We start from the raw sequence: 136,217 nt of genomic DNA on the forward strand, positions 1-136,217 counted from the left end.
ACCTCGCCATCGAGTGGCCCAATTCGTGAATCGTGAGTCCTCTTTTTGCAACGATGTGGGGATTGGGGCGAGTGTTGGGCAGTCAATAAAATTAGCAACCAAATTATACAGAAGCCCAAGTGCACAGAACCTCCATTATCCACCAAAAAGGGAATTGATGGTGAATTGCAAATCCCCCAAAATTTTACCGAAACAGCAGCAATGACGCAGAATCCAATCCCTCCAGTCAAATGTGAACTCAGGAGATGGGATGACTGAGTGAGTCCTTTCAGTGAGTAACTGTCAGGATTGTTGTCTCGTGGATATTCCTGGTTGTGTATTTTTAGTTATGCTGTCACACACCAATAACACAGAGAAACCTGGAAACAGGCTGCAACTCCTTTTTTTTTCATTCATCACAGAATATGGGTGTCACTGGCAATGCAGGCATTTATTACCATCCCTAACTGCCCTTGAGAATGTGATGGTGACCTGCCTTCCCAAACCGCTGCAATCCAATTGAATTTTACTTTCTCTGAGTGGTTTTGATATGACCAAGTGGCTTATGCACCATTTCAAAGGGTCAAGCACATTGCTGTTGGTCTGGAGTCACCTGAAGACCAGATGAGGCTGGGATGGCAGATTTCCGCTCCTCGAGGATGTCAGGGGACCAGTTGGACTTTTGTAACAATGCATTCGTTTCATAATCACTGATAACAGCTTTTATAGTAGATTTTTATTCCGGATTTATTGAATTAACTGAATTTAAAATGTTTAATTGTTGTGATGGGATTTGAACTCATATCTCCAGATCATTATTCCCTCTCGATTACCAATCCAGTAATGTAACCACAATGGACATGTCATCAGAATGCTTGAATTCAGATTGACAAACAGGTGCTGTACTCAGAGCTACACCAGGGAGGCCCTTCACATGGGGCCAAAGGAAACTTTTCAAAGACAATCTCAAGGCCTCTGTGACATTCTGCTCTATCAACATAAACACTTGGGAAGCAAATTCACAATTGTCTCCAAAATGGCGATTCATCATCCAAAAATGTTTCAATCAACATGAGCAGCCACTGAGAGAGACAAACAGAGAGGGCAGCTGCTTGTGTCAACAATCCACCACCAACCCCCATGTCCTCACTGTTGGGAGAGCCTGCAAGGCTAAACTAGGGCTCATTAGTCATTTGTGAACCCACAGCTAACACTGACATCTCACTTCCACCCAGTTAACAACAAGAAAGAATCATCCCTGACATGAGAGATTGTCAATGGATAACCACAATGTCATCTACTTTATCTGCGGATCAAATGTTGGTTACACAATTGCAGCAACAGTTAACTGCCACCTGTGAACTCCTCCATGCGATATCTTAGTGCCGATTTTCAACAATTTATTTTGAGTGTGTTTATGTTAAATGAGTTAATACTGATTTTATAAACCAATTGTTAGGTTTCATTTGGAGTGCTATATTCATTTCTGGGCATCACACTTTAAACAGGATTTCAAAGCCTTAGAGAAGGTGATTTACTAGAATGGTACCAAGGATAAGAGGCTTCAGTTATATGGAGAGACTGGAAGAACTGGGATTGTTTTCCTGGAGCAAAGGGTCAAAAATGGAGGTGGGGGCATTGTGGTATTGTCACGGGACTAGTAATCCAAAGACCCAGGGAAATGCTCTGGAGACTGGGTTCGAATCCCACCAAATCTCATGATGACCATGAAGTCCTTATCAAATGTCATAGAAACCCATCTGATTCACTAATGTCCTTTAGAGAAGGAAATCTGCCATCCTCACCTGGTCTGGCCTGCATTTGACTCCAGACCCACAGCAATATGGTTGACTTTTAAAATTCCCAGAACTGACACCACATGGATTGCAGCAGTCTGAAAGAAAAAAGATGCAACAGCAGTTTTCAAAATCATGAACAGCTTTGACAAACTAAAAAAGGAAGGGTCTCCAGTAACAGAAAAATAGCTAATCAGAGGACACAGATTTCAGAAGATCTTTTTTAAGCAGTGTGTTTTTGTGATCTGAAATGCACTGCCTGAAAGGGTGCTGCAAGCAGATTCAATAGTAACATTCTTGGGAGGATTGAATAAATAGTTGAAGAGAGGAAATATCCAAGTCTAGGAGTAAAGAGCAGGGGAGTGGGACCAATTTAATAGCTACACTAATGAACTGGTACAAACATGATAGACTGAACACCTTCCTTTAGCCCTGTACCATCTGAAGACAATGGCAGATGATGCTACCCAAAATGCTTCAGGTGGTAGAATATGGCCCATTAACAGAGATGCAATACTCAGATTTTTCTCCCTTTCTTTCATGAAGGTGCTGTGTGATGGTGGGGTTCAATCCCAGTCACTGTTTACCCGCCTGTATCCTGCCAAGTTGTAATTCTGAGCTTATGATCCTATACTGTGAGCTATAATAACAGTATTTTATTCAAGAAACAATTTTTCAGACCAAAGGCTGAATTACAGTGTGACTTATATGAGGAAATTCACATATAGACGAAATAATAAAGTTAAAAAATGGAAATGAGACAATCAAATACCAGAAACAGGTTCCAATTGAAAAATGGCTGGGAAAATGTTTCCAATGATAATAATAAAGTCGGACACCAGAACTGAAACAAAAGGCAGGTTATTTTCTAATAATAACAGTGGCAGAGTATAAGTGTAACACTGACACACAGGGTCTGATACAGTAAGAGTGCAGATGGGGCCCGAAGGAAGAACTGCAAAGGTTTGGCTCACTTTGAGTGTAACAAATACAGTGTTTGTTCCAATAGTAAGAGTCAGGTTGCTGTGTGTTAGTGAACCCATCATTGGATCCAATGTGATGATAATACAGTCAGTATCTAGTGCACCAAAATCAAAGATTGGGTCTCATATAGCAGTGAGAGCGAGTCATGGTCTATTGATATAATATGATATCAATGTGCTGCCTAATCTCTAATAACAGAGCCAAGGATCAATGCAATGTGAATGGGATGGGGTTGAGTGTAATAACACAGACATCGTCTAGTGGAATATGAACTGACGTCAACATTGACTAATTGGTGGCACTCTCACCCCAAGTCAGAAGGATGTGGGTTCAAGCCCTCTCCAGAGACCCAACCACATCATCTAAGCTGATGCGCCTGGTGTCATTATAAATGGGAGTTTCTGTTATTTTGCTGGCTATTTCCTTAGACTCAGAAGGAATGAAGGGAATGACAGACGGGACAATTCTGGGCAGTTGCTCCATCCAGCAAGGCAGGGATTTCTGGGACATGATTGCAGGTTTGAGGTGTCCGCCCACTCAATAAAAAACAACCTCTTCCTCTTTGGGTGTGTGAAGGGAGTTATGACTGCAGCATGCGAGGCTGACTAGAGTCTGGTGTAAAAATAAACACAAAGGCCAATTCCAGTTCTTAATAACAGAGGTCGCTTTAACCACAGATAATCTTACATTAAGGGAGATGAGAGGCCGAGTAAAGATTTGATTGTAATAGGAGGACAAGGTGTAAGGAAGCAAAGATATTTGGGTGTCTGTGTTATGGTGAGTCTTACAGGGAGGTGTGTGATAAAAGAGGAGTGGAAATATCATGACAGAGACAGGTGTGACTGACTCCACCTGACTGAGAGCTGTTATACCCAAGGGGAGGGCAATGACGACATGGGGAACTCCAGAGATTTCTGGTATCTGAGGTGACAATGGTGCATCTGTTAGAGGAACTGAAAAGAATTGGTTCTTTCTCACCCTTGCCTGCAGGTCCCGAGTTACACAGACACACAGGAAACAGATGTGACAGCTCATAGAAACCAACATTTTAAATCTTCTGTTTGAGACACATTATGGTTGAAAAGATCAAATGTTAAAACCTCAGGAGAGGAAAATTCAGAATGTCACAAAGATGAGTGAACCGTCCAATTAGTCCCTATCAGTACAACTCTGCCAATTATTCCCTCTTCAAGTACTGACCCAATTCTCTTTGAAAGTTGCTATTATATCTGCTTCCAACCCCCTGTCAGTATGTGCATTCCAGGTCACATCAAATCACTGTGTAAAAATGTTCTCTTTATCACTCCCTCTGGTTCTGTTGTCAAATATCTTAAATCTCTGAGTCCTCTGGTTACAAACCCTCCTGCTCCTGGAAACAGTTTCTCCCTATCGACACGATCACAAATCCTTCCTCATTCTGAACACGTCCATTAAATTTCCCCTTAACCTTTCCTGATCTAAGAAGGACAGCCCCTGTTTTTCCCACTCAAAAGAAGTGTCAGAGTGGACTTGAAACCTTAAATCTGTTTCTCTGTCCACAGATGCTGCCAGACCTGCTGAGTTTTTGCAGCATTTTCTGCCTTTAGCCGTTTTTCCTTTTTTAATCAATCAAAATCCCTTCATGATATTGAACATCTCAAATAAACAGGAACACACTGACATCGAGAGAGATATAGAGGAAAGGAGAGACAAAGACAGAGAAAAACTGAGACTTAAAAATACAGAAAGATGAGGTGGTGAAAGATAATGTTGAGAAATAGAGGAACCAAGTAATACAGAATGATGTGAGAGAATGAAATAAAATGGAAAGGAGCAGGCTATCAGTTCCAGGCTATGGAGAGCAGAGAGAACTCAGTGACTGACCCACAGACACGGGCACATATGTCCGGGAATGGAGACTCTGACCAGAAACAACAGGCTCATTTGTAAATGTCACTGTAATGTGATCTGTGTGTCTCTGCCCTGACTCTGTGGCTAGATATAAGCCGCCTTGACAGATGTTCTCACCAGATTGTGGCCCCTGGATTTATTTTCTGCTCAGAAGTGAGATGTGCGGTTTGGAACCGGCAGCAGAGTAACAGGAAGTTGTGTTACCTGAGAATGAAACAGCAGGCATCAGTTTCATGTTATCACCGTGAACAGTCTTCCTGCCTGTGAAGGTGAACTCACTCTGACAGCATCAAGAATAACCACACAGATTGCTGCTGGTGTCAGCATTATATTCACCTCCATTCCCAATTTAAAGATTTAAGCACGAGCTTATTTGGGGTTTTAACATATTCACTGAAGGGGGAAACGAGCTAATGGGAGAAATAAGGGGAAATTATATAAATAAATAATTTTGCCCAAAAACAGTTATCAGAAAAAAGGAGAGTTAAAGTGAATTGAGGCCTGTCTGAGAGTGAGAGAGAGAAAGAGAGAGAGAGGGGAATGACTCCCTGTGCGTTGAGCACTGCCTCAGACATAGAGGCTAAGTGAAGTTAAGTGTGTTAGGTTCTTTCTCTGAGAGAGAGAAAAAAATTAAGTGAGTTTAGGCGCTCTCTGAAACAGGGAGATTAAATGACTTACTGTCTGACAGAGAGAGGAGAGAGGTTAAGTGAAATAAAAGCAAAATATTGTGGATGCTGAAAATCTGAAATAAAAACAGAAAATGTTGGAAAAACTCAGCAGGTCTGACAGCATCTGTGGAGAGAGAAACAGAGTTAACGTTTTGAGTCTGTATGACTGAAGACAACCATACGCTCTGAAGAAGAGTCATATGGACTCGAGAGGTGAAGTGAGTTTGGGGACAGATGTGCTCATATTGGTAATTGAATGCTCAGTGTGAGATTGTTTTCTAAACAGCAGCATCCCAGAGAATGGGTTCCAGATAATTGTCAGTGCTAGTAAAAGATTTGCAAAGATATTACATTTGGAATAAATGGAAATAAAGGACTAAAATACTTGCTGGAGATAATTACTTCAGGAAATACATTGCAAACGTGAAGAATGATGTGTTCACAATCAGACACATAGACACAAGAACAAAGAAGGAAATTACAGCACAGGAATAGGCCCTTCGGCCCTCCAAGCTTGCGCCAATCATATTGCCTGTCAAACTAAAACATTTTGCACTTCCGGGGTCTGTATCCCTCTATTCCCATCCTATTCATGTACTTGTCAAGTTGCCTCTTAAAAACCACTATCGTACCTGCTTCCACCACCTCCTCTGGCAGCAAATTCCAGACACTCACTACCCTCTGCGTAAAAAACTTGCCCTGCACATCTCCTCTAAAGTTTTCTCCTCTCACCTTAAAGCTATGTCCCCTAGTAATTGACTCTTCCACCCTAGGAAAAAGCTTCTGACTATCTACTCTGTCCATGCCACTCATAATTTTGTAAACTTCTTTCAAGTCGCCCCTCAATCTTCGTCGCTCTAGTGAGAACAATCCGAGTTTCTCCAACCTCTCCTCATAGCTAATAATCTCCAGACCAGGCAGCATCCTGGTAAACCTCTTTTGCACCCTCTCCAACGCCTCCATATCCTTCTGGTAATATGGTGACCAGAATTGCACGCAATATTCCAAGTGTGGCCTAACCAAGGTTCTATACAGCTGCAGCATGACTTCCCAGCTTTTACACTTAATACCCTTGCTGATGAAGGCAAGCATGCCATATGCCTTCCTGACTACCTTATCCACCTGTGTTGCCATTTTCGGTGACCTGTCGACCTGTACACCCAGATCCCTCTGCCCGTCAATGCACTTAAGGGTTCTGCAATTTACTGTATAATTCCTGCCTGTATTAGACCTTCCAAAATGCATTACCTCGCATTTGTCCGGATTAAACTCCATCTGCCATTTCTCTGCCCAAGTCTCCAATCGATCTATATCCCGTTGTATCCTTTGACAATCCTCTTCACTATCTGCAACTCCTCCAACATAAGTGTCATCTGTAAACTTACTAATTAGCCCAGTTACATTTTCCTCCAAATCATTTACGTATACTACAAACAGCAAAGGTCCCAGCACTGATCCCTGCGGAACACCACTAGTCACTGCTCTGCATTCAGAAAAGCACCCTTCCACTGCGACCCTCGAGTGTGTGCATGCACACATTCACAGACACCATTTTGTGTTGAGCTGGTTTCAGTTGTGCCTATTAACCAGAAGGTAGATTTTTAATTGGATACCATTAGGATCCTGCAGCAGTCCATTCGACTGAGGAGACAGTTCTAGATTCTGTCTGACACCATCAGTGGGTCAGGTGGAAGCTCAATAGAAAATCCTGCAGGGAAAATAATCCTTAATATTAAAACTCAATCCGAGCAATTGACTCAGTACTACACCAGTGTGAATTAGTAAACTTTAACACAACAGGGTTTGTCACTAAGTAGTGTAAAGTACAGTGCACTAATGCTCACCTTTAGTCTTGCCCCTCAATCCCAGTTAATCTCTGGGAGATTGTTACAAGATTCACCCCATCCTTTCAACACATATATTACCCACATAACACTAGAGTCATTAGAAATTGATGTGTGCTTCCCACACACTGTCCTTTTAAATCTAATTCACTCCTACCAGCCTTTAACTATCAAAAACATAAGAGGGTTAATTCCTGCTGACAGCTGTCAATGAGATTAAATTTATGCTTGAAATGATTAAATCTTCACATGCAAAATATATTTTGTTTTATTCTTTGATGGGATGTGGGTGTCACTGGCTAGGCCAACATTTGTTGCCCAACCTTAACTGCCCTTGAACAGAGTGGTTTCCTTGGTTATTTCAGAGGGCAGTTAAGAGTTAACCACATTGCTGTGGGTCTGGCCTCACATGTAAACCAGACCAGGTGAGGACGATAGATTTTCTTCCATAAAGGAAATCAGTGAAGCAGATAGGTTTTTACAACAATCAATGATAGTTTCATGGACACTATCACTGAGACCAGATTTCAATTGCAGATTTTGAATATCATCTTGAGGTTGGAAGCCTGGTCAATATGCTCAGGTTCTGAAGTGAAATCCACAATTTAGAGATTCTGAAATCAGTGTCGTCACTGTAACCAAACTGCTACTAAAATGTTTAAGGAGCTAAGGTGACATTTTACATCTACAGTTTGACCATTACATTGGTTAATAGCGTCACTGTTAAACTTCAGATCATAAAATCACAAATAGCAACTTCAAGCAGAAGGAGCAGAATAAACAAGACAGAGAAAAACACGAGAGCCCACAGGCGAGTACCACATAGAGCAGGTTCACACACCCAGGGACAGGGTGGGTTGGCACACCTGGGGGCGGGTTCACACACCCAAGGCTCACCAGGAATGATCAGAATAAGGAAACCACCCAAAAAATTACCAATAGGAATCTTCAGCTGAACACATCACTCATTCTTAAAGGGACAAATGGGGTCCTGACACTGTGAAGTTAAAGGGGCAGACACAGCTTCAGCCTTCTCTCTGTTACCTTTCTGATAGTTAAAGGCTGGTAGGAGTGAGGTACATTTAAAAGGACAGCGTGTGGGAAGCACACATCAATAAAACTGGGAATTCTTGGACATTTGCTGCAGGTCATTCTTTATCTGGGAATCAAACTGTTGTATTTTTGTCTCAGCAGTTAACAGCCTCCTGTGAACTCCTCCAGCTTCGAGCTTAATGCAGATTTTCACCCAATAAATTTCAGCATGTTTCGATTCAGTGACTCGGGACTGACACACAAACACGTTGAACCATTTTAGACTTATTAAGAACCATTTTTCTTCTGGAAACTTAAACCTGCTGTTTCACTTTCAGTCAGGAACAGATCACAATTTTACACCAACCTTTGATTTGGCAGCATGTTTCCAGCATTCACCATTGTTCTTCCTGACTCTAAACCCAGTTGTAAAAGTGCCTTCTGTTCTGTGTCTAGGAGCTTTGAACCATGGAAGAGAGCAGCTGAGACACATTTCTTACACACCTCAGGATTCACCCACATGGGGATTGTGTCGCCAGTGAAGAAATGAGAAAGACCAAAGTGTTGTTTGGGGGTCCCTCAGTGTGACCCTGATGAACTGTGTCCAGGCTGAAGTTCTGTTCTTGCCGTACGATCCTCCCCCAGATTGTACTTTCTGACTCCAGCCAGGCGATGTTAAACACTCAGGTGGGGAAAAACAAAAATCTACAAACAAAGCTGATTTATTTCACATTTATTCAGAATATTGAACCTCATCAACAGGTCAGGACTGTCAGAATGAACATGGTTCAGTCCTGGTATGATTAACAGCATCAACAGGAGTAGAATCCAAACCTTGCAGTCGCTTGTGAACCCACTGGTGTGTTCGCAAGTGTGATGACTGAGTGAATGCCTTTCCGCACGCATTACAGGTGAATGGCCTCTCCCCACTGTGAACTCGCTGGTGTTTCTGCAGATAGGATAAATGAGAAAATCTCTTCCCACAAACAGAGCAGGTAAATGGCCTCTCCCCACTATGAATGCTCTGGTGATTCAATAGGTTGGATGACCGAGTGAATCCCTTCCCACACACGGAGTAAGTGAATGGTCTCTCCTCAGTGTGAACCTGCTGATGTGTCAGAAGGTTAGATGAACGGGTGAATCCCTTCCCACAGTCAGAGCAGGTGAACGGTCTATCCCCCGTGTGAAGTTGCTGGTGTATCAGAAGGTTGGATGAATTAATGAATCCCTTCCCACAGTCAGAGCAGGTGAATGGCCTCTCTCCAGTGTGAGTATATTGATGTGTTCGCAGATTCTTTTTGTTTTTTAAAGCTCTTGTCACAATCAGAACAATTAAAAAATTTGTTATCAGAGTGAACAAGTTGATGTGTCAGAAGGTGGGATGACTGAATGAATCCCTTCCCACACATGGAGCAGGTGAATGGCCTCTCCCCAGTGTGAATACGTTGATGTATTAGCAGATATTTTCTGCATTTAAAACTCTTCTCACAGTCAGAACATATAAACGGTCTCTTATCAGTATGAACAAGTTAGTGTGTCACAATGTGGGATGACCGAGTGAAGTCCTTCCCACACACAGGGCAGGTGAATGGCCTCTCCTCAGTGTGAATTCGCTGGTGTGTCTGAATGTTGTACAAATGGGTGAATCCTTTCCCACAGATGGAGCAGGTGAATGGTCTCTCCATAGTATGACTGCGTCGATGAACTTCCAGTTGGGATGGGAAATTGAATCCCTTCCCACAGTCCACACATTTCCATAGTTTCTCCATGGTGTGGGGGTCCTTATCTCTCTCCAGGTTGGACACTTAGTTGAAGCCTTGTCCACACACAACACGTGAACAGTTTCTCCTCACTGTGAATGGTGCAATATTTTTGCAGACTGTAACCGGTTAAAGTTTTTTTCCAAAGTCCATTCACTGGAACACTCTCACTCGGGTGCGTGTGTGTGTGTGTGTTGGTGCTTTTGCAGTCACACCGATGTTTGAAATCCTTTCCCAAAGACAGAATAGACAAACATTTCTCCTTCCACCTTCAAAAGCTGATGATATTCAGGTCCTGATGAATTCAGTGTCTCTGACAGATCTTGATGTGATGTTTGCTTTGCGTTTTCTGTCTGCCAGTCACCTCCGTTTCATACCCTGTAAAACGAGTTTACAAAAGACATCACTTTAAATCCAGGACAGAAATTCAGAACAGACAATTCGAGATTCTGTGGAACATTTTTTCCTCTCTTGTTCCTCCAAAGCTGTAAATTCCCGTCCCACACACTCTCCCTCCTCCCTGGGCTGAAATCCAAACCCATCTCACCATCTTCATTTCTTTCCTCCACTCCCAGTTTTCTCCCTCCCTCTCCTCTGCCTGGGTTCAGTTCTCCAGCTCCTGTGTCTCTGATTCAGGGTCTCAGGCGGGAACCCAGCTGCCGTCAGACGGGACACAGGAGGGGGGACCCTCCCGGGTGGGTCTTACCCGGACCCTGAATCCGTCCCCCCAGTTTCTGAGCCCCCGGGCGGCCCGCGGTCTCCCCGCTGTTTCTGAATCTACCGCCCCGGAGCCTCTTCCCCTGAACCCAGCTCTGTCACCGGGAAGAAGCCCTGGAGCTGCAAACACGGGACATAGAGGCTGTGATCCGGGATTGCGGCCAACACCGGGTGTTTCCGGATCCTCCCCACACCGGCTCCCGGTTCCGCTCCTCCCTCAGCCTCAGCGACTCTCACCCGCGTCTCCCGCACTCCCAGAGCTTAGGCAAACTGAGACTGCGCATGCTCCAACCACCGTCAGAATTGCGCCTGCGCACTGGGCTCCTGTACTGTGAATTGGGCACGTTCACACACGCAGGAGATTGTGGGTATCGGCGGTGCCATTGAAACACAAAATAGAGAATGAAAACAATTTTCTGCTACACAATTGTGAACAAATAAAAAGAAAAATCACACGTAAATCTTAGTAAATTGGTGCTCTGCCATGTTCCATTTCTCAAAGTGATTTAAACATATCTCAAGCCAGCTCAAACGTGTTAAGGGCAAGTCATGTTCAACTAACTTGCTGTAAATTCTTCACAAATGCCCATTCCCTTCCTTCTGCTGTATAATGGAAGGTCCGTGCATTGGTGTTTCTTTACCATTTGGTTCTGATATTTATTGATTGGCTCGATGGTCAAAGTCTCAATCTCATAATCACAAAGTAATCACAAAAAAAATATTTTCCACTCACAATTACCCAGCATCCTAGTAGTTGGGATTCTGCATTGCGACTAGAGGAGCTCCTGCTCACAGATTCTGCCTCCGACAAAGTTTGTTCTTATAGTGGCTGTCCCTGTGATTGAATTTTTGCGGGCTTTCCTGGGGTGAACTTGCCCATTGCCCCGGTGTAGTTGGAACCCTGGTTCTGAAATACCGTGCGTATGATTTTAAGGCTTCCTGGAATAATGCACTGATGGAAATCTGCAATAATCAATGGTCCCATCTGAGTTGCAGATTTTAACGTGATTGTCCAATCTAGAAAAAAAAATCATTTCACCCCTTTAAACCTGGTTCAGTTGGTCCCCTCCACACATACTACTAAAGATTAGCTTTGAGATCAGCTGTTCCTTTATAATCTGTAAGAGAAACAAAAAATGCTGGAAAAATTCAGCAGGTCTGACAGCATCTGTGGAAAGTAAGACAGAGTTAATGTTTCGAGTCCATGTGACTCTTTTTCAGAGTCTGTGTTATTCTGAATTATGACATTATTTACCTTCTCCTGAACCTATCCTAACCCTTCTGTCGGTTCATTTATTGGAAACAGGGACTCCCCTTGTTTTAATGTTAACACTCCCTGTCTCCCCAGTTATTCATTTAAGTCAGCCCATGAATTGTTTGAGCATTGTTTCACCATATTCCCACAATTCATTAACAAATGTTGAAACGTTTGCTCCACACCCACAGGGTTTCATCTGTTTAAAGCCACAAACAAAACAAAAAACTGCGGATGCTGGAAATCTAAGACAAAAAGATAATTACCTGGAAAAACTCAGCAGGTCTGGCAGCATCGGCGGAGAAGAAAAGAGTTGATGTTTCGAGTCCTCATAACCCTTCAACAGAACTAGGTGAATCCAAGGAGAGGGGTGAAATATAAGCTGGTTTAAGGTGCGGGGGGGGGTGCGGTTTGGGTTGTGGGAGAGAAGTGGAGGGGGGTGGTGTGGTGGTAGGGACAAACAAGCAGTGATAGGAGCAGATCATCAAAAGATGTCACAGACAAAAGAACACAGAGGTGTTGAAATCGGTGATATTATCTAAACGAATGTGCTAATTAAGAATGGATGGTAGGGCACTCAAGGTATAGCTCTAGTGGGGGTGGGGGGAGCATTAAAGATTTTAAAATATTCAAAAATAATGGAAATAGGTGGGAAAAGAAAAATCTATATAACCTATTGGAAAAAACAAAAGGAAGGGGGAAGAAACGGAAAGGGTGTGGGGATGGAGGAGGGAGTTCAAGATTTAAAGTTGTTGAATTCATTATTCAGTCCAGAAGGCTGTAAAGTGCCTAGTCGGAAGATAAGGTGCTGTTCCTCCAGTTTGTGTTGGGCTTCACTGGAACAATGCAGCAAGCCAAGGACAGACGTGTGGGCAAGAGAGCAGGGTGGAGTGTTAAAATGGCAAGCGACAGGGAGGTTTGGGTCTTTCTTGTGGACAGACCGAAGGTGTTCTGCAAAGCGGTTGCCCAGTTTACATTTTGTCTCTCCAATGTAGAGGAGACCGCATTGGGAGCAACGAATGCATAGACTCAGTTGGGGGAAATGCAAGTGAAATGCTGCTTCACTTAAAAGGAGTGTTTGGGCCCTTGGACGATGAGGAGAGAGGAAGTGAAGGGGCAGGTGTTGCATCTTTTGTGTGGGCATGGGGAGGTGCCATAGGTAGGGGTTGAGGAGTAGGGGGTGATGGAGGAATGGACCAGGGTGTCCCGGAGGAAACAATCCCTACGGAATGCCACCGGGGGGGGTGAAGGGAAGATGTGTTTGGTGGTGGCATCATGCTGGAGTTGGCGGAAATGGCGGAGGATGATCCTTCGAATGCGAATGCTGGTGATGTGATAAGTGAGGACAAAGGGGACCCTATCATGTTTCTGGGAGGGAGGAGAAGGCGTGAGAGTGGATGCGCGGGAGATGGGCCGGACACGGTTGAGGGCCCTGTCAACAACCATGGGTGGAAAACCTCGGTTGAGGAAGAAGGAGGACATGTCCGAGGAACTGTTTTTGAAGGTAGTGTCATCAGAACAGATGCAACGGAGGCGAAGGAACTGAGAGAATGAGATGGAGTCCTTACAGGAACCAGGGTGTGAGGAGCCGTAGTCCAGGTAGCTGTGGGAGTCGGTAGGCTTGTAATGGATATTCGTGGACAGTCTATAGCCAGAAATTGAGACAGAGAGGTCAAGGAAGCGAAAGGAAGTGTCAGAGATGGACCATGTGAAAATGATGGAGGGGTGGAGATTGGAAGCAAAATTAATAAGTTTTTCCAAGTCCCGACGAGAGCATGAAGCAGCACCGAAGTAATCATCGATGTACCAGAGAAAGAGTTGTGGGAGGGGGCTGGAGTAGGACTGGAACAAGGAATGTTCCACATACCCCATAAAGAGACAGACATAGCTGGAGCCTATGTGGGTACCCATAGCCACACCTTTTATTTGGAGGAAGTGAGAGCAGTTAAAGGAGAAATTGTTCAGTGTGAGAACAAGTTCAGCCAGATGGAGGAGAGTAGTGGTGGTTGGGGATTGTTCGGGCTTCTGTTCAAGGAAGAAGCTAAGGGCCCTCAGACCATCCTGGTGGGGGATGGAGGTGTAGAGAGATTGGACGTCCATGGTGAAGATGAAGCGGTTGGGACCAGGGAACTGGAAATTGTTGATGTGACGTAAGGTGTCAGAGGAATCACGGATGTAGGTGGGAAGGGACTGGACAAGGGGAGAGAGAAGAGAGTCAAGATAATGGGAAATGAGTTCCGTGGGGCAGGAGCAAGCTGACACGATCGGTCTGCCTGGACAGTTCTGTTTATGGATTTGGGGTAGGAGGTAGAAGCGGGCCGTCCGAGGTTGGGCGACTATCAGGAAGTTGTGTGGGAGGAAGATCCCCAGAGGAGATGAGGTCAGTGACAATCCTGGAAACAATGGCTTGATGTTCAGTGGTGGGGGCATGGTCCAGGGAGAGGTAGGAGGAAGTGTCTGCGAGTTGACGCTCAGCCTCCGCGAGGTAGAGGTCAGTGCGCCAGACAACAGCACCACCCTTGTCAGCGGGTTTGATGACAATGTCAGGGTTGGACCTGAGAGAACGGAGTGCAGTAAGTTCAGAGAGAGAGAGACTAGAATGGGTGAGACGACTAATGTCGCACCGACAGTTCTCAATGAAAAGATCAAGAGAAGGTAAGAATCCAGAGGGAGGGGTCCAGGTGGAGGGAGAATATTGGAGGTGGGTAAAAGGATCCGTTGAACGGGGAGAGGACTCCTGCCCTAAGAAGGGAGCCAAGAGACAAAGATGGCGGAAGAAGAGTTCAGCATCTTACCGAGCCCAAAATTCATTGCGGTGAGGGTGTAAGGGTATGAGACTAAGTCCTTTGCTAAGCATTGAACATTCAGCGTCGGCGAGGGGAAGGTCAGGGGGTACAGTGAATACACGGCTGGGGCTGGGATTGGAAGATGGGGTGGGGGCGGAGGGACAGGCAGGGGTGGAGGGTCCTAGATGGGTGTTGGTGTCAAGTTGTTGGGGCTTGTGTTCCTTAGCACTTGAGAGAAAGAGAAAAAGTTTCTTGTTGAGGCGTCAGATGAGACGAAGAATAAAATGAAACTGAGGGCATGCGCAGCTTTGAAAAAGGGTACGGTGGTGCTGCTGGAGGGAGAGGTCGAGTGTGTTCATATGGCAGCGCATGGCACTGAGTGTGGATCTCAGAATGTGACGGGAACAGCAGTCCGAGAAACGTTTTATGTCCCAGAGGTACCTGTAATCCTGGGTGGGTTCGAAACATGAGGGGTGGAATTTCAGTTGAAATCCACGTGGGGTAAGAGAAAGGAGATATGGCTGTGAAAGCGGGTTTTAGTAAGCACCTTGTCAAACACCAGGAGAGAAATGGAAAGCAATGAAGGTGAACAAGGCAAAAGAGAGATACGGAAATCTTGTCGCCAGAGCTCTGAGCAAACTGACACTGCGCATGCTCCAGCCACCGTCAGCAGTGCGCCTGCGCACTGGGCTCCTCTACAGTGAATAGGGCACTTTCACACACACAGGAAATTGTGGGTATCGGCGGTGCCATTGAAACACAAAATAGAGAATGAAAACAATTTTCTGCTACCCAATTGTGAACTAATAAAAAGAAAAATCACACGTAAATCCTAGTAAATTGGTGCTTTGCCATGTTCCATTTCTCGAAGTGATTTAAACATATCTCAAGCCAGCTCAAATGTGTTAAGGGCAAGTCATGTTCAACTAACTTGCTGTAAATTCTTCACAAATGCCCATTCCCCTTCCTTCTGCTGTATAATGGAAGGTCCGTGCATTGGTGTTTCTTTATCAGTTGGTTCTGATCTTTATTGATTGGCTCTATTGTCAAAGTCTCAATCTCATAACCACAAAGTAATCACAAAAAAATATATATTTTCCACTTACAACTACCCAGCATCCTAGCAGCTGGGATTCTGCATTATGACTGGAGAAGCTCCTGGTCATAGATTCTGCCTCTGACAAAGGTTGTTCTTATAGTGGCTGTCCCTGTGATTGATTTTTTGCGGGCTTTCCGGGGGTGAAATTGCCCATTGCCCCTGTGTAGTTGGAACCCTGGTTCTGAAATACTGTCCGTATGATTTTAAGGCTTCCTGGAATAATGCACTGATGGAAATCTGCAATAATCAATGGTTCCATCTGAGTCGCAGATTTTAATGTGATTGTCCAATCTAGAAAAAAAATAATTTCACCCCTTTAAACCTGATTCAGCTGATCCCCTCCACACATACTACAAAAGAATATCTTTGATATTCCTGTTCCTTTATAGTCTGTAAGAAAAACAAAAAATGCTGGAAAAATTCAGCAGGTCTGACAGCATCTGTGGAAAGAAAGACAGAGTTAATGTTTCGAATCCGTGTGACTCTTTTTCAGAGTCTGTGTTGTTCTGAATTATGACATTATTTACCTTCTCCTGAACCTTTTCCAACCCTTCTGCCGGTTCATTTATTGGAAACAGGGACTCTCCTTGTTTTAATGTTAACACTCCCTGTCTCCCCAGTTATTCATTTAAGTCAGCCCATGAATTGTTTGAGCATTGTTTCACCATGTTCCCACATTTCATTAACAAATGTTGAAATGTTTGTTCCACACCCACAGGGTTTCATCTGTTTAAAGCCACAAACAGAAAGGTCCAGTTTTCTCCTGGAGTTTGAGACAAATCAGCTCTCAAAATGATGCAGAGTTTCAGCCAATGAGGTATATCCGGGTTGAGCCCCCGCCCCTCATTTACTCCGATTGGTTGAAGGATCACACGCTCAGGCTCGGACCTCCAGCTCCGCCCCCTCTTCCTATTGGTCCGGAGTTTCCGTCAATCCACCGGGCACGGTGACCTGGAGCATGCGCAGTGTGGGTAATGGCGGTGGAAAGAGGCTTGTTTGTCGTATCCACAGGAGGTAAGATAACGGACGGAGTGGAGGGTGAAATAGAGTCAGTGGGTGGACGGGGAGGGTTCGTAAGTACTCGATGCGGCTCTGAACCCAAAATAAGAAACTATTTGTGGGGCGGAGGCTGCGGGATCGCGTCTCCAGCAAAAGGCCCGGGTTAACGGCCGCCATCTTGAGCGGTGTTAATGTGCATCGGGGCGCATGCGCGGTCATCCCTGTCAGCAGGAGGAGAGTCTGTTGTGAATTTCCACAGCAAACTCAGCAACGATCACATTCAGACCTGACTCGAGTTACTCGATTCCTCAAGACCTGAATGTTGTCGGTCTTTGAGTTTAAGCATTGCGTTCCAGGTCATTAACACTCAATGTGTGAAATTTCTCCATCACATTCTCCCTGTAGATCTTATCCTAAATCTTAAATCTGTCTCTGTGATACTTTTATGATTAGCTAATACGTTATGTTTTTAAATTCAATCACAGGATGTGGGCTTTGCTGAATGGGCCAACATTTATTGCCCATGCCTAGTTGCCTTTGAGAAGGTGGTGGTGAGCTGCCTTCTTGAACCACTGCAGTCCATGTGCTGTCGGTACACCCACAGTGCTGTTAGGAAGGGAGTTCCAGGATTTTGACCCAGTGGCTGTGAAGGAACAGCGATATTTTTCCAAGTCAGGATGGTGAGTGACTTGGAAAAGAAATTCCAGGTGGTGGTGTTCCCATCTACCTGCTGCCCTTGTCCTTCTGGATGGTACCGGCCATGTTGGAAGGTGCTGTATAAGGAACCCTGGTGAATTCCTGCAGTGCATCTTGTAGATGGGGTACAAACTGTGCATTGGTGGTGAAGTGAGTGAATGTTTATGAATGTGGTGCCAGTCAGGTGGACTACTTTGTCCTGAACCGTGTCAGGCTTCTTGAGTGTTGTAGCAGCTGCACTCATCCAGGCAAGTGGGGAACATTCCATCACACTCCTGACTTGTGCCTTGTAGATGGTGGACAGACTATGGGGAGTCAGGAGGTGACTTACTACAGGATTTCTAGCCTCTGATCTGCTGTTGTAGCCCTGTATTTATATGGCTAGTCCAGTTCAGTTTCTGGTCAAGAGCAATCCCCAGGATGTTGATAGCGGTGAATTCAGTGATGGTAATGCCATTGAATGTCAGGGGGCGATGATTAGATTCTCTCTTGTTGGAGGTGGTCATTGCCTGATACTTGTGTGGCTCGAATGTTACTTGCCACTTTTCAGCCCAAGCCTGGATATTGTCCAGGTCTTGCTGCATTTGGACATGGACTGCTTCAGTCTCAGGAGTCACAAATGGTGCTGAACATTGTGCAATCATCAGCGAGCATCCCCACCTCTGACCTCATGATGGAAGGAAGGTCATTGATGATGCAGTTGAAGCCTAGGACATTACCCTGAGGAATTCCTGCAATGATGTCCTGGAGCTGAGATGATTGATCTCCAACAACCACAACCACATTCCTTTGTGCTAGGTATGACTCCTACCAGTGGAGAGTTTTCCCCAATTCCCATTGCCTCCCGTTTTGCTCGGGTTCCTTGATGTCACCTTTGGTCAAATGCTGCCATGATGTCAAGGGCAGTCACTTTCACCTCACCTCCAGAGTTCAGCTCCTTTGTCCATGTTTGCACCAAGGCTGTAATGGGGTCAGGAGCCAGTGGCCCTGGTGGAACCCAAACTTGGCGTCAGCGAGCAGGTTATTGTTAAGCAAGTGCTGCTTGATAACACTGTTGATGACCCCTTCCATCACTTTATTGATGATCGAGAATAGACTGATGGGGTGGTAATTGGCCAGGTTGGATTTGTCCTGCTTTTTGTGTACAGGACATACCTGGACAATTTTTCACATTGCCGGGTCGATGCCAGGGTTGTAGCTGTACTGAAACAACCTGGCTAAGGGCGAGGCAAGTCCTGGAGCCCATTATCTTCAGTACAGTTGCTGGAGATGGATCACGCATTCAGCACTTCTGGCTGAAGATTGTGGCACATGCTTCAACCTTATCTTTTATAACCTTTTATAAACTTTTGCACCTCTATCAGATTTCCCCTCAACCTCCTTTGCTCCAAGGAGAACAACCCCAGTTTCTCCAACCTAACATTCTTACTAAAATCCCTCATCCCTGGAACCATTCTGGTAAATCTCTGCACCCTCTCAAGGACCCTCACATCCTTCATAATGTGTGGTGATCAGTGGTTTGCACTGACCCAAATGTTCTGTGTTGGTGTCTGTGATGTCATCACACACCAACAATTGCACGGTGACATCACCCCGCCCTCTCCGGGTATTTCATCAACTGGGAGATTTTTCTCTGACTCCAGTGTTTCTGATATAGTTCCAGCTGCAGGCTCCAGTGGGAGATTTTAATATTGACAACTGAAATTGGTTCAGAGGTGAGTACTTTTGACCATTCCTCTACAATTGAGAGCTTTCAGTGCTATTCCCTGTTATCTGTGAGACGTTCCATGTCTCTGAGGCTGGTGTGGCTCCTTTACTGTGGATCTGAATCCATGTCCACCCATTGCTCTGTTTCACCTCTGCCTAATCTCCCTGATCACCTCTCTGCCATTGTCTAACTTCCTCTGTCTCTAATAATGGGTGTGTTTTAGTTATGTTCAGTATTTTACTGTTACTTCTACCAACCACGTCTAAATGAGGTTTCCACCACTGCCCATCGCCCAACCATGTGCTGCTGGCTTTCCAGCTTTATCTTCCCATAGTATCTTTCATGGTCAGGAATTGTTTTTCCTGCGCTGTCGTCCATTTCTCTTCTGTTTCTGAGTTTATATTGACCATCAAATTCTGCAGCATTTTTACTTCCTATTGTTCATTCTGCACACCCTGAAACACTAACTCTTTTTCTCTCTCCACAGCTACTGCTTGACCTGCTGAGAATTTCCATCATTTTCTCTTTTTGTTTCAGATTTCCAGTAGCTGCAGAATTTTGCTATTATTTTACTGCAGGCATTGTTCACAGAACTGAATCTGGAAACACAGACGGACCACTTAAGAGCCGGTTTGTTGCAGGGTAGACATTGATGGCTGAAGTTGGTCCCTGGCCTCCAGTGTTGGTCCTTTTTCATTGAGTCATAGAATCATTGAATGGTTACAATACAGCCAGAGGCCATTTAGCCTATTGTGCCCATGCTGGCTCTCTGCAAGAGCAAGAGTTACTCCAACTCTTTGACCTTTCACTAACAAGACCAGCAGCAGATATTACCCATCCCCACTTACCTGTGGAGAAGATGATGTTTGACCTTCTTGAACCACTGCAGCCTGTGTGGTGAAGATGCTCCCAGAATGTTACAGGCGATTCACCCAGTGATGATGAAGGAACAGTGATATATACCGAAATCAACAACAACAATGTGTATTTATATAGTGCCTTTCATGTAATAGAACATTCCAATGTGTGTTCACAGGAATGTTATACAGCAACATTTGACACAAAACCCACATAAGGAGATGTTAGGGCCTTTGACCAATAGTTTGGTCAAACAGATAGTTTTAAAGGAGTATCTTAAAAGAGGAAAGTGAGGTAAAGAGACAGAGAGGTTTAGGGAGGAAATTCCACAGCTTTTGGCTTTGACAGCTCGACCACCAAAGGTGGAGCAATTAAAATTGGGAATGTTCAAGATGTCAGAATTAGTGGAGCTTAGATATCTCAGAGGGTTGTGAGGCTGGAGGAGATTACAGAGATAGGGAGGGGCCATGGAGGTAATTGAAAATAAGGACAAGGAATTTAAAATTTAGGTGCTTCTTAACCCAGAGCCTTTGTAGGTCAGTGAGCACAGGGGTGATGGGTGAACAAGACTTGGTGCGAGTAAGCACATGGACAGCAGAGTTTTGGGTGACCTCAAGATTACAGGGAGATTGAATGTAGGAGGCTGGTCAGGATTGTTAAGTCTAGAGGTGACAAAAGAATGGATGAGAGGTCCAGGAAAGGATGAGCAGTGAGTCAGGCAGTGTCGGGCGATGTTACTGAGGTGGGAATGGGCAGCCTTGGTGATGATGCATATATGTGGTTTGAAGCTAATTTTTGGGTGAACTATGACCCAGTGGTTATGAACAGACTGGTTTGGCCTCAGACAGTTACTAGGGAGAGGGATGGAGTCGGTGGCCAGGAAGTGGAGTTTGTCGTGGGAACTGAAGACAATGGCTTTGGTCTTCCCAATACTTAAATGGAGGAAATTTCTGTTCATCCAGTACTGGTCAACCAGACAAGTCAGGTTGGTGTGTGAGTTGAAAGGGAACTTGGAGGTGATGGTGTTCACACACACCTCCCAGTCTGGCCCTTCTAGGTGGTGGAGGTTCAGGGTTTTGAGCTTCTCTCAAAATTCTGGTTGAGTTGTAATCCCTCTTTTTCAACCCTTCCCTCTTCCACCCCGACCCTTCTCTCTCTTCCTGTCTTCTCCCATCTAGGCCGGTGCCTTGTGCAGGCCCAGACTGGGTGGCAGATTCCCTTCCCTGAAGGACATCATTGAACCAGTTGGGTTTTTATGACAATCCAGCAGTTTTCATGGTCACTTTTTCCTGGTGTCGGCCTCACAAATTACCAGATTCATTCAGCTCAATTTCACAGCCTGTTTTTGTGGATTCTCTCTCACTCCCTTTTCTCTGTTTTAAATCAATTTCACAGGGTATTAGAAGGGAACGATTTGCAGTTGGGAAACTGAATCCAAACATCACATCAGGATCTGACAGAGTTGCCCAGCTTATCGTCACCCAAATATCATCGGAAGTTGAACATGGAAGGAAAAAGCACCGTTCACAGCGGGGAGAAACCGTACACGTGCTCTGTGTGTGGACGAGGCTTCAACCGACCATCTAATCTGTTGAAACATAAATGCAGTCACACTGGGGAGAAACCATGGAAATGTGAGGGCTGTGGGAAGGGATTTAATTACCCATCAGAGCTGGAAAATCATCAACGAATTCACACTGGGGAGAGGCCGTTCACCTGCCCTGAGTGTAGGAAGGGATTTACTTGTTCGTCCAGCCTGCTGAAACATCGGCGAGTTCACACTGGGGAGAGGCCATTCACCTGCTCCGAGTGTGGGAAGGGATTTGCTCGCTCATCCACCCTGCTGACACACCAGCGAGTTCACACTGACGAGAGACCTTTCAAATGTCCAGACTGCAACAAGTGCTTTAAAAGTCCCCGGGAACTGACTGCCCATCAACGTGTTCACACTGACGAGAGGCCATTCAGGTGCTCGCACTGTGGGACTGGTTTCAAGACATTATTTAACCTCACTGTACACCAGCGAATTCACACTGGGGAGAGCCCATTCAGCTGCACCAAGTGTGGGAAGGGATTTGCTAACACATCCACCCTGCTGAATCACCAGAGTGTTCACACTGACAAGAGACCTTTCAAATGTCCAGACTGTGGGAAGTGCTTTAAAAGCTCCGGGGACCTGATGATTCATCAACGTGTTCACACCGATGAGAGACCGTTCAGGTGCTCTCACTGCGGGACTGGGTTCAGACAATCATCTCAACTCATTGTACACCAGCGAATTCACAATGGGGAGAGACCATTCACCTGCTCAGAGTGTGGGATGGGATTCGCTCGCTTATCCATCCTGTTGACACACCAGCGCACTCACACTGGGGAGAGGCCATTCACCTGCTCTGAGTGTGGGAAGGGATTCACAACCACATCCTCCCTGCTGAGACACCGGCGAGTTCACACTGGGGAGAGGCCATTCACCTGCCCCGAGTGTGGGAGGGGATTCACAACCACATCCTCCCTGCTGAGACACTGGCGAGTTCACACTGGGGAGAGGCCATTCACCTGCCCCGAGTGTGGGAGGGGATTCATAACCTCATCCAAACTGCTGAAACATCAGCAAGTTCACAAGTGATTGGGTTTTTCTGTTAATCACATCCAGGACTGAACTGTGTCCATTTGGTCTGTTTCTGCTGATGCTAATAACCCCTACAATTGGGCTGGAGTTTAATATTCTGGATAAAGTCAAATAAATCAGCTTTGTGTTAAACTTGCACCGTGTTGAGTCTTTTTAATATCTCTAACACAAATTAGTTGCTTTTGAAGTGCTCTCCCTCTCCTCTGTCTCCTTCATCCACACCTCCAACAACAAGTGTGAGGATCTCATGGAGCTTCTTTGTCACTAAGATTGAGACAATCCGATCAGCTGCTTCCCTCCTTCCACTGGCCCACCGGGCCAAACTCTTTCTAAAGCTACCCCCTGCCCCTTAACCTGAACCTGTGTTTTTCTCCAGTTTCGCCCCTCTCTCCCCCCTTGCTCTCTCAGAGCTCATCTTGTCAATAAGACCTGCCTTCCACTGCCTTGACCCTATTCTCACGAAACTGCTGACCATCCATTTTCTCCATGTTAGCTGATATTGTTAATGGTTTTTTCTCTTATCTGTCCCTCTTGCCTTAAAATCCACCACCATCACCCTCCTGAGAAGAAACAAATCTTTATCCCACCATCTTTACAAACTACCACCCCATCTCCAAACTCCCTTTTCTCTACAAAATCCTTGAACTTGGTGTCCCCCAAGGATATATCCTTGGCCCCTCCTATTTCTCATCTACATGCTGCCACTCAGCAACATCACTCAAAAGCACCATGTTAGTTTTCACATGTACACTGACAACGCCCAGCTCTACCTCACCACCATTCCTCCACTGTTACTAAATTATCAAACTGCTTATCCGACACCAAGTACTGAATGAGCAGGAATTTTCTCCAGTCAAAATTTGGGAAGACCAAAGCTATTGTCTTCAGTCACCACTTTGAATTGTCAAGGAACTATCAGATTTTTTTCTGATATTATTGTGGGATATTGTAAAGCCAGCTTCTGGTTCTGTGTGTGTGGCTAATTTAATTAAACTAAAGACAATTAGACTGCAAGGTTTAAATTATCAAAGGAGTGAGTTGTAAAAGAAGCATTTGAAATGGGGATGAGTGAGCTGGAATGAGGTCTCAGTGGATAAGGTGTGAAGGTAATTTACATGTTTAGATAAAGAAGGAGTTGTTTGATTTTCAAAGGGATGGTGTAATGTTTACAACTGACAAGATAAGTCAGGCAAAGTGATTGCATTTGTTTTTCCCAAAAGTGCTGGCCATAAGAACAACATGAAAGATTTTTGTATTCTGGGAAAAGTAACTTCGAAAGAGAAAGAGAAACAATGGGATTTACAAATCAAAAGGTATAAAATATATTTAAAGAGGGATGGAAGGTTGTGTGGGGTATGGCCATGTGAGACCTTGAAAGGTGCAACATGTGAAACAGACTTTGGAGGGGGTGGGGGGGAAAGCCTCTAGCTACCCTCCAGTAGTTTGCTGTTCCAGTAACCAAGGTTGTGTTAAAAGCCTTTGGAATTCCACTGTCAAGTGGGTGTTTGTGGTAATAGTGCTGAATGTCTTTATAATTTGGGAATCTATTTGGGCTGTTGCCTTAAAGGAAGTGTGTAGTTCATAGTCTGGTTAAGTATGAATTTTGCGAAATGCTATAAGATTAAGTAACTGTGTAACCGTGATTTTGTGTGTGTGTGTGTTTAAGTTTTTTGTTCTTTGGTTAATAAATACTTTAAATTAATCTTTAAAATCTCTGAAGGTGGCCGTGGACTCATTACTTCTGACTTCAGTGCACAAGCCTTCTTGTAATAAATGCAAAAAGCAAAATCATTGTGATAGCGTGGCCAAGTTTCCCTTGTGGATTTGATCAGCCTGGAAAATTCTGTTCCATAACTGCCGTGTCCATCCCTCTCCCTGGGAACTGCCTGAGGCTCAACCACACTGTTCACAATCTTGGTGTCAGATTTAACCCCAAGATAAGTTTGTGACCACATATCCACACCATCACTAACACCAGATATTTTAATCTCCATAATGTCGACTGTCTCCACCCCACCCAAGCTCTTATGGGACACTTGCTTTTATTAACCGAGGCATAGAATATAAGTGCAGGGAGGTTATGTTGGAGCTGTATAAAATGTGAGTTAGGCCACAGCTGGAGTATTGTGTGCAGTTCTGATCACCAAACTATAGGAAGGATATGATTGCACTGGAGAGGGTGCAGAGGAGATTCACCTGGATGTTGCCTGGCCTGGAGCATTTCAGCTATGAAGAGAGGCTGGATAGGCTAGGGTTGTTTTCCTGAGAGCAGAGATGGCTGATGGGGGGACCTGATAGAGGTGTGCAAAATTATGAGGGGCATGGATAGGGTAGATAAGAAGAAACATTTCCCCTTAGCGGTGGTGTCAATAACCAGGGGCCATAGATTGAAGGTAAGGGGCAGGGGGTTTAGAGGGGATTTGAGGAAACAGCAAGATCTCACAAGCAATCTGTTAATGTGCAGATAATCTGTATTTGTGATGTTAATTTGAGTGTGGAAGGGGATGTGTAAAAAGCTGGTCTTTGTATAGAGATGTGAACCAAGGAAATGGTACCTGTGTGTAATAGTGACACAGCTTTGTGCTCACAGTCAGAACAATACACAGATATCCTTGTGGTTATGGTTTGAGCAAGGCCAGATGACAAATGTGGTGAACATGTTAAATATAAATATCTCCAGTGTGGCTGCAGCTTCTTAGATCAGAGCTGGGGAGAAGGTAGCTCCAAATCCACTGTATTATCTTCCCAATATTTAATTGGAGGAAATTTCTTCTCATCCAGTACAAATGTCAGATAAGCAGTCTGAGGAATGACCAACAGGGGAGGAGTCCATAGAGGTGGCGGTGAGGTAGATGTGGAAATTAACGTGGTGTTTTCAGATGACGTTACCTGGTGGCAGCGTGTGGAGGAGAAATAGGTGGGGCCAAGGATAGATCTTAGGAGACACCAGAGGTAATGGCCTGGGAAAGGGAAGAGAAGCAGTTGCAAATGGTTCTCTGGCTACGATTAGATAAGAATGGAACCCAGTGAGTATAATCTCACCCAGCTGGACAACAGTGGAGAGGTGATGGAGGAGGATGGTGTGATCAACTGTGTCAAAGGCTGCAGACAGGGCGAAAAGGACGAGGAGGGAAAGTTTACCCTGATCAGTGACAGAGGATGTCATTTGTGACTTTGCTAATAGTTGTTTCTAGCCCATAGCCAGGGCTGAAATATGATTGGAGGAATTCAGACATGGAGTTCTGGGAAAGATGGGCAGAGATTTAAGTGGCAACAAAATGTTCAAGGACTTTGGAGAGGAAAGGGAGATGGGACAGTAGCTTACAAGGATGTGTGGTCAAGGGATGGTTTATTGAGGAGTGGATGATGGCAACAGATTTGAAGAGAGGGAACTATTAACAATATCAGTGAACATGGAGAGGTTGTGCAGTCAGTAATTTAGTGGGAATAGTGTCAATGGAACAGAAGGTGGGTATCATGGACAAGATGAGCTCTGAGAGGGCATGAGGGGAGGTGGGAGAGAAGCTAGAGGAAGATATGAGTTCAGGGCTTGGAAGAAGGGGAACTTTAGAGGAGGTTTGGCCCAGTGGGTTAGGAGAAGGGAGGAAAACAACAGAGGCAGCTGAGTGAATTGTCTCATTCTTAGTGACAAAGACCATGAGCTGCTCCTCCATGAGTACCTGTTGGAGGTGAGGATGGAGGAGACAGGGGAGAGGGAGAGCATTTCAAATGGAGCCAACGTGTTAGAGATATTAAAATGACTCAACATATTGTGTATTTAAAACAAAGCTGATTTATTTAACTTTTATCCAGAATATTAATCCCTATAACTGGGCTGGAGTTCATTTACATCAGCAGAAATAAACTAGGAACATAGATCAGTTCTAAGTGTGATTAACAGCAAAATTCAATCACTATAATTTTTCTTTTTTACTTAATCGTTCATGGGACGTGGGTGTTCCTGGTGTTACTGGCTTGGCCAGCATTTATTGCCCATCCCTAATTTCCCTTGAGAAGATGGTGGTGAGCCGTCTTCTTGACTCACTGCAGTCTATGTGGGGTAAGTACACATTGTGCTGTTAGGAAAGGGGTTCCAGGATTTTCTTCCAGTGACAGTGAATGAACGGCGATATAGTTCCAAGTCAGGATGGTGTGTAGCTTGGTGGGGAACTTGAAGATGGTGGCATTCTCATGCATCTTTGTGAACTTGCTGGTGTCTCAGCAGGGTGGATGAGTGAGCAAACCCCTTCTGACATACGGTGCAGGTGAATGGCCTCTCCCCAGTGTGAACTCGTTGGTGCTCCAGCTGGTTGGATAATGTAGTGAATCCCTTTCCGCACAAGGAGCAGGTGAACGGCCTCTCACCAGTATGAATGCGCTGGTGTGTCAGCAGGTTGGCTAACTGAGTGAATCCCTTCCCACACTCAGAACAGGTGAATGGCCTCTCTCCAGTGTGAACTCGCTGGTGTACAGTGAGGTCAGATAATTGCCTGAATCCAGTATGGCACTGAGAGCACCTGAATGGCCTCTCATCAGTGTGAATACGTTGATGGCGCATCAGTTCCCCAGAACTTTTATAGCACTTCCCACAGTCTGGGCATTTAAAAGGTTTCTCATCAGTGTGAACTCGCTGGTGAGCCAACAGGTTACATGACAGAGTGAATCCCTTCCCACACTCGGAGCAGGTGAACGGCTTCTCCCCGGTGTGACTGCGCCGATGTGATTCCAGCTGAACTGGAAAATTGAACCCTTTCCCACAGTCCCCACATTTACACGGTTTCTCCTCAGTGTGACTGCGCTTGTGTCTCGACAGGTCAGATGACCGGTTGAAGCCTCGTCCACACACACAGCACGTGTATGGTTTCTCCCAACTGTGAACAGTGTTTTTTCCTTCCATGTTCAAAATCCGACAATATTCAGGTTATGATAAATTGTGCAACTCTGTTAGATCCTGATGTGATGTTGGGTTTGAATTTCCTGACTGTAAGTTCTTCCCCTCTAAAACCCTGTGAAATTGAATTAAACAGAGAAAAGGGAGTGAGTGAGAGAACCCACAAAGACACAAAGGCAGATTGTGAAATTGAGCTGAATGAATCTGGTAATTTGTGGGGCCAGCACTAGGGAAAAGTGACCAGGAAAACTGCTGGATTGTCATAAAAACCCAACTGGTTCACTAATGTCCTTCAGGGAAAGGGATCCACCATCTCATCTGGATCTGGACTCTGGCTTCTAAGGGAGAGTAGGCAGACATTGAGATGTGGGAGCATTAGGGGGCAAAGGAGAGGGATTTTATATATCCACAACTCAACCTAAACTTTGACAGAAACTTCCAAACCCTCAACTTCCACCATCTGGAAGGACCAGAGAAGCAGGTGTATGTGAAAACCATCACTTCCAAGTTCCCCTCCAAGTTGAAACCGTCCTGACTTGTCTGACTCCTAGTACTGGATGAACAGAAATTTCCTCCAGTTAAATATCGTGAAAACCAAAGACATTGTCTTCAGTCCCCGCTCAGAACTATTCCATAGCCACTGACTTCATTCCTCTCCCTGGCAACTGTCCCAGGCTGGACAAGACTGGGCACAATCTCAGTGTCATGTTTCCCCCCAGCTGATCTCCTGACCACAGAACACCGCCTATTTCCACCTCAGTAACCTCACCTGCTTTGCCCCTGAGTCAGCTAATCTGCTTCTGAAACTCTCATCCATTCCACTCCCTAAATTTGACTATTCTAATTCATCCCACATTCAACCTCTGTAAAGCTGAGATCATCCGAAACTCTGCTACCCTTCACTACTCTGCTCACTGAGCTACTTAGGCTTCAGGTTGAGCAGTGTTTCAAATCTTAAAACTTTCATCTGTTTCCAAATCTCTCTAAAGCTTTGCCCACCCCTATTTCTGTCATCTCCTCCAGCCCCACAGCCCTCTGAGATCTCTGCTCAACTAATTCTGGTCTCTTCAGCATCCCCATTTTAAGTTCCTTCAGTGTTCGTGGCTGGGCCAAAGGCAAAACACTCACGATATCCCTCATGAAATCTCTCCACCTCTGTAACTTACTTTCCTCATTAAGACACTCCTTCAAACCTATCTCTTTGACCAAACTTTTAACTTTCTTCCCTGATATCTCCATGTGTCTCGGTGTCAGATGTTGCTTTGTAAAACTCCCATAAAACACCCTGGAATGTTTGATTACATCAAAGGCACTATATAAATGAAAGTCAGTGTTACTGACTGGGACACACATCACCGTTATAAATGTAAGTCAGTGTTACAGACTGGGACACACATCACCGTTATAAATGTAAGTCAATGTTACAGACTGGGACACACATCACCGTTATAAATGTAAGTCAATGTTACAGACTGGGACACACATCACCGTTATAAATGTAAGTCAATGTTACAGACTGGGACACACATCACCGTTATAAATGTAAGTCAGTGTTACAGACTGGGACACACATCACCGTTATAAATGTAAGTCAATGTTACAGACTGGGACACACATCACCGTTATAAATGTAAGTCAGTGTTACAGACTGGGACACACATCACCGTTATAAATGTAAGTCAGTGTTACAGACTGGGACACACATCACCGTTATAAATGTAAGTCAATGTTACAGACTGGGACACACGTCACCGTTATAAATGTAAGTCAATGTTACAGACTTGGACACACATCACCGTTATAAATGTAAGTCAATGTTACAGACTAGAACACATATCATTGTTATAGATGTAAGTCAATGTTACAGACTGGGACACACTTACCATTATATATGTAAGTCAATGTTACAGTCTAGGACACACATCACCGTTATAAATGTAAGTCAGTGTTACAGACTTGGACACATATCACCGTTATAAATGTAAGTCAATGTTACAGACTTGGACACACATCACCGTTATAAATGTAAGTCAGTGTTACAGACTTGGACACACATCACCGTTATAAATGTAAATCAATGTTAGACTTGGACACATCACCGTTATAAATGTAAGTCAATGTTACAGACTTGGACACACTTACCGTTATATATGTAAGTCAATGTTACAGTCTAGGACACACATCACTGTTATAAATGTAAGTCAGTGTTACAGACTTGGACACACATCACCGTTATAAATGTAATTCAATGTTACAGACTGGAACACATATCAATGTTATAAATGTAAGTCAGTGTTACAGACTGGGACACACATCACCGTTATAAATGTAAGTCAGTGTTACAGACTTGGACACACATCACCGTTATAAATGTAAGTCAGTGTTACAGACTAGGACACATATCACCGTTATAAATATAAGTCAATGTTACAGACTTGGACACACATCACCGTTATAAATGTAAGTCAATGTTACAGACTAGAACACATATCATTGTTATAGATGTAAGTCAATGTTACAGACTGGGACACACTTACCATTATATATGTAAGTCAATGTTACAGTCTAGGACACACATCACCGTTATAAATGTAAGTCAGTGTTACAGACTTGGACACACATCACCGTTATAAATGTAAGTCAGTGTTACAGACTTGGACACACATCACCTTTATAAATGTAAGTCAGTGTTACAGACTTGGACACACATATCACCGTTATAGATGTAAGTCAATGTTACAGACTTGGACACACATCACCGTTATAAATGTAAGTCAATGTTACAGACTTGGACACACTTGCCATTATATATGTAAGTCATGTTACAGTCTAGGACACACATCACTGTTATAAATGTAAGTCAGTGTTACAGACTTGGACACACATCACCGTTATAAATGTAATTCAATGTTACAGACTGGAACACATATCAATGTTATAAATGTAAGTCAGTGTTACAGACTGGGACACACATCACCGTTATAAATGTAAGTCAGTGTTACAGACTTGGACACACATCACCATTATAAATGTAAGTCAGTGTTACAGACTAGGACACATATCACCGTTATAAATATAAGTCAATGTTACAGACTTGGACACACATCACTGTTATAAATGTAAGTCAATGTTACAGACTAGAACACATATCATTGTTATAGATGTAAGTCAATGTTACAGACTTGGACACACATCACCGTTATAAATGTAAGTCAGTGTTACAGACTTGGACACACATCACCTTTATAAATGTAAGTCAGTGTTAATCACCGTTATAAATGTAAGTCAATGTTACAGACTGGGACACACATCACCGTTATAAATGTAAGTCAATGTTACAGACTGGGACACACGTCACCGTTATAAATGTAAGTCAATGTTACAGATTTGGACACACATCACTGTTGCTTTATCACTGGATGAAGATCCCCTCAGTCTTTACCTAACAGTTTTGTGGAAGCCCCTTCACCACACGGGCTGCAGCGGTTCAAGAAAAAAAAACACCATCAATTTCTGAACAGGTAACTGGGGATTGGCAATATGAGCTGGTCTTGCTACTGACTTCTATACCCATCATAAATTAAAAGTATCTGCCTGTGAGAAATGGATTAACAGCTCCTACAAGAATCCTTGTTCCCGGCAGCTCCTATTCAGACTCTCAGCCGCGCTCGATCTCACTGAGTCTGCGCTCAGCCTGGAGCATGCTCCGCGCAGACAGGCGGCTTCCGGGGGCGGAGCCTTCTTGCGCCTGCGCGTTATGGCCCTTCTGATGGAGATAGGGCGTATTCACTCGCGCGGAGCATTCTGGGTCTCCTTATCCGCCATCATTCAAAAAGCGACCGGAGGGTGAGAAGTCTGTTCCAGTGCTTCTGATACAATCCGTTGTTTACACCGAGAGGCCGGACACTGTTGATGTTTCTGCCAGTGACAGCTCCGGGTTAGCAGCCGCCATCTTTATAGGGATAATGTGCAGCCTGGCGCATGCGCAGTCGCCACATTTAAAGCGGCAGGGCGCAGGCGCGGCCATCCTAGGACCGGATGCAGGAAGAAAAGATGTCGTGAATTTCTTTCCTGGACTCACAGTGAAACTTCCCTGGAAACTCCTTTTACAGGAGTTAGAACAGGAGGATTCCCAAGCGGGAACCTCAAACCAAATATCATGTCATGATCTGACAGTTACTCGATTCATCAGGACCTGAATATCATCGCCCTCTAAATGTGGAAGGTGAAATGTCTGTGGGCAAAGATTTCAGAATTAGAGAGACAGGGAAACTTTTAATGATCTTTCCATCTTTTAATGATTACATCGATCTCATTGGGAATGTTGAAGAATCTGTTCTATGGAGGCAAATTACCTCGAGTGCTTAAATAAACATACTTGGCAGCTAAAATGGGCAAACCGTTGAGCTGTGTTATTAGTGAGAGTTTCAGTCCCAGTTTTGTATTAAGTTTTTTGCCATGTTGCAATTCATTCAGTCCGCCGTGTCCGTGATGACCAACTAGTAGTCATCCAACCTGATCCCAATTTCCAGTTCTTGGTCCGTAGCCTTGCAGGTTACATCACTTCAAGTATGCATCCAAATACCTAGAGCCATAGAGCTATACAGCACAGAAACAGGCCCTCTGGCCTATCATGTCTGCCCCGGTCAGCAAGCCCCTATCTGCTCTAATCTAATTTTCCAACACTTGACCCGTAGCCCTGTATGCTATGACGTTTCAAATATTCATCTAAATACTTTTTACATGTTTTGAGGGTTCCCATCCTTTCAGGCATGAGCTCCATATACCCCCCATCCTCTGGGTGAAAAGATTTTTCCTCAAATCCCTCTAAAGCTCCTGCCCCTTACCTTAAATCTATGCCTCCTGGTTATTGACCCTCCACTAAGGGAAAAATTTCTTCCTATCTACCCTATCTATGCCCCACATAATTTTGTACACCCCAATCAGGTCTCTCCTCAGCCTTCTCTATTCTAAGAAAAATAACCCCAGCCTATCCAGTCTCTCTTCATAGCTGAAACATCCAGCCGAGGCAACATCCTGGTGAATTTCCTCTGCACACTCTCCAGTGCAATCATATCCTTCCTACAGTGTGGCAACCAGAACTGCATGCACTACTGCAGATGTGGCCCAACTAATGCTTTATACAGCTCCATCTTAATGTCCCTGCTCTTGTATGCAATGCCTTGACTAATAAAGACAAATATCCAATATGCCTTCTTAACCACATTATACATCTGTCCTGCTGCCTTCAAAGATCTATGGACATGCACACAAAGGTCCCTCTGATCCTTTCTACTTCCTAAAGTCCTATCATTTTCATGGACTCCCTTGCCTTGTTAGTCCTCCCAAAATGAATCACCTCACATTTTCAGGATTAAATTCCACTTGCCACTGCTCTGCCCATCTGTCAGCCCATCTATATTGTCCTGTAGTCTAAAGCTTTCCTCCTCGCTGTTGCCCACACCACCGATTTTCATTTCATCTGTGAACTTACTGATCATAGCTCCTAGATTCATGTCTAGATCATTAATGTACACTTTTTAAATGTTATGAGTGTTTCTGCATCTACCATCATTTCAGGCAGTGGGTTACAGCTCCCCACCACCCTCTGGATGAAAAAGAATTCCCTCATATCCCCTCTATATCTCCTACTTCTTTCCCCTCAACCAAAGGGAATAGTGTCTTCCTATCCAATCTATCTAAACCCCTCATAATTTTATACATTTCCTTTAAGTCTCCCCTCAACCTCCTCTATTCCAAAGAAAACAACCCCAGCCTATCCAATCTTACCTCAGAGCTAAAATTCTCCATTCCTGGCACATATTCTTATATCCCCCCTGTACTCTCTCTGGTGCGATCACATCCTTCCTGTACTGTACACAGTACTCTAGCTCTGGCCTAACTAGTGTTTTATGCAGTTCAAGCAGAACCTTACTGCTCTTATATTCTATGCCTTGGCTAATAGGTGTAAATATCCTGTAGGCTTTTTTAATCACTATATCTACCTGTCCTGCTACTTCAGGGATCTGTGGACATGAACTCCCAAGATCTCTCTGTTCCTCTACAATTCTCAGTATCCTACCATTCATCATGTAATTCTTTGCCTTGTTTTCCCTACAGCTTTCTTCCTCATTAGCAAACACACAACCATTTTTGTATCATCAGCAAACTTCCTGTTCATGTCCATTAAATTGGAAAATAGCAAATATAACTCTTTTATACAAAAAGGGAGGGAGACAGAAAGCAGGAGACTATAGATCAGTTAGACGCTATTATTAACGATGTTATAGCAGGGCACTTATAATAATTCAAGGCAATCAGGAAGAGTCAACATGGTTTTGTACAAAGGAAATCATGTTTAACCAATTTATTGGAGTCCTTTGAAGGACTCACATGTGCTGCGGATAAAGGGGATGCAGTGGATGTACTGTACTTAGATTTCCAGACGGCATTTGGTGAAGTGCCACATCAAAGGTTATTACAGAAAATAAAAGATCTTGTGTAGGGGGTAACATATTGGCATGGATAGAAGATTGGCTAGCTAACAAGAAGCAGAGAGTTGACATAAATGGGTCTTTTTCTGGTTGGCAGAATGAAATGAGTGGTGTGCTTAGGGATCAGTACTGGGGCCACGTCGATTTACAATTTATATAAATGACATGGATGAAGGAACCAAAGCAATGGTTTCTAAATTTGCTGATAACACAAAGATAGGTAGGAAAGTAAATTGTGAAGTGAACGTAAGTAGGCTACAAAGTGAAATAGATAGGTTAAGTGAGTGGGCAAAGATCTGGAAAATGGAGTATAATGTGGGCAAATGTGAAATCGTTCATTTTGGCAGGAAGAATAAAAAAGAAGCTGATTATCTAAATGGTGAGAGATTGCAGAATTCTGAGATTCAGAGGGATCTGGATGTCCAAGTGCATGAACCAGAAAAGGCTGGTGTGCAGGTACAACATGTAATTAGGAAAGCAAATAGAATGTTAGAATTTATTGTGAGGGGAATTGATTACAAAAGTAGGGAGGTTATGCTTCAGTTGTACAAGGCATTGGTGAGACCACATCTGGAGTATTGTGTACAGTACTGATCTCCTTACTTAAAGAAAGATGTAAATGCATTGGAAGCAGTTCAGCGAAGGTTTATTAGACTAATACCAGGAATGTCTTATGAAGAAAGGCTGGACAGGTTAGGCTTGTATCCACTCTTGTATAGAAGAGTAAGAGGTGACTTAATTGAAACGTTTATGATCCTGAGGGGTCTTGACAGGGTGAATGTGGAGAGGATGTTTCCTCTTGTGGGAGAATCTAGTCACCGTTTAAAAATAAGGGGTCACTCATTTAAGACAGAGATGAGGAGAAATTTTTTCTCTCAGAGGGTTGTGAGTCTTTGGAGTTCTCTTCCTCAAAAGGCAGTGGAAGCAGAGTCTTTGAAATTTTTAAGGCAGAGCTCGATAGATTCTTGATTAACAAGGGTGTGAAAGGTTATGGGGGGTAGGCAGGAATATAGGGTTGAGGTTACAATCAGATCAGCCATGATCTAATTGAATGGCAGAGCAGGCTTGAGGGGCTGAGCGGCCTACTCCTGCTCCTAATTTGTTTGTATTTAGGTCTGACTCAATTATACAAACCAGGAATGAAGCAGCCAATACTGAGCCCTGTGAAACCCCACAGGAAACAGCCTTCCAATCACAAAATACCACCTATCGACCATCATAATCACTTCCTGCTGTTGAGCCAATTTTGGATTCAACTTGTAACTTTCTCTGGGGTCCCATGAGTTTTTATTTTTCTGCCCAGTCTGCCATTTGGGACCTCGTAGATGTGGAGAGAATGTTTCCATTTGTTGGAGAATCCACAACTAGGAGCCAGAATACAAGATAGTTACTGATAAATCCAATAGGGAAACAAGGAGAAATATGTTTACTCAGAGTGGTTAGAAAGTGGAACTCACGACCACAGGAAGTGATTATGGCAAAAAGTTGAGATAATTTCAAAAGAAAACTAGATGAGTACATGAGAGAAAAAGGAATAGAAAGACGAACTGAAAGACTGAGCTGAGTTAGATGGAATGGAAGGGGAAGCATGTGGAGTGTAAACACCAGCACAGACTAGTTGGTCCAATGGCCTCTTTCTATTGTATATTTTCTGTGTAATTCTATGTAAACTCTTTTTACAGGCTTGGAGTGTCAAAGGGAAACTAAAACCAATTATCAAGATCTGTCAGAGCCACTCAATTCATCAGGACCTGAATATCATCGGCCCTTGAATGTAGAAGGAGAAATGTTTGTCTGTTCTGTCTGGGGAAAAAATTTCAAGCATCAGCGTGACTGGAAAAGACACCCACACACTCGAGTGAAAGTGTTCCAGTGCACTGAGTGTGGAAAGAGCTTTGACCAGTTACACAGCCTGAAAAAGCATCATACCATTCACAGTGAGGAGAAACTGTACACGTGTACTGTTTGTGGACAAGGCTTTAATTGATCACCTAACCTGGAGAGAGACAAGGACGCCCGCACCATGGGGAAACCATGGAAATGTGGGGACTGTGGGAAGGGATTCAAATACTCATCCCGGCTGGAAACTCATCGACACACTCACACTGCAGGGAGACCGTTCCCCTGTTCCATGTGCCCAAAGGGATTCGCTCGGTCATCCGACCTTCTAAGGCACCAAATCACTTACACTGAGGAGAGGCCATTCACCTGCTCCATGTGTGGGAAGGGATTCATTAATTCATCCGACCTTCGGATACACCAGCGAGTTCACACTGGGAGAGGCCGTTCACCTGCTCTGCCTGTGGGATGGGATTCAGTCAGTCAGCCCACCTGCTGGCCCACCACAGAGTTCACACTGGGGAGAGACCATTCTCCTGCTCCGACTGTGGGAAAGCATTCATCCATTCATCCCATCTGCTGAGACACCAGCGAGTTCACACTGGGGAGAGGTTGTTTACCTGCTCTGAGTGTGGGAAAGGATTCACTCAGTCATCCCACCTGGTGAGGCACCAGCGAGTACACAAGTGACTGCAGGGGTTGGATTCTGCTGTTATTGCAGCTGTTAATCACATCCAGGACTGGACCATGTTCTTTCTGAGAGTTGGTGTTCCTTTCTGCCGATAATAATTGCACTGAAGTTTAATATTCTGGTTTTATATCAAATAAATCAGCTGTGTTAAACTCATTGTTGTAGATTTTTGTCTTTCCCACCTGAGTGTTTAACATCACCTGGCTGGAGCACAGAAAGGACAATCTGGGGGAGGGTCATAAGGCCGGAACAGAACTTCAACCTGGACACAGTCCAGGAGCATGATGACCATCCACATGTTGTTCCTGTTGGATAAAATCAAACACAGCATTTATTCTCTGTCTAGTTATCTGACCTTTCCATTTTTTACTGTTTACACTGATCTCCATGGTAACACAGATATTGTGTTTCCTTCTCTCGTTACTGAATACTCAGTCTAAGACTTGTTTCTCCCAATTTATGTAGAACGTAATATGGACCTTCCCAAGTAGCCCCCCCATTTAACAATGTTTTTAACGTGACTTCATCTCCCATCGAACAGTTAATGTAACGGGTGGGGTGTTTCTCCCTGGAGGTGTTGAGATGGGCAGCACCATCTCCACTGCCTGCAGCAGGGAGAATGCTGAGGTTTATTGGAGGTTCTGGAGAAACTGGTCCTGAGTCTGTTGAGTAGTGGGACCCGGTGGGACGCACAATCTGGATTGGCCAACATGTCATGAGCTGAAATGAGCTGTGACTGGGGAGTGAACAGGAGTGGAGTGAATGGTCATTAAGACACCAGGCGAGGCAGTGACCCAGTCATTGGGCTTGATCAGATCCATCAGCTCTGTTCATGACAGCTTTTTCAGTGTCGTTTCTCCAGAGTGATTAAACATCTTGACCATCCCACTAGAGTCTGGGCGGTAGGGGATGCGGAAATGTTGTTCCACACCCACAAGATGACACAGCTGCTGTATTGCCTCTGCTGTGAAATGAGAACCATTATCACTCTCTATCCTTTTCAGAAAGTCCCATCTGGTAAAGATCTGTTCCCACAAAGTTTTAGCTGTAGGTGACTGCATCATTTATACAGACAGGGAAAGCTTCAATCCACCATGTAAACATATCTATAACTACCAGGATATACCGGTCCCCTCCTTTTACTATGTGTAATAGGCCTGTATAATCAAACTGCAATGTTTTCCAGGAAACATCATTCAGCTGGGACATGTCCATTGGGACCTTTCATTTCACAGGTTTGGATTAATTTGGACACAGATGAGACACAGATTCAGGTGGTGATGGATGTCCTGGTGCACTGAGAACTCAAGGAAAGAGAATCGTGCCCCAATTTGATCCATAAACAAAATTAATTATCTTCTAAGACATTAAGTTGTGACTCAATTCAAATTAGAGCCATTCTTGTGATAGGAATGTTGAGGCCACGATCAGATCACCAATCATCTTATTGAATGGCCGAGCAGGCCCGAGTGGCCTACCCCTAATTCATATGTTCGTATCATGTATAATGGGGGAGAACTTGCTGTGAGTGATGAGGGAAAGTCTTTCCTATGATGCCTGACCTCTTTGGCCATAATCACAATGATTGTATTTTGGGTGGATCGCAAGGGATCCCCTCTGGAGCAGCTTTCCCAGTGAGTCAGTCTGTCTGGTTATTACCATCACCCTCTTCACTAACCCCTGCTGCTGATGCACCTTCACCTTACAAATAGCAACTTGTCCTGGTCACTTACCAGCAATATCTCAAATCATTCGGAGTTTGAAATGGTGGGTGAGAGTTTCCTTTTTGCTGTGGAGAGGCTGTGTTTTTGTTGCCGGAGAAGTAGGTTTACACTGAGGGAGTTACAAATAAAGGAGCTTTCAGAATAGTTGGTGATTCTCTCAGTAACAGCTTGAAGGGCTGTGATCATAATAACCTCAGCTTTCTGGGCTAAATATTGTGGTGGGTGTTTAATAGGATACAATGGCTGTCATGGGGAAGTAAAAGCACAGCAGGAGTCTGATATGGTCCTTGCATTTTTTTATTCATTCATGGGATGTGGGCTTCAGTGGCTGGGTCAACGTTTTTGCCAATCCCTGGTTGCCCTTGAGAAGGTGGTGGTGAGCTGCCTTCTTTAACCGCTGCAGTCCGTGTGGTGTAGGTACACTCACAGTGCTGTTAGGAAGGGAGTTCCAGGATTTTGACGCAGCAACAGTGAAGGAACGGTGATATATTTCCAAGTCTGTGACCTGGAGGGGAACTTCTAGGGGGAGGTGTTCCCATTTCTCTGCTGCCCTTGTCCTTCTAGATGGCAGTTGTCATGCCTTTGGAAGGTGCTGTCTAAGGAGGCTTGGTGAATTCCTGCAGTGCATCTTGTAGATGGTACACACTGCTGCTACTGTGAGTCGATGATGGAGGGAGTGAATATTTGTGGATGGGATGCCAATCAAGCAGGCTGCTTTGTCCTGGATGGTGTCAAGCTTCTTGAGTGTTGTCGGAGCTGGACATCCAGGCAAGTGGGGAATATTCCATCACACTCCTGATTTGTGCCTTGTAGATGCTGGACAAGCTTTGGCGAGTCAGGAAGTGAGTTATTCATCACAGAGTTCCTAGCCGCTGACCTGCTCTTGTAGCCACAGTAGTTATATGGCTAGTCCAGTTCAGTTACAGGCCAATGGTAACCCACAGTATGTTGATAGCGGGAGATTCAGTGATGGTAATGCCATTGAACATCAAGGAACGATGGTTGGGTTCACTCTTGTTGGAGATGGTCATTGCCTGGCACTTTTATGGTGCGAATTTTACTTGCCACTTCTCAGCCCAAGCCTGGATATTGTCCAGGTCTTGCTGCATTTGGACATGTATTGCTTCTGTATCTGAGGAGTTGCAAATGGTGCTGAACATTGTGCAATCATCAGCAAATATCCCCAATTCTGACCTTATGATGGAAGGAAGGTCATTGATGAAGCAGCTGAAAATAGTTGGGCTGAGGACAGTACCCTTAGGAATTCCCGCAGTGAAGTCCTGGAGCTGAGCTAACTGACCTCCAACAACCAAAACCATCTTCATTTGTGCTAGGCATGTCTCCAACCATAAGACCATAACATGTAGGAGAAAAAGTAGGCCATTCGGCCCATCGAGTCTGCTCCACCATTCAATGAGATCATGGCTTATCCGACAATCCTCAACTCCATTTTCCTGCCTTTTCCACATTACCCTTGATCCCCTTACTGATAAAAATGTATCTCTCACAGCCTTGATTATACTTAATTATCCAGCCTCTACAGCTCTCTGCGGTAAAGAATTTCACAGATTCACTACCCTCTTATAGAAGATAATTCCTCCTCATCTCTGTTTTAAATGGGTGACCCCTTGCTCTGAGATTATGCCCTCTGGTCCTAGCCTCCCCCACAATGGGAAACAACCTCTCAGTATCTACCTTATCAAGCCCTCTAAAAATCTTTTACGTTCCAATAAGGTCACCTCTCATTCTTCTAAACTTCAGTGAGTACAGGCCCAACCTACTCAACCTCTCCTCATGAGAAAATCCCTCCATACCCGGGATCAACCTCGTGAACCTTCTCTGGACTGCCTCTAATGCCAGTATATTTTTCCTGAGATAAGGGTTCCAAAATGTTCACAGTATTCTAGGTGTGGTCCAGCTGGTGCCTTATATAGTTTTAGCAAGCCTTCCCTATTTTTACTCTCCATTCCTTTTGAAATAAAGGCCAACATTCAATTTTCCTTCCCTATTACCTGCTGAACTGATATGTTAGCTTTGTGGGACTCATGCATGAGGACTTCCAAATCCCTGAGCGCTGTAGCTCTCCGCAATCTTTCTCCGTCTAAATAATATTCAGCTCCTCTATTCTTCCTGCCAAAATGCATAATCACACACGTTCCCACATTATATTCCACGTACCATGTTTTTTCCCCCACTCACTTAACCTGTCTATATCCCTCTGTGGACCTTTTGTATCATCCTCACCACTTGCCTTCCCACCTATTTTTCTGTCATTCACAAAGTTGGCGATAGTACATTCACTTCCCACATCTAAGTCATTAATATATATTTTAAAATATTGTGACCCCAACACTGAAAGGAAGTGGCTGCAGAGATAATAGAGGCATTGGTCGAAATATTCCAGAACTCACTGGATTCTGGGAGGGTCCCAGTCAAATTGGAAAACCTCGAACAAGGGATCAGTTTAAAGAAGGGAAGGACTATAGGCTATAGGCCAGTCAGCCTAACATCTGTAGCTGGGAAAAAGGTAGATTCCGTTATTAAGGAAGAAATATCAGGACATTTAGAAAAGTTGAACGCAATCAAACAGAGTCAACATGGTTTTGAGACAGGGAAATCATTTTTGACAAATTTGCTAGAGTTCTTTGACGATTTAATAAGCAGAGTTGATAAAGGGTAAGTTTAATGTCATATAAAAGATTTGCTGATGACGGGAGCTCACGATATTGGGGGTAATGTATTAGCATGGATTGAGGATTGGTTAACACACAAAAGACAGGGATTCATAATTAATGGGTCTTTTTTCAGGTTGGAAAGACGTAACTAGTGGAGTGCCACAAGGATCAGTCCGAGGGCCTCAATTATTTACAATCTACATTAATGACTTGGTGGAGGGGGCAGAGTGTAATGTGTCCAAACTTGCTGAAGATACAAAAATAGGTGGGAGGGCACGTTATGATGAGGACATGAGGAATCTTCAAGGGGATATAGATAGGCTGAGTGAGTGGGCAAAAGCTTGGCAGATAGAGTTTAATGTAGGAAAATATGAGGTTATGCACTTTGGTAGCGAGAATCAAAAGGCAGACTATTATTTAAATGGAGACAGGCTCCAAAAAGTGCAGTACAGAAGGATTTGGATGTTCTTGTGCATGAAACCACAAAACGTTAGCATGCAGGTGCAGCAAGTGATTAGGAAGGCAAATTGAATTTTGGCCTGTATTGCTAGGGGGTTGGAGTTTAAGGGGCTTTAAGAATAGGAAAGTCTTGTTTCAACTGTACAGGGTGTTGGTGAGGCTGCACCTAGAGTACTGTGTACAGTTTTTTCCCCGTATTTAAGAACGGATATACTGGCATTGGAGGCAGTTCAGAAGCGATTCACTCGGCTGATTCCTGGGATGAAGGGGTTGACTTATTAAGAACGGTCAAACAGGTTAGACCTTTATTCATTGGAGTTTAGAAGAATGAGGGATGATCTTATTGAAATATAAAAACTTCTGAGGGGGCTTGACAGGGTAGATGTTGAGAAGATGTTTCCACTAGCGGGGGAATCTCGAACTAAGGGACATAGTTACAGAATAAGGGGCCTTTAAAACCGAGATGCATAGGAATTTCTTCTCTCAGAGGGTAGTGAATGTCTCGAATTCTCTACCCCAGAAAATTGTAGAGGCAAGATCACTGAAAGTATTTAAAGAGGTGGTAGATAGATTTTTGAAATACTGGGGAGCTGAGGGCTATAAGGAGCTGGTGTGAAAGAGGAGTTGGGACTTGGAGCAGATCAGCCATGATCTTATTGAATGGTCTATTCCTGCTCCTATTTCTTATGTTCTTATGATCCATGTGTCACTCTACTAGTTACAGGTCGCCATCCTGAAAATGCCCCCCTTATCCCGCTCTCTGTTTTCTATTAAATAGCCAATCCTCTATCCATGCTAATACACTACTCCCAACACCATGGCCTCTTACCTTAATAAATGGCCTTATGTGTGGTGCCTTATCAAACACCTTTTGGAAATCCAAATATATTATATCCACTGGTTCCCCTTTATCTATCGTGCTCGTTACCTCCTCAAAGAATTGTAATAAATTTGTCAGGCATGATTTCCCCTTCATGAAGCCTTTCTGACTCTGATTGATTATATTATGCATTTTTAAATGCTCTGCTATTACATCCTTTATAATATAGTCTAACATTATCCCAGTGAGGGAGGTTACGCTAACTGGCCTTTTTTTCTGGCTCCCTCCCTTTGTGAATACAGTGGAGAGTTTCCCCCAGATTCCCATTGACTCCAATATTGCTAGTGCTCCTTGATGCTGCACTCGGTCAAATGCGGCCTTGATGTCAAGGGCAGTCACTCTCACCTCATACTGCAACATCACAGGCAACTGGTAGTTGTGAGGCTGTAATCTTTTAATGCCTTTGCTTTGTAACACAATAATTCATCTACTCCATCCTACTAGGGATACTCCCTTAACTTGGGCTTTATTAATAATGTCACTGTGATATGTGGGGTGTGCAGAATTATTGTAATAAACTCTACCAGGTACTCTATAGGCTTAACTAACCAGTGAATGCTTGATAAAAGCAAAAAAAAAACTGTGGATACTGGAAATCCAAAACAAAAACAAAAATACAACTCAGTAGGTCTGGCAGCATCTGCGGAGAGGAACACAGTTAACGTTTCTGTTGAAGGGTCATTCAGACTCGAAACGTTAACTGTGTTCCTCTCCCCAGATGCTGCCAGACCTGCTGAGTTTTTCCAGGTATTTTTGTTTTTGCAGTGAATGCTTGATATTGGCTCAGTACACTGGGCCAGTGATCTTTCCACGGAGGTGAATGTGCCTGAGAAGCACCCAGCTGAAAAAGCTTTTCCATTCACCTCCTGCATCACTGCAGTGGATATACATTGATCTGACAGTGCCAGCAGGGCTGTGGAATTAATGGGATAGATCTTCCAAAGAGCCAGCACAAGCATGATGGGCGAAGTAATTTTCATCTGTTCTTTTAGAACAGTGAATATTCCTCATCCCGTGATGGAGAGAGGAACCAGTGACTATGGAATTGAACGTAGCGAGAATCAGCACCTTCAGGGCAGAAGAGAGACATGGGAACAAGTAGCAAAAGCTTTAAAAACTCAGTGTATTCCTACAAGAGAGAAGCAGTTTAAATCACTTTGAGCAATTTGAGTATGAACGAGCATATATTCACGAAGATTCATGTGTGTCTTTTTATTTATTGATCTCCATTATTTTCTTTCCCCTCCAGGCGTTCAATGGCGCTGCTGTTACCCAACAGTCCCTGCGGATGTGAATGTGCCCTATTAACACACCAGAAGCCCAGTACGCAAGCGCAGTGCTGGACTGTATCTGGAGCATGAGCAGTGTCACTTTGATCAGAGTCCTGCGAGTGCGGGAGAGGATTTTTTCAGCGGGTGAAAGTCGATGGGGTGGAGGGAGGAATGGAGCCGGGAGTCGGTGTCGGGAGGGAGCGGAGGCTTCATCAACACTTGAAGTAGGCCGCAAATCCAGAATAAGACTTTGCAGGTCCCGCGTTTTCAGCTCTGGAACTTTTTCCCGGAAATAGGCCCAGTTTAACAGTTCTGTCGAAGGGTCATGAGGACTCGAAACGTCAACTCTTTTCTTCTCCGCCGATGCTGCCAGACCTGCTGAGTTTTTCCAGGTAATTCTGTTTTTGTTCCAGTTTAACAGTCGCCATCTTGGTTCAATGGCCATCTTGGTGACGTAAAAGAGTGGGCGGGGCTTCAGCGCACCAGGAGAGAAAACCTGTGACCCAGGAGAGAAAATCATTGGCTTATTGATTTTATTCTCGCTCTGCACACACGAGATGGCGACAGTCCCGGGTTAATTACCGCCATCGTTTGAAGGGCAGTGTGCTGCTGGGCGCAAGCGCTGCCATCCTAACAACATAAGAATAAGAACATCAGAACTCGGAGCAGGAGTTGGCCTGTCGGCCCATTGAGCATGATGCACCATTCAATGAGATCATGGCTGATCTGATTGTGGTCTTAACTGCATTGCCTGCCCCTCATCTTGATGCTTAGATGAAAAATTTGTCTAACTCAGTCTCAATTAGTCTTTTGGTAGTACAGAAGTTGAATGTTGCTGAAAAAAGAGACATGTGGAAGCTTTTTGTCTTGTGCTCATCAGGGCACTTCGCAAGAATACCAATGTAAGGAAAAACAATGACATATATTGTGTGTAAAGAGAATGCTGATTGGTTGGCAAGTGGACTCTGATTGGTGGAGGTAGTGCCATGCAAAATGCACTAGTGATGGTGACTGACAGTTAACTGCCAATCATTGTTTGAAATTTAAACCAGACGGATTGACCCTCAATGGTCAAGGAATGAGTCAGCAAATGGCTGTCATTGTTTAACTGAAACAGGCGCAATGTGGGTACATGTTTTTTTCTGCCTGCAAAGAACAGGGCCCTATGGATTAATACATGTAGCTTCCAGTACATGCAAATGCACCACACTGCGAGCCCAACTGAGAAGCTTGAATTGGTTGTCAATGTAATTCTTAGCACACTGATGATTATTTAACAAATGTTGTCCAATCGCGGAATCACATCTAATGTTGGACACTGTTTTGAGCTTTGCATGCATGGGCTGGTTGGGTATGGTCTGTTTGCAATGCTTAGCAGTTAACTGTCAGTCACCATTGCTGGTGCATTCTCCGTGGCAATGCCTTTACCAATCAGAGCCCACTTGCCAACCAATCTTTGCATGCAGTATATATAGTTGTTTTCCCCTTATATTGGTATTCTTGCCAACTGTCCTGATGAGTGCAAGATGAAAAGCTTCAACATGTCCCTTTTTTCTTTAGCAATACTTAACTTTGCATCTATTCAATAACCAAACCTTCACTCCTTGCTGGGGAAGGGAGTTCCACAGACTAATGGATGCCTGAGAGAAGAAATTTCTCCTCATCTCAGTCTTCGGCATCTCAGTCAAGTTTATTGAAAACCTTTATTTTTAAACTGTGCCTCCTTGTTCTATATTCTCCCATGAGGGGAAAAGCACTCTCAGGATCCACCCTGTTAAGTGCCCTCAGAATCTTACAGTTTTCAATAAGATCACCTCATTCTTCGAAACTCCAATGAATACAGATCCACCTTGTTCAACCTTTCCTTATGAGACAAAGCCTCTCATTCCAGGAATCAGCCTAGTGAACCTCTGAACTGCTTCCAATGCAAAATATGTCCTTGCTTAAGTTATCTTGGACCAGGCAGCAGGAGGAGAGAATGTTGTGAATTTCTGTCCTGAATTGACAGTGATGGATTCTGGAATCCCCTTTAACAGGGGTTAGAAAAGGAGGATTTACACACAGCAAACTCAAATCAAGAGAAATGCTTGTCTCTCCCGAATTTCAAGCTGCATCTGACACTTCTGACTTCTGTAATCTCCTGTCACAGAGAGCTAGAAGATTTGAAGCGTGTGAGATTTTTCTCTGACTCCAGTGCCTCTGATAACTTTCCAGCTGCAGGATCCAGCAGGAGATTTTAAATTTGAAAACAGTGAAATTGTTTCAGGGGTGAGTATTATTGAACATTCATTGACAATTTAGAGCTTTTACTGCTGCGCTCTGGTCCCATGTCTCTGAAGCTGGTGTGGCTCCTTTACTGTGGATTTGAATCCATGTCCATCCATTGCTTTCTTTCACCCCTACCCTTCACAATCACCTCTCTACCGTTGTCTGACTCCCTCTGCCTCTAATGATAGGCGTATTTTAACCCTGTTTGGTATTTTACTGTTATTTCCATCAACCGTGTCTAAATGAGGTTTCCACTGCTGCCCATCCCCCCAACTATTCACTGCTGATTTACCAGCTTTATCTTCCCATGGCCAGGAATTGATTTTCCTGCACGAGAGATCGTTTTCCTTCTCTTCTGAGCTTATATTGACCATCAAATTCTGTTCCATTTGTATTCCCCAAAATTCATTCTGTATACCCTGAAATTTTAACTCTCTTTCCACAGTCACTGCCTGACCTGCTGAGTATTTCCAGCACTTGCTCTTTTTCTTTCAGATTTCCAGCAGCTGCAGTATTTTGTTTGGTTTTATTGCAGGTGTTTCTCACTGAAATGAGTCTGGGAACAGAGATGGACCAATTAAGAATGGATTTGTATTTGGGTGGGTGTTGATTGGAGAGGTTGGGCCCTGGCCTCCAGTGTTAGTCTTTTTCATGCAGCCATAGAATGATTACAATACAGGAAGCCATTTATCCTGTCATTCCTGTGCTGGCTCTGTGCAACCGCAGATCAGCTAGTCCCACTCCCTGCCCTTTCCTCATAGCCCAGCCTTTTCTCTTCAGGTACTTATCCAATTTTATTTTCAAAGCTTTTGCTGTATCAGTTTGAGTTGGAGTGGAGATGGAGGAGAAGCTGCTGGGTTTAACCACAAGGACCCAACAATTTCCAACGTGAAATTGTCAAAGGGAGGTAGGTTCTGGGGAAGATGAGGTTGTTGAGCAGACACTGGCCATGAAATGTAAAAGATCATTGTTTTAGGAACAAATATTTCTGTAGATGCTTTTAATCTATTCTACAAATGCGTACTTATAAAATTTATTCTGGGGATTTGGGCATCACTAACAAGACCAGCAGCAGATATTTCCCATCCCTAGTTACCTGTGGAGATGATGTTTGACCTTCTTGAACCACTGCAGTCCATGTGGTGAAGGTGCTCCCACAATGATGTTAGATAAGGAGTTACAGGTTATTCACCAGTGATGAAGAAGAAACAATGATATATGTCCAAATCAATAACAACAATCTGTATTTATATTGCAACTTTAATGTAACAAAATGTTCCAAGGCATTTCCCAGAAATATTACAAAGCAACATTTGACACTGAGCCACATAAGGAGATATTAGGGCAGGTGACCAAAAGCTTTGTCAAAGAGGTAGGCTTTAAGGAGTATCTTAAAGGGGGAAATTGAGGCAGAGAGGTTTAGGGAGGAAATTCCAGAGCTTACGGCCTAGGCAACTGAAGGCACAGCCACCAAAGGTGGAACGGTTAAAATAGGAATGCTCAGGAGGTTGGAATGAGATGAGCACAGATATCTCACAGGGTCATGAGACTGATGGAGGTTACAGAGACAGGGAGGGGCCATGGAGGAATTTGAAAATAAGGATGAGAAATTAAAAATTTAGATTCTTCTTAACCAAGAACCTTTGTCGGTCAGCGGGCACAGGAGTGATGGGCGAGGAAGACTTGGTATGAGTAAGCACAAGGGCAGCAGAGTTTTGGATAGCCTCAAGATTACAGAGAGGTTGAATGTGGGAGGCTGGCACGGAGTGCCTTAGGATAGTTAAGTCTAGAGGTAACAAAGGAATGGATGAGAGTTTCAGCAACAGGTGAGCTGAGACTAGGGCAGAGTTGGGCGATGTTACTGAGGTGGAAACAGGCCATCTGGGTGACGATGAGGATGTGTGGTTGTAAGCTTTTTTCATTATTCATTCATGGAATGTGGGGTTGCTGGCTAGGCCAGCATTTATTGCCCATCCCTGATTGCCCTTGATCAGAGGGCAATTAAGAGCCAGCCACATTGCTGTGGGTCTGGAGTCACATGTAGGCCAGACCAGGTAAGGACAGCAGATTTCCTTCCCTAAAGGACATTAGTGAACCAGATGGGTTTTCTTTTGTAGTTAAAAATCCATCTGCTTCACTAATGTCCTCTAGGGATGGAAATCTGCCATCCTTGTACTAGTCTGGCCTACATGTGACTCCAGACCCACAGCAATGTGGTTGACTCTGAACTTAGGGATGGGCAATAAATGCTGACCTAGCTAGCGACACTCACATTCCATGAACGAATAATTTAAAAAAAGAGCTCATCTTGGGGTGAAGTATTACACTAAAGTTTTGAATAGTCTGGTTCAGCCTCAGACAGTTGGCAGGGAGAGAGATGAAGTCAGTTGTTAGGGAATGGAGTTTGTTGTAGGGACTGAAGACAACGCTTTCAGTTTTCCCAGTATTTATATGAAAGAATTTCCTGTTCATTCAGTACTGGATGTCAGACCAGTCAGGAGAGTGTGTGACTTCAAGGGGAACTTGGAGAGTTGGTGTTCACATACACCGGTTACCCTGGTCCTTCTAGGTGCTGGAGGCTAGTGGTTCAGGAGATTTGTCAAAGTTATGGTCGAGTAGTAGGTATATAAAATCCCTCTCCTTCAACTGTTGCCTCTCCTACTTCTCTCTCTCTCTCTCCTTCCATAGAGACCAGAGTCTTGCATTGGCCCGGTCTGGGTGGAAGGTTCCATTAATAAGAACTAGGAGCAGGAGTAGGTTATTCAGCCCCTCGGGCCTGCTCCGCCATTCAATACGATCATGGCTGATCTCATTTCGGCCTCAACTCCAATTCTCCGCCCACTCCGCATAACCATTCAACCCGTTACTAATTAAAAATGTGTCAATGTCCTCCTTAAATTTATTCAGCACCCTGGCATCCACTGCACTTTGAGGTAGTGAATTCCACAGGTTCACGACTTTGAGAAAAGTAATTCCTCCTCATCTCTGATTTAAATCTACCACCCCTTAGCTTAAAACTATGGCCCCTTGTTCTAGAATGCCCCAGAGGAGGAAACATCTGCTCCACATCTACTTTGTCTCTCCCCTTTAGCATCTTATATACCTCAATTAGATCTCCTCTCATCCTTCTAAACTCTAGTGAGTATAGGCCTAAACTGCTCGATCCCGCCTCATAAGACAAGCCCTGCATCTCTGGAATTAATCTAGTGAACCTCCTCTAAACCACCTCCAATGCAACTACATCCTTCCTCAAGTAAGGGGACCAAAAGTGCTCCAGCTGCGGTCTCACCAGTACCTTGTACAGTTGCAGCAAAACTTCCCTATTTTTATACTCTATTCCCTTAGCAATAAATGCCAAAATTCCACTTGCCTTCCTTATTACCTGCTGTCCCTGCACACTAGCTTTCGGCAATTCATGCACGAGGACACCCAGACCCCTCTGCACTGAAGCATTCTGAAGTTTCTCTCCATTTAAATAATAATAATAAATAATAATAATTCCCTGAAGGACATTAGTGAACCAGTTGGGTTTTTTATGACAATCCAGCAGTTTTCATGGTCACTTTTCCCTGGTGCCAGTCTCATAAATTACCAGATTCATTCAGCTCAATTTCACAACCTGCCTTTATGTTTCTGAGGGGTCTCTCTCACTCCCTTTTTTCTGTTTTACAACGATTTCACAGGATATTAGAAGGGGAGGATTTGCAGCCCAATTTATCATAATGTGAATGTCACCGGATTTTGAACATGGAAGGAGAAAGCACTGTTCACAGTGGAGAGAAACCGTACACGTGTTCTGTGTGTGGTCGAGGCTTCAGCCAATTATCTGACCTATCAGAACATAAATGCAGTCACAACAGGGAGAAGCCGTGGAAATGTGGGGACTGTGGGAAAGGATTTAATCACCTGTCTGACCTGAAAACTCATCGGCGCAGTCACACTGGGGAGAGGCCATTCACCTGCTCCGAGTGTGGGAAGGGTTTCACTCAGTCCTCCCACCTGCTGATACATCAACGTGTTCACACTGATGAGAGACCATTCAGGTGCTCTCACTGTGGGATGCGTTTCAGGCGATCATCTGACCTCATTGTACACCAACGAATTCACACTGGAGAGAGGCCGTTCATCTGCTCCAAGTGCGGGAAGGGATTCACTCGATCATCCAACTTGCTGATACACCAGCAAATTCACACTGGGGAGAGACCATTCACCTGCTCCGAGTGTGGGAAGGGATTCAATCATTCATCTGACCTGCTGCAACACCAGCGCGTTCACACTGGAGAGAGGCCATTCACCTGCTCTGAGTGTGGGAAGGGATTCACTTGTTCATCAGACCTGCTGACACACCAGCGAGTTCACACTGGGGAGAGACCATTCATTTGCTCCAAGTGTGGGACAGGATTTGCTCGCTCATCCACATTACTGAGGCACCAGCGAGTTCACACTGACGAGAGACCTTTTAAATGCCCAGTCTGTTGGAAGTGTTATAAAAGCTCCAAGGAACTGTTGTCTCATCAACGTGTTCACACGGATGAAAGACCATTCAGGTGCTCTCTCTGCGGGACTGGGTTCAATCAATCATCTGACCTCACTGTACACCAGCGAATTCACACTGGGGAGAGGCCGTTCACCTGCATGGAGTGTGGGAAGGGATTCACTCAGTCATCCAATCTGCTCAGACACCAGCGAGTTCACACTGTGGAGCGACCGTTTAAATGCTCAGACTGTGGGAAGTGTTATAAAGGTTTCCAGGAACTGATGTCCCATCAACGTGTTCATGCTGATGAGAGACCATTCAGGTGCTCTCAATGCGGGACTGGATTTAAGCGATCATCTCAACTCACTGTACATCAGCGAATTCACACTGGGGAGAGACCGTTCAGCTGCACAGACTATGGGAAGGGATTCACTCAGTCATCCACTCTTCTGAGACACCAGCGAGTTCACAAGTAATTACCTTGATTGGATTTTACAGCTGGTCACATCCAGGACTGGGCCATGTTCTTTGGGGTCTGTTTTTGCTGATGTTCACAGAATCACAGAATTTTAACGGCACAAAGGAGGCCATTCGGCCCATCATGTCTGCACCAGCTCTGCAAATGAGCATCATGGCCTAGTGCCATTGCCCTGCCTTTTCCCTGTACCCTTGCACATTGTTTTGATTCATATAACCATCTAATGCCTTCTTGAATGCCTCAGTTGAGCCTGGCTCCATCGCACTTCCAGACAGTGCATTCCAGACCCGAACCACTCGTTGTGTGAAAAAGATTTTTCTCCCATCCCACTTGCTTCTTTTGTAAATCACATTAAATATGTGCCCTTTCGTTCTTGATCCTTTTACGAGTGGGAACAGCTTCTCCCCATCTACTCTGTCCAGACCATTCACGAATTTGAACACCTCTATCAAATCTTCTCTTAGCCTTCTTCTCTCCAAGGAGAACAGCCTTAATCTCTCCAATTTATCCCCATTGCTGAAGTTTCTCATCCCTGGGACTATTCTTGTAAACTTCTCCTGCCCTCTCTCCAATGTGTTCACATCCTCCCTATAACATGGTGCCCGGAACTGTACACAATATTCCAGCTGAGGTCTAGTGAGTGTCTTATATAAATCCAGCATAACCTGCCTGCCCTTGTACTATATGTCCCTATTAATAAAGCCCAAGGCACTCTAAGCTTTACTAATTGCTCTCTCCACCTGTCCTGCCACCTTCAATGAGCTATGCACATATACACCCAGGTCTTTCTGCTCCTATATCCCCATGTTCTTCCTACCAAAATGCATCGCCTCAAACTTCTCCGTATTGAGCTTCATCTGTCATCTATCTGCCCATTCCACCAACTTGTCTGTCCTCTTGAAGTTCCACACCGTCTCCTCGCAGTCCACAACACTCCCAACTTGCATATCGTCTGCAAACTTTGAAAATGTGCCCTGCACACCAAGGTCTAGATCGTTAATATATATCAGGAAAAGCAAGGGTCCCAATACCAGCCCCTGGGGAACTCCACTACAAACCTTCCTATAGCCTGAAAAATATCCATTGACCATTACTCTCTGCTTCTTAGTTTTCAGCCAATTTTGTATCCACGTTGCTACTGTCCCTTTTATTCCATGAGCAATAACTTTTCTCACAAGTCTGTTGTGTGACACTGTCAAATGCGTTTTGAAAGTCCATATACACCACATCAACTGCATTACCCTCATTCACCTTTTCTGTTACCTCTTCAATAAACTCCAGCAAGTTAGATAAACTTTAGTAATCCATGCTGGCTCTCCCTTATCAACACATATTTTTCCATGTGACTACTAATTCTATCCCGAATAATTGTTTCTAGAATCTTGCCCACTACTGAAGTTAAACTGACTGGTCTGTAATTGCTGGGCTTATCCTTGCAACCTTTTTTGAACATGGGCATAATGTTTACAATTTTCCAGTCCTCTAGCACCACCCCTGAGGTTAGGGAAGACTGAAAGACTATGGCCAGTGCCCCTGGAATTTCTACTCTCACTTCTTTCAATATCCTTGGATGCATCTCATTTGGTCCCAGTACCTTGTCAAGTTTAAGTACCGATAGTCTATTCAACACTTCCTCCTTATCAATTTTGAACCCTTCAGAGTCTGTCACCATGGCCTGGGTAGCATCTACCTCCTTGGTAAAGACGGATGCAAAGTATTAACTTAATACCTCAGCCATGGTCCCTTCATCCATGTGTAAATTCCCTTTTCGGTCCCCAATCAGCCATACTCCTCTTTTTACCAACCTTTTACTATTTATATGCCTGTAGAAGACTTTGGGATTCCCCTTTATGTTGGCTGCCAATCTCTTCTCATAATCCCTCTTCGCTTCTCTCATGTGCTTTTTCACCTCCCCTCTGAACCTTTTGTATTCCACTTGGTTCTCAATTGTATTTTCTACCTGACACCTGTCATAAGTGCACTTTTTCTTTTTATCTTAATTTCAATCTCCTTTTTCATCCAGAGAGCTCTGGATTTGTTAGCCCCACCTTTCCCTTTAGATGGAATATAGACTCATGGACATTTACAGCACAGAAGGAGGCCATTCAGCCCATCATGTCTGAGCTGGTCAACAAAGATTTAACTACACTAATCCCATTTTCCAGCACTTGACCAGGCTATGGTAACTCAGGTGAATGTCTAAATACTTGACTGTGCCCGAACCAATTAATTTTTTGAAGGTAGCCCATTGTTCAGCTACAGTTTTTCCTGCCAATCTTTTATTCCAGTCTATCTGGCCTAGCTCCATTCTTGCTCCACTGAAGTCGGCTCTTGTCCCGTTAATTATTCTTACTTTGGATTGCCTATTGTGCTTTCCTAATCATCATCCTAAAACATGCAATATAACAATCACTGTCTCCTAAATGTTCCCCCACTGACACTTGATCTACTTGGCCAACCTAATTTCCAAGAACCAGGTCCAACAGTGGATTAGACACATACTTCTGGAGAAAATTTTCCTGAACACAATTTAGGAACTTTTGTCCCTCTCCGCCCTTTACACGACCACTGTCCCTATCTATATTCGGGTAATTAAAGTCCCCCATTATAACTACCCTATAATGCCTACATTTCTCTGTAATTTCCATGCAGATTTGTTCCTCTACATCCTTCCCACTAGTTGGCGGTCTATAGACTACACCAAGCAATGTAATTGCACCCTTTTTGCTCCTTAACCCTAGCCAAATTGATTCTGCCCTTGAACCCTCTGGGACATCCTCTTTCTCCAGCACTGGAATGCTCTCCTTAACCAATACCGCCACCCCTCATCCTTTCCTTCCTTTCCTGTCTCTTCTGAACACCTTGTACTCGGGAATATTTAACACCCAGTTCTGCCCTTCCTTGAGCCAGGTCTGTTATTGCCACAACATCACATTTCCACATGGCAGTCTGCACCTGTAACTCCCCAATCTTATTTACTATACTCTGTGCATTCACATGCATGCATAATAACCCTGATTTGGCTTTTGTTACTTTCTCCCTTGCCCCGATTTTACCTATTAACTTACTCTTCTCTATACTAGTGCTCTCTGTCCCTCCCAGTATTTTGTGCACCCTGGTTTTCCTCTAATATTTTTCTTGGTTCCCACACTCCTGCTGAGCTAGTTTAAAACCCTCCCAACAGCACTAGCAAAACGCCCTGCAAGGAGCTCAGTCCTGGCTCTGTTCAGGTGCAACCCGTCTGGCTTCTACGGGTGCCATCTCTCCCAGAGCCTGTCCCAGGAATCTAAAGCCCTCCCTCCTACCACTTTTCCAGCCGTGCATTCATCTGCCTTATCCTCCTACTTCTGTAATCACTAGCACATGGCACTAGGAGTAATCCGGAGGTTACTACAGCTGAGGTCCTGCTTGTTAATTTTCTACTTAGCTCCCTAAATTCTGATTGCAGGACTGAATCCCCCTTCCTCCCTAAGTCATTGGTACCAATGTGGACCACGACCTCTGGCTGATCACCCTCCCCCAGAAGAATGTCCTGCAGCCGCTCTGTGACATCCTTGACCCTGGCACCAGGGAGGCAACATACCATCCTCGAGTCACTTCTACGGCCACACAAACACCTGCCTGTTCCCCGAACCAATGAACCCCTATCAATATTGCTCTTCCTTTCTTCTTCCTCTCCTCCTGTACAACCGAGCCACTTGTGGTGCCACAACCATGGCTGACTGCACTCCTATGAGAAACCAGCATCCTCACCAGGTTCCAAAACGTAAAACTGATTTGTGAGCGGGACCCCAGGGGACCTCTGCACTATCTGCTTACTTCTCTTGGACTGCCTGGTGGTCACACATTCCCTCTCTGTCTCCAGGCCCTTAAGCTGTGGTGTGATGAGCTCTCTGAACATGCGATCCATGCAGCTCTCAGCCGAGCAGATGTGCCACAGTGACTCCAGCCGCCGCTCGAGCTCTGAAACCCAGAGCTCAAGTTTCTGCAGCTGACAGCACTTCCTGCACGTGTGGTCAGCTAGGACACCGGTAGCATCCATGGCTTCGCACATATTACAGGACACACATTCCACTCGACTGAGCTGCCCTGCTATGTCTTAACTCTACTTCCCTTCTGTTAACTTTATTCTACTTAGAATCATTTATATTACTTTATTATATTGGCCCTAAATTTCCCTTATTCCTGGCATTTGGGAATCATAGAGTCATAGTCATAGAGGTCTGCAGCACAGAAAAAGGCTCTTCGGTCCATCAAGTGCACTGGTCAAACAAGTACCTAACTATTCTAATTCCATTTTCCAGCACTAGGCTCATAGCCTTGTATGCTATGGCATCACAAGTGCACATCCAAATACATCTTACATGTTATGAGGGTATCTGCCTCTACCACCCTTTCAGGCAGTGAGTTCCAGATTCCCACCACCTTCTGAGTGAAAAATTTCTTCCTCATCCCCTCTAAACCTCCTGTCCCTTACCTGAAATCTATGCCCCCTGGTTATTGATCCCTCCACCAAGGAGAAAAGTTCCTTCCTGTCTACCCTATCTATGCCCCTCCTAATTTTATATACGTCAATCATGTCCCCCCTCAATCTCCTCTGCTGCAGGGAAAATAACCCCAGTCTATCCAATCTCTCCTCACAACAAAAACTCTCTAGCCCAGGCAACATTTTGCTAAATCTCCTCTGCACTCTCTCTAGTGCAATCACATCCTTCTATAATGCGAATTCCAGAACTGCACGCAATACTCTCACTGTGGTCTAGCTAGCATTTCATACAGTTCTAGCATAACCTCCCTGCTCTTATATTCTATGCCTCAGCTAATAAAGGCAAGTATCCCATATGCCCTCTTAACCACCTTATCTACCTGTCCTGCTACCTTAAGGGACCGGTGGACATGCACACCAAGGCCCCATTCATCCTGGGTTATTCCCAGGGTCCTACCATTCATCATGTATTCCCATGCCTTGTTTGTCCTGCCCAAGTGCATCACCTGACATTTATCCAGATTAAATTCCATTTGCCACTGAACAGCCCATCTGACCAGCCTGTCTATATCCTGTAACTATCCTCCTCAATATTTACCACCTCAGCAATTTTCGTGTCATCTGTGAACTTACTGATCAACCCTTCTACATTTAAGTCTAAATCGTTTATATATACTACAAGCAGCAAGGGATCCAACGCCAATCCCTGTGGAACCCCACTGGACACAGGCATGCAGTCACAAAAATACGCCTCGACTATCATCCTCTGCTTCCTGCCACTCAGCCAATTCTGGATCCAATTTGCCAAATTGCCTTGGATCTCATGGGCTCTTACCTTTGTTATCAGTCTCCCATGTGGGACCTTATCAAAAACCTTGCCGAAATCCAAGTAGACCATGTAAAATTGCCCTCATCTACACACCTAGTCACCTCTTCGAAAAATTCAAGCCAATTGGTCTGACATGACCTCCCCTTAACAAAACCATGCTGACTTGATTAATCCCTGTCTCTCCAAGTGTAGATTAATTCTGTCTCTGAGAATTGCTTCCAGTAGTTTCCCACCACTGAGGTTAGACTGACAGGCCTGTAGTTCCCTGGTTTATCCCTTCCTCCCTTCTTGAATAATGGTATCAACTTGGCTGTCCTCCAGTCCTCTGGCACCTTTCCTGTGGCCAGAGAGGTATTGAAAATTATTGCCAGCGCCCCTGCTATCTCCTCCCTTGCCTCACTCAATAGCCTGGGATACATTTCATCTGGGCCTGGAGATTTTTTTACCTTTAAGCCTGCCAGACCACTTCGAACCTCCTCCCTTTCTGTGCTAATTTCTTTAATTATATCACAGTCCTTCTGCCTGATTTCCATACCCACATCATCCCTTTCACTTGTGAACACCAACACAAAGTATTCACTTAGAACCTTACCTACATCTTCCGGCTCCACACACAAATTACCACTATGGTCCTTAATGGGCCCTACTCTTTCCCTAGTTATCCTCCTACTCTTAATGTACTTATAAAATAACTTTGTATTTTCCTTTATTTTACCTGCTTCTTAGTGAAATCCAAGTATTGCACCTTGTTTAAAAATATTACAATTTCCTAATTTACTCACCAGTTCCTACTTACCAAGGCCACCTGTCTTCTTTCTGAGGAAAGGTAGAAAAAGAAAGGAGCACCTACTCCCTTCTACGCCAAATTCCCTCAGTCACCAAACTCTGACTGAAGCACTCAACTGCAGCCAAAAACAGTACTCCACTGCAGACAAAGTCAGCACTATAAGAAAACCGACTTTTATACTCTGAACCGAGCCTCTGAAAACCTGATTAAGCCAGTTATCTAATTAACTAGTTGCAGCTGCAAGCAGAGCCTGTATGAGCCCTGTTTTAAGGCTGGACTAAAACTCACCTTCTTCCAACCCTAACAGCAACTTTCAGTTAATTGCTAAATTAAAGAAAGACTAGACTTTAGATAAAATTTAATCCCTTAATTTAACCCTTAAACTTCCTCAGTCCCCAAACTCCAACTGAAGCACTCTACTGCTGCCAAAAACAGTTATAGGTGTTAATATTGTGGATAAAAGTCAAATAAATCAGCTGTGTTAAACACAGTCTGTTGATTCTTTTTCGTTCCTTTTGAACTGCTCTCCCTCTCCCCTGTCTCCTCTATCCTCACTCCAACAACAAGTGTGAGGAGCTCATGAATCTTCTTTGTCACTAAGATTGAGACAATCAGATCTGCTTCCTCTGTTGCTTCTCTCCCTTCTACTAACCTACTGGGCCAATCTGCCTCTAAAGTTCTTCCTTTTCTGATCCCTGAACTCACATCGTTCTCCAGTTTGTCTCCTATTCTCTATGTCCCTCAGTGCTCATCTTGTCCATGAGACTGCCTTTTGCTCCCTTGACCTCATTCTCACTAAACTGTTGACCACCCAGCTTCCCCAGCTGATATTGTTAACGGTTCTCTCTCTCTCTTGGTACTGTCTCTCTCACCTTTAAGTTCACTGTCATCACCATTCTAAAACAAAACAACTCTTGATCTCACAGTTTTTGCAAACTCCAGCTCCAACCTCCCTTGTCTGTCTCATCTTCAGGCGGGAAGGAAGCGGATATGCAGAGGCAGTGTTAGGGGCAGTGGGTGGGAGGGGAGGCTTCACAAACACCCAGTGGAGGCCTCAACACCCCCAATAAGAAATTACCAGGCCTGCCTTTGCACCGAACGGAACGGCAACTGCGGGCTTTCTCCCGGTGCCAGGCCCGAGTGGACAAATGTGGGTTAATGAAGGAAACGCAGCAATGGATTTGTTAATGAGAAATCATCTTTAACTCACTTTACTGATCCTGGAGCAGGGAGCAGGAGGAGAGAATGGTGTGAATTTCTATCCTGGACTGACAGGGATGGATTTTGGAAATTCTTTAGAAGGGGAGGATTTACAGACGGGAAAGCCAAACGGACCTGGAGCTTGATTCCCTTCCTTGAAGGACATTAGTTGGGTTCAGCTCCGCAAATTACCAGATTCATTCAGCTCAATTTCATAACCTATGTTTGTCTTTTTGTGGTTTCTCTCTCACTTTTCTTTTCTGTTTTAAATCAGTTTCACAGGGTAAGAGAAGGAGAGGATTTGCAGTCGGGAAACTGAAACCAAACATCACATCAGGAGCTGACAAAGTCTCTCGATTCATCAGGACTTGAATATCATCAGCCTTTGAACATGGAAATAAAAGGCACTGTTCACACTGCGGAGAAACCAGGGAAATATGGGGACTATAGGAAGGGATTCAATTACCTGTCTGAGCTGGAAATTCATCAGCACAGTCTCACTGGGGAGAGGCCATTTCCTACTCTGAGTGTGGGAAAGAATTCATTGATTCAACCAACCTGCAGACACACCAGCGAGTTCACACTGAGGAGAGGCAGTTCACCCGCTCCAGGTGTGGGATGGGATTCATTAATTCATCTGACCTGCTGACACATCGAAGAGTTCACAGTGGGGAGAGGCCGTTCATCTGCACCAAGTGTGGGAAAGGATTTGCTCAGTCATCAACCTGCTGATCCACCAGTGAAGTCACACTGGGGAGAGACCATTCACCTGCTCTGAGTGTGGGAAGGGATTCACTTGTTCATCCAACATGATGAGATACTAGCGAGTTCACACTGACAAGAGACCTCTTAAATGCCCGATTGTGAGAAGTGCTATGTAACTTCAGGTAAACTTATGTCCCATCAAACATATTCACACTGATGAGAAACCATTCAGGTGCTCTCACTGTGGGACTGAGTTCAGGCGATCATCTCAACTCACTGTACACCAGCGAATTCACACTGGGGAGAGACCATTCCTCTGCTCCGAGTGTGGGATGGGATTCACTCAATCAGCCAATCTGCTGTCACACCAGCGAGTTCACACTGACAAGAGACCTTTTAAATGCATAGACTGGAGGAAATGCTTTTTAAGTTCTGGGGAACTGATGCGCCATAAATGAGTCCACACTGACAAGAGACCATTTAAATGCCCAGAATGTGGGAAATGCTATAAAAGGTCTGGAAACTTGATGTCCCATCAATGTGTTCACACTGATGAGAGACCGTTCAGATGCTTGTACTGTGGGACTGGGTTCAAGCGATCATCTCAACTCACTGAACACCAGTGAGTTCACACTGGAGAGAGGCCATTCACCTGCTCCGAGCGTGGGGAGAGATTCACTCAGTCATCCACCCTGATGAGTCACCAGCGAGTTCACAAATAATTACAGTGATTGGATTTTGCTGTTAATCATGCCCAGGACTGAATCATGTTCATTGGGGTCTGTTTCTGTTGATGTTAATAAACTCCAGCCCAGTTATAATGGTTAATATTTTGGATAAAAGTCAAATAAATCAGTTTTGTGCTAAACACAGTGTGATGAATCATCTAATATCTCTAACAGATATTCCTTTTGAGGGGCTCTCCCTCTCCCCTGTCTCCTCCATCCTCACCTCCAACAACAAGTGTGAGGGGCTCATGGAGCTTCTTTGTCACTAAGATGAGACGATCCGATCAGCTGCCTCTGCTGCTTCCCTCCCTTCCACTAACCCACCTGGCCAAACTGTATCTGAAGTGCCTTCTTGTCCATGCTCTGCACTTGCATCTTTCTCCAGTTTCTCTCCTATCTTCTATCTCACTCAGAGCTCATCTTGCCTCTGAGACGTGCCTTCTGTTTCCTTGACACTATTCTCACTAAACTGCTGACCATCCAACTTCCACATTTTAGATGATATCCTTAACGGTTCTCTCTTTTGGTACTGTCCCTCTCACCTTTAAATCCACTGTTGTCTCCCATCATTAAAAAAACCTTTGACCCCACATCCTCCTCCTCTCTTTTTGCTGACTTTGCACCTGCTGGTAAACTGTTAGATCTTTAATTTTTTTCAAGTTTGGATAAAAGGTTACCGACCTGAAGCATTCACTCTGTTTCCTTCTCCATAGATGTTTGACCTGATGAGGTTTTCCAATAGTTTGTTTTGAGGTCATGGGAACATACGAATTAGGAGCCGGAATAGGTCATTCGGCCCCTCGAGCCTGCTCTGCCATTCAATGAGATCATGGCTCATCTGATTGTAACCTCATTCCCGTCTACACCTGATAATCTTTCGCCCCACTTGTTTATCGGGAACCTATCCAGCTCTGCCTTAAAAAGATTCAAAGACTCCCTACCGCCTTTTGAGGAAGAGAGTTGCAAAGACTCATGACCCTCTGCGAGAAAAAAAATCTCCTAATCTCTGTCTTAAATGGGCCACCCCTTATTTTTAAACAATGACACCCCCAGTTCGAGGTCGGATTTCCACCTAGAGTATTACAATATTTCGCTTTTGGGTCAGAGTGGATCAGTTTTCTCTGGAATGAGACAACAGTAACTGTCACCCTGTTCGACATGAAACTAAACTCACTGTTAATTCCTCATCAGGAATAATTTTAAACACAAAGTTTCCAGCTGGGATTGAACCCGGACTTTCTCATGTAAAGTAAACGTGATAATCACTGCACTGGGGAAATGAGTGTGAATCCCCCCGGACAGAGGGGAACTGACCATCCATCTCTAGCTCTAATTCCCAAACAGAAAATGCTGCCAAGAATCAGCAAGTCAGGCTGAGTCTGTGGCCGCTCTCAGCGTTTGTAATCGTCACAATGTCCGGGTGACTGACGGCAGGTCCGGACCAATAGGAAGGGGGGGCGGGACTGGAGGTCCCAGCAGCTGGGACTGGTCCTCCAACCAATCGGAGTGAATAAAGGGGCGGGGCCAAGCTGTGACTGGAGCATGCGCAGCGCGGGTAATGGCGATGAGGAGACCGGTCCACAATGGGTAAAGAGGGGGATGGATCCGGTGGGTGGACGGAGAGGCTCCGGAAACATGTTGTGTAAACCGCAAACCCCGGAAATAAACTGACCGGTCCCCCTGGAAAAACTCAGCAGGTCTGGCAGCATCGGTGGAGAAGAAAAGAGTTGACGTTTCGAGTCCTCATGACCCTTCGACAGAACTTGCGTTCGAGTCCAAGAAAGAGTTGAAATATAAGCTGGTTTAAGGTGTGTGTGTGGGGGGCGGAGAGATAGAGAGACAAAGAGGTGGAGGGGGGGGTGGGGGTGTGTGGTTGTAGGGACAAACAAGCAGTGATAGAAGCAGATCATCAAAAGATGTCAACGACAATAGTACAATAGAACACATAGGTGTTAAAATTAAAGTTGGTGATATTATCTAAACGAATGTGCTAATTAAGAATGGATGGTAGGGCACTCAAGGTATAGCTCTAGTGGGGTTTTTTTTATATATAATGGAAATAGGTGGGAAAAGGAAAATCTTTATAATTTATTGGAAAAAAAAAGGGAAGGGGGAAACAGAAAGGGGGTGGGGATGGGGGAGGGAGCTTACGACCTAAAGTTGTTGAATTCAATATTCAGTCCAGAAGAACTGCCCCGGTAGACCGATCGTCTCAGCTTGCTCCTGCCCCACAGAACTCATTTCTCGTTATCTTGACTCCCTTCTCTCTCCCCTTGTCCAGTCCCTTCCCACCTACATCCGTGATTCCTCTGACACCTTACGTCACATCAACAATTTCCAGTTCCCTGGCCCCAACCGCTTACTCTTCACCATGGACGTCCAATCCCTCTACACCTCCATCCCCCACCAGGATGGTCTGAGGGCCCTTAGCTTCTTCCTCGAACAGAGGCCCGAACAATCCCCATCCACCACTACTCTCCTCTGTCTGGCTGAACTTGTTCTCACACTGAACAATTTCTCCTTCAACTCCTCTCACTTCCTCCAAATAAAAGGTGTGGCTATGGGTACCCGCATGGGCCCCAGCTATGCCTGTCTCTTTATGGGGTATGCGGAACATTCCTTGTCGCAGTCCTACTCCGGCCCCCTTCCACAACTCTTTCTCCGGTACATCGATGATTACTTCGGTGCCGCTTCATGCTCTCGTCAGGACTTGGAAAAATTTATTAATTTTGCTTCCAATCTCCACCCCTCCATCATTTTCACGTGGTCCATCTCTGACACTTCCCTTCCCTTCCTTGACCTCTCTGTCTCAATCTCTGGTGATAGACTGTCCACCAATATCCATTACAAACCCACCGACTCCCACAGCTATCTCGACTACAGCTCCTCACACCCTGCTTCCTGTAAGGACTCCATCCCATTCTCTCAATTCCTTCGCCTCCGTCGCATCTGTTCCGATGATGCTACATTCAAAAACAGTTCCTCTGACATGTCCTCCTTCTTCCTTAATCGAGGTTTTCCACCCACGGTCGTTGACAGGGCCCTCAACCGTGTCCGGCCCATCTCCCGCGCATCCGCCCTCACGCCTTCTCCTCCCTCCCAGAAACATGATAGGGTCCCCCTTGTCCTCACTTATCACCCCACCAGCCTCCGCATTCAAAGGATCATCCTCCGCCATTTCCGCCAACTCCAGCATGATGCCACCACCAAACACATCTTCCCTTCACCCCCCTTATCGGCATTCCGTAGGGATCGCTCCCTCCGGGACACCCTGGTCCACTCCTCCATCACCCCCTACTCCTCAACCCCCTCCTATGGCACCATCCCATGCCCACGCAAAAAATGCAACACCTGCCCCTTCACTCCCTCTCTCCTCTCTCCTCACCGTCCAAGGACCCAAACACTCCTTTCAAGTGAAGCAGCATTTCACTTGCATTTCCCCCAACTTAGTCTACTGCATCCGTTGCTCCCAATGTGGTCTCCTCTACATTGGAGAGACCAAACGTAAACTGGGCGACCGCTTTGCAGAACACCTGCGGTCTGTCCGCAAGAATGACCCAAACCTCCCTGTTGCTTGCCATTTCAACACTCCACCCTGCTCTCTTGCCCACATGTCTGTCCTTGGCTTGCTGCATTGTTCCAGTGAAGCCCAACGCAAACTGGAGGAACAACACCTCATCTTCCGACTAGGGACTTTACAGCCTTCCGGACTGAATATTGAATTCAACAACTTTAGGTCGTAAGCTCCCTCCCCCATCCCCACCCCCTTTCTGTTTCCCCCTTCCCTTTTTTTTTCCAATAAATTATAAAGATTTTCCTTTTCCCACCTATTTCCATTATATATAAAAAAAACCCCACTAGAGCTATACCTTGAGTGCCCTACCATCCATTCTTAATTAGCACATTCGTTTAGATAATATCACCAACTTTAATTTTAACACCTATGTGTTCTATTGTACTATTGTCGTTGACATCTTTTGATGATCTGCTTCTATCACTGCTTGTTTGTCCCTACAACCACACACCCCCACCCCCCCCCTCCACCTCTTTGTCTCTCTATCTCTCCGCCCCCCACACACACACCTTAAACCAGCTTATACTTCAACTCTTTCTTGGACTCGAACGCAAGTTCTGTCGAAGGGTCATGAGGACTCGAAACGTCAACTCTTTTCTTCTCCACCGATGCTGCCAGACCTGCTGAGTTTTTCCAGGTAATTCTGTTTTTGTTTTGGATTTCCAGCATCCGCAGTTTTTTTGTTTTTATTTTTATGACCGGTCCCCCTCCCCCGTTTACACTTAGCGGGGCCGCAGCTCCCAGATCAATGAAGAGCCGTTTGTAACAGGCTAGACGTTGGTTCTTTTATTCATTCACGGGATGTGGGCTTCGTTGTCTGGGTCAGCATTTACTGCCCATCCCTAGTTGCCCTTGAGAAGGTGGTGCTGAGCTGCCTTCTTGAACTGCTGCAGTGCATGTGGTGAAGGTACACCCACAGTGCTGTTAGGAAGAGATTCAGCGACAGTGAAGGAACGGGATATATATCCAAGTCAGGAAGGTGAGTGATTTGGAGGGGAACTTCCAGGTGATGGTGTTCCCATCTATCTGCTGCCCTTGTCCTAGATGGTAGTAGTCGTGGGTTTGGAAAATGCTGTTGAAGGAGCCTAGGTGGATTTCTGCAGCGCATCTTATAGGTGGTACACACAGCTGCTATTGTTCTTTGGTGGTGGAAGGAGTGAATGTTTGTGGATGGGGTGCCAATCAAGTGGGCTGCTTTGTCCTGGCCAGTGTCCAGCTTCTTGAGTTGGAGCTGCACTCATCCAGGCATCCTTTGCTCCCTCAGCTTGACACATTTATTTGTCTGGCTAAAAGGATGGCCTCTTTCCTAATGTTCACAATTAAAGTGGTGGATTCCCCAGGAGATGGCTGACATTTAAGGGGACAATAAAGTAATATAGGACAGAGATATGCCTGGTGTTATTATATGGTATATATTAGATATGTTATTTATGATTCTGTAATAAAGTTAATTTATTATTTCTAGTCTTGTAACATAGCACTGTAGCTATGTTATATATTTTGAGTCAGTCATTATGGCACAGAAGGAGTCCATTTAGTAATTCAAATCCATGCTGATTCTCTGTAGAGTAACCCAGTCAGTCCTATTCCCCTTCTATATCCCCATTCCCCTGCAAGTTTATTTCCTTCAAGTGCACACCCAGTTTCATTTTCATATCATTGACCATCTCCACTTCCACCAACCAGTGAGTTCCATGTCTAGCAGCCTGCCTGAACATTTTCAGGTCTCTGTGTCCTGGATAGGAAGCGATGAGCATGGATTTGTTAGGTCAGCAGTTTGAGATTGGATGGAGAATATGTGGGATCGAGATTGACAGTCTTTGGGGAATGAAAGAGGAAAGAATGTTCCATAGAAAGTAGACTTGTGTGTTCTGAATTTCTAACCTGTACTGACAGTGATGACTTTTGTAAACTAAATCCATTTACAGGATATTAGAAATGGAGGATTTACAAACAGAAAGCGCAAACCAAACATTACATCCAGACCTGACTTGATTTATGGAAGCTCAATATCATCAGCCTTTGAACTAGAAAGAGAAATGTTTGTTCTGTATGCTTCAACAGATTTTAAATGTCACTGTGTCTGGAAAATCACCAAGAAGCTCGCGTACACACAGACGTGAGAGAGTTCCAATGCACTGACTGTGGAGAAAACTTTAACCAGATACACAGACTGAAGAAACATTGCACCATTCACAGCCAGGAGAGACTGAACACGTGTACTGTTTGTGGATGAGGCTTCAGTTAAACATCTTACCTCAAGGAATGCAAAGACACCCAAACCATGGAGAAACTGTGCAAATGTGGGGAATGTGGGAAGGGATTCCAGTCCCCATCTGTGCTGGAATCTCATTGCCGCATTCACACTGGGGAGAGTCCGTTCACCTGCTCTGATTGTGGAAAGGGATTCACTCAGTTATCCCACCTGCAGATACACCAGCGACTTCACACTGGGGAGAGGCCGTTCACCTGCTCTGATTGTGGGAAGGGAGTCACTAACTCTTCCAATCTGCGGACACACCAGCGAGTTCACATGGGGGAGAGACCATTCACCTGCTCCATATGTGGGAAGGGTTTCAGTGATTCATCCAGCCTGCTGATACACCAGCGAGTTCATATTGGGGACAAATTATTCAACTGCTCCGTATGTGGGAAACAATTCAGTCAATTATGTAACCTTCTGCGACACCAGCAAGCTCACAGTGGGGAGAGGCCGTTCACCTGCTCTGAGTGTGGGAAAGGATTTGCTGATCCATCCATCTTGCGGAAGCACCGGCGAGTTCACACTGGGGAGAGGTCATTCAGCTGCTCCAAGTGCGGGAAGGGTTTCACTCAGTTAACCAACCTGCTGACACACCAGTGAGTTCACACTGGGGAGAGGCCATTCACCTGCTCCATGTGTGGGAAACGATTCACTCGGTCATCTCACCTGCTGAGACACCAGCGAGTTCACCAGTGATTACAGGGGTTGGATTCTGCTGTGATTGCTGCTGTCAATCACATTCAAGACTGAACCATGTTCATTCTGACAGTTGGTGAAGTGCGAGGGTCAGAGGGTTTCTTTCTGCTGTACTGGCCAGTCTTACAGCTTTGTTTCCAGTGGTCAGGGAGTGCACATTTCCACTGAAATGTTCCACAGAAGCTGATGAAGGTCATTTTTTGCTGCAAAAAGAGACATGCTTTCAAAGTTTTCATATTGCACTGATCACAAGAACACCAAATTTCAAAGGGAGCAACTATTTATACTGTGTGAGAAAAGGGTGCTGATTAGTTGGCAAGTCAGCTGTGATTGATCAAATCGTTGCCATGGAGAATTCACCAGAAAGCTTGTGACCTCACCATTTAATTGAGTTCAAAAATGTTGCAATGCTTGGACATGTCCATTTTGCCTTCAGAGTATCAGAGCTTTATGATGGTCCAATGTCACTTCCCTGCTTTTTTACACAATAACCTGGATTTTCAGAGTCAGAAAGACTCACCTACCTTCAAAAATTGTGGGTGGGACCCAGATGCGGAAGTCCCACTCCCATTTTTCACAGATCCAATCTTTGCCAGTAGGGGACAGGGTCAGGGCTTGATTCACACCCAAGTTGAACCTGAACTCAGCAGAGCCATCTGAACTCAGCACTGAGTTCAAACAGGCACCATTTTGCCTTCTGCAAGGGAGTTAACTCATAGTGTGAAAGTCACGACTTTATGGAGTAGACGTAAAGACTCTTGTTGGGTGGATAGGGTCTGTTTAACTGTCATGATCGGAAGTCTTTTTTAAATGCCCTGCACTCCTGACTTTGTCTGCAGCTGTCAGTGTAAGTGAAAAAAATAGTTGGCTATACAATGTAGCATCAGTCTCAGCAGTTTCAGTAATTGTTGGCATTTCCCTAAGGGCTGTTTATGAATGCTTGGCTGACTTCCAAAACCTCCAGTCATCTCAGCAGCTGTTCTGAATCCACACTTTGACAACTTAAAGAGACCATTAAGGGTTTAGCTGCCTTTGAAGTGGTATGGACAGAAGTATGTTTTATACGAGATTAACCAAAAGTTTTGAATAAGGTTTCAAGACTGGGAGTTTTGTTTAAAAGTAGTGAAGGCTGTTTTAGATTTTTAGAAGTTTATTTTATTTAATCTCAACCTGGCTCCTGGGGTCTGCCCATGGTGAATAATGTGAGTTAGGATGTAGGGTAAAAGGGGCTATGGGGGGGTCCATGCCAGGGCAAGAGCTGGTATGAGCTGGCATGGAGTGTATTAGGGCCTTGGGGTTAGGAGGGGGCTTGCAATTGGCTCACTTGCAATTAGTGAGGAGGAATTGTGTTGGACTGCTGCCCCTGGTGGGTGGGCAATTATTCCAAATAATCATGTCTATTAATTTATTTTTAAAACATTCTCTTGGCATGTGGGTGCCACTAGCAAGGACCAGAGATTCCAAAAGCTTACAGTGCAACTGGGATCAATTCCCAGAGAATGGACGTGGGCCTTTTAACCAGCCCACCTCAGCACTTGGACACCCCCTTAGCCGCCTAAGCTCTGATTCCAGTGGCACAACAATCAACTCCATCCATAACTGCCCACCTCAAACCAGCACCCCTCCGCACACCACCACCACCAACACCCCCCCCCGCCCCGAGTGAAGATCACAACATTTGGGAACCTTTAAGGCAGGTCCTGCAATTGGAAAATTTCCAGATCCAAGCTATCCACCTCAGTACCGAAGATCCAACCCAAGCTCTCTATTTCTGAAACTCAAGATCCACATGCTTTGCTAATTCCTCTTTCACTGTGTCCTGCCACCTTCAAAGATCTCTGCACATGAACCCCCAGGTCCCTCTGTCCCCGCTCGCTCTTTGGAACTGTGCCATTACGTCTGTGTTGCCTCTACCTGTCCCTTCTGCCAAATTTCATCACCTCAACTTTCTCTGTATTAAACTCCATCTGCCACTTCAGAGAATGTGAAGGGGAGATTTAAGTGTTAAAATAAACATACAGAGAAGAGGAGGCACTGATTGCTTTAATATGTCACCCACAATTGAAGACCCTTTAAATGCACATGAGGCTCATAGAGCACAGTAGGAGGCAATTGGAGGCTCTTTGAAAGAGTTTTCCAATTAATCCCATTATCCTGCAATTTTCTTTTTCTTTCAAGAATCTGTCCAGTTCCCTTTTGAATGATACAGTTGAATTTACTTCCAGTCGGTTTTGAGGCAGTGGATTCCAAATCGTAACAATTCGCTGTGTTTTTAAAACAAATAATTCCTCATTGTGTTGTATTTGGATTTTCAAAAAGCATTCGGAAAGGTGTCAACCAGGAGGTTCATACACAAAATGAGGTCTCAATCCTTATGAATGATCTAGATGAGGGACTGAGTGTAATGTATCCAAATTTGCTGACAATTAAACAAGGATTTGCATTTCTATAGCGCCTTTCACAACCACAGGATGTTTCAAAGCGTTTTATAGCCACTTTTGAAATGTAGTCACTGTTGTAATGCAGGAAACTCAGCAGCCAATTTGCACACAGCAAGATCCCACAAACAGAAATGTGATAATGACCCAAATAATATGTTTGTGGTTATGTTGATTTGAAGGATAAATATTGGCCCAAGACACCAGGGATCAAGGTCCAGGAGAGTGGGGTTCAGACAGTGCCAAACAGCAGGGCCCGGGATGTTGTGGGTGGGGGAGGTGAGTAGGTGGGGGCTGGGCTTGTTGTTTCAAACAGTTTTGCATCATCCTCACTGAACAGCCAGAGCTACAGACCTGACAGACCAGCTTAAAAAACAGATCTGTCAGGCTGAGAGTTCTGATATTTTCTAAGCCAGTCTGTCAGTGTCAGGTCAATTTCACGAGTCACTGCTGCTGCCTCCGACCTTCAGGCAGCTTTGCAATTCCAATTTTTTTGAAAAGCCCGCCAGGAAACCACAAAGCTGCCTGAAGGTGAGAAGCAGCAGCAGCAGAAACTGCGAGTTTTCCTGTTTGAGAAATAGTCAGTCAAATCCCTGTAATTTTACAACCAATTGGATGCTGTTGTGAGTAGGGGGTGGGGGGAAGGTTGGGGGCATGTTTAGAGGGGTTTGGAAGTTTGGAGGGGGTTTGTGGGATCTGGGAGTGGGTTTGAGGGATGTGGGAGTAGGTTGCAGGGGTAGTTGGTAGGTTTTGAGAGGGGTTGTGGGGAAGTTAGGGGGTTGGAGAAAGTTCGGAATGTTGGGGGATGTTTGGATGGGCTGTTGGGGGTAAGTTTGGAGAGTAGGTTGGGGGAATTTGGAGGGGGTTGGGGAAAGTTTGGAGGGGGGTCAAGGGGTAGGACTGAGGTTTGGGGGGAAGTTGGAGGGATTTGGGGAAGTTTGGAAGGGGTTGGGGAAATTTGGAGGGGGTTTGGGGGAAAGCTGGAGGAGGGTCGGGAAAGTTTGGTGGAGTTGGGATGGTTGGAGGGACGTTCAGGGGAGCTAGAGGGGTTTTGGGGGTAGATTAGGTACAGATTTGAATTGTTTTTGTAAATGTAATGATTCCTTTGTAGCCACTTTGCTAACATCAGTTGATTGCTCGATGATTAATTATCTTTAAATAATCAGCATTGGGCCTCCACTTTCACCATTGCTACTGTCACTCTGCCCACTGCATGCAGGTATAATGAAAGAAAGACAAAACCTACATTTATACAGCACCTTTCACAATGCCCCAAATCACTTTCCAGCCAATTCAGCACTTTTGAGCTGGAGCCATTGGTGAAATACAGAGAATGTTTTCTAATGACGGAGCAGGCTCATGGTGGGGCAAATGACCTACTCCTGCTCCTAATACATATGTGTGTATGGAGATAGGTGAGATGAACAGGACTCGATGGCCTTTGTCATCTATAATTATCTTGCGAACAGAGGGTGGAATCCTGGCTGGAGTTCTGTTTATTTTGTTGGTGGTGAAAGTTTACTGTGAGCAGGATTTGTGGGATGAGATCACCAGGACAGGAGTGCAGACTGAGCTCAGAGTGAATCAGTAACCTGTTTGACTGTGCATGATTCACAAGAGTCTTTTCCATATACTTCAATACTGTCCTTTTGTCCAGTTACCTGTTATCCCGCTCCATCTTGCTGTTTTTTCTGAGTTTTTTGAGGTTAGAAATATCGTGATAAAGTTATGTTGCATTGCAGATATTGAAAATATATTGTGGTGAGAAGCAGCAATCAGCAGAGTCTTCAGACTTGCTGATGACCAAACAGATACAACTGTGAGCCATTCAGTCTTCGTTCTCTGGCCCCTTAAAAGTTCTGTTGCACGGAGAAGCCGGAGAGCCTGGAAACAGGAAAAGCACCGGGGCCCAGGATTTCTCTCCCAGTCCCTGCTGGAGATAACTCTCCTGCTCTTCTTCGAAATAGTGGCCGTGGGTTCTTCTACGCCCACCTGAGAGGGCAGACAGGGCCTTGGTTTATTGCTCGTCTGAAGGACAGCAGCTCTGACAGTGCAGCGCTCTTTCAGTGCTGGCACCAGCAATGTCGATTTTGATTTTTGTTCTTGGGCCCCTGGATTGGGACTGGAACCAACAACCTTCTGACTCAGAAGTAAGAGTGAGATCCACTGAGCCACAGCTGACACGATAGACAATACAAATTTAGAAAGGGAAAGTTACCCTTTAAAAGCCCCCACCCTTTGCCTCCAGCACCTAAATCTATTAATAAAAACCCTAGTATAAAAACACATACAGGACTGACAAATGTTACAGTGTTGGTTTAGAGCCAAAGTTTTGAGTTCCAATTTGAGTTCCTACGCCTTTCTGTCTCTCTATTGCGCATGTGAATGACAGCCAGGCGATGGAGCTGAAGGCTCAATGTAGCTGAGAATAACAGGGCTTGTGGCCCAGTTGGGAAACTGCCACTGATGTCGCACTAATAGAGAGAGAGACAGGAATGTGCTGGAGGACTGACTGGGAAATGGGTCTCCAGCCAATCAGGGAGGGAGAGATGGTGATGTGACCCCCCGGGTTCAGTGCTCCTGTGTCCAAAGTGGGGAGTCATGAGGACAGGGTACAGAGGAGCCAAAAAGAAACCATTTGGATCCAGTACATTGTGCACATCCTTTTACTCTGGTTGTCTTTGATCCTCAAGTAATTTTCTGTTTTTTTTTAAAGCATGTTCTGTTACATTAATAAATTTTATCAGTAAAAATGTTTGATTTTGCTGGACTTTTGATTAGATTTATGCACTTTAGGGAAAGTGGGTGAAAGGAATTGGCAGGCTATTTAACAGAAAGTGAGTCCCTCTAAGGTAATTGGCAAAGGATCCAGAAGGTGAGATGATGGTGGGGGAGTCCAGAACCAGGAGTCACAGTCTGAGGATATGGGGTAGACCATTTAGGACTGAGATGAGGAGAAATTTCTTCACCCAAAGAGTGGTGAGCCTGTGGAAGTCGTTACCATGGAAAGTAGTTGAGACCAAAGCATTGTATGTTTTCAAGGAGTTAGATATAGCTTTTGGGGCAAAAGGGATCAAAGGGTATGGGAAGAAAGTGGGAGCAGGCTATTGAGTTGGATGATCAGCCATGATCATAATGAATGGCAGAGCCGAATGGCCTACTTCTGCTCCTAGTTTCTATGTAAGTTTTATTTTCTTTCACACAGCGAGTTGTCCTGATCTGCCTGAAAGCAGATTTAATTATTTATTTCCAGGGTGTAAATATTTGAAAGGGAAGAATTTGCAGGGCTGTAGGGAAAGAGGAGAGCAGTTGGATGAATCAGAAATTCCTTTCAAAGAGATGGCACGGGCATGATGGGCCAAATGGATTCCTGCAGCCTGTGAATCTGAGCTTCCTGCCTTTGTGCAGGTTAAAAGGGTCAGATTTCATTTCAGCCTCTTCCTGGTATATATATTTAAAGAGACAAGTTTCTCTTTAGTTCTGAGGGACCGACATAACAATGTCTCCAATCCTCTGTATATTTAAACATTGAAGATTGCATGGCCGATTGTAGTCAACAGCCTTCCTGTAGCTCTCTCAGGAGGCAGCAGGAAAGCATTTGACTGCTTAACAATAGCAACCTCCGCTGAACATAATTAAACCACAACAACAAAAACAACCTGCATTTGTATAGCACCTTTAATCATGTGCTTCACAGGTGCCATTACTGAACAAAATTTTACACTGAGCCACATAAAGAGGTGAGGTTAGTTCAGATGACCAGTAGCTTGGTTTTAAGGAGTTTCCTAAAGAAGCACAAGAGATCAAGGGGCAGAGAGATTTAAGGAGGGAATTCCAGAGCATGGGACCCAGGCAGTTGAAGGCAAAGCCCCCAGTTATTTTCAATATCCCCAATTTCAATTGCATGAGGCCAGAATTAGTGGAGCACAGATATCTCAGAGGGTTTTAGGGATGGAGAAGATTACAGAGATGGGGAGAAGGGGATGTGAGAACATGTGGTGATTTGAAAAAAAGGATGCTGGGGAGGGATTTGAAAAAAAAAGGAGAATTTTAAAATTGAGGTGTTGCTTGAGAGGGAGCCAGTGTTGGTCAGTGAGCATAGCGGGTGATAGGTGAACGGGACTGAGTGTGAGTTGGGAGACGGGCAGCAGAGTTTGTCGACTGAAGAAAACTGGTCCAGTTCTGTACATTTCCCATTACACTACTTATGTCTAAGATCGAGCCGAAATCAAACCTTTCCATTGGGATTGCATATCCGCTGATGTCAGCGCATTCTGTTGTGATGATGTCATAAGATTACATCAGCATTTTTCTGATTATATAATCAACTGACACCAGACTATATACTTTATTGGGAGTGTGGGATAAGCTGATGCCTGTACAATCCTTTAACTTTGCACAGTAAGCAGAAACGATCATTTGTGTGATTTCATAAATAAAATTTTTAACTAAATGTAGATAACTTACTTTTGAATCCGGAAATAGTCTGAATCATGAACATTTACCACTAAAATTAACCAATTTGCTGGCGCAAGCGTATGTGAATTTTCAGCCAATTTGTTGTTCTTGTTTACAATAAATTGTTGGGGAGAAAAAAATGTTATTTCAACCAATCTCCCAATGTTATCAAATCCTTTTAAACATTTGAATATTGCTGAAAAAAGAGACATGCTGTCAAAGCTTTTTGTCTTGCACTCATCAGGATAGATGCAAGAATACCAAATGTCAAAGGGAACAACAGTTTAAGCTGTCTGAGAAACAGGGTGCTGATTAGTTGTCACGTGGACTCTGACTGGTTGAGGCATTGTCATGGAGAATGCACCAGGGAACAGTTACCCCAAGCTTTTGTTCAAATTCAGAAATGGCAAGTCGATTCTGATTGGTTGAGATGTTGCCATAGGGAATGCATCAGGGAACAATTGTCCCCCAAGCTCCTGTTTAATTAAAAAGGCAAAATGCTTGGACAAATTCCTTTTGTGTGCAGAAAACAGGGCCCAGTATTTGAATATGAAAAATCCAGTACCTGGATCCAGTTTGCATGTTCACTACATCTAATCATTTCTTCCTATGGCCATACCCTATTTGTGTACCACGTTTTGTTCAAATCCATCCATTAGTTTTTAAGATATATTGTTACAGACAGACAGACAATCAAACAGGGATGAAAACATTCTCTGTAAGGACAAAGCTGAAAAAAATAAACGTTTTTATTAAGACCTAGGAAGTATTAGGCTAATCCACAGCCAACAACCTGCTCTGAAAACTCTGCTGATATTTCGACAACTGTGATAAATTCCACCCCAGCAGCGGAGACAATCCACAAGATTCCAAAGCAATCACCATTCGAGATAAAACAAACCACAACAATTGAAAAGAAAAAGTCAATTCGCCTGATCTCCCAATGTGAACGGATCCTTCAAAAAAATTCCAGGATCCGGAACAGCACCAAAGATAGGACAGTTCTTGCATGGTCGGTGTACCAAGTTTCGGTAAATCCATCCATTAATTTGTGAGATCAATTATTTACAGACAAACATCTTCAATGGCAGAGGTACTTTTAGTACATTGACCAGCCCCAAAATCTATTCTCAGCCAGCATTTCACAGGGGAAAAGGGGTGGATTCTCAGACGAGCAAGATAAGGCATCCTCTTTAAATAGCCAGTTCCCACAATATATTCAGTGGCCTTTGGATGGAAGCAGATTGGTCTACCCTGGGAGTTCTTGCACTGCCCCTCCCCCCCCACCTTCAGGTCAGCTGGGTCCTGCTCCTGCTGGACAATCTGCCTGTAAGAATAGCAGCATGTTGATTTAAAAATAAATTTGCATTTATATAGCACCTTCCACCACCTCAGGGAGTCTCAAAGTGTTTCACTGCCAATAAAACACTTTCTGAAATGTGGTCACACTGTAGGAAACGTGGCAACCAATTTGTGCACAGCAAGCTCCCACAGATGGCAATGGCCAGAGTGTCTGTTTTCATTGATGCTGATTGAGGGATAACTATTAGGCACCAGGACACTAGAGGAGAACTCATCCCCCTCCTGCTCTCCTTCCAATTGTGGCCATTGAATCTTTTACACCTGAGAGGGCAGATGGGGCTCTCGGGTTAATGTCTCACTCGAAAGACGGTCCTCCGACAGGACAGCTCTCCCTCGTAACTGGCACTGGAGGTGTCAGCCGTAGGTTCTGGGGGCTTGAGTCTCTGGGTTGGGGATTCGAACGCAGCACCTCCTGACTCAGAGGTAAGAGTGCGACCCACTGTCATGCTGTGCTGAATAAAATCATCTAGCTGGTGTTCTAGAATGATGTTACAACACTGAAGGGAGGCCATTCAGCCCATTGTGCCTGTGCCAGCCCTCTGCAAGAGCAACGAACATAGTGTCATTCCGCTACCTTTTCCACAGAACCCTGTCAATTTTTTCCTTTCAAATAATGATCCAATTTTCTGTTGAAAACCATGACTGAATCTTCCTCCAAGCCCCTTCATCCCTGGCACCATTCTAGTACATTTCCAATCCTCCCACTTCACCAACTGTCAGAATGAACATGGTTCAGTCCTGGATGTGATTAACAGCAGCAATAACGGCAAAATCCAACCCCTGTAATTACTTGTGAACTCGCCGGTGTCTCAGCAGACTGGATAACTGACTGAAACCCCTCCCACACATAGAGCAGGTGAATGGCCTCTCACCAGTGTGAATTCGCTGGTGTCTCAGCAGGGTGGACGAATCTCTGAATCCCTTCCCACATTCAGAGCAGATGGACGGTCTCTCCCCAGTGTGAACTCGCTGATGCATCACCAGGTTGCATAACTGAATGAATCCCTTCCCACATCCAGAGCAGGTGAATGGCCTCTTCCCATTGTGAACATGTTGGTGTGTCTGCAGGTGGGATAATTGAGTGAATCCTTTCCCACACTCGGAGCAGATGAAAGGCCTCTCCCCAGTGTGAACTCGCTGGTGTGTCAGCAGGTTGGATGACTGAGGGAATCCCTTCCCACATGTAGAGCAGATGAAGGGCTTCTCCCCGGTGTGAACCCGCTGGTGTGTCAGGAGGGCAGATGAATCGCTGAATCCCTTCCCACACTCAGAGCAGATGAATGGCCTCTCCCTGGTGTGAACTCGCTGGTGCATCAGCAGGTTGGATGACTGAGTGAATGCCTTCCCACACTCAGAGCAGATAAATGGCCTCTCCCCAGTGTGAACTCGCTTGTGTGTCAGCAGGTGAGATGAATTACTGAATCCCTTCCCACATTCAGAGCAGACGAAAGGCCTCTCCCTGGAGTGAACTCGTTGGTGTTTCAGCAGGGTGGATGACTGAGTGAATGCTTTCCCACACTCAGAGCAGGTGAAAGGCCTCTCCCCAGTGTGAATGCGTTGATGAGTTTCCAGCGCAGATGGGGTGCAGAATCCCTTCCCACAGTCCCCACATTTGTACGGTTTCTCCATGGTGCAGGTGTCCTTGTGTCCCTCCAGGTTAACCACTCAGTTGAAACCTCATCTTCACACAGAACACGTGTACAATCTCTCCCTGCTGTGAATGGCGTAATGTTGTTTCAGACTGTATAACTGGTTAAAGCTCTTTTCACAGTCAGTTCACTGGAGCACTCTCACTCAGTTGTCTGTGTTTCATTGCTTTTCCAGTCACACTGATGCTTGAAATGTGTTCCCACAGACATAACAGGGGAACATTTCTCCTTCCACATTCCACATTCAAAGGGCTGATGATATTCAGGCCTGATGAATCCAGTAACTCTGTCAGATCTTGACGCGATATTTCGTTTGAGTTTCCCAGATACAAGTCCTCTCCTAATATCCTGTAAAAGGAGTTTACAAAAGTCATCATTGTCAGTGCAGGATAAAAATTCACAGCACATAATTCTAGTTTCTATGGAACATTCTTTCTCGTATTCCTCAGAAGCAGTAACTCTCTGTCCCACATAGTGTCCCTCCATTCTCACTCTGCTGTACCTCCCAAATCTCCTGAAGGTGCCATTTCATGCTGATCAGCAGATCCATGTGCACTGCTTCTTGTCCAGGGCACAGGGGCCTTGGAAATCATTATGCAGGCTATATATATGTATACGTTACTGGATTTAAAATGTGCATAATATACACTGCATTACTTGATTAAAGATACAGAGAGGATGCAAGGAAGAGCTTTATTTAGGAGCGAGTGTGCATGACCTGGAACTGACTGCCTACAAGGGTGGTGGAACTCGCGATGTTTAGTGATGTCAAATTGAAATTGAAGGAAATAAACTTGTTGGAGAATGGGGTGTTGAGGGAGAATGGGATGGATAGCTCTACAGAGAGTCGGCATGGACTTGAGTTGCTGAATGCATTCCTGTGCTGAAATGACTCGACTGGAAATATATAACGGTAGCTAGAGTATTATATTACAAGACTAGACATAGTTATAAATGAAAGTTATTATCAGTCAACAAAAATTATATCAAATATTTACCATATAAAAACACTCGACATATCTCTGCCCTATATTAGTTTACTACCACCTTAAATGTCAGGCATCTTCTGGGGAATCCGCCGATTTTATTGGAAATACTAGGAAAAGAGGCTATCCTTTTAGCCAGACAAATAAATATGTCCAGCTGAGGGAGTAAAGGATGTCAATGTCTTTAAGAGAAAGCGAGAGAGAAAGAGAGACCTGGGCCAACATTTCCAGAGTCTACACCCTCACTGGATTCACTTCCTTTCCCTTCAGTTCCTGCAGGTCAACAATTTAAACCCAGAAATAGAAAGGGGGAGAAAAAGAAAGTGTTTTACTCACAGGTATTTGACACGGGACTGGGGAGAAAGTTTTCGTGTGTGAGAAGCTAAATCCTCATTCAGAAAGAGAAGCAGCATCAGCAGCTTTGCTGGGCAGTAATGGACAGGTTTAAAAGCTCAACCGAATTCAAACAATGGGGGAAGCTCCGGGTCGTCATTGCGATAATGCCCGCGCTCTGATTGGTTGGAGGACCATTCACTTTCCGGTCGTCCAGCTCCTCCCATTGGCTAACTTCGGTCCGACAACAATGAGGGAGAGTCACCTAAGCGCGTGCTCGGGGGAGAGACTTTGACCATCAAGATATTTCACCCCTCCTATTTTTACTCAGTTCTGTTGAAGGGTCATGAGGACTCGAAACGTCAACGTTTTTCTTCTCCGCCGATGCTGCCAGACCTGCTGAGTTTTTCCAGGTAATTCTGTTTTTGTTTTCCATTGCTCTCAATGTGAATTGGGAACGCCCCTCTGAATCATTGTGACGCCTGAGTCAGCCAATAGGACTGACTCTGCCCCGCGGTGACATCCTCGGGTTCCAACCTGCAGGCCAGGCGCGCGGACAGGGGAGCCCCGCCCCCACCCATTGTTCGCCCTCTCCCTGCACCTCCTCGAGCCAAGGTTTCCAGTCAACCAGCTGACGGCTTCGGCTAGAGCGAGAAGCCGCTCAGCAAACTACCCTCCCCACCACTGTCTACGGCGACTGGCTGGTCCAAACAGAGGTCGAGAGCGACCGCTGGCGGCAGCTGCACTGCGCCTGCTCCGGACAGAAAGCAGCGCTTTCTGCGCCTGCGTGCTGGGCTGCCAGCCGTGCGAGTCGGGGAGGCGACTGTGTAAAATGTCTTCTAATTTTCTTCCAAGGCAATTTGATTTTAAACGGCACAGCATTTGTTTTTAGCTTTATTAGCACTAAAACTTCTTCATCGGTCCAACATCTGTGAGTAAATCACTTTCTTTCCCCCCTGGGAAATACAGAGAGTTGTGGGACTCTGTAACCGGAATTAGTGCCAAATATGCTGAGGAGGGAATTGCTGGTGATTTTGGGGAACCTGTTTTTTAATGTATGAGCTGTTTAAAGTCTTATTTATCCTGTCTACTGAGATGCTATTTGTCAATGCGGGCGTCATTTATGTTGATTCTAGTTTGATTGTAACAGGAATAATTTTTAAAAAGTTAAACCTTGTCCTTCTGTTTATTCTGTTGGGGTTGTCTGGGAATTTGTTTATTTTAAGGTTATTGGTTTCCACAGGGATCGTAACAACAGAGAAATGTCTAGTTATTTAATATTCTGTATTAAAGTTAATTTATTATTATTTCTAGTCCTGTAATAATACTGTAGCTGCATTATATATTTCCGGTCATCGACCCATTACAGCACAGACGGTGTCTAATTGGAAACTCAGATCCATGCTGTCACTCTGTAGAGTAATCCAGTCAGTCCCATTCTCCATCTGTATCCCCATTCCCCTGAAAGTTTTTCTTTCAACACCCTATCCAATTTCATTTTGAAACCATTGATCATCTCCGGTTCTACCACCCTCATAGGCCGCGAATTCCAGGCCATGACTACTCGCTGCCAAAATAAAGTTCTTTCTCATATCCCCTCTGTATCACTAATCAAGTATTACAATCCTTTTGGCACTTTCAGGAGAATTGGGAGTGTGTAAATGAGGTATAACAGAGTGAGAATGGAGGGAGAAAAAACAGAAAATGGTGGAAAAAACTCAGCAGGTCTGGCAGCATATGTGGATCGAGAAACAGAGCTAACATTTTGAACCTGCCTGAACATTCCTGAGAGCTCAGAATGCAGGTAGCATGTTGGTAATGAAGATTTACAGCTTTGGGGGAATGAGAGAGGAAAGAATGTTCCATATAAACTAGAATTGTCTGTTCTGAATTTCTGTGCCTGTCTGTAATGACTTTTGTGAACTCCTTTTACAGGATATTAGAAGGGGATGATTTGCAGTCAGAAAGCTCAAACTAAATGTCTCATCAAGATCTGGCAGTCATTCGATTCATCAGGACCTGAATATCAGCAGCCTTTGAACCTAGAAGAAATATTTGTCTGTTCTGTCAGCTTCAAAATATTTGAAACATCAGTGTGACGGGTAAAGCACCGATTCTCACACACACAAGTGAGTGTATTCCAATGCACTGACTTTGGAAAGAGCTTTGAACTGTTAGTCTAAAGAAACATTGCAGCATTCACAGCCAGGGAGACCGCACACAGGTTCTGTGTGTGATTGAAGCTTCAACTGATTGTCAAACCTGGAGAGAAACAAGGGCACCCACACCGTGGAGAAACCATGGAAATGTAGGGATTGTGGGAAGGGAGTCCGATGCCCACCTGCACTGGAAATTCATCAACGCAGTCACACTGGGGAGAGCCCATTCAGCTGCTCTGAGTGTGGGAAGGCATTCAGTGGTTCATGGCAGCTGCACACACACCAGCGAGTTCATGCAGTGGAGAGGCCGTTCACCTGCTGTCATTGTGGGAAGGGATTCACTCAGTTATCCAACCTGCTAACACACCAGGAAGTTCACACCGGGGAGAGGCCATTTACCTGCTCTCATTGTGGGAAGGGATTCACACAGTTATCCAACCTGCTAACACACCAGGAAGTTCACACCGGGGAGAGGCCATTTACCTGCTCTCATTGTGGGAAGGGATTCACTCAGTTATTCAACTTGCTGACACATCAGCGAGTCCACATCAGGGAGAGGTCATTCCTCTGCTCTGTGTGTGGGAAGGGATTCACTCGATTATCTAGCCTGCAGAGGCACCAGCGAGTTCACACGGGGAGAGGCCATTCATCTGCTCTGTGTGTGGGAAGGGATTCACCTAGTCATCCCACCTGCAGACACACCAGCGTGTTTACAAGTGATCACAGGGGTTGGATTCTGCTCTTATTGCTGTAGTTAATCAAATCCAGGACTGAACCATGTTCATCCTGACAGTTGATGAAGTGGGAGGATTCCTTTTTGCTGGACTGGCCGGTCTCACAACTTTGTTTCCAGTGGGCTGATGCTCTTTCAGACTTGTTGTGAATATCCAGTTTCACATTTCATATGGATCACAAAGTAAAATGCACTTTGGACGAGAAAAGATATTCATGCATTTCTGTTTGGAACCTCCCAAAGCATACCACTTTGCCATGGAGATGGGCTGTTGGAGTTAGAAGGTTCTTGTGTTTAATTTATCTGGGTGTTTCCCACAGAGGGAAGTTGCAGATTTAGGCTTATGTGGGCTTGGAGTTGGTGAGGGGAAAAGAAGCTGGAAGATTTGCCTGGCTTGGAGCTAGAGGATGAAATCTACAGTGGCCCTCCCAGTGAAAGGCCTTGTGGTAGAAAGCAGTTAATCATATGAATTAGGAGCAGGTGTAGGCCATTCAGGCCTGTGAGCCTGTTCAGCCATGTGATAAGATCATGGCTGATCTGATTCAGGCCTCAACTGTACTTCCCTGTCTACTCTCATAATCTTTGACTCCCTGTCAATCAAGAATCTAACTCAACCTCAAAAAAATTCAATGACCCAGCCTCCACTGCTCTCTGGTGAAGAGGATTCCACAGACTGACGACACTCTGGGATGACAAATTTCTCCTCATCTGTGTGTTCCCTAGTTCTAGTCTGTCCCAAAAGGAGAAACATCCTGAGTCTCTGAAGTGCCTGGTAGCACAGAATTGTTTCAGCGCAAAAGGAGGCCATTCAGCCTGTCATGTCTGTACCAGCTCTCTGAATTATCAATTTTCCTAGTATCGTTCTCCCATCTTGTGTCTATAACCCTGCACATTCTTCCTTTTCCGGTAACAGTCTAATTTCCTTTGGAATGCTTGAATTGAACCTGCCTCCACCACACTCTCAGGCAGTGCATTCCAGACCTTAACCACTCGCTACTTGAAGAAGTTTCTCCCTGTGTCACTTTTGCGTCTTTTACTGACTACTTTAAATCTGTGCCCTCTCATTTTCAATCCTTTGAGAAGGGGGACTCATCACATTCTCCCCATCAACTCTGTCCAGAACCCTGATGATATTGATACACTTCCAGCCTGCTGAAACACCAGTCTCTTCACACTGGGGAGAGGCCATTCAACTGCTCCGAGTGTGGGAAGGGATTCACTTGCTCATCCCACCTGATGGCACACCAGGGAGTTCACAAGTAAATATAGCGACTGGATTTTACTGTTAATCAGATCCAGGACTGAACCATGTTCATCCCAGCTCTACCTGTCTCCCCACACCACCCCCCCCACTCCCCCCACCGCCCCCAAAACCAGCTTATATTTCACCTCTTTTCTATTTTTACTTAGTTCTGTTGAACAGTCATATGGACTCAAAACGTTAACTGTGTTCCTCTCCGCAGATGCTGCCAGACCTGCTGAGTTTTTCCAGGTATTTTTATTTTTGTTTTGGTTTCCAGCATCCTCAATTTTTTGCTTTTAGCTTCATGTTCATTGGGGTCTGTTTCTGCTGATGTTAATAAACTCCAGCCCAGTTATATGGTATAGTATTGCGTATAAAAGTCAAATAAATAGCTTTGTGTTAAATACAGTGTGTTGAGTCTTTTTAGTACCTCTGACACAAGTTATTTCCTTTTCAAGGGCTCTCCCCCACCTCCAACAACAAGTGTGAGAAGCTCATGGAACTTCTTTACCGCCATGATTGAGACAATTTTATCAACACCTCTGCTGCTTCCCTCCTTCCCACTAGCTCACCGGTCCCATTGACCGTGAATGTTCCCCCCCTTCACCCTAAACCCGCATCTTTTGGTAGTTTCTCTCCCATGTCCCCTCGTTATTTCTCAATGTTCACCTTGGCCTTGAGACCCACCTCCTGCTACTCCAGCCCTATTTTCACTCATCTGCTGATCTCTAAGCTTCCTATGTTCTTTGACATTGTTAACAGTTCTCTCTCTTCAGGTACTGCCCTCTCTCCTTCAAATCTGATATTATCACCCCCCTCCTCAATAAAACCAACCATTGACCCCAGTTTCATTGTAAACAACTGCAGCATCTCCAAGCTCCCTTTCCTCGCTAAAGTCCTGAAATGTATTGTCACCTCCCAAATCCTGCCCATCTTTTTGGAATTCCATTTTTGAATTCAAACCTACGAAATAGGAGCGGAAGTAGGCCATTTGGCCCCTCATCAAATAAGATTGCTGCCTCTGCCACATTATCGAAGCGACTCTTCTCAAAGTCCCAAATTGCATCCTATGTGACCGAGGTAAACTCTCCCTCACTGTCCTTTGTCTTTCTCAGTCTTTGCAGTCTTTGACACAGTTGACCAAACCATCCATTGCGATGGACAGTAAATACTGGTCTAGCTGGTGACACATGCATCCCATCAATAAATAAAAATAATCCTCCTTCAATGATGTCCAACTGGGTGGGACTGTACACTCCTGATTCCTTTCTTAGCTAATTGTAGCAAAAGCGTCACCTGCAATAGCTGTGATTATTTGAGTTTCATTTTTACAAACTGACACACTGAACATTAACTTAAAAATGTTCCATTAACAGTCTCACAGTGATTGTATCTTACAGACCAAATCCTTTTAAATACACCTCCCCTCCTGGATAAGATCAAGAAAGCTGGAAACTCCACAAGAAAGTCGAAAGCTACGGGGAAAGCTGTCCAGATATGACATGGGAAGTATAGAGTTCACGTTATTCTGTAAATCACTGTCTGAACTTTACCTTTAGTCTATAAGTTTGTCCTGCCTTTCTCTTAATAAAGCTGCTCAATAACAACTTTATTGTCACATCCAGTCCTGATTCACTAGTGTGTCCAGCCTCACTGCCCATCAAGTTATTCACTCTGATAAGAGACCTTTTAATTGTTCTCACTGTGTGAAGAGTTTTAAAAGCTCTAAAGATCAGATGAAATACTGACTCACTCACACTGGAGAGAAACCATTCATCCGCACTGAGTGTGGGAAGGGATTCATTCAGTCATTCAACCTTCTGACACATCAGTGAGTTCACATCTGACTGTAGTGATTGGATTCTATTGTTCTGTTGATATTCTGGTCACTGTATTTGAACCACATTGTTCATCATCTCAGCGTTCATTTCACCTTGAGCTGATTTTATGACCAACATGCGCTCCATCACCAAGGCATAGACATTTAGAAACATTGACAATAGGAGGAGGAATAGGCCATTTGACCCCTCAAGCCTGCTCTGCCAAGCAATATGATCATACTCCGCCTCTTTCCCCTGGCATTGTGAGGTGTCAGGTGAGTGGTCACTGTCAGGAGTGGGTTAATAAACCCCAGGTGGGTGGGCGGGGTTTACAAATTCCGAATACGCCCCCAGAGCCGAATATTAACCGAACACCTTGATGCCTTTAGTGTCTAGAAATCTATTTCCTTCTTAAATACAACGAGAATGTTTCCTCTTGTGGGGAAGAGCAAAGCTAGAGACCAACAATATAAGATAGTCACCAAGAATCAATAGGGAATTCAGAAGAAACTTCTTCACCCAGAGAGTGGTGAGAATGTGGAACTCGCTACCACAGGGAAAAGTGAACACATGATAGTCCACAACCCAATCTAATAGCAGCAAAAATATCTATAAATTCCAGTTAACGTAGAAAATAGGAGCAGGAGTAGGTCATTCAGCCCTTCAAGCCTGCTCCGCCATTCATCATGATCATGGCTGATCATCCAACTCAATAGCCTTCTTTCTTATATCTTTATCTTCTTTCCTTTGTTCTTTTCTCCACTGCACCAAATCCCTCGCTAGGACTGTTCTTATGCTGGAAATCCCCCAACTGGCTCCCCTGAGGCTACCAATCAGAACTGTCCAGGCATATTTCACTACTCAATTTTGTGGCTCTTGTCCAATCACAGGTGTGTTCATGTGAACAGCGTTCGCCTGTTGATGAGAGCACACACATTCCTCTGTGATTACATCGAACCTCTGCACTTCCACTATCTCACAGTTCTAAACTAGGACAAGCTGGTTCAAAGTATAGCATCCCCTCCACAGACTCTACCCTACAGATCAACACACAGGCAAAGAAAGAACACAACTCCTACAGACTATATAAATACACAGACAAAGAAAGAACAGAATTCTTACAGAACGTGTCCGGAGACTGAATGACTGAGTGAATCTCTTCCCACACTTGGAGTAAGTTTTACGGTTTCTCGTCACTGTGAAAGTGCTGGTGTTTCTGGAAGCTGGATGATTCGGTGAATCCTTTCCCACACACGGTGCAGGTGAATGGCTTCTCCCCACTGTGACTGTGCCAATGAGTTCCCAGCCGAGATAGAGAACTGAATCCCTTCCCACATTCTCCACACTTCCATGGTTCATTCCTGTTGCTGGTGTCCTTGTTTCTCTCCAGTTTGGGCAGTCAGTTAAGCCTTACATAGGATTACATCGATGTACAGCATAGAACCAGGGCATTCAGCCCAAACAGTCCATGTCGGAGATTATGTTCCATTTGAGCCTCTTCCCATCTTTCCACTTCTAAATCTATCATCGTAACCGAATATTTCCTTCACTTACATATGATTGTCTAGCCTCCCCATAAATACATCTATACTATTCACTTCACCCACTCCCTGTGGTAGTGAGTTCCACATTCTCACCACTGTCTGGGTGTAGAAGTTTTTTCTGAATTCCCTATTGATTCTTGGTGACTATCTTATATTGTTGGTCTCTAGTTTTGCTCTTCCCCACAAAAGGAAACATTCTCGCTGTATCCTCTCCATCAAAACCTTTCATTATATTAAAGTCCTGAATTAGTTCAGCTTCAGACTTCTTTTTTCAAGAGAAAAGAGACCCAGTCTGTTCATCCTTTCCTGATATGTAAACCCATGCATTTCTGCTGTCATTCTTATAAATGTTCTCTGCATCCTCTCCAATCTCTCTTTTTCTTTCTATAATATGGTGACCAGAACTGCACAGAGTACTTGGCTGTTGGGTTTATTTTGTGTATCAGGTAGGCTGTGCTTTTTGATTCAATGACAGATGTGGTCTCAAACCAATCTTTGTTGCGGGGTCCACCATTATCAAACGGTGTTGCTGCTGTGTCATAAATGATTGAACTCAGTGACTTCCAAGACTCATCAATATCAATATCAATCAATGTTGATTGATGAAGCTTTTATTGATGTGCCTGATCATTTATTTTCATAATGAAGATGTCACTCTGAAGAATATTTAAGTCAGTAAGAATTGTAAGCAAGGATTAATCATCACTTTCTAATTGGAGATGTTAATCAGTGGAACCTTTCAGACACGAGAATTGTAGATTTTGCATCAAAGATCAATTTAAGATTGAAGTAAAAGTTCATTATTTTATTGTAAATTAGTTCTTGTTGAGAGTCCTTTAAGGGGAAAGATCTCAGGTGGTGCTTTCAAAAATAGATATTGCAGCCCTGAAAATTAGTGTGTATCCAGAATATTAAACTCCAGTCAGTTATAGGGTTGTTAAAATCAGCAGAAAGAAACCAAATATTGTCAGACTATCAAATCTGGATATGATTCACAGCAGCAGTAACAACAGAATCCAATCACTGTGGTCACTTATGAACTCGCTCATGTCTCAGCAGGTTTTGTGGCTGAGTGAATCCCTTCTCACGCTGGGGAGAAGCCGTTCAACTGTTCCTTGTGCGGGAAGGGATTCACTCGGTCATCTGGCCTTTGATCACACCAGCGAGTTCACACTGAGAAGAAGCCATTCAACTGCACAACCTGTGGATAGTCTTCATCCATCCTCACTGAACACCAGCGAATTCACACAGGTGGGAGACCATTCACCTGCTTCGTGTGTGGGAAGGGTTCACTCAGGTATTTATCCTCCAGTCACACCACCGAATGCACACTAAGGAGAATCCATTCAGCTGTACTTCTGGTGGACATGCATGCCAAGGTCTCTCTGATCCTCTGTACCTCCTTGGGTCCTACCATTCATTATGTTTTCCATTGCCATGTTCATCCTCTCAACACGCATCACCTCCCACTTCTCAGGATTAAATTCCATTTTCCACTGTTCTGTTCATTTTACCAGCCCATCTATATCATCCTGTAATCTAAGGCTTTCCTCCTCACTATTTACACCACCAATTTTCATGTCATCTGTGAAATTACTGATCACTGAAACTCTGCATCATTTTGAAAGCTGATTTTGTCTCAAACTCCACGAGAAAACTTGATGAAACCCTTTGGGTGTGGAGCAAACATTTCAGCAATTGTTACTGAAATGGATTAACTCACAAGAAATGAAATAAATGTACTTAATTAGAGAACCATGAATAATATGTACCGTTTAACAACACTAGATATATCTCTGCCCTATATTAATTTGTTGGCCTCTTAAATGTGGGCCATCTCCTGAGTAACCATCCCTTTAATTGTGGACATTAAGAAAGAGGCCATCCTTTGTCAGATGAATAAATGTGTCAAGCCATGAGAGCAAAGGATGTCAATGTCTTTAAGAGGGAGAGAGACCTTGGCCAACCTTTGCATGGATCTTTTTTGTCACTAAGTTTGAGATAATCTGATCAGTTGCCTCTACTGCTTCACTCCCTTCCACTGACTTACTGGACCAAACCGCCTCTAAACGTCCACCTTGTTGAAGCCCTGAACCTGTTTTTTTTGTTTAGCTTCTCTCCAATCTTCCCCCATGCCCTCTCAGAGCTAACCTTTTCCATAAAACCTACCTCCTCCCTTCCTATTCCAGTTAAACAACTTATCACCCAACTTTCCCATGTTTGCTGCTATTGTTAACAGTTCTCTCTCTTCAAGTACTGCCCTTTCCTTAAAATCTGCCATAACCACCTCTCCTCAAGAAAACAAGCCCTTGACCCCAATGCTCTTGCTAACTACCACCCAATCTCTAACCACCCTTTCCTTTCCAAAGTCCTTGTCACCTCCAAATTCATCCACATTTTCCCAGAACTTCATGTTTGAATCCCTTCAATGAGATTTCTGTAACTGACACAACATTGAAACAGCTCTTATTTAAGTCACAACTAACAGCCTATGTGACTACAAGAGGTAAATTCTGCCTCAATTTCCTTCTCATCCTGTCTGCAGTCTTTGACACCGTTAACCAAACCATCCTTTTCCAATGCGTCTGCACTGTTGATTCCTTTCTCCTAATTCCTTTCTTATCTATCTCATTGTAGCTAGAGAATCACCTGCAACAGCTGTGATTATTTTCTTTACATTTTTGCAATCTGACTCAGTTAGTAAGTGATCAGGTGTCACTGAACTTTGACATTAAAATGTGCCATTATCACTCTCACTGCAACTGCATCTTGCCGGCCAAGTCCTTCTAACTACAGTAGCCTTTCTGGATTCGATCAACAGAGAAGAATGAAGATATGATAGTCCACAACCCAAGCTCATAGTAGTAAAAACATTTGATAGTTCCCATAAAATGTAAAGCATAGCAGAAGAATTGTGCATTGGTCTGTTACAGGCTTATGAAACAGATTCATTGCCAAAATTGGCCAGCAGCTCCATGGTTGCAGGATGCAGATGGTAGGAGATGGGCCTTCGTCTTTCTTATTTTGTAATCGCTATGTCAGTATAATCTCGTCTTCACTTCCTCAGATTCAGAGAAAAATTGAGTCAATTCCAAAGAAGAATCATAGTGGATTTAAAACATTAACTCTGTTTCTCTCTCCACAGATGCAACCAGAGATGTTGAGTTTTTCCAGTATTTTCTGTTTTGATTTCAGAATTCCAACATTCACAGTATTTTATTTTTATTTTAATGCTTAACGGACTCTGGCTCTTTAATGGCGGCCGGATTACCCACAATCCCAAACATCTCAGACACCGCTTTATCTGCTGCGGGTTGGCCGGGTGGGTTGCACATGCTCGGAGGGTCCTGGTCTCTTTGTTTGAGGTTGTTCCCGTAGAGAAGCCGGAAGCGGCGGATAATGAGAGTGGAGAATGTTCATTGTTTAATATTCGGCTCTGGGGCCGCACTCGGGATTTGTAAACCCCACCCGGGGTTTATTAACCGCTCCCGACAGTGACCTCTCACCTGACAGCTCACAATGCCCGGCTGATTGACGGCAACTCCGAGCCAATAGGAATAGAGGGGCGGGACTAGAGGCCTGAGCAGGAGCGGTTGGGCGTCGTGCTAATCGGAGTGATGGGAATGGGGGAGGGGCGGAGGCTCCGACTGAAGCATGCGCAGTACTGGAGCCGGTGCTGGAGGAAGGAGCGGTCGAGTTGAGATCACAAAGGGTGAGAAATGAAGTCAAATATAAAAACAAAAAACTGCGAATGCTGGAAATCCAAAACAAAACCAGAAATATCTGGAAAAACTCAGCAGAACTGTTGAAGGGTCATGAGGACTCGAAACGTCAACTTTGTTCTCCGAGGAATGAAGTCGGCGGCTGGAGATTGTGCACCGGGGGGAGCCTGGAAACCGCGCGCGAGCTCAGAGGGCGACTGGAGATTGTGCACCGGGGGGAGCCTGGAAACCACGCGCGAGCTCAGAGGGCGGGAATACGGTGGCCCAGTGGTAATGTCACTGGGCTAGAAGTCCAGAGACCTTGGGATGTGGGTTCAAGTCCCAGTATAGCTGCTGGAATTTAAATTTAGTTAATAAATCTATAAAACTATCATCAATTGTGGTAAAACCCATCTGGTTCACTAATGTCCCTTTAGGGAAAGAAATCTGCCGTCCATACCAAGTCCAGCCTGCATGTGACTCCAGGCCCACAGTGATGTGAAACAAAAACAGAATTACCTGGAAAAACTCAGCAGGCCTGGCAGCATCGGCGGAGAAGAAAAGAGTTGACGTTTCGAGTCCTCATGACCCTTCGGCAGCACTTGAGTTCGAGTCCAAGAAAGAGCTGAAATATAAGCTGGTTTAAGGTGTGTGTGTGAGGGGTGGAGAGAGAGAGAGAGAAGTGGAGGGGGGGTGTGGTTGTAGGGACAAACAAGCAGTGATAGAAGCAGATCATCGAAAGATGTCACCAACAATAGAACAAAAGAACACATAGGTGTTAAAGTTGGTGATATTATCTAAGCGAATGTGCTAATTAAGAATGGATGGTAGGGCACTCTCGGTATCACTCTAGTGGGGGTGGGGAGAGCATAAAAGATTTTAAAATATTTAAAAATAATGGAAATAGGTGGAAAAAGAAAAATCTATATAATTTATTGGAAAAAAACAAAAGGAAGGGGGAAACAGAAAGGGGGTGGGGATGGAGGAGGGAGCTCAAGACCTAAAGTTGTTGAATTCAATATTCAGTCCGGAAGGCTGTAAAGTGCCTAGTTGGAAGATGAGGTGTTGTTCCTCCAGTTTGTGTTGGGCTTCACTGGAACAATGCAGCAAGCCAAGGACAAACATGTGGGCAAGAGAGCAGGGTGGAGTGTTAAAATGGCAAGCGACAGGGAGGTTTGGGTCATTCTTGCGGACAGACCGCAGGTGTTCTGCAAAGCGGTCGCCCAGTTTACGTTTGGTCTCTCCAATGTAGAGGAGACCACATTGGGAGCAACGAATGCAGTAGACTAAGTTGGGGGAAATGCAAGTGAAATGCTGCTTCACTTGAAAGGAGTGTTTGGGTCCTTGGACGGTGAGGAGAGAGGAAGTGAAGGGGCAGGTGTTGCATCTTTTGCGTGGGCATGGGATGGTGTCATAGGAGGGGTTTGAGGAGTAGGGGGTGATGGAGGAGTGGACCAGGGTGTCCCGGAGGGAGCAATCCCTACGGAATGCTGATAGTGGGGGTGAAGAGATGTGTTTGGTGGTGGCATCATGCTGGAGTTGGCGGAAATGGTGGAGGATGATCCTTTGAATGCGGAGGCTGGTGTGGTGATAAGTGAGGACAAGGGGGACCCTATCATGTTTCTGAGAGGGAGGAGAAGGCGTGAGGGCGGATGCGCGGGAGATGGGCCGGACACGGTTGAGGGCCCTGTCAACGACCGTGGGTGGAAAACCTCGGTTAAGGAAGAAGGAGGACATGTCAGAGGAACTGTTTTTGAAGGTAGCATCATCGGAACAGATGCGACGGAGGCGAAGGAACTGAGAGAATGGGATGGAGTCCTTACAGGAAGCGGGGTGTGAGGAGCCGTAGTCAAGGTAGCTGTGGGAGTCGGTGCGTTTGTAATGGATATTGGTGGGCAGTCTATCACCAGAGATTGAGACAGAGAGGTCAAGGAAGGGAAGGGAAGTGTCAGAGATGGACCACGTGAAAATGATGGAGGGGTGGAGATTGGAAGCAAACTTAATAAATTTTTCCAAGTCCCGACGAGAGCATGAAGCAGCACCGAAGTAATCATCGATGTACCAGAGAAAGATTTGTGGAAGGGGGCCGGAGTAGGACTGGAACAAGGGATGTTCCACATACCCCGTAAAGAGACAGGCATAGCTGGGGCCCATGAGGGTACCCATAGCCACACCTTTTATTTGGAGGAAGTGAGAGGAGTTGAAGGAGAAATTGTTCAGTGTGAGAACAAGTTCAGCCAGACAGAGGAGAGTAGTGGTGGATGGGGATTGTTCGGGCCTCTGTTCGAGGAAGAAGCTAAGGGCCCTCAGACCATCCTGGTGGGGGATAAAGGTGTAGAGGGATTGGACGTCCATGGTGAAGAGGAAGTGTTTGGGGCCAGGGAACTGGAAATTGTTGATGTGACGTAAGGTGTCAGAGGAATCACGGATGTAGGTGGGAAGGGACTGGACAAGGGGAGAGAGAAGGGAGTCAAGATAACGAGAAATGAGTTCTGTGGGGCAGGAGCAAGCTGAGATGATCGGTCTACCGGGGCAGTTCTGTTTGTGGATTTTGGGTAGGAGATAGAAGCGGGCTGTCCATGTTTGGGCGACTATCAGGTTGGAAGCTGTGGGAGGAAGACCCCCAGAGGATATGAGGTCAGTGACAGTCCTGGAAACAATGGCTTGATGTTCAGTGGTGGGGTCATGGTCCAGGGAGAGGTAGGAGGAAGTGTCTGCGAGTTGACGCTCAGCCTCCGCGAGGTAGAGGTCAGTGCGCCAGACAACAACAGCACCACCCTTGTCAGCGGGTTTGATGACAATGTCAGGGTTGGATCTGAGAGAATGGAGTGCAGTAAGTTCAGAGAGAGACAGGTTAGAATGGGTGAGAGGAGCAGAGAAATTGAGACGACTCATGTCGCGCCGAAAGTTCTCAATGAAAAGATCAAGAGAAGGTAAGAATCCAGAGGGAGGGGTCCACAGTGATGTGGTTCACTCTGAATCGGCCCAGCAAGCCACTCAGTTATGAGTGCCATGTTATGATTGCTCAATTATGAGGGCAATGCCCACATCCTATCATAGAATTTTTAAAAAACACATGGTCTGTGCGGGTCTGGAAATCCTGGTAAGAGGCCTGGCTTATGCAGGCAACTGTCTGTTGCCATCTTAGGAGGGGAAGGTGGGGTGAATGGGTAGTGATATTGTTGAGGGAATTGTCATTTGTGGGAGGGAATTCCAATCTTGTCCCAGCTTTTGTGTCAATAATTGTTTCCTCATTTCACTCGGAAAGACATGGCTACAATTTTTAGACCATGATCGTCCTCACTTCCCCAGATTCAGTCAGTTTCAAAGAAGAGTCATAGTCCTGGACTCTGGGGACACAGTGTAAACATGAGAGCCAGACCTTTCAGGAGTGAAGTTAGCAAACACATCTACACACAAAGGGAGGTAGAAGTGATGAACTCTGTTCCACAAACAGCAGTTGATGCGAGATCAATGTTAATGTTAAATCTGACATTGAACGATCTTTGTTAACCAAAGGTATTAATGGATATGAAGCAAAAGCAGCTGTATTGAGTTAGATCACAGATCAGAAATGATCTAATTTCACGGTGGAACAGGCTTGAGGAGCTAAATAGTCAACTCCCAGAATCATAGAAACTTACAACACAGGAAGAGGCCATTCAATCCTTTGTGTTTGCGCTGTCTCTTTGAATGAGCAGTCATGTTTAGTCCCACACACATGTTCTGTTCGTAGACCTAAGAGTTCCTCATTCTCAAATAACCGTCAATTCCCTTTTAAAATTCCTTATAGAGTCAGGTTCCAGCACTTTTTCAGGTGTGAGTTCCCAATCCTGAATACTCTCTTGGTGCAGAAACTGTTGAACTCAATGCTGAGTCTGGAAAGTTGTAAAGTGTCAAATCAAAAGATGAACTGCTGTTCCTCGAGCTCCCATTGAGCTTCATTGGAACAGTTCAGGAGGCCAAGGACAGAGTGGGAGTGGGGCAGCGAATTAAAATGACAAGTGATTGGAAGCTCAGGGTCAAGCTCACAGACTGAATGGAGGTTATTCCACAAAGTGATCACCCAATCTGTGTTTGATCTTCCCAATGTAGAGCAGACCACATGGTCAGCACTGAAGACAGTAACTAAATTGAAAAAAAATTACAATCAAATCACTGTTTGTTATGAGCCGAGGAAAGATACTTCATTTGAAGAATAAGGGTTACAAAGTAAAACAAGCCGATTTCCAGAATATTAAACCTTCAGTCCAGTTACAAAGGTTATTAACATCAGCAGAAACAAACCCAAACTATCAGAATGAACATGATTCAGTCCTGGATGTGATTAACAGCAGAAGCCAACCACTGGAGTCTCTGCTGAACTCACTGGTGTGTCAGCCAGTTAGATGATGGATTAAATCCCTTCTCAGACACGGAGCAGGTGTCCAGCCTCCCCAGTGTGAACTCACTGCTGTGTGTCTTGGAGCTGATTGTTTTCCCCATGCACCAGCTGCTCTTGTCTTTCTATGTGGGTGGGGGCCGTGGGTTTGGGAGATTCTACCAAAAATTCTGGTTGAATTGCAGATCTATGAAGTCCATCTCCTTTTCCCCTCCTCCACCTCTCACTCTCTCTTTTTTTCCATAGAGGCCAGAGTCTTGTGTCAGCCCAGACTGGGAGGTAGGTTCCCTTCCCTGAAGGACATTAATGAACCAGTTGCGTTTTTGTGACAATCCAGCAGTTTTCATGGTCACTTTTTCCTTGTGCCGACCCCACAAATTATCAGATTCATTCAGCTCAATTTCACAACCTCTCTTTGTGTTTTTGTGGGTTCTCTTTCACAGTTCTTCATTTCTGTTTTAAATTCATTTTACAGGCTGTTAGAAGGATTTGCAGTTGGGAAAGTCAAATCAAAATCACATCAAAATCTGCCAGAGTCTCTCGATTCGTCAGGACCTGAATGTTATCATCCTTTGAACATGGAAGCAAAAAGCACTGTTCACACCAGGTCGAAACCATGGAAATGTGGGGACTGTGGGAAGGGATTCAGATCTCCGTCTGATCTGGAAACTCATCGACGCAGTCACACTGGGGAGAGGCCATTCATCTGCTTCGTTTGTGGGAAGGCATTCACTCAGTTAATCGGTCTTCAGACACACCAGCGACTTCACACTGGAGAGAGGCCGTTCACCTGCTCCGTGTGTGGAAATGGATTCACTCGCTCATCCCACCTACTGAAACACCAGCAAGTTCACACCAACAAGAGAGAATTTCAATGCCCCGACTGTGAAAAGAGCTTTAAAAACCCACATGGACTGAGGGAGCACCAGCGCATTCACACTGCATATGCACCGTTCAGCTGCTCACAGTGTGGTAAGAGGTTCAGTACATCATCCCACCTTCTGACACACCAACGAGTTCACACTGACGAGAGACCTTTTAAATGTCCAGACTGTGGGAAGTGCTTCAAAAGTTCTATGGATCTGCAATACCACCAACGTATTCACACTGATGAGAGACCATTCAGATGCTCTCACTGTGGTACTGGGTTCAGGCAATCATCTCATCTCACTGCACACCAGCGCACCCACACTGGGGAGAGGCCATTCACCTGCTCCAAGTGTGGAAAAAGATTCACTCAGTCATCCAACCTGCTGACACACCAGCGAATTCACACTGGGGAGAGACCATACACCTGCTCCGAATGTGGGAAGGGATTCACTCGCTTATCCCACCTGGTGACACACCAGCGAGTTCACAAGTGATTGCAGGGGTTGGATTCTGCTGTTATTGCTGCTGTTAATCACATCCTGGACTGAATCATGTTCATTCTGACAGTTGGGGTTGATCTCTAATGTCAGTTACCCAGTTCAGACTTAGCATGTACCTGCACCATCTCTCAATCATGTGTGAATAGATCAACATTGTCTACAAACCTTGTTTTAAATTTAAATCCACTCAGAAACTGTAAAGATGAACGTTAAACAGATCACAGTGCAATCCTGCAGCTCTATATTGACCGGAGAAAGTCTGTTCTGTAACTCGAGGATGAGGCTCGGTAAGCTCTGAATGTTTGTGATCACAAGTAGGCTCAAGCTATTTGAGAGACGACGGGCTGTTCAAAACTGTTAACTGTTAAGATATTGAAGGAATTACTCTGAAAGTAAACTCACCAATTGTTAACCTCAGCCTCTGCTCCCTGCTGTAATTAATACTCAGCATCCATTCGTGCTGATTTACAGTGAATCACTGAATATTCTGTGGAGTCTTTGTTCCTTGTTTTGTGAAGTAGCTCTCCCCATTAGTGCTGAACTGCTGGATAACTCTGATTACAATTAGACACGTCTAGAAAGGATCTGTGTGCCCACATTTCACTGTGATTTGTAAAAAATAAACAATGTTAATGGCCTGACTTGTAGTCTGGTATCCGGGTGATTTGTGAAGAAAGATTTAATTCACTCACTCAGCAGCTTGAGGGGAACCAGACTGAGGTTTAATGAACGTAAGAAATAGGAACAGGAATAGGCCATTCGGCCCTTTGAGCCTGCTCTGCTATTCAATACGATCATGGCTGATCTTCTAACCCAGGTCTGCTCTCTTCGAATCCCTTATTTCCCTTCATGCTCAAAACTCTATCAACCTGTGTCTTAAATATAACTGAGAACCACCGCACCCTGAGATGGAAAATTGCAAAGATTCGCAACCCTCTGAGTGATGAAATTACTCCTTTTCTTAATTTTAAATGGTCAACCCCTTATTCTGAGACTGTGCCCACCACCCCCCTTCTAGATTCCCCAGCCAGTGGAAACATTTTCTCAACATCTACCCTGTCAGGCCCCTTAAGAACTTTAAATTTCAATTAGATCACCGCTCATTCTTCTAAACTCCATTAAATTTAGGCCTAGTCTGCTCGATCTCTCCTCATGGGACAATCTCCTCATGCCAGGAACCAGCCTGGTGAACATTTGTTTCAGTCTCTCTAGGACAAGTATGTCCTTCCTTAGGTAAGGAGACTAAACCCGCACACAGTACTGCAGATGAGGCCTCACCAATGCTCTGTGTAATTGTAGTAAGACATATTTACTCTTATGCTTCAATCCCTTTGTAATAAATGCTAATTTACCTTTTACCATTTGCTTGCTGTACCTGCACATTAACTACCTGTGATTCATGTACAAGAACAGCCAGGTCCCTTTGAATGCAAATATTTCCCAGTCTCGCACCATTCAAAAAAAATCTTGCTTTTATAATTTCCCTCTTTTATAATTTCTCTATCAATATTGATAACTTCACACTTCACCACATTGCATTCCATCTTCCATGTCCTTACCCACGCTCCCAATCTCTCTATCCCTCTGCAGACTCTGCGTCCTTGTCACCGTTGACTTTTCCAATTAGCTTTTTTCGACAGCAATCTGGATACATTACACTCAGTTTCCTCATCTAAATCATTGATATCGATTGTAAATAGCTGAGGCTTAACTATTGATCCTTGTGGTACCCACAAGTTACAGGCTATCTATCTGAAAATGTCCTGTTTATTCTTATTCTCTGTTTTCTGTCCATTAATTAACTCTCAATCCATGCTAGAATATTACCCCAATCACCTGAGACCTGAGTTTGTGTAATGACCTGTTGTGTGGCACCTTATCAAATGTTTTTTGAAAATCCAAATGCACGACATGTGCTGATTCCCTTCTTACCCACCTCACCCTTAACACCCACAAAAAGCTCTAAACAAATGTGTCAAACATGATTTCCCTTTCATAAATCTGTATTGACTCTGGTTAATCAGTTAATGATTTTCAAAATGCCCTGTTACCACATCTAATAATAGCAGTTGGTAAAATGCTAGAATCTGATGTTAGACTAATTGGTCTATAGTTCCTCATTTTCTCTCTTCCTCCTTTCTGAATAGTGAGGTTATGCTTTCTACCTTCCATTCCTTGGGAACTGTTCTAAAAAATCTAAGGAATTCTGGAAGATAAAATCCAATGTATCCACCATGTTATGATCCCCATGGAGATCAACAAACCAAAAGAACCAAATTTACTGAACAACACCAACAAGAAAACTACTGGACAAAATTTCACTTTTGATACCTTTTACTTTAACAATCAAAGCAAAATCAACGTAAATTAAACATGAATTAATAGGCAAATTGCAGTCACTATTAACTAAAAATTACATGTTAAATAGCAGATGCAACAAAGGGAGATCTCCTGCATTTTCCAGACAGTCTACTCAGCAGATACGGCACCAATTTCAGCCACAAACTCCTTCAAAGCTCTGAAAGTCCTCAGGTAGAATTCCAGCTTCTTTTCTTTCAGGATTTAGGCGTCGATTACATATTTCACTCCTGGGAGTGGTTTGTTTCTTGAAGGTGAGATTATTATTAAAATGACAACACACACTGTGTCCACCCAGGGATCTCTCTGGACTAACCAGCACCTCACAGTCGGGATCATGTGTCTACGAAGAGGAGGTTGTTGTCCAGTATTTCCTAACCAATTCTCTTTCTAAGTGATAGATTGTCTCTAATTCCAGGCACTTTTATTTTGTTAGAATCTCTTGTGTGGAACTTTATCAAATGGCTTCTGAAAGTCAGTATAAGTAACATCCATTGACATTCCCTTAACTACCACATTAATGACCTCCTCAAAAATACAACGCAGTTATTTAGACATGATTTAACCTTTTTACAAATCCGTGCTGTCTCTCTCTGATCAGCTCATATTTCTCAAAGTGATAATGGGGTGAATAATTCAAAATGCACAAACAACCTGAATCTTTCCTATTTATGGCAGACAGAAGATATAAAGTTAATCTCTCTTTCTGTTTCCCTCTTTTGCTCCATCCTATATTTCTCCCTCGATCTCTTTCTGTCTTTGTATCCTCTCTCTTGGTCTTTCTGCCTTTTGCTTTGAAACAATTTCTTGTCTCTTTTTGTGTCTCTCGTTCTCTCTGATTGTATTTATCTCTCTATTTGTCTTTCTCCCTCTCTCATTCTGTCGTGTTGTCATTCAATCTTTCTGTCTCACTGTCTCTCACTCACTTTCTGTAACTGTATTTCTCGCTCCATCTGTCTCTCCCCCTCCGTCTCACCCCCTGTCTGTCTCTCATGTTCTGATTGTCTCTCATGTTCTGACTCTCTATCTCTATCTGTCTCTCAGCCTCTGTCTGTCTCTCAGTCTCTGTCTCTCACCCTCTGTATGTTTCTGATCCTTTTCTGTCTTTCAGTCTCTGTCTGTCCTTCCCTGTCTGTCTCTCACCCTCCATCTGACTCTCACTCTCCGTCTGTCTCTCACCCTCTGTCTGTCTCTCACCCTCTGTCTGTCTCTCACCCTCTGTCTGTCTCCCACTCCCTGTCTGTCTCTCACCCTCAGCTTGATTCTCACTCTCTGTCTCTCACTCTCTGTCTGTCTCTCATTCTCTTTCTCATTTCCTATCTCACTGACATTGATTCTCTGACATTTCAGACACAGTCTCTGCCACTCCAAGATGAACACAACACCCGAGATGAGCCCAGACCTCACACTGAACACAATTAGACCAACATTCCCAATCATTTCCAATCAGAGTCTGTAAAGCTGACAATGAATAAGGACATCATTAACCAGAATGGAGGGAAATCAGACTCAGGTATGAGTCAGGTACTGAGTTCGAGCCCCACCGATCTTCCCTTTCTGTGATATCACCGTTCCCTTACTACGAGTGTTGGGAAATGGCTTACATGTGTGCAGCAGCAATGTTGATTTCTCCAGATATGTAAAATCTGCCACAATATAAATCGCAATTTAATTGGGTTTAGCTGTGTGTTTGGATTCTTGGCACCTAGGGAGAGGTGAAGGTGTAGTGGTATTGTCGCTGGACTAGTAATCCAGAGATGTTCTGGATCTGTCATGGTAAATGGTGGAATTTGAATTCAATAAAACTCTGGAATTAAGAGTTTAATGTTGACCATGAAACCATTGTCAATTGTTGTAAAAAACCCCTAACGTCCTTTAGGGAAGGAAATTTGTCATCCTTACCTGGTCTGGCCTACATGTGACTCCAGACCCACAGCAATGTGGTTGACTCTTAAATGCCCTCTGAAATGCCACTGAGTTGTATCAAACCACTACAAAGTCACGGAAAAAAGGAATGATACCAGACAGACCACCCAGCATCGACCTAGGCAATGGGAACAACAACAGCAATCTCAGCCCTGTCAAGTGCCATTCCTTTACTGTCATTGGGTCAAAAGCCTGGAACTCCCTTGCTAACAGCACTGTAGGTGTACCTACACCACATGGATTGCAGTGGTTCCAGATGGCAGCTCATCAGTGCCTTCTCAAGGGCAACTAGGAATGGGCAATAAAGCCAGCCCAGCCAGCGAAGCCCACATCCCGTGAATGAATTAAAATAAACCTTCAGAAAGTCTCATCGACCTTCAGACTTCTGTTCAATACATTTGCCGAGTGGATTTAAATTTAAACCAGGTTTACAGATGTGATGCTGTATTCACACATCAAAGGTGAGAGCGATGCTATGGGACGTACACTAAGTCCAGTAGCTGAAAGTGATTAATAGACTGGATTTTGTGTTCAGTGATCCCAGGAGTGTTACTGACACCTTCCCTGCATCCCAAAGCTAGGGGAGCCACTCTGAAAGGTATGGGGAGCTGTGGCTTGTCCATGAGAGTAACAGAAGATGTGAGAACTGAAATAATCTAAAGTTGGAAAGGACAAAAGACCCAAAATGGAGCAGTCAGTAACAGGACATCAAGTAATCTCCTCTTATCCTGGAGAAATTAAAGACTCAACAAAGTGTGTGTCTGAAACAACATGAATTCATTTGACAGATATCAAAATATTGAACTCCAGCCACTTATAGGGGTTATTAACATCAGCAGAAACAAAAACCAACTATCACAATGATCGTGGTTCAGTCCTGGATGTGATGAACAGCAACAATAACAGCAGAATCCAAACCCTGCAGTCACTGGTGAAGTCGTTGGTGTCTCAGCTGGTGGGATGACGAAGTGAATCACTTCCGACACATAGAGCAGGTGAATGGCCTCTCCCCAGTGTGAGTGCATTGATGTTTCAACAGGTCACTTTGGCTTTTATAGCTCTTCTCACAGACGGAACATTTAAAAGGTCTCTGATCACTGTGAACAAGTTGATGTTCAGTGATAAAAACAAAAAAACTGCGGATGCTGGAAATCCAAAACAAAAACAAAAACAGAATTACCTGGAAAAACTCAGCAGGTCTGGCAGCATTGGCGGAGAAGAAAAGAGTTGACGTTTCGAGTCCTCATGACCCTTCGACAGAACTTGAGTTCGAGTCCAAGAAAGAGTTGAAATATAAGCTGGTTTAAGGTGTGTGTGTGGGGGGCGGAGAGAGAGAGAGAGAGAGAGAAGTGGAGTGGGGGTGTGGTTGTAGGGACAAACAAGCAGTGATAGAAGCAGATCATCAAAAGATGTCAACAACAATAGAACAAAAGAACACATAGGTGTTAAAGTTGGTGGTGTTATCTAAACAAATGTGCTAATTAAGAATGGATGGTAGGGCACTCAAGGTATCGCTCTAGTGGGGGTGGGGAGAGCATAAAAGATGTAAAAAATTTAAAAAAAAAAATAATGGAAATAGGTGGGAAAAGGAAAATCTATATAATTTATTTGAAAAAAAAGAAAAGGAAGGGGGAAACAGAAAGGGGGTGGGGATGGGGGAGGGAGCTCACGACCTAAAGTTGTTGAATTCAATATTCAGTCCGGATGGCTGTAAAGTGCCTAGTCGGAAGATGAGGTGTTGTTCCTCCAGTTTGCGTTGGGCTTCACTGGAACAATGCAGCAAGTCAAGGACAGACATGTGGGCAAGAGAGCAGGGTGGAGTGTTAAAATGGCAAGAGACAGGGAGATTTGGGTCATTCTTGCGGACAGACCGCAGGTGTTCTGCAAAGCGGTCGCCCAGTTTACGTTTGGTCTCTCCAATGTAGAGGAGACCACATTGGGAGCAACGAATGCAGTAGACTAAGTTGGGGGAAATGCAAGTGAAATGCTGCTTCACTTGAAAGGAGTGTTTGGGTCCTTGGACGGTGAGGAGAGAGGAAGTGAAGGGGCAGGTGTTGCATCTTTTGCGTGGGCATGGGGTGGTGCCATAGGAGGGGGTTGAGGAGTAGAGGGTGATGGAGGAGTGGACCAGGGTGTCCCGGAGGGAGCGATCCCTACGGAATGCCGATAGTGGGGGTGAAGGGAAGATGTGTTTGGTGGTGGCATCATGCTGGAGTTGGCGGAAATGGCGGAGGATGATCCTTTGAATGCGGAGGCTGGTGGGGTGATAAGTGAGGACAAGGGGGACCCTATCATGTTTCTGGGAGGGAGGAGAAGGCGTGAGGGCGGATGCGCGGGAGATGGGCCGGACACGTTTGAGGGCCCTGTCAACAATGTTCAGTGAGCTTACATAAGTGAAGGAGTCCCTTCCCACCCTTGGAGCAGGTGAATGGCCTCTCCCCAGTGTGAACTCACTGGTGTCTCTGTAGGTTGGATACATTATTAAATCTCTCCCCGCACACAGAGCAGGGGAAGGCCTCTCCCCAGTGTGAACTTGCTGTTGTGTCAGCAGGTTGGCTGAATGAGTGAATCCCTTCCCACACTCAGTGCAGGTTAATGGCCTCTCCCCAGTGTGAACTCACTGGTATCTCAGCAGGTCCATTTTGCTTTTGAAGTTCTTCTCACATTCAGAACAGTTAAAAGGTCTCTGATCAGTGTGAACAAGTTGATGTTTTGTAAGATGTGCTGACTAAGCAAATCATTTCCCACACACAGAGCAGGTGAATGGCCTCTCTCCAGTGTGACTGTGTCGATGAAATTCCAGCTGGGATGGTGTATTGAATCCCTTCCCACAGTCCCCGCATTTCCACGGTTTCTCCATGGTGCTGCCGTCTTTTGTGTCTCTCCGGGTTGGACAATCAGTTGAAGCCTTGTCCACATACAGAACACATGTACAGTTTCTCCCAACTGTGAACGGTGTGATGTTTTATCAGGTTGTGTAACTGGTTAAAGCTCTTTCCACAGTCAGTGCACTGGAACACTCTCAGTGTCTGTCTCAGTGCTTTTCTAGTCCCACTGTAAAAGGAATTTAAATAGAACTACACAGAATATTCAGTGCAGAAACAGGTCATTCTGTTCAACTGGTCCATGCCAGTGTTTATGCTCCACTTCTCTCTATCAGCATATCATTCTATTCCTTTCCCTCTTGTGTGCAGCTTCTTCTTAACTGCATTCACGCTGTTTTGCCTCAACTTCTCCCTGTGGCAGCAAGTTCCACACACTCTGGACAAAGACTTTGAACTTAAATAGTACTTTCTTGGGTGGCCGATGAGCACTGCTGCCTCTTTTCTGCATTTCCTGCAGAGGCTGAATCGTTGCTGATGAGAAAGCGCTGAGCTCTGTAGCTGTACTCCTGTTTTGTCATCTCTGGAAATCAGGTGTATGAGGAAAATGAGCTCAGCCTTCTCAGCTCCCAGAATAAAGCTGTTACCTTGTGAAGGGACTTCAGACAAGTGCAGTGGATCACAAACAACTATTGTATGAATCATTGTCTGGCTATGCTGCTGTAAAACACCCCTGGATGTTAATGATGCTATGTGAATGAGATGAGAAGTATCTTCAATTAACAGGCTGAGAATTGGAATTCTCTAACCTCAAGGGCTGTGGGTGCTCAGTCATTCAGTGTAATCAAGACTGAATTCGGCAGATTTTTGGATATGGAAGGAATGAAGGGAAATGGGGACAAAGAGGAAAAATGGAGCTGATGTGGATCAGTCATGATCTTATTGAATGATGGAACAAGCTCGATGTCCTACACCTGCTCCTATTTTGATGTTCTTAAGCTATTCTTGCTGTATAGGGAACTCTTTAATTTAGTGGTATGATCAAAACAACTTAAGATTTTCTTTTAGTTGCATTCATTTTCAGAGAATCGTTGAGGTGTATAGCACAAGAGGCCATTTGGCTCATCATTCCTGTACTAGCTCTTAGAAAGAGCAGACTTGCTCAGTCCCACATCTCTGGTTTGTGTCCATAACTGTGTAACCTTCTCATCAGGTAACTGTCCATCTCCCTTTTAAAATTAGTTATGGAATCAGATCCCATGACCTTACCAGGCAGTTGGCAACAACTCTGAGTTTTACACGATAGCCCATTATGAAGGTTCAAAGAAGGTTTGGCAGTGAACAGTATAAGATGGTTTCAAGAATATCAACATCAAAATATGTTTAAATATTACAATTATTGGCTGGGAGGGCAGTCTTGTCAGTGTTCAAAAGATGCTTGTCTCCTGGTCACTGGGAACCATGAAGTCCCACCCACTTCCTGTTCCCTTACCAAGATGGCCACACATGCACCGTCTTCCACACTTTACATCTACCAACATGGCGGCCATTTCCCCACCATCAGGGCAGCTGTGAACCTGGTCTGTCACTGCAGGGCAAACAGCCTCCTCTTCTCCAAAGCTTTAAGCCTACACCGGGTGTGTATGAACATTTCCAGCACCATCCCCCCTCCCCCCCGCCCCCCCTACATCCCCCATTCAACCCTGAGCCCCACAATCTCTTTACCGCCTCCTGGAACCAGCTATTCTGCGTCCGCCCGTCTCTGCCATTCTCACCGCGCATGCTCAGAGCACAGTCTGGTACTGCGCCGGCTCATTTGACCCTGTCGTCATCGACAGGGGACTTTCTGGCCCTTGGGAATTCTGGGAGAACAGATCGCCATTAAACCAGGAACTAGCGATGAGAACAGTGTATTGTCATCCCATCAAGATTGCGGGCGGGAAGGGTATATCCAACGTCAGTTTATACAGTATACAGAAATCAGAATGCCCAGTCTCTCCACTTTGATGCGAAGTACAATGACCACCACTTTCCTGTTACTAACTCCAACCACTGGTTAAACCACTAAATATTTTCTCACGGTGTTTTCTAAATCCAATGCAGGCCTGTCATTCAGAAGGAAAGTTACGAGGCCTCTTTTTTTGTGTCCTGTCAAAAAATCTCTTTAATAAATTGGCAATATTATCTGCTTCAAGGTGGAAATGGGTGAAATAGCTGCTGCCGATACACCAATGCCCATGGGACAGAGAAATTCACTTCATCAATATATCTGGTACAGGACTTAGTTTCGATTCCCTCCATCCACTGGTGCACTGTCTGTGCCATGTGCACAGTCTACGAGATGTGTTTAGTCCACATCCAGAGAACAGAATGAATGGATAGCTACCTACAAATCAGAATTCGGAATATAAGTTGAGATGTTTCTCTGGTGTACTGGAATTCCCAACACTATGAATCTTACCTCCTGGGATAGAGTAATGATCCAGTTTGTGGGGACACAGGGGTGGATTAATGTTCGGTCTACAGTGCACTTATCTTGGGAGTGGATTATGGTTCTTCAAGTTACACTGCTGGGCCAACAGCTCAATCAGTTCCACTTTCAGCTCAGGAGACCTCAACAACCGCAGATACTGTCCACAGGGGAGATCTACTGGTGCAGTGGGGCCAACATTCATGCTTTAACTAACACCACTAAAAAACTGGATGTTGTGAAACAGTAGCAATGTGTATTTATATAATGTAATAAAATATCCTAAGGTCAGGGGAGTTTCAGAAAGAAAAAATTGACACCAAGTTACATTGGGCGATATTAGGGTAGATGGCCAAAACCTTGATTTGACAGGCAGATTTTAAGCAACTTTAATCAGGAGAGAGAGTGAAAGGTTTAGGGAGGGAATTTCAGAGTTTCACACCTAGGCGTGGCCACCAACATTGGAGTAAATAAAATCAGTGATGCTAAATAGACCAGATGAGAAGAGTGCAGATACCTCAGAGGGTTGTGCAGCTGGAAATTAGAGATAAGGAGGAATGAGGGCATGAATGAATTTCTGAACAAGGATGCAAAGTTTAAAATCGAGACATTATTGGACCAGGAGCCAATGTATGTCAGGGAACACAGGAATGATGCGTGAATGGGACTTGGCATGAGAATGCAGCAGTTTTGGATGATCTCATGTTTCCGTGTTGAGGTAGGGAGAATGTGAGAAGCTGGTCAGGAATGTATTGGAATCGTGAAGTCTAAAAGTGACACAGGTATGGATGAGGGTTTCAGCGGGAGATGAGCTGGGGTGGGGTGGAGACAGGTGACGTTATGGGGAACGAAATATGGGGTATTAATGATGGTGTGGATGTATAGTTGGAAACTCGTGTTAGGGTCAAATATGACACCAAGATTATGAACAATGTGGTTCAGCCTCAGACAGTTCCCAGGGAGAGGGATGGACTCGGTAGTTAGGGGACAGAATTTGGAGGGGTGACTGAAGACAACGGCTTTGGTCTTCCCAATTTTTAATTGGAGGAAATTTCTGCTCATCCAATACTGGATATGGAATACGCAGTTTGATAATTTAGTAACAGTGGAGGAATGGAGGGGGATGGTGGTGAGGTAGTACTGGGTGTTGTCAGTGTACATGTGAAAACTAACACGGTGCTTTTGGATGATGTCACCTAGTGGCAGCGGGTAGATGGGAAATAGGGGGGGTCCAAGGATAGATCCTTGGAGGACACCAAGTTCAAGGACTTTGGAGAGGAAAGGGAGGTCAGAGGTGAGGGGTGGCAATTTACCAGGATGGTGGGTCAAATGTTTTTTTTCAGGATGGGTGATGATGGTGAATTTAAAGGTAATAGGGACAGTGCCAAAAGAGAGAGAGAATCCCCATTAACCATATCAGATAACATTGGGAAGATGGATGGTCAGCAGTTTAGTGAGAATAGAGTCAAGGGAGCAGAAGGTGGGTCTCATGGGCAAGATGACCTCTAAGGGAGATAGAAGACAGGAGAGAAATAGGAGAAAGAAGTGAGTTCAGGGTTTGGACAAGGGTCAGTTTGGCCCGATGAGCGAGTGCAAGGGAGGGAAGCAGCAGAGGCAGCTGATCGGATTGTCTCAAACTGAGTGACAAAGGACCTCCATGAGATCCTCACAATTGTTGTTGGAGGTGAGGATGGAGGAGATGGGAGAGGGAGAGCCCTTCAAAATGAATTAACCTGTGTTAGAGATATTAAAAAGACCTGACAGTTGTGTGTTGAGCACAAAGCTGATTTATTAGACTTTTATCCAGAATATTAGCCCCTATAACTGGGCTGGAGTTTATTAACATCAACAGAAAAAGATCCAAATGAATATGGCCCAGTCCTGGAAGTGATTAAGAAAAATTCAATCATTGGAGTTACTCGTGAACTCGCTGGTGTTTCAGCAGGTTGGATGAGGTTGTGTATCTCTTCCCACACTCGGAACAGGTGAACGGCCTCTCTCCAGTGTGAATTTGCTGCTGTGTCAGCAAGTTAGATGACTGAGTGAATGCCTTCCCACAATCAGGTCAGGTAAATGGCCTCTCTCCAGTGTGAACTCGCTGGTGTGTCAGCAGGTGGGATGACCGAGTGAATCCCTTCTCACAGTCGGAACAGGTGAACGGCCTCTCTCCAGTGTGAACTCGTTGGGGTACAATCAGATCAGATGAACGTGTGAACCCAGTCCCACAGTGAGAGCACCTGAATGGTCTCTTGTCAGTGTGAACACCTTGATGAAACATTAGTTCCCGGGAACTTTTATAGCACTTCCCACAATCTGGGCATTTAAAAGGTCTCTCGTCAGTGTGAACTCGCTGGTGTGTCAGCAGATGAGATGAGTGAGCAAATCCCTTCCCACACTTTGAGCAGGTGAACGGCCTCTCCCCAGTGTGAACTCGAAGGTGCCCAGTCCCACAGTGAGAGCACCTGAACGGTCTCTCGTCAGAGTGAACACGTTGATGGCCAGTCAGTTCCCGGGGACTTTTATAACACTTCCCGCAGTCTGGACATTTAAAAGGCCTCTCGACAGTCTGAACTTGTCGATGTTGCAGCAGTGTGGATGAACAAGTGAATCCCTTCCCACACTCAGAGCAGGTGAACGGCCTCTCCCCAGTGTGCCTCCACTGATGATTTTCCACCTCAGATGGGTAATTAAGTCCCTTCCCACAGTCCCCACATTTCCACGGTTTCTCCCCAGTGTGACTGCATTTATGATTTGACAGGTCAGATGATTGGCTGAAGCCTCGTCCACACACACAACACATGTACAGTTTCTCTCCACTGTGAACAGTGCTTTTTTCTTCCATGTTCAAAATCCAGTGATATTCAGGTTACAATAAATGGGGCAACTCCTTCAGATCCTGATGTGATTTCTTTTTTCCGTTTCGCAACGGCAATTCCTCCCCTTCTAATACCCTGTGAAATTGATTTAAAACAGAAAAAAGGGAGTGAGAGAGAATCCACAAAAACACAAAGGCAGGTTGTGAAATTGAACTGAATGAATCTGGTAATTTGTGGGGCCGGCTATAGGAAAAAGTGACCATGAAAACTGCTGGATTGTCATAAAAACCCAACTGGTTCACTAATGTCCTCCAGGGAAGGGAATCTGCCACCCAGTCTGGGCCTACACAAGACACTGGCCTAGATTGGAGAAGATAACAAGAGAGAGAAGGGTCAGGTGGGAGGGGCAAGGGTTGAAAAAGAGGGATTACAACTCAACCAGAGCTTTCACAGAACCTCCAAAGCCCTCAGCCTCCACCAGTTAGAAGGACAAGTGTAGTAAGTGAATGTGAAAACCATCACCTCCAAATACCTCTCCAAGTCACACACCATCCTGACTTCTCTGACATCCAGTACTGGATGAACAGAAATTTCCTCCATTTAAATATCGGGAAGACCAAAGCCATTGTCTTCAGCCCCCGCCACAAACTCCACTCCCCAGCCACTGACTCCGTCCCTCTCCTTGGCAACTGCCTGAGACTGAATCAGACTGTTCACAACCATGGTGAAATATTTCACCCCAGACTGAACTTCCGTTCAGATATCCACATTATCACCATGACCGTATGTTTCCACGTCAGCAACATCACCCGACTCTCAGTTCAACTGCTGCTGGAACCGTCAACAATTCGTTTGTTACCTTTAGACTTAACCATCCTAACATGCTTCCAGCAAGCCACCCACATTCAACATTCCTGTAATCTTGAGGTCATCCAAAACTCTGCTGCCCGTGTGCTTATTCACACCAGGGCATGTTCACCCATCCCCCTGTGCCCGCTGACCTACAAAGGTCCCTGGTTTATAAACACACCTGTGAAACACCTTGGAAATGTCTAGTACATGAAAGGCGCTGTACAAAGAAAGATTGTTGTTGTGATTTGGACATTTATCACTGTTCCTTGGAGAGGAAGACAGAGTTAGCATTTTGAGTCCATATGACTCTTTGTCAGAACTAAAGAGAAATAGAAATGCGGTGAAATATAGGGCGAAATTTTACAGCAGCGGGGTTTTACGTTCCTACCAAAGCCAATGAGGTTTAGAATGTCTCGCCACATTTTACGGCCTCGTCCCTGCCAAAATGGAGTCGAAAAATTCTGCCCATAAGCTGTTTAAGTGGGTGGGACAGTTGGAGCTGGATAGAGGGCCAGTGATAGGTGGAGGCAAAGGAGAGATTGCCAAAGATATCATAAACAAAAGGACAAAGGGGTGTTGACGGTGGTGATATGAGCTAAAGGATGTGCTAATGGGAACATTAAGGGGAGAAAGCAGGACGATCAAGTGACAGATAGCCCTAGTGGGGGGTGCGGTGGGGGGAAGTGATTGAAATAGGCAAAAAGGTGGAGATAAAACAATGGATGGAAATACATTTTAAAAATAATAATATAAATAGGTGGGAAAAGAAAAATATATATATAAAAAATAATAATTATCAGAAAAAAGGGGATCAAAGGGGGTGAGGATGGAGGAGTGAGTCCATGATCTGAAATTGTTGAACTCAATATTCAGTCCGGAAGGCTGTAAAGTGCCTAATCGGAAGATGAGGTGCTGTTCCTCCAGTTTGCGTTGAGCTTCACTGGAACATTGCAGCAGGCCAAGGACTGACATGTGGGCATGAGAGCAGGATGGTGTGTTTGAAATGGTAAGCAACAGGAAGGTCTGGGTCATGCTTGCGGACAGACCAAAGGTGTTCTGCAAAGCGGTCACCCAGTCTGCGTTTGGTCTCTTCAATGTAGAGGAGACCGCATTGGGAGCAGTGAATCGAGTAGACAAAATTGAGGTAAGTGCAAGTGAAGTGCTGCTTCACTAGAAAGGAGTGTTTGGGCCCTTGGATGGTGAGGAAGGGCGAGGTAAAAGGACAGGTGTTGCACCTTCTGCAGTTGCATGGGAAGGTGCTGTGGGAGGGGGTTGAGGTGTAGGGGGTGATGGAGGAATGGACCAGGGTGTCTCGGAGGGAATGGTCCCTAAGGGGGTGAAGGGAAGATGTATTTGGTGGTGGCATCATGCTGGAGCTAGCGGAAATGGATCATCCTTCCAGTGAAGCTCAACGCAAACTGGAGGAACAGCACCTCATCTCCCAATTAGGCACTTTACAGCCTTCCGGACTTAACATTGCGTTCAACATATTCAGGTCATGAACTCTCTCCTCCATCTCACCCCCTTTTTGATCCCTTTTTTTCTAATAATTATTATCATTTCATATATATTTTTTTCCTTTTTCCACCTATTTCTATTATTATTTTTAAAATTTATTTCCATTCATTGTTTTATCTCCATCTTTTAGCCTATTTTGATCCCTTCCCCACCCCATCCCCACTAGGGCCATCTGTCACTTGCTCATTCTGCTTTCGCCCCTTAACGTCACCATTAGCACATCCTTTAGTTAATGTCACCACTGTCAACACCCCTTTCACCTTTTGTTTATGACATCTTTGGCAATCTCTCCTTTGCCTCCACCTATCACTGGCCCTCTATCCAGCTCCACTGTCCCACCCCCTCAAACAGCTTATTTTTCACCATATTTCTATTTCTCTTTAGTTCTGATGAAGAGTCATACGGACTCGAAACGTTAACTCTGTCTTCCTCTCCACAGATGCTGTCAGACCTGCTGAGTTTTTCCAGCAATTTTTGTTTTTGTTTCAGATTTCCAACATCCACAGTACTTTGTTTTTATCACTGTTCCTTTATCATCGCTGGGTGAAATAACCTGTAACTTCTTATCTAACAGCATTGTGGGAGCACCTTCACCACACGGACTGCAGTGGTTCAAGAAGGTCAAATATCATCTTCTCCACAGGTAACTGGGGATGGGTAATATCTGCTGCTGGTCTTGTTAGTGAAAGGGCAGGGGAGTGGGACCAGCTGATTTGCTCTTGCAGAGAGACAGCACAGGCAGGTGGAGGGACAGGTAGTATTGAGGAAGCGGGGAGGCTGCAGAAGGATTTGGACAGGATAGGAGAATGGGCAAAGTGGCAGATGGAATACAACATGGGGAAGTATGAGGTCATGCACTTTGGTAGGAAGAATAGAGGCATAGATCATTTTCTAAATGGGGAGAGAATTCAGAAATCTGGAGTGCAAAGGGACTTGGGAGTCCTAGTCCAGAATTCTCTTAAGGTTAACTTGCAGGTTGAGTCAGTAGTTAGGAAGGCAAATGCAATGTTGGCATTTATTTCGAAAGGATTAGAATATAAAAGCAGGGATGTGCTGCTGAGGCTTTATAAGGCTCAGGTCAGACCACATTTAGAATATTGTGAGCAATTTTGGGCCGCGTATCTCAGGAAGGATGTTCTGGCCCTGGAGAGGGTCCAGAGGAGGTTCACAAGAACGAACACAGGAATGAAAGGCTTAACATATGAGGAACGTTTGAGGACTCTGGGTCTATACTCGATGGAGTTTAGAAGGATGAGGGTGGATCGGATTGAAACTTACAGAATACTGAAAGGCCTGGATAGAGTGGACGTGGGGAAGATGTTTCCATTAGTAGGAGAGACTAGGACCCGAGGGCACAGCCTCAGAGTAAAGGGAAGACCTTTTAGAACAGAGATGAGGAGAAACTTCTTTAGCCAGAGAGTGGCGAATCTATGGAATTCATTGCCACAGAAGGCTGTGGAGGCCAGGTCATTGAGTGTATTTAAGACCGAGATAGGTAGGTTCTTGATTGGTAAGGGGATCAAAGGTCACGGGGAGAAGACGGAGGAATGGGGTTGAGTAACTTATCAGCCATGATTGAATGGCGGAGCAGAATCGATGGGCCGAAGGGCCTAATTTCTGCTCCTATGTCTTATGGCTCCTATAGGACGGGCTGAATGGCCTCCTCCTATATTGCAATCATTCAATGAATCTTTGACTCAGTGACAAAAGGACCAACACTGGAAACCAGGAACTGACGAGGCCAACCCCGTAACAAACCCACTTCTCATTGGTCCGCCTGGGTTCCGAGACTCGAGCATGCGCAGTGCGAGTAATGGCGATGGGCAGATTTTTTGTCTCATCTGCAGCCGGTAAGGATTCAGTAACGTGGAGAGAGCGATGGAGCCGGCGGCTGGACCGGGAGGGTTTCTAAACACTTGATGAAGGCCTCAAACCCCGATACGAACTGCAGCTCTCGCGTTCGCAGATTCCGCGTCTTTTTCGTGGAAACAGGCCCAGGTTAACGGCTGCCATCTTGCTTCAAAGGGGAGCAGAGCGCATGTGCTGGCACTTTGTTGACGTATGGAAAATGGGCGGGACTTCGCCGTCCCGGTTCCCAATGGGGTCCTAGTGAACGGAAAGTTATGTATCCCGGGTTGAAGCTGGTTTTTAATCAACACCTGCCCCTTTACTTCCCTTCTCCTCACCGTCCAAGGGCCCAAACACTCCTTTCAAGTGAAGCAGCATTTCACTTGCACTTCCCTCAATTTAGTCTACTGCATGCGTTGCTCCCAATGCAGTTTCCTCTACATTGGAGAGGCTAAATGCAGACTGGGTGACCGCTTTGCAGAACACCTTCGGTCTGTCTGCAAGCATGACCCAGACCTCCCTGTCACTTGCCATTTCAACACTCCACCCTGCTCTCATACCCACATGTCCGTCCTTGGCCTGCTGCATTGTTCCAGTGAAACTCAATGCAAATAGGAGGAACAGCATCTCATCTTCCGACTAGGCATTTTACAGCCTTCCAGACTGAATATTGAGTTCAACAATTTTAGATCATGAACTATCTCCTCCATCCCCACATCCTTTCCGATTCCCCCCTCCCCTTTTTTTCCAATAATTTAGACAGATTTTTCTTTTCCCACCTATTTCCATTATTTTTAAATGTATTTCCATCCATTGTTTTATCTCTACCTTTCAGCCTTTTTTGACTCCTTCACCACCACCCCCCACCCCCCAACTAGGGCAATCCGAACCTTGCTTGTCCTGCTTTCTGCCCTTAATTAGCACATTCCTTAGATAATATCACCACCTTCAACACCTCTTTGTCCTTTTGTCTGTGACATCTTTTGGTTATCTCCACCTATCCTGGCCCTTTATCCAGCTCTACCCTCCCCCCTTAAACCAGCTTATATTTCACTTCTCTTCTATTTTTACTTAGTTCTGTTGAAGGGTCATTCAGACTCAAAACATTAACTGTGTTCCTCTCCTCAGATGCTGCCAGACCTGCTGAGTTTTTCCAAGTATTTTTGATTTTGTTTTGGATTTCCAGCATCCGCAGTTTTTTGCTTTTATCTGGCTTTTAATCAGCCTCACCTACTGCAAGGCTGCAAGTTATGCCTGCTTCCTAGGGGAGTCCAAGGGCCATGTACATACTCAATTGAAAAGTTGCAGCCCCTGTACAGTTACCCGAAGGGGCTGCTCCTCAGTGTTTGGTTACACTTTAGCCTCAGGCTCCTAATCTTGGGCTTCCCAGAGTGGAGGAGGGTGAGTAAGTCAGAGGATCTTCTCCTGGTCTTCGCCTGCTCTTGAACTGGTTAAAACAGCAATTTGTTGGACCTGAATGAGCATGGGCCATGGCGGGGTGGGGTGGGTGGTGTCACACTGCCTGGCAGCCTCTGATAGAGAGAGAGCATGCAGTGTCCACGCTTGCTACTTTCCACAATGGGCACTTCTGAGTATAGAGTGTCTCATAGACACTGAAAACAGCATTCTGGTTCAGCACAGAAGCTTTAGTTGGTACTTTGTAGCTGATTTTGTCTTCATTTAGTTTATTTGGATCACATATTTGTGCAGACAAGAGAAAAATCAATATTCCATTGAAAGGAGAATTGTCTGTTCTCAATTTCTATAACTTTACCGTGATGACTTTTGTAAGGTCCTTTTACAGGGTATTGGAAGAGGAAGTTTTACAAATGGGAGACGCGAACCAAAAATCATGTCAAGATCTGACAGAGTCACACAATTGATCAGAACCTAAATATCATCATCCTTTGAATGTGGAAAGAGGAAAGTTTGTTCTGTCTTTGGGAGAAGATTTCAAACATCAGCGTGACTGGAAAAGCACCGAGGCACATACACCCGAGTGAGAGTGTGCAAGTGAACTGACTGTGGAAAGAACTTTAACAAGTTACACAGCCTGATAAAACATCACAGTATTCACGGCAGGGTGAAACCGTACACATGTTCTGTGTGTGGACAACCGATTGTGCAACCTGGAGAGACATAAGGACACCGGCACCATGCAGAAACCGTGGAAATGTGAGGACTGTGGGAAGGGATTCAAGTTTCCATCCCTGCTTGAAAATCATCGACGCAGTCACACAGGGGAGAGGCCGTTCACCTGCTCTGTATGTGGGAAGGGATTCACTCAGTCTTCCCACCTGCTGACACACCAGCAAGTTCACATTGATGAGAGGCTGGACAACCGCTTGGACTGTGGGAATGACTTTCAAAGCTCCAAAGACCTGGTCAGGCACCAGGTTGTTCACACCAAGAGACAGTTCAGTTGCTCTCACTGTGGGAGAGTGTTTATACGACCACAGAACACGAACGCGTTCACACTGGGGAGCGGCCGTTCACCTGCTCCGTGTGTGGGAAGGGATTCACACGATCATCCCACCTCACTACACACCAACTGGTTCACACAGATAAAAGACCTTTCAAATGTTCTGAATGTGAGAAGAGTTATAAAACCACAAGTGAACTGCTCATACATCAGCGAGTTCACACTGGGGAGAGGCCATTCACCTGCTCCGTGTGTGGGAAGGGATTCATACGATCATCCCACCTTGCTAAACACCAACTCGTTCACACGGATAAAAGACTTTTCAAATGTTCCGAATGTGAGAAGACTTATAAAACCACAAGTGATCTGCTGACACACCAGCGAGTTCATAATGAGACGAGGCCATTCATCTGCTCCACATGTGGGAAGGGATTCATTCATTTATCCAATCTTCTGACACACCAGAGAGTTCACACTGGGGAGAGGCCGTTCACCTGCTGTGTGTGTGGGAAGGGATTCATTCATTCATCTCACCTTTGGAGACACCAGAAACTTCACAAGTGACTACAGGAGTTGGATTCTGTTGATATTGCTGCTGTTAATCATGTCTGTGACTGAACCTAGTTCATTCTGAGAGCTGGAGTTTGTCCATGCTGATGTCAATAATCCCCATAACTGGGCTGGAGTTTAATACTCTGATATCTGAAATGAACTGATATTGTTTCAAACACACCATCAATGCATTCACACTGGGGAGAGACCACTCACCTGCTGTGAGTGTGGGAAGGAATTTACTAAGCCAACCTGCCTCAGGTTATACCAGTGAATTCACACTGAGGAGAGACTGTTCAGTTGCATTTCCTGTGGAAAGAGGTTCAGGGAATCATCCAATTTGCTGAGACACCAGTGAGTTCACAATGGGGAGAGCTCGTTCACCTGCTCTGTGCGTGCAAAGAGATTCACTCGGTCACAATGCCTCCTGAGACATCAACAAGTTCATAAGTGACTGTGGGGATTGGATTCTGCCGTTAATCATGATTATTAACCCCTATAACTGGCTGGAGTTTAATATTCTGGAGATGTCACTGAATTTCGAGCCTGCTGTGTCCCTTTTTAAAAGCATCATGATTTTTCCCCTTAATTCAAGAACCCTCAACAGGAACTCATTTACAATAAAATTATGAACTTTTACTTCAATCATAAATTGATCTTTGGTGCAAATTCTACAATCAGTGTCTGAGAGATTAACATCTGCAATTAGAAAGTGCTGATTAATCCTTGCTGACAATTCTTACTGACTTCCACATTCTTCACAGTGACACCTTTTTGACATGAAACTATCAAGGAATATAAAAAAACAGTAAAATATTTCACATTGATGTTGAACAAGATTGAATGTTGATGAAGATTGGAAGTTGCTAAGTTCAACACATTTGAACTCAGTGACAGTTCTGACACAGCAGCAACAACATTTGGTAAAGGGGGAACCCACAACAAAGACTGGTTTGAGACCTACTCAGCAGAGGTGACATCTGTCATTGAAGCAAAAAGCAAAGCCTACCTGATGCACAACATAAACCTAACAGCTAGAGCACTGCATAATTTGAAAGTCTCTGAGACAATCGTGCAACAGACAGGGAATTACTGTGTCAATAAACACTGGATCAGCCTACATCATGAAATCCAAACTGCCTGTGACAATGGAAATCTACATGCTATGTAAGATGGGATCAAGAGGGTGCTTGGTCTGACCATCACCAAAGTTTTCGCTCCTGAAGATGAAGTACTCACCAACAGAAATAAACAGATGTCTCACTGGGTTTAACACTGGAATCTGTACTCTCGTGAGACAGACATCTCCCACTCTCTGTTTGACTCTCCTGCAGCTTCATGGTTGAGTTGGATGAGGAAACCAGATCACTTGCGCTGGAAAAGGCCATTGATTGTTCAGCAAGCAGAAAGGCACCCGGCAAGGATGGAATTCCAGCTGACCTGTTCAAACACGGAAAGTCCCATATACTGCCACACCTTCATCATCTCCTCCTTCTCTGTTGGAAGGTAGGATCTGATCCACAGGACATGTGTGACACTAAAATCGTCACAATAAACAAAAACAAAGGCGACAGGAAATTGCAACACCCAAAGGGATACCTCGCTCCTTAGCATCACTGGGAAAGCCTTCACTGGGGTGATGTTTAAAAACTTCATCTGCTTGCAGACTGAGTGTATCCAGAAGCATGGTGTGGTTTCTGTGCTGGCAGATCTTCTCCATACACTAGCTACAAGAGAAATGCACAACTAATATTTAATCTAAAATGCTGCCAGCTTCTCTGTTGAGAAAAGTGAAAGGTTATAATTGCTGAGCGACAGTAAACCTTTAAGTATGAATTACAATTTACTTGTATAATTGCAAAAGGCACAAAATGTTTGATTTTCTAAAACTAAGCTTCATCATTGAGCTTATGACCCGGAGCTCACAAGCTGTTGAAGCTCCTCCCTCTTTAACTCTTTTTGGTCTAAGAATGTTGAAGCGTCTGTTTACTTGTGAAAGCTGTTTTTTTGTGTTAATTTTCTTCAGTTTTATTCCAGTCATTTGGAAAAGTGCCTGAAGAGATAACAGAGAGAAAAAAAACACTAACGTTTGGTCAAAGCTGAGAAAATACCAAAAGAATTGATAAGACAACGATAAAAATGGTGTTTGGTTCATCTTTGATCTGAAAATAGAGTTTAGTAACGGTGACACAATTGTGTGCATTTGAGAATGTTTACACAGGCCTTTCCAAAACAAGCAGAGGAGTTAACCCTCTCCACTGACAACATGGTGACGATCCAAACTAAAGACTTTGCCTTTTAAAGATTTGACTTCATTCCATTTGTTATCTTTTAAGGACAAAGTGCTTGAGAATGGGAGTTATCTCCAAACTGATTGCAGATACCTGTACTTCTGTCTCTGATGTAAAAATATCATATTATGAGAATATTGAATTAGTCAGTAAAGTTCCTCCAGGGGTCCTGAATGAGATAGAATGGCAATTAATGGGATGGTGCACTTAGAATAAGAGAGAAAAATTACACCACCAAATGGGAATTGGAATGATTCATCCTGGGTATAGTTCAATAGAATAGATCAATCTGGTATCCATGTACATTCAAGTGAAGGCCAGGAAAGTGTAGGTCAAACTAGTAAATTGATGACTTTGAGATGTTTGTACCCTTGCCTCTGAACTGCATTTGATAGTCTGGACAGCACCTAAGGCATTGAACCATGCAAGGGGAGATAAGCAAATATCTTCAGATCAACATTCCCCTAATCGTTTGGTAATATTACCTGAAAGTCAAGAACAGATGGCAAATGTGGCATGATTTTGGGGTACTGGTGTGAGTGTGCAGATATGATTTGTTATTTGTGGAGTAACTAACATGCAGAAATGCGAGGTGAAGCTGCACTGAGGAATAGGTCCCAGTCATGTTCAGCTACTTGTCAACAGAAGAACATGAAGTGATTAACGTGGTCAAGGGAATGAGACATCTTAAATCATCAAGGTATTGGCACAAACTCCATAGACTCGGATTGACTTTAAAACAATCCAAATAGAATTAAACACACTGGAATCTATCAGATGGAGTAAAATTAAAGTGAAGAGGGTTATTGAATCTGGATTTAGAAAATATCCACAAGGTGGATGCAGGTGAATAGAGAGCTGGAGAATCTTTAAATTCCATCATGAACTTTTGTTTGAACCATATGTATTTACGACATGCCAATGATTTAAATTGTGCGAGATGATCTGCAAGTGGGGAGGATGCATCAAAGTCAAAATTTATCACATTTTACTTGGAAAGTTTTTACATTTATTCTTGGTGGCAGCTCAAGGGTTTGTGTTGCTGATTCTGATAATTCGAGTAGTTTTAGTATGTTATCCACAGTCTGTAATCAAGAAATTAGGAAAACAAGGTCTTGGCTTAGAAATAGCTGGGCTAGACAGAAATCCGATGTGAGAAGTGAATAAGGATATTCCCTTCTCAAGGTTGGGAGATCTGAGAAATCACCATCAAATAACCTTATGAAATCTTCAAAAATGTATTAACTGTTCTAGGAATCTCTCTCTCTCTCACTTAGGAAGAAGGCTTCCTGGGTTGACAAACACAGAACAGTGCAGGCCTGTTATCTCTGCCAAGGACATGTCTCCAGTACAGGCCCTGAAACCAGACAAACTTGATAGGGTGGAGGGACCTCATGTCCCAAATATAAACTAACTGTCTGAATAAAGATTAAGCAGGATGTCCTAGAGAGAGATGAGCCACAAAACGGCCAAAGAATGATGGATTAAGTGACAGACATTAGAACCCCAGAAATAAGATATATGAACAGGATTTAGAGAGGGAAAATCACTTCAGACTAGGAAGAGCTTCTCAAAGTGATCCTCGCTGGCTTCAGCCGAACACTTTGGCTCAAGGAGACTGAGAAAGGAAGAAGCTGCCACCTCCAGCCACGGAGATCAGCATCCCCCCTGATCTGGGACCAGTAAACCATTCCAAGGACACTGCCTCCTCCAACCACGGAGATCAGCATCCCCCCTGCTTCTCCCCATCTATTTGTCCAATCTGGGACCAGTAAACCATTCTCACCAGTTATGGATCAATTGTCTTATCTGTCTATTTAACTGATGTATCATATCTAAGCTATTGCTTTTTAATAAAATGCTTTAAAATCACCCATGCCGAGACCCCCTTTTTGGGTAACTTGTGACCCCCAGACTAAAATCTTACACTTGTAAGATTACTTGTGAGAGTAACTGAAGGTATGAGAACTGAAATAATCTAGAGTAATGATGAGGTGTTAGTTGTGCCTCAGTGGTTGCATTTTTATCTCTGAGTCAGGAGGTTGTGGGTTCAAATCCACATCCAGAAACATGAGCATAAAATCCAGGCTGATATTTTGATGCAGTACTGAGGGAGCACTGCACTGTCAGAGGTCCCGTCTTCCAGGTGAGACCTTCAACTATGGCCCCATCTGTCCTCTCAGTTGGTATAAACATTCCCAGGATGTTATTCCAAAGAGCAGGGGAGTTCTCCCTGGTGTACTGCTTCTTTTTTATCCCTCAACAAACATCACTGAACAGGTTCTTTGGTCACAATCACATTTCTATTAGTGGGATCTTGCTTTGCACAATTTGGCAACTGCATTTCCTACATTACAACAGTGACTACACTTCAAAAGAACTGCATTGGCTGTAAAGCACTTTGGATCACCCTGATGTTGTGAAAGGTGCTATATAAATACAAGTTTCCATTAACAAAGGAGAAAAGGCCCAAAAATACAACAGTCGGTAACAGGACATCAATCAGTCTACTCCTACCTTAGAGAAATCAAGGGCTTAAACACTGTGTGTTTGACACAAAGCTGATTTATTTAACCTAAATCCAGAATATTAAACTCCAGCCCAGTTACAAGATTAATAACATCAACTGAAACAAACTCCAACTTTCAGAATGAACATGGTTCTGTCCTGGATGTGAGTAACAACAGCAATAACGGCAGAATCCAATCCCTGCCATCACTTGTGAACTTGCTGGTACGTCTGCAAGGTTGATGAATGAGAGAATCCCTTCCCACACATGGAGCAAGTGAATAGTCTCTCTCTGGTGTGAATACGTTGGTGTTTCAGCAGCAGGGAATACAGAATGAATCCCTTCCCACACACACAGCAGGTAAATGGCCTCTCTCCAATGTGAGTGCATTGGTGAATCAGCAGATCCATTTTGCCCATAAAACTCTTCTCACAGGACATTTGAAAGGTCTTCTGTGAAAGTGAACATTTTAGTGTGAAATTAGTTGGGCGAACTGAGTGAATCCTTTCCCACACTCGGAGCAGGTGAATGGTCTCACCCCATTTGTGAATGTGTTGGTGTCTCAGCAAGGTGGATAACAGAGCAAATCCCTTCCCACACACACAGCAGGTGAATGCTCTCTCTCTGGTGTGAACTCTCTGGTGATCCGACAGTTTGCCATCCCGCACTCAGGGCAAGTGAATTGTTTCTCCCCACTGAACTCGCCCATGTATCAGAAGGCTTGATAATTGAGCGAATCCCTTCCTACGCTCGGAACAGGTGAACAGCCTCTCCCCAGGGTGACTGCGTTGATGAATTTCCAGCACAGACAGGGATCTGAATCCCTTCCCATAGTCCCCATGGTTTCTCCGTGGTGCCGGTGTTCTTATTTTTCTCCAGATTGGACAATCAGTTGAAGCCTTGTGCACACACAACACATGTACAGTTTCTCCTCACTGTGAATGGTGTGATTTGTTTTTTTCAGGCTGCGTTACTAAAGCTCTTTCCACAGTCAGTTCACTAAGAACACTCTCACTTGGGTGTGTGTCTCTGTACTTTTCCAGTCACATTGATGTTTGATATATTTTCTCTCAGACAGAAGAGAGAAATCTTTCTCCCTCCACATTCAAAGGCTTGTGATATTCAGGTCCTGATGAATAAAGTGACTCAGTCAGATTTTGTTGAGATGTTTAATTTTAGTTTCCCATCCGCAAATCATCTTTTTCTAATACCCTGTAAAATTGATATTGACACTGTCAACTCCTATTAGTTCAGGATAGAAATTCAAAACAGGTAACTCTAGATTCCATGTAACTTCTCCCCTATCTGTTCTTCCAAACGTCTAATCCAATCAAACGAAGGGAATCCAAAATCAATGCCAATTTCCCATCAAAAGCAAAGTGAACCTTACTAATGAGTCAGAAAGTTGTTTCCAGTGTCTATGAGATTTCCTGTACCCAGGGGTGCCCACCAGTTGTGGAAGGTATCAAGCCTACCAGTGGACACTGCATCCTTGCTGACCCTGGCCACCAGGGCACAGGCAAGACAATGGAAGAGAGGTCGGCAGGCAGAGTGAACCTCGACCCCAGCCATCGACCCCACACATCCAGGATCTACCAATTGCTGTTTTAACTAGGCCCAGGAGAAGGTTCTGACTTACCCAGCCCCTTTCATACTGGGCCGACAAAGATTAGGAGCCTTGGGTTGAAGTGTAATTAAAGTTTGAGGAGTAGCCCCTTCAGTTAACTATACAGGAACTGCAACTTCTCACAGTGATTATATACATGACCCATGGACTCCGCTAGGCTGAAAACATCACCTGCAGCCTGGATGTGGGTGAAGCTGTTTAAAAACCTGTTGCCCAGGATGCCAGGGGGTGGGGGGGTGTGGGGTTGGGGGGGGGGGCGGTTGTTGGTGGGGGTGGTTGTGATTAGTGGTGGTGGGTATGGGATAATTCAGGAAAGAGTACATTCAAAAGCAGCAAGGGAAATGTCAAACTCCAGAGCAGTGTTTGGGTAAAAGTAAGCAGAGTGGGTCAGGAAAAGATAATGAGGATAACACAGGGGAACAGGGCATAACCGTCAGGTGAATAAGGGGAAAGCAGTTTACATTTTCAAAAAGCTTTTGATAAGGTGTCACACGAGAGGTCATTACACAAGATTAGGTCTCATGTGATGGAGGCAATATCTTAGCATGTATTGAGGGTCAGTTAGGGGACATAAAACAGATGTTCGGAATAAATGGGACATTTTCAGGTTGGCAGACTATAACTGGCAGACATCATGAGAATCAGTAATTGGGAATTAGCTTTTTACAATCTATATTATTTACCTAGATGGTGGGACTGAGTGTAACGTATCCAGATTTGCTGACAATGCAAAGTTAGGTGGAAAAGTAAACAGTGTGCAGGACAGAGTCCACAGAGGGATATGGACAGGTTGGGTGAGTGGGTAACAACATGGCAGATGGAATACAATGTGGTGAAGTGTGAAGTTATCCACTTTGGGAGAAAAAATAAAACAAAAGCAAAATAATTTTCAAATGATGATAGACTGGGAAATGGTTGTATTCAGGGGGACCTGGCTGTCCTTGTACATGAATAACAGAAGCTTAATATTCAGGTAGAGCAAGTAATTAGGAAGGCAAATGTATTTTAGCCTATATTACAAAGGGATTGGAATACAATTGTAAGTAAGTCTTATACAATTATGTGGTAAGTTCCAATAGTTGTTTTGAAATGAAGACTAAAGCCAAGACTGACTCCTTCATACAGAGTTTTATTGCTTGTCATAAAACTCTCCACAGAGCCAACTAGTCTCAACTGTAATCCCTTTTATCCAACCGAATGGGTACTTAGTTAAACAATCTAATAATTAGCAGTTGAACTTCTTTAACTGTTTCCTTCCCCAACAGATTCCCCTCTTAAAAATAAAATAACCTTTAAGTTTATATGATCACACAGAAAAAAGTAACAACATACATCAGTATATAGTTCTGATGAAGAGTCATATGGACACAAAATGTTAACTGTATTCCTCCCGCGGATGCTGTCAGACCTGTTGAGTTTTTCCAGCTATTTTTGTTTTTGTTTCAGATTTCCAGAATCCGCAGTATTTTGCTTTTATTTTTGCTTTTATCAATACATATTGTTTCATTCAATAAATTCACTTTATTCCCCTCCTTAAAAAAAGACAACACATGTACAGATAAATTTTTCTTAAAAAGACATCCCTCTTTGAAGATCTCTAATCACTTCTTGGAGCTCGCTTCTCTTTTGGTGAAGCAGTCAGATAATTGGTAGCTGCTATCAATCCATTAATTGATCCAATCTTGGCAATCTCCTTTTCGCAAGCATATTTTTTAAGCTTGCAAAGTCAATTCACAATCTCTTACCATTAACGCACTTCATAGAGTGAACATTTTCCCAAAGTGACTTATTATCTATGAGACATTCAATAGGTACCCTTTTCCATTTAAAATGTCTTCCGGTATCTTTGATAAATAGAATGCCATATCTATCACCTCAACAAGGGCAAGAGTTTCCATTGCTAACGTACTTTTTACAGCTCCTTGCATCTTTTTAGATTCCAATGTCAAAGGGCAGCATTTGCCTTTTTCACCATAAGAAATATTATAAATCCTCCCACGCTTGAAAACCCATCATATAAATGTGCATAAGACACATCACTAAACACAATCCATTTCATTTTTCTAACATCACCCAGAGATGGGAATTTCAAACACACTGCTCCATTTTTAGTGTTGTCAATGATTTTCTTTTCCTGAATGGTTCCTTCAACCTTGGGATCATTCATTTTAGTGCTTAATTCCAAAATGTCAGAACTGACATCAGGCCTTGTTTGTTCACCTAGCCAATTGAGTTGCCCAATTAGACTTCTGCATTCCTTTCTTTCAGTTTCAGAAGCAGCGGTATCTTTCTGGGAGGCCCTACCACAACTAATTGCAATGGGATTGATGTTCTCTAAGTATGATTGCTGATGTAAAAGAATGTGTGATCCTCTCTGCCTGATTTCCAATCCAATGTACTTAAATGCAACAAAAGGCTGACTTCTAATTTTAAACTCCGTTCTGAGCCCATTAATGACAATGGTTTCAAATTCACTACTACTACCCCACACAAATCATCTAGATGCATTATAAAGATGCCTGAAATTTCCCTCCATGGCACCAATAAAACATTTCCGTGCCTTCCAATTGAAGACAGCCCAATACTAACAAAACTGACCTCACTGAGAAATACCAAACTCAGGACGCATCATTTAAACTGTATACACATTTATTTAGCTTCCAGAGAATCCTTTCTGCGTTTGGCACCTCTTTTGGTGGACAGGGAAAATTTCCCTTTGAAGTTGGTCTCCCTGCAAAAAAGCAGCTTTAATATCAACGGACTTGCATTCCCAAGCATTTGTAGCTAATAGAGCCAAAAGGATCTCCAACATAACTTTCCCTGCCGTAGGTGAATGTACTCATGCACCCTGGTCACCCAATTTTTCTTCAAACCCTCATACCACTGGTGTGGCTTTAGTTTTAGAAGTCCCATCATGAAGCACCTTTTCCATGCATATACGCCTATGAGACAGAGATGGTTGTCCACCTCTGTGTATAACCCAAATTCTTTCCAACTATGTAGTTCTTGCTGTTTGGCATCCTTTATTAATTTATAGTCTAATTTGTTTGAAACTAATAAGACTTCTCAATCACATGGGCTTCTGCTCCTTGTTACCAGTCTGTGCCATATTCCTTGACCTTGTTAAGCTATGCTCTCTATCTTGCCTTCCATCATGCTCCAGATCTTATGTTTGATGTCTCTCTCTCATTTATAGATGTTCATTCAACAGTTCGCGATCTCTTCTGAGAGGCATGTTCATTCCCAGGCCCACTGTCTGAACTGATACTGCGTTTCTGTGCCTTCCATTTTTGAACTTCATGTTTCCAATCCATAGGCCTTTATCTCGTACATTTAACCAGTTTTAATATTTCTAGTGGCCTTCCCTGCTCTACCTACAATCATCGCATCCCACCATTGATTGGCTCCTTCTGGCAAGTATGTAACTTTAGTGCCAGCTTTCGACATTCGTCCTCTGGGACAAATCGCTTTATCTTCTTTGTCCAAAGTACTGTCTCCATCTTCAGATACCCTGTCAACTTTAGCTACCTGGTCCTCACAATCATGCAACATATGGGTATGAGAAGCACATGGTTCCTTGTCCCTTCCTACACTTTCTGAACCCACAAATTTGTAGTCTGTGCCAACTAACCTTGATGAGTGCACCTGAATAGTGTAGGTCCCATGATGTAAATGATTGTTTTACCATCTTTACTGATAATCTTTCCTGGACCTTTCCTCTCATTAAGTCCTTCTCTCTTATAGTATACTATGTCTCTCCGATTGAAAATAGTTTCCGATGGCCGTACATTGTGTCTTAGAGCTCACCGGATTATTTCCGAAACTTCGGCTTTAAAGAACACTCTTCTACCCATGTGCAATGCATTTAGATGCTCAGATAAGGTAGAGCTAATCGTAGTTCCCTCCCAAGCTGGGGGCTGACCATTCAGGGCTGAAGGAATTTTTGGGTTTCTACCAAAAACCAACTGATATGGACTATAGCCCCCAACCATCTGCAATAAATTCTTGGCATGGACAGCCCATGCTAGAGCTGATGATAATTTATATCTTGGGCTATCCACCAATATTTTACAAAGCATCTCATTTATTACTGCATGATTCCTTTCACACACTCCATTACCAAAGGGACTTTCAGCTGCGGCATTCATAACTATTATATTCATGTTTTCGTACATATCCACAAGCTCGTCACTAGCAAATTTTTCCATTATCAGTGAGGAATTTTGCTGGTGGTCCCAATCCAGTCCCTATCCACTTCTCCATTATCTGATCCACAATTATTTTCTCTTCTTTACTGTATGTGATTGTCGGCTGCCTAAACCTTGTTGCCAAATCTACGAAATATAAAACAAAAATGTTCTTTTCTTTATCCCATACCTTTAAATCCATTGTCAGAACTTCATTGAAATGGCCCGCTAAAGGTGGACTCACTATCAGCTGTGACAGTGTCCTTCTGTCTTCCTTATGTATGCCACATCTATTGCTTATCTGCTCTGTAATTTTAATATACTCTCTATCCCTTATTCCTCCATCCCTTAGCAAAATTTTTAACCTTTGCAAAGAAGGATGGACAAACTGCTGGTGCAATTTTAACACAATTTGCTTTTTGTCTTCTAAATTCCTATCCCCTGACGCTAATAACACTCCTTTAATCTGCTTAATAGAAAAGTTAGGTTTCATTAAAGGAATACAGTAGTGTCCAGATTATGTAAATCGTAAATCCATAGGTTTTCCAAATGCAATGGGGGCAGGGAGGAGGGTGAGAGCAGAGGGTAACAGAATCCCATCCCACAGGCCCCACATTTACATGGTTTTTCCCTGTTGTGGGTGTCCTTGTATCTCACTATGTTCAACAATCAGTTGAAGCCTCATATAAATGGCCTCTCCCCGTTGTAAATGGTGCAATGCTTTGTCAGGCTGTGTAACTAGCTGCAGCTCTTTCCAAAGTCAGTGCACTGGAACACTCTCACTTGGGTGCGTTTGTCTCGATGCTTTGCCAGTCACACTGATGTTAGAAATATTTTCAAACAGACAAATATTTCTCCTTCCACATTCAATGGCCGATGATCATCTGGTCCTGATGAATCAATTAACTCTATCAAATGTTCATGGGATGTTTGATTTGATTTTCCCATCTGCAAGTCCTCCTTCTCCAATATGCTTGACAAGACGTTTACTAAAGCCATTACAGTAAGTACACAATAGAAATTAGAAACTGATATTCCAGTTGACATAAAAAATCCTTTTCCCTCTCAAACTAGAATTCTCCTTCCCTGAAGGTGCTGATTCTCGGGTTCAGTTTCACAGTCACGATTTGCCTCCCCAATATGTCACCCAGGTATCTAAATCTTTACGCCTAAAGTTAACTAACAGTTTTGTTCAAGCGGTGTCAAAATCAAATCCAGTGACTTCTACATGTACTTTGTGACAGGGTGGGGTCATTGCGCCCCTCATTCCCACTTTTCATGCCAGTCCCATGTGTTTGGAGACCGGGCTGTGGCTCAGTAATGGCAGCCGTAAGTCCCACAAGCCCCCGCTTCAGGGAAACCGGTCTATCCACCGCGCAGGCGGGACGCCCGGGAGTGCGCATGGGCAATGAAGAGAGGGAGTGCGCATGTGGAGAGAAAAGCGTTTCACGGTGGCCCACAATGGAGCACGTCATGGGGTCAAAGTGTCTTCATGCGGGGATTGACCAATGGGAAGAGTTGGAGGACCGGAAGGACTCTTGTCCTCCAGGCAATCAGAGCGTGGGCTTTGTGTCAATGCAGATTGAGTTTAACACAGACTAAAACTTCCTCCTGCGTCCAATATCTGTGAGTAAAACACTTTCTTTTCTCCCCCTTTCCATTACTTTTCTCATTCTGGGTTTAAATTGTTGACTTGCAGGAACTGAAGGGAAAGGAAGTGAATCCAGTGAGGGTGCAGACTCTGGAAAGGTTGGCCTACTCTCTCTCTCTTAAAGACATTGACATCGTTTGCTGACTCATCTTGGCACATTTATTTGTCTGGCTAATGTTCACATTTAAAGGGGTCGTTTTCCCAGGGAATGGCTGATACTTAAGGGGACAGTAAATTAATATAGGACAGGTTTAAGTGGAGTGATGTTATATGGTACATATTAGACATATTATTTATGGTTTTCCAATTAAGTACATTTATTATTATTTCTAGTCTTGTAATATAGTACTGTAGCTATGTTATATATTTTCAGACAGAGTCGATATGACACAGAAGGAGTCCATTTAGCAACTAGAGTCCATACCAACTCTGCAGAGGAATCCAGTCAGATCCATTCCTCCTTTATATCCTCCTCACCCTGCAAGTTTATTTCCTTCAAGTGCCCATCCAATTTTGAAATAATTGATCATCTCTGCTTCCATCATCCCCATAGGCTATAGGCTGCCTAAATAAAGTTCTTCCTCACATCCTGCGTGTATCTCTAATCAAGTAATATGTTACTGTATATTACATGCATCTTTAGTCCAAAAAATATATTATATGTATCAGAATCAGTGAGCATGGACCCGTCAATCAGCATTAATTGTCACCTTCAGAAGAATTGGGGCGGTGTATATTAGGTACAGCAGAGTGAGAATGGAGGGAGAGTGTGTGGGATGGAGATTTACAGCTTTTGGGGAATGAGAGAGGAAAGAATGTTTCATAGAAACTAGAATTGTTTGTTTTGAATTTCTAACCTGTACTGACAGTGATGATTTTTGTAAACTCCTTTCACAGGATATCTGGAGGTGAGGATTTGCAGACTGAAATCTCAAAACAAACTTCACGCCATGATCTGACAAAGTCACTCGATTCATCGGGATGTGGATGTCATTGGCATTTGAATCTAGAAGGAGAAATGTTTATCTGTTTGATTTGTGGGAGAAGATTTCAAACATCAGTGTGACTGGGAAAGCACCGAAACACACACACACACCCGAGTGAGAGTGTTCCAGTGAACTGACTGTGGAAAGAGCTTTAACCAGTTACACAGCCTGAAAAAAACATCACAGCATTCACACTGGGGAGAAACCATAAATGTGTTCTGTTTGTAGATGAGTCTTCAACTGATCGTTGAACGCGGAAAGACAGAAGGACACCCACACCATGGAGAAAAGATGGAAGTGTGGGGGCTGTGGGAAGGGATTCCATTGCCCGTCTGATCTGGAAATTAATTGACGCAGTCACACTGGGGAGAAGCCATTCACCTGCTTCGTATGTGGGGAGGGATTCAGCAAGTCATCCACTCTGCAGTCACACCAGCGAGTTCACACCGGGGAGAGGCCGTTCACCTGCTCCGAGTGTGGGAAGGGATTCACTCAGTCAACCAACCTGCTGACACACAAGCGAGTTCACACCGGGGAGAGGCCGTTCACCTGCTCTGAGTGTGGGAAAGGATTCACTCAGTCATCCAACCTGCTAATACACCAGCGAGTTCACACTGGGGAGAGGTCATTCACTTGCTCCAAGTGTGGGAAGGGATTCACCCAGTCATCCAACCTACTGACACATCAGCGAGTTCACACAGGGGACAGGCCGTTCACCTGCTCTGTGTGGAGGAAGGGAGTTAGTTGGTTATCCAGTCTGCAGGAACATCAGCGCATTCACACTGGGGAGAGGCCATTCATCTGCCCTGTATGTGGGAAGACATTCACTTGGTCCTCCCTTCTATTGAGACACCAGAGACTGCACCAGTGATTACAAGGGTTGATTCTGTTGTTATTGCTGCTGCGAATCACATCCAGGACTGAACCATGTTCATCCTCACAGCTGGACTGGCTGATCTCATGACCTTGCTTCCAGTGGACTGATGCACTTTGAGACTTGTTGCGAATATCCTGTTTCATCTTTCATTTGGATCAGAGAATGAAAGGGTATTTGGAAGGAAAAAGAAATTCAGTTTGCCTTCCATTTTCTCCCAAAGCATGCCTCATTGCCATGGAGATGGGCTGTGGGGGTTAAAATGTTTTTTTAAAATTTATCTGGATGTTTCTCACAGGGGACAATTACAGACTTGGTCTTGTGTAATTTACAGTTCACTTGGAATTCATGTGAGGGGAAAAAGAAGCTGGAAGATTTGCCTAGTTTGAAGCTAGAGGAAGAAATCTCCAGTGGTCCTCACAGTGAAAGGCAGTTGGCCTTGTGTTAGAGAGCAGTCAGCTTGGAAAGAGCTGTGAAGAAGCTGTGGGAAAAAGCCAGCTGAAGAAGGCAGTGGCATCCTCACAGCGAGAAAGAGCTCTGGATGTCTAAGTCCCAGACTGAGGAGAAATCAAAGTAAATTCCAGAGGGCTGTGGCATACCTTGGTTTGGCCCCAAAGAAAGTGAATGAAGCCTCAAGATTTTGTAAGGTAAGGGAACCACTGGGGAGGGAGTGGTGCTTTTATCGTTTATTCGTTGAGATATATATACAATAAAGTTTGTTTTTGTGTAAAAGCATGAAATTTTGTGGTGTAGTTCTTTCAGTTAATCACTGGCTGTTTAGACTTATCTTTAACATTAACAGTCCCTACCAGGATTGTAACATTCTAGTTTGTTGCCTGGCGAGAATAATGACCAGAAACGGTCAGTGAGAATCTCCATAGAAAGCGAGGCAGCAGAAGCCAATCAGTGTCAGAAAGAGATGCCAGCATTTATTGTCCATTCTTAATTGCCCATGAGATGGTTGTGATGATCTTCCTTCTTCAACCACTGCAGCCCACCTTGTCCAACTTATCTGTTGTGGTTTGGTACAGCTGAGTTTCTTTCTCAGCCATTTCCGAGGAAGGTTAAGAGTCAACCACATTGCTGTGGGTCCAGAGTCACATGTAGGCCAGACTAGGGAAGGACGGCAGATTTCCCTCCCTCCAGGGTATTGGTGAACCAGGTGTAAGAGAATTCCAAAGATTCACAAACATTCTGAGTGAAAACATTTCTCCTCATCTCAGTCTGAAATGATCGGCCCCTTATCCTGAGTCTGTGCTCCTGTGTTGTAGATTCCCCAGCTAGGAGGCAACAACCTCTCAATGTCTACCCTTCATACCCTGACACTGGCTGCACATTGGCTCTGCCGATTGTCAATTGACCCTCTGGCATCAAAGTGAGGGAACCACATTCATGATAAATAAGTCATGGTTGGTTGACCTTGGCGGGCTTCCTGCTGCCCCCAGTTGATGCCGCTAACCCCTCCCCTTGACACCAGGCTTCCTCCCAGCTGTGGGATCACCATGTGGAGCAGGAACCCCAGCTTTGCTCCTTGTGGCACTGAAGCCCAGTCTGGTGCCCACCTGCACCACCCTCCCACCCAGACAGATACCAAGGACCTGACATTGGCCCCCATGGGGCCTAAAGTCAGAAGCATTTTCAAAGTAAATGCTGATGCTCCTTTAAATTGATGCATTTGTCACTGAAAGAAAAATCCAGTAAAAATCTAATTGTAATTTAGTACAGTGGCTACGTTATATATTTCCAGTTGGAGAGTCGTTACGTCACAATCAATCCACTCAGTAACTCGGGTCCATGCCGACTCTCTGTAGAACAATCCAGACAGTTCCATTCCCTCTCTCTATCCCCGATTCCCTGCAAGTTTATTTCCTTCAAATGCCCATCCAATTTCATTTTGAAATCATTTACTGTCTCTGCTTCCACCACCCTGGTAGGCAGCGAGTTCCAGGTCATGACCACGCGCTGAAAATCCCCCCATATCTCTATCTTATTTAGTAGTGTATACAACACACATTTTTAGTTCAGTATATGCCTGTGTGTGTGTGTGTGTGTGTGTGTGTGTGTGTGTGTGTGTGTGTGTGTATATATATGATATATATTACATTCCTCATACATGGTGAAGAATTCCTTCACCTTTGCAAAGACCATGCAGGACTTGTACATCGATCGCAATGCCATGTCCATGTGCTTGTTCAACATCGCGAGCATATTCACTAATACACCGCTCAGGGAAGCCATAGAGATTTGCACCAAGTCACTATGTCATGGCAATCTAACCCTCCACCATTGTCTGAATCTGCATTCATTGGACTTATGAACTCAGTAACTCGTGCAGTTGAGTTCTGTTTTAATGACACTATGTCTGCCCAAATGGATAGTGTTGACATGAAATCCCCCCAGGCCCAGCTATCACAAACATCTTTCTCAGTTTCCATGAGAAACACATCTTTGATGGAATAGCCCCTAACCTCCTACCCCTTCTGTATTCCCAAGACGTAGATGATATATTAGTTATATTTGATTCTGCAGCTGCATCTAAGGTTTTCCTTACAGATCTTAATGGGTTCCAGCCGGTGCTCAAATTCACCTTTGAAATAGAGCAGTCAAATGAGCTCCCATTCCTCAATGTGGTGGTTGAGATACCTGCTAATGGGTTCTCTACTACCGTCTACTGCATGCCTGCCTTCACTGGTCAATAGATGGGTTGCAATTCCTACATTTCCACGCACTATAAGATAGGCCTAATCAGCAACCTCGTAAACAAGGCCTGAGCCATTTGCTCACCATGCAAGCTTGATGCCAAATAGGCTGCCTCAAAGCTATCCTTCGGGTTAATGGCTACCATGACTAGACCATGGCTGACTGTATAATCGCGCAAACTCATGAACGGGCCTAAGGCTTGGGTCCTGAAAATGCCCAGTCTACCTCAGATTACCTGGAAGCGTAAGGTGTCTCAAAAATGTAAGCAACATTGTTAGTATGCAGTGGCAACATTAGTGATATTCTTCACTAACAGAATGCTGATGTTAAACCAAAAAGACATTCTGCCTACCACACAAATGAGTAACGTGGTACATGAATTTCAGTGCTGGAGTGTTGCCAGGTATGTAACCTGTATGTCTCAATGATTGGCAGATCATATCAAGCAGCACATCCTTTTGGCTGTTTGCAATTGGCAAAGTACTGACTGTAGTTAACTAGACAGAGCTTGCAAAACTCAGAATGTAGTAACTAACATTAGATGTGATTCTGCGATTGGACAATACTTACTAACCGATCCTGATTGTGCTAAGAATGAAACTAACAACCAATTTAAGATTATCAGTCAGACTCACAGTGTGGCTCACCGAGATTCAGACACTGGGCCCCATTCTTTTCAAACAGAAAGAACATGTCCATTCATTGCACCTTTTTCAACTAAACAGAAGCTTCGGGAACAGCCATTCCCTTGTTCATTCCCCAAGGCAATGAATTGACCAATCAGAGTCAATTTGTCTGGTTTGAATTTTTAAGAAAAGCTTGGCAGTTACTGTTCCCTGGTGCATTCTCCATGGCAACACCTCTACCAATCACAGTCCACTTGCCAACCAATCAGCACCTGTTTTTCATACCCATTGTTCCCTTTGAGATTTGGTATTCTTGTGGATCTGTCCTGATGAGGGCAAGATGAAAAGCTTCAACATCATGTCTCTTTTCCCAGTAATGCTAAAGTTCTGTTCTAGCAACGGACTACCTGTTAATATCATTAACATACTTAATCTGTTCCGAAGGAGAGTCAGATTGGACTCAAAACGTTAACTCTGTTTTCCTTTCCACAGATGCTGCCAACCTGCAGAGTTTTTCCAGCACATTGTTTGTATTTCAGATCTCCAACATCTGCAGTATTTTGCTTTTATATTAATCTGACCCTTAAGTGAATTAGTTCTGTCAGTTAATAACATTGATTCAAGTACAGTGCTAATTATGTTAGTTTGTTAATAAAGTGGTGTTAATTCATTGATATTTGTCTGGACTAAATTTCATTACCTTTTTTTATTACTGACTGGGATCTCCCTCTCTCTCACTGCACCTTGTGTTTCTCTCAGCACACTAACTGGGCTATCCATCAAATCTTGGGACATGCATGTTGCATACAAACTGTGAGACAGTGAGCAGGTTATTGCTGAGTAAGTACTGCCTGATAGCACTGTTGATGAACCTTCCACTATTTTATGGTACAGTTCGAAAGAGTGAGCAGGGACAGAGGCTCCTGCGGGTCCATGTGCATTGATAGTGGAAATGGAAACGGCAAGTGATTTCAAAAGGAAATTGGATGGGCACTTGTGGGAAATAAACTCACAGGGCTATGGTGACAGAATGGGCAATGGGCCTGACTGGTTTGCCATAGAGTCAGCACCATGGATTCGATAGGCCAAATAACCTCCTTCTCTGTCCCACTGAATCTGTGATCTAAAGAGCACGATTTCAGCTGCTTCAGTCTCTCTAACTGACTGGAGTCCTTCATCCCCAGTACCATTCAGATAAATCCTCTCTAGAGCTGCACATCTTTCCTAAAGAGTGGGGCCCGTATACGGAGTTCCGGTCTACAGAAATAGAATTGAAAAGCAGGGAGGTTATGTTGAGCTGGTCTAGAACCATGGTTAGACTACACTGAGAGTAATGTCAACATTAGTGATCTCCATTTATGAAAAGGAAATAGAGGCACTGGATAAGGGGCAACAAAGATTCGCAAGAATAATCCCAGAACTGAGAGCATTTAACCCTCAGGAAAGGAGAGGGCTGTTTTTCTCCAGAAAAGAGAAGACTGAAGGGTGACCTGATGGAAGTCTTTAAGATTATGAAGGGGTTGAATAATTCAACTGGGATTTCATGAGAAACCTCTTTACCCAGTGAGTGGTGAGAATGTGGAAGTCACCACCACAGCGAGTGGTTGAGGTGAACAGCATGAATACGTTTAAGGGGAAGCTAGATACATATATGAAGGAGAAAGTTTTAGAAGGATATGCCGACGGGGGGAGATGAAGAGGGGTGGGTGGAGGCTCATGTGGAGCGTAAATACTGACATAGAGCAATTGAACCGACTGGCCTAGCCCTGTGCTTTGGACTCAATGGAACAGAAACAAATGTATTTATTTTAGATCTTCCTGTAGTGGTGGGCAGAACACTAATTACTATCCAGGATAAAATAAATGTCCTTCATCAGCTTTTGTGGATTACTTCAGTGGAAATGTGCCCTCTCAGGCTCAAAGAGCATCTGCCCACTGGAAGCAAAGTCGTGAGACCGGCTAGTCCAGTAGAAAGAAACCCTCTGACCCTCCCACTTCACCGACGGTCAGAATGAACATGGTTCAGTCCTGGGTGTGATTAATAGCAGCAATAACAGCAGAATCCAACCCCTGTCATCACTTGTGAACTCGCTGGTGTCTCAGCAGGTTGGATGACTGAGTGAATACCTTTCCACACTTGGAGCAGGTGAACAGTCTCTCCCCATTGTGAACCCGGTGGTATGCCAGTACAGAGGATGAAACACCAAATCTCTTCCCACACGCAAGGCAGGTGAATGGCCTTTCCCCGGTGTGAATTTGCTGGTGTCTCAGCAGGTGAGAGGACTGAGTGAAGCCCATCCCACACACAGGTGAACAACATCTCCCCAGTGTGAACCTGCTGGTGTGTCAGCAGATGGAATGCCTGAATGAATCCCTTCCTACACAGGGAGCAGGTGAACAGCCTCACCCCAGTGTGAACTCGCTGGTGTGTCAGCAGGGTGGATGAATTACTGAAACCGTTCCCACATTCAGGGCAGGTGAACGGTCTCCCTCCTGTGTGAACTCACTGGCGTATCAGCAGTTGGGACGAATTACTGAACCCTTTCCCACACACAGAGCAGGTGAATGGCCTCTCCCCAGTGTCAATGTGATTCCAGTGCAGGCAGGGAAGGCAATCCCTTCCAACAGTCTTTTCCATGATGTGGTTGTCCTTGTGTCTCTCGAGGTTTGATGACTGGTTGAAGCCTCAACCACATACAGAACACATGTACAGTTTCTCCTTGCTGTGAATGGTGTGATGTGTTTTCAGGCTGTGTAACTGGTTAAAGGTCTTTCCACAGTCAGTGCATGGAAACACTCTCACTCGGGTGTGTAGTCACACATATTTAAAACCTTCTGAAGCAGACAGACCAGAAAACAGTTTTCCTCCTAGATTCAAAACTGATGAAATTCATAGGCCAATGATATTCAGGTCCTGATGAATCAAGTGATTCTGTCAGATGTTGACGTGACCTTTCATTTGAGATTTCTGTCTGCAATCTGTCCTGCAAAATGAGTTCACAAAAGTCATCATTGTCAGCATAGGATAGAAATTCAGAACAGACAATTTTAGATTCCATGGAAAACTTTTTCCTCTCTTATTCCCCAAAAGCTGTAAATCTCCACCCCACAAATCTCCATTCTCACTCTGCTGTACTTGTTTTAGACCCTCCCAATTCTCCTGAAGGTGGTGATTCATGCTGATAGATCCATGTTCACTGCTTCTTGTATTGGGCACAGAGACCTTAAAATGTTCATACAATAAAAAACAGGTTCCACAAAATCACCAGCATTTCCCCCCTCAGCATATTTGGCACTAATTCCAGTTACAGATTCCCGCAACTCTCTGTACTTCCCAGGGGAGTGAAGAAAGTGATTTACTCACAGATGTTGGTCAGAGGAGGAAGTTTTAGTGTTTGTGAAGCTAAAAAGAAATGTTGTTCTGTTTAAAATCAAACTGCATGACTCGGAAGAAAATAAAGCGAAGACACTTCACAAAATCCCCACCCCTCCCCCCACTCCCTCAGCTGGCAGCACAGCACGCAGGCGCAGAAAACACTGCTGACCCGAGCTGCCCGGAGCAGGCGCAGTGCGGCTGCCGCCAGCGGTCACACTCGATCTCTCAGAGATAAAAACAAAAAAACTGCGGATGCTGGAAATCCAAAACAAAAACAGAATTACCTGGAAAAACTCAGCAGGTCTGGCAGCATCGGCGGAGAAGAAAAGAGTTGACGTTTCGAGTCCTCATGACCCTTCGACAGAACTTGCGTTCGAGTCCAAGAAAGAGTTGAAATATAAGCTGGTTTAAGGTGTGTGTGTGGGGGGCGGAGAGATAGAGAGAGAGAGAGGTGGGTGTGTGGTTGTAGGGACAAACAAGCAGTGATAGAAGCAGATCATCAAAAGATGTCAATGACAATAGTACAATAGAACACATAGGTGTTAAAGTTAAAGTTGGTGATATTATCTAAACGAATGTGCTAATTAAGAATGGATGGTAGGGCACTCAAGGTATAGCTCTAGTGGGGTTTTTTTTTATACAATGGAAATAGGTGGGAAAAGGAAAATCTTTATAATTTATTGGAAAAAAAAGGAAGGGGGAAACAGAAAGGGGGTGGGGATGGGGGAGGGAGTTCACGACCTAAAGTTGTTGAATTCAATATTCAGTCCGGAAGGCTGTAAAGTCCCTAGTCGGAAGATGAGGTGTTGTTCCTCCAGTTTACGTTGGGCTTCACTGGAACAATGCAGCAAGCCAAGGACAGACATGTGGGCAAGAGAGCAGGGTGGAGTGTTAAAATGGCAAGCGACAGGGAGGTTTGGGTCATTCTTGCGGACAGACCGCAGGTGTTCTGCAAAGCGGTCGCCCAGTTTACGTTTGGTCTCTCCAATGTAGAGGAGACCACATTGGGAGCAACGAATGCAGTAGACTAAGTTGGGGGAAATGCAAGTGAAATGCTGCTTCACTTGAAAGGAGTGTTTGGGTCCTTGGACGCGCATCCACCCTCACGCCTTCTCCTCCCTCCCAGAAACATGATAGGGTCCCCCTTGTCCTCACTTATCACCCCACCAGCCTCCGCATTCAAAGGATCATCCTCCGCCATTTCTGCCAACTCCAGCATGATGCCACCACCAAACACATCTTCCCTTCACCCCCCTTATCGGCATTCCGTAGGGATCGCTCCCTCCGGGACACCCTGGTCCACTCCTCCATCACCCCCTACTCCTCAACCCCCTCCTATGGCACCACCCCATGCCCACGCAAAAGATGCAACACCTGCCCCTTCACTTCCTCTCTCCTCATCGTCCAAGGACCCAAACACTCCTTTCAAGTGAAGCAGCATTTCACTTGCATTTCCCCCAACTTAGTCTACTGCATTCGTTGCTCCCAATGTGGTCTCCTCTACACTGGAGAGA

At 44.5% G+C, this 136,217-nt stretch overlaps 5 protein-coding genes and 1 long non-coding RNA gene across 9 annotated transcripts; 3 read left to right on the forward strand and 3 right to left on the reverse strand.

Moving 5' to 3' along the window:
• The first annotated feature begins 16,769 nt into the window (after nt 1-16,769).
• LOC121270200 (zinc finger protein 345-like) lies at nt 16,770-36,102 on the forward strand. 2 transcript variants are annotated; one of them, XM_041175510.1, is made up of 2 exons: nt 16,770-16,824; nt 21,467-24,367. In XM_041175510.1, exon 2 carries the CDS (start codon nt 21,576-21,578, stop codon nt 22,695-22,697), a length of 1,122 nt encoding a protein of 373 aa, XP_041031444.1. In that variant the 5' UTR covers nt 16,770-16,824; nt 21,467-21,575; the 3' UTR covers nt 22,698-24,367. The 2 variants fall into 2 exon arrangements, with proteins under 2 accessions (XP_041031444.1, XP_041031445.1); XM_041175511.1 differs by lacking the exon at nt 21,467-24,367 and adding an exon at nt 35,768-36,102 and having other exon boundaries at nt 16,772-16,824.
• On the reverse strand, nt 26,760-77,907 carry LOC121270203 (zinc finger protein 271-like). The gene is made up of 3 exons (XM_041175516.1): nt 77,345-77,907; nt 75,164-76,370; nt 26,760-27,571 (listed from the first exon to the last, which is right to left on the reverse strand). Exons 2-3 carry the CDS (start codon nt 76,000-76,002, stop codon nt 26,890-26,892), a joined length of 1,521 nt encoding a protein of 506 aa, XP_041031450.1. The 5' UTR covers nt 76,003-76,370; nt 77,345-77,907; the 3' UTR covers nt 26,760-26,889.
• LOC121270199 (zinc finger protein 229-like) lies at nt 45,639-59,703 on the forward strand. Of its 2 annotated transcripts, XM_041175509.1 has the most exons (3): nt 45,639-45,892; nt 49,576-50,841; nt 58,424-59,703. In XM_041175509.1, exons 2-3 carry the CDS (start codon nt 49,640-49,642, stop codon nt 58,434-58,436), a joined length of 1,215 nt encoding a protein of 404 aa, XP_041031443.1. In that variant the 5' UTR covers nt 45,639-45,892; nt 49,576-49,639; the 3' UTR covers nt 58,437-59,703. The 2 variants fall into 2 exon arrangements, 1 of the variants encoding a protein (XP_041031443.1); XR_005941489.1 differs by lacking the exon at nt 49,576-50,841.
• Nucleotides 77,908-88,500: 10,593 nt separating the features above from the next.
• On the forward strand, nt 88,501-94,887 carry LOC121270608 (zinc finger protein 774-like). Its single transcript, XM_041175988.1, has 2 exons — nt 88,501-88,552; nt 93,398-94,887. The coding sequence occupies exon 2, from the start codon at nt 93,501-93,503 to the stop codon at nt 94,284-94,286; it is 786 nt and encodes a 261-aa protein (XP_041031922.1). The 5' UTR covers nt 88,501-88,552; nt 93,398-93,500; the 3' UTR covers nt 94,287-94,887.
• Nucleotides 94,888-105,562: 10,675 nt separating this feature from the next.
• LOC121270614 (zinc finger protein 239-like) lies at nt 105,563-111,092 on the reverse strand. 2 transcript variants are annotated; one of them, XM_041176000.1, is made up of 2 exons: nt 110,817-111,092; nt 105,563-106,819 (listed from the first exon to the last, which is right to left on the reverse strand). In XM_041176000.1, the coding sequence occupies exon 2, from the start codon at nt 106,708-106,710 to the stop codon at nt 105,934-105,936; it is 777 nt and encodes a 258-aa protein (XP_041031934.1). In that variant the 5' UTR covers nt 106,711-106,819; nt 110,817-111,092; the 3' UTR covers nt 105,563-105,933. The 2 variants fall into 2 exon arrangements, with proteins under 2 accessions (XP_041031934.1, XP_041031935.1); XM_041176001.1 differs by lacking the exon at nt 110,817-111,092 and adding an exon at nt 110,333-110,375.
• A 22,018-nt stretch (nt 111,093-133,110) lies between these two features.
• LOC121270555 lies at nt 133,111-134,821 on the reverse strand. The gene is made up of 2 exons (XR_005941569.1): nt 134,692-134,821; nt 133,111-134,311 (listed from the first exon to the last, which is right to left on the reverse strand). It is a non-coding gene; the product is annotated as an uncharacterized LOC121270555 (long non-coding RNA).
• Between the last annotated feature and the right edge of the window lie 1,396 nt (nt 134,822-136,217).

This window comes from Carcharodon carcharias, chromosome 27, assembly GCF_017639515.1.
Source record: "Carcharodon carcharias isolate sCarCar2 chromosome 27, sCarCar2.pri, whole genome shotgun sequence".
Taxonomy (NCBI): Eukaryota; Metazoa; Chordata; class Chondrichthyes; order Lamniformes; family Lamnidae; genus Carcharodon; species Carcharodon carcharias.

Excerpts from the sequence above, each read along its gene's own strand:
- LOC121270200 (XM_041175510.1), top strand. The coding sequence starts at position 21,576 with ATGGAAGGAAAAAGCACCGTTCACAGCGGGGAGAAACCGTACACGTGC.
- LOC121270199 (XM_041175509.1), top strand. The coding sequence starts at position 49,640 with ATGGAAGGAGAAAGCACTGTTCACAGTGGAGAGAAACCGTACACGTGT.
- LOC121270203 (XM_041175516.1), bottom strand. The coding sequence starts at position 76,002 with ATGGAGAAACCGTACAAATGTGGGGACTGTGGGAAGGGATTCTGCACC. Across the intron at positions 27,572-75,163 it reads AGACACCGGCGAGTTCACAA|TTGGGAGAAACCATACACGT; the intron begins GTAATTACAGGG and ends CACTGTTCACAG.
- LOC121270608 (XM_041175988.1), top strand. The coding sequence starts at position 93,501 with ATGGAAGCAAAAAGCACTGTTCACACCAGGTCGAAACCATGGAAATGT.
- LOC121270614 (XM_041176000.1), bottom strand. The coding sequence starts at position 106,710 with ATGGAAGAAAAAAGCACTGTTCACAGTGGAGAGAAACTGTACATGTGT.